Genomic DNA, 144,179 nt, shown 5'->3' on the forward strand with positions numbered 1-144,179 from the left:
AGTGTTTCTTTTTTTCTTTAATCATCTTTAGATTTCTTTCTTTAAAGCAGCTGATGCATGTTTCCCATCTTAAGAATTTAGAGACTCTCCCAGTTACTTCTGCTTTACATCCACATGTTAATCTCACGTATCACCACATCCCAGAGCTGCTCTATTGGATTGAAACCTGGTGCCTGTGAAGGCTGTTTGAGTACAATAAACTCAGTCATGTTCAAGAAACCAATTTGAGATGATTTGAGCTTTGTAACATGTTGCACCGTGGTCAGCAACAATACTCAGGTAGGCTGTGGTGTTTAAATGATGCTCATTTGGGCCCCAAGTATGCCAAGAAAATATCGCCTACACAATTACATCACCAGCCTGAACCGTTGACACACGGCAGGATGGAGCCACACTTTAATGTTATGCCAAATTTTGACTCATCAGAATGTTACAGCAGAAATCAAAACTCATCAAACCAGGCAGTGTTTTCCAATCATCTGTCGTTCAATTTTGGTGAATCTGTGGAAATTGTGGCACCCGGAGTGGTCTTTGCTGTAGCCCACGTGTCACGTCAACAGGTGAAACCCGGTAATCCAGAAATCACTGTATTTTGCACCAAGACGTATTGTGTTGCAAGTAATCTATCACATCGTAGAGGTGGTGATCCAAGCTGTTAATTTAATCTGTACCAAAAAAGTCTGAATCACTGTCAGTTTAACCTAACCCATGGCCTGCTACCCCGCACTGAAGTAAGATTTATAAGCCAAGGAGACGTGATGACACACTGAATGTGGAAAAACTGAGACTGTCGCTGAAAGTGTTTCTATTTTTTCCAGACATCTCAGTCAGTTTTGTCGAGGGATGATTCATTAAGTGGGAATGTTTTTGGGATATACGTGTACTTTACACAGAAGGGAAAATGTCTGAGGTGTAATTATGTAATAGTTTTATCAGTCTGGGCCACATAACACCAAATGATACTGTATGTGGCCCATGACACCCCTCCAGACTAAAGTGTTTTCCCCCTGAAAAGAACATGTTTTACAAAATTAGAAATGAAGTAACCTCCTTCATACATTCTAAAGAAACAGGCAAGGTGCTGGTAACACAGGCTACACACTAAGAAATAGAGGGACGAGAATGGACCTAAAAAGGTACGAAGGCTTTGTCGCTCCAGCTGTACCCTAGTGGAGTACAACATTGTACCTCTAAATCTAGGAACAATTTTGTACCTTATTGTTTGTACCTTTAGAAGAACATTTCTGTACCTCTGGTGACAAATATGTGCCTTTATGTACAGGTACAATACTGTACCCATTACAAAGGTACAAATTATGTACCCAATGAGGTACAGCTGGAGCGACATGGCTAATGGTACCTTTGAGAGACAAAAACAAACCCTTAGGTTCACAAAAATATTCTTTATTTATCAAAATGTATAATTTAACATCAGTTCATTCAGTTTAAAACAAGAAGTGAACAGAAGACAGAAGAATGTAATGTTGAAAACAAAATATATACTGAAGGCTGTTATAAAGGCTTCACTTAGGCTCGTGCAGTGACATAACATCTACTCTACTTTCACCAGACTGGGCCCGGCACTGGTCATCACCGTCTTCCACTTATTATCCACCAGTTGAATGGTTGGATAGGGTGTAGCAGCATCTTTCTATATAAATTAAGAAAAAAATAAAAATAAATAAATAACCAAGCAGCAAAAGACATTGTTCCAATTAATTTATGTAAAATAATTTAAAAACCTTAGTGTTAATTTACAAGTTTAAAATATTAAGTAATACAACTTTAAATATGTTAAATGGTGATCAAAATATCAATATAGTAAAAATAATTCCTTACTCGAGTCATTTTTCTTTCCTCTTCACTTATTTGAACACGATCTTACTACAGTTCAGATGCCTACCTTTCCCAAAGTGATGTAGTGTTCAATCTTTTCTCTGAAGATGGATGGCAGGAGGATGAGTCCAGCCCTTAAGTCGATTCCTCAAATGCAAAAAAAGAAAAAAAAAATCATACAGAGCGTAACTACAGCAGATCTACTTTCACATTTATTAGCAAGATGATTGTGACTACCTGGTAGATCTTCAGCCAGGGCATCTTTTCTTGCGTCACAGTACTGTTTTGCCAGCACAGACTTTCCCTGTGCAAGCTTAAGTACATTTGGCAAGACACCAGCAAAGCCGTCTTGACAGATGGCAGATGTTGAAGGGTGAATTCTGTCAACCTCATCAATACACTGTAGAATACACAAACACATTGTCAATTATTATTGTTAAAGGCAGCTAGTAATTCAAATCTAACCAAAATAACAAAAGCTAGAAATGCAGCTTCTAGTTCAAGTAAATTTCGCTGAGTTTTTTTTTTTAGGATAGATGGTGTAGCTGAGCTGAAGGGAGCTTTAAAGGAGACCCCACAGCTAATACAAGCCCCAAACAAAGTAGTTAAACAAAAAAAGATGGAATTACTTAGCTCTTGTGATAGTACTTCACTAAAATACTAATATTCTGAAATTGCAGAGAAGTTGGGTAATGCCCTGTGCACACAACATGCTAGGTACTGTTAGCATGTTAGTCTGAATTTTTAAATGAATGGAGACTGAGTTAGACCATGAACATGAATAGGTCAGATTACTTACCACTGAATCTTCTTGCCTCGTCTTCATTCATTTTTATTCCAGCTTTAGATATTTTTTGAATAAGTTCTTCGGTGGACAGGCTGCACAAAACCGGAGAGTCCGCCATTTTACATTTCTGGCGCCTTTTTTGTCGTCTGGGAGGAAACACCCCACCCAACACTGACTTCTACTGGTACACTTTTGTACCATTTGCTCTGACCAGTGATTTTGTACCTCTGATGGTCCAGAGTAAATCACCCCAAGGGTCCATCTCTGTACTTAGAGGGAACTTTCCTGATAAAAGTACCTTTTGGGTACAAAAATTTACCTTTATTTTTTTGTGTGTACAGAATCTGTGTGTGGTAGTAGATTGTGTAGCAGCATAACAAATGTTTGCAGTCATTGCTTAGACGTGTTTCCAAACCAAATATCAGAATAATACGTATTTTGCTAGAGTGCACAAACTCATTAGAAAAAGACAAAGCAATCCAAAGAAATAATACAAATGTGCACATTCAAAAATATAACTTAGCGACTACATTAGTATTAGCTGTAAAATATGTATCAAAAGTAAAAGTATTCCTTCAGACAACTGGCTCCTTTTTGCAATATTATCTAAATATTATGCTGTATTATTGAACCACTAGTAGTGATGCATTTAAGAGTAAGTAGCTTTTTTTGTGTCAGCTAGTGGAAGTAGTAGATTAACCAGTATCAATGCATACTAGATTCTGAAAATAACTACCTCAGGATGATAAATAATGAAGTAAGAAGTACAATATTTCCCTCTGAGATGTAGTGGATAACAGTATGAAAATTTCCCAATGATAAAGTGCTAATCAAATACAGCTTCACCACATATGAAGCTGCATTTGAATTAACTTCCAGCTCTAGTTTTTACACTGTGTTTACATTATTTTGTCAACCCCATGCAGTGATGTGTACACCACAGATGGCCTCTGACTCACGACAAAGCCTGGCCTTCATTCCTCATTGAATGAATTGCCACCAAGTGGCCATTAGTTGCTATTGTCATCACTGTTATCCCATCCATTTCCACCATGTTATCAGTGGATTGCCACTTTAGTTGCTATGGTTGTTAGTCGGACAATGTGACAAACACAGAGATGATGGTAACTACACAAAGCCTAGTGTTTCATTAAAGGTTGGAACAGGTAGTTTAAAGAGAAAGAACAAGGTTTAGGGAAGACATATTGCCTGTAGAGTCAGTTTGTGGATAGTTTATAGAATTAAATTATACTGTATGTTGCCTGTGAAATAAATATAAGTTTACATGTCCATAAATATGTTTTTAAATGTCACATTTCATGCAACTTATGCAATATGAGATTGTACAGTTTTGACCTGGCAACAAACATCTGGGTAACATGATTATCATTGAATTTCTTCACATTGAGCTCAAAACATCCCAAACCATCCAAATTGTTGGGCCTCAGTAATTTGTCTCTTTCAGTAAGATTTGGAAGAAAAAAAACAGTATTTGGTTAATCTTTCTGTGCATGAAACAAAAGTAGTTTATCTAAGCTTTGCATTGCAGAGCCTCTTAGAAATGATTAGCTCTGTTCAATCCACATTGCTCTGCCTTGAGAAAATTAACTCTTGTGTAGACTGTAAAGGCCACTTTTATTTAGGCTGTCACGTTTATACAGACGGTCATATTTTAAACATGGTCTTTTTTATATTTGAGCCGCATATCTCTGTTCAGCGTAGCACTAAGAGAGTTTCAGATTCAGTTTACTTTCACCTTGTGCTTTCTTTTTCTTTTTTTTTTTTCAATACAACACAGGGAAATTCACTTTTCCACTGTTCCGCCAGTGACGTGTTCTTACCAATAGGATGTCGTGTCCTCTCAAAGCGCCCGCCTCCCGCAGCATATGATTGGCCCACTTGGTCCTCCGTTACCTTTCATTCCTTCTCACCAGGGAATAAGGTAAGCTGAGTGCGGGCGGAGGAAAAGGAAAGCTCATTACCAGAGGTTGCGAGACAAGTAAGCCAACTATATAAAAGTGAACTGTCCTTGTTGGTTTGTGTATATATATTTTTGTGTAACTACCACCGATTCAAGAAGAGGAAGCACACCGGAGACAAACAAGGAGTAAGCCTGCAGTTTGAGAATCACGAAGGGAGTGGGAATGGCAGGTACGTTGAGGGTAGGTTAGGGTGGCAGCAGGTGCATCCAGTATCGCTTCGGCTGCTCAGTTTCGGTTGTCACCTGTCAACCTGTTGGTTTATTTGTGAAGATGGTCGCAGAATACCTGTTTGAAAATGGCACCTTATAATAGACCTATGTTTATATTTATTATAAGTTGCTTTATGTACCGGCGGGAAGGTAAAGTGTCCTTGAATGAGCTAGAACTGGTCTCGGTTCAGTTTTATTACTGGGAGGTGAGGTTAATAGTAGGATCTGGTGGTATTTAGTAAAGCTTATGTAGGCTGCTTATATTGCTACTTATTCGTTTATATATATATATATATATATATATATATATATATATATATATATATATATATATATATATATATATATACACACATTTTTTTTGTTTAAACTTAGATGTAAACTTAGATGTATATAGATGTAGTCCTTAACTTATATTTATATACTTGGTTTAAATCTTCAGATATTATAGTGTGCCTTTGTTTTTAATCGCTTTCAATGACATTATTATTCCTGAATGTAGTAAACCACCTTAAATAACAGCTGGAGAAAACAAGCAATATTTCAGGTGACAGTTGACTGATAAGTTGCTGATGTAAAAGCTTGTAATGGATACTGAGAACGGGAGAGAAACAAACCAAAACCTTAACTACTGTTATCACCACATTTAATTGCTGTGTTGTATCTTACTCATGCATTGATGCTGTTTGACAGTAGTGTGAGAAACAAACAATCCAAAAAACATAGTTCTGTTCTACTCTAACCTCATCTCTTTGCCTTAAATTGATACCTATCCCTAAATTATGCACATGGAGGTGTGTGTGTGTGTGTGTGTGTGTGTGTGTGTAAGGGGGGGCTTTTAGCTAATGAGTGAAGTATGTTTTATTTAAAGCGGGAACAAAAGGCGCCACAGCCGTGGCAGGGATGCTTTGGGAGAAACTAGACACTGGTGTTTTGTGCTGGAGCTGAAACTGAAGCACTCATGCTGGTGGGAGCAGGAGGAGCACACTGACCTCTGTGTGCTGGTGCTGCTGCTCTTGCCACTGCTGGAGGATACCATGCTCAGGCTTCTGACCTGGTGCAATCCCAGCTACACCCAGAGTCTGACCTGATAGAAGGACATACACAGGTATTTGTATACAGTTGTGTAGGTGTATGCAGAGCGACAAATGACTCACGTGCACTGTGTCACAATAACCCCGTGGTGCTCACATAAACACCTGTTGATCCAAATCTGCTTTTATGTTGCAGCACTTGAACAGTCAAAGCATGCAAGCATGTGGCAACACAAATATTTGGCAATGGTTGCACACAGGTGGCGGTTTGGACTACAGACTGAGCAGGTGTTGTTTGTAGGAAGCATAAAGGAAAAAAAGAAAGTTGGTAACAAAAGATGGAAGGCAAATAGCAGAAGGGTAACACTATAAATGAGAATAGGATCACAAAGCCATGGGTGGTACATGTAAACTTAGCCTGGATGTTGAAACTTGATCTCAGTTTCCCTCTCTTTAAGATGAAAAAATAATCAAGCAGTAAAGTCATAGGAGACTTTTGTAATGCTCAGGAATTCAGGCCTGCGTATGGTGCGTTTTTGTTCGTCTTGGTAGGGATGGTTGTTTTTTATTTTTTATTTTTTTCAAGCAGTGGAAAATTACTCAGTGCAGTTAAATGTATGCGGTTTTGACTTGGACGTTTACATTCTTTTCGTGACCTTTTATACAACCTACCCCTGAGTGGACGGACCGACTGGTCTGGCTGTGGGTGTGAGCTTATAGTTCAAATAGGGTCCAATTATTTCTGCAGAAATGGCGGTTTTGTGGCTGATCCAGATGAAATGGGATTACACACAAAAATCTCATTAAATTCCAGAGAAAAAGCAGCCAAAAGCTAAAGAAATCTTTATCATCTTACTTAACAGTATGTAATCAAACCATTATCAGCCTCACTTTGAACTTTGCTCATGGTTTCATAATGAGATAGGATGTAACAGGAAAGTGTCAGAGTTCTAAATCAATCACCAGCTCTATTGGTTTCTATTATACTTAACTGGATTGATGTAATTTTACCTCTGTCTTTGAACCTGCATCATGTGAGACTCTGACTGGCATTGTTGGTTCCAGGAAGATAAATGTGTACCTTTTTGTAAAAGGAAAAAAATAATATAGTGAATGAGTCATAGCATTGGGTGATAAGTTCAGCGGCGTCTTTTGAGGAGTGAAAGGACTGACGTAGACATGCTGTAATCAGATATAGGAAAGAAGTGTATGAACATAGTAAGCAGTGTTTTTCTTCCCCCAACACTAAACTAGGATTTTTTTGGTACAATATGAACATAAATATCACAATATTTTCTCTCAGAAATAAAGTAATCAGAGATTTAAAAGAAAAAAAGGCAGTACTTCAGATAAAGGTCATTTGCAAGTTTGATTTGTTAAAATAATCAATAAAGGGTTGCCATATCCCATAAAATAAATTCACATTTTCTCTCAGGGTGAATTGATCTTACATCTTTCAACGAGGTTAGGTGGGTTGACGATGACTTCTTTTGTTTCCAGTTTAACAAAATGAGCCTTTCTGCTAGCAGTAACACAAAATGTGTAATGATCACTTGACAATTCAAGGGTGGCTGCTTTCGCCTCAAACATCCAGAACTGAATCCAGAGTGATCCGTTTCTGCATAGCCTCCGACAATGTCTGAAATGTCTCAGTCCAAAGATTTAAAATATTTGGGCAGTTCTGGGATGTATGAGCCAGAGAGGCCGGTGTTTGTCTGCACTGATCGCACAAGGAAACATTTTGGACAAGTGTAATCTGTGCAATATCTTGTATTGTAATAGTCCCTGCCTAGCACATACTGACCAAGTTTTAATATAAGAAAACAAGATACTTTAATTAGCATAAAAATAAAATAAATGAAAATGTGCTTGTTTGATTCAGTTAAAAACAAAAACATGTTTGCTGACCAAAGTCCTCACACGTTCTTATCAAGATTTTAAGGGCAATAAAGTCTGACTTTATTAAAGGTTAAGTCATCCAGAAGTTAGTCTTTCTTAAATCTTGCATACATTGTGATGGTGATGCTATAATGTATTATTTACTCTAGTTAGAATGGAGGTTTAATGTGTAGTGGTCCAGTCTGTAAGGCTGTTGAAAGTCATGTCCTTGGGAAGGTTGGGAAGGTTCGTGAGCATTTTAGAGTGGCTTGATGTTTTGTACACGTATTCAGCCATGCTTACCTGCACTGCAGTGACTTGCAGTAAGGACCTGATGAGGAAATCAGGGTGGATTGTTTGAGTTTTAATATTTTTTTAAAGTTGGCTAAAGTAAGAGTACGCAGGAGGAAGCGAAAAACCTGCTTGTGAGGACACATTCAAGGCCAAATTCCCCTCCAGGATTAATAAGTAATAAACAACACAAGGGAAGTCTGAGGCTGTTGCTACTAAGTTGTACCTGGTATGCTGCAAATGGAACATTTTTCCATGTTAGACATCAGGGTTAGAAGCATATGTGGTGATTTAAGGCGAAAAATCATCAGTCTCTCTTTTGCTAATAATCATAACAGAACTTGCAAGCGTGCAGAATCCGTGTATATTGAAGGGAGTAAATGAGTTAAAGCTGCTGCAAGAAATCATTGTCACCCTCAGTTCTTCAGAGCTTTTATTCACAGGTTTAAGAATGAAGATGTTCCTCCGTGTGCCTTTCACTTTGACCATCATCTTCCCTCTCCTCATGCATGGCTGGCATTCCAGACATTTCAGGGGTCTTCCATGGGCTGATTTCAAAATCCTCTGTGTTTGAGAAACATAGACAAAGCTATTCCCATCACCATTCACCAAACTTAAACAGATGGAACCTTTTCAGCTCTCTCTCCTCATGTTTTTTTTTTCTTCTTTCCTGTCTATTACTCCAGGGCTCTGTTCTGCAGCCAATGACAGGGTCTTATTTACGATGGGTTTGACCACTCACTTGTCTGTAGTTGTGAGCTATCGTGAGATCCTCTTTCGTTTGACAAAGGAGCAGAAAGACCCCTTAAAGTCCTATATAATGGACAGACAAGAAGGAGAAAAATGGCTGCCTGAGGTTATTACTGGTTAGGGCAAGACCCCCTTCAGGCAGGCTGGAAAGTGTGTATGGTGATGTGTGTGCCTGCCTACTCTGGTTCTCTTACAGGACCACTCCTGCTCTGTTGTTTAGACTTATAGGCCCCTCATTGTTATGTGGCAAGGTCATATGTCACATGTGGATGTTGCATGTGTGTGGTAAAACATGTATCTCACTTGTAGGCAGCTTTTAAAAATACATCCTGAATCCCTTTTTCCTGCTTTTTTTTTTTTTAGGAGCTGTGTAAATAGAATTGGAGCAGCACACTATGGAGTAAAAGTTCTTTTACGCACACAAAGTAGTGTAAGGTGCCCTGTGGAGTTATCTTTTATAGAAACAAAATAAAAGGGCATTTTATTTGTTTCAAAGTTGAGTTATTTACATTTACTAGATTTCTTCTTCTCCGTCTTTAGATCATTGCTGCTGTTTTTTTAAAAACAGAAAAGCGCAAAATTGTTGACAGATTGTTTGTATGCATGATACAGCCAAACAGAAAAAATGCCTCATGGTGACACTTGAGGTCACAAACTCAACTGGATACTTTTGATATTCAGACATTTACAGAAGTGTTGTTGCTTTTCAGAAGTAAAGCCCAGCTGAACCTGGACTGTGAAAACATAACTTGAATATATTGCTAAATAGTATATTTTCCTACATTAACACTGAACATTTCATACACTTATCAAACAATAAATTCACTGCGGTACACATTCCACTATGTCTGAAATGAGAAAATATTTATAAGTGATTAAATATGCAACTTTTCTTTCTTTCTGCATCACAAAAAAATGGATCATTCTGTCATTATTTGGACCAACCAACTTAAATTCTGCATAATTGATATCGTGGCCCTCTTAAAATAATCACCTAGGTAATTTTTTTCAAGTTTTTCAGAAAAGCCAAAAAAACGAACCAAACATTAAAAATATGATTTAAGCAAAAAAAAAAAAAAAAAAAAAAAAAAAAGACTTAGGCCAGTTGTCAGCAGTAACACAGCAATATACAGCAATCATACAGATCCAAATCCAAAGTGCAAATCTGGACTTAAATGCCCCTCACTGATCACAGATTATTACTTCAAAGTTGTAAAAATCTAATGCATGACACTGGGCATTACACTGTTGATTTTTCACTGTGGTTTTCACTACAGAGTATTCAGTGAAATGCAGGAAGGCAGACAGCCTGTTGGGTGTGTGTTTGGGTCTATGCCATGCCTGCAGGTTTGCTTTAGGGTCCTCTCAGGTTTCATAGCCCCTGATGAAAAGGTGTGGGTGAGGGGTTGTCAGTGAGACCTGAGCTGGCCAGGGACGCATTAATGTGGCTGTGATACTGACTAATAAAAGAGGCATTTACAGCTGTCCGACATGGTTGGAACTAGCCACTTGATGTCTTTTTTTGTGTGTGTGTGGTTGTCCACTGAATGCTGGAATAGCTTCAGCACATTGCAGACATCAAAATTATAAATTAATTTGAGCTACAATGATTATGCAGGTGATTGAATACTTGATAATCTGCAATAAATTTATGATTTTAGGAATTTTTCTTGCAAAAATGACAAAAATATATTGCTTTTCTTTGATTTATGCCAGTGTGAAATTTAATTGAGTGACAGTAAAGGAAAAATTAATATAATCCTGTGCTAGATAGATTTGTTTTTATTATTCTCTGCCAGAAATGGTCCTGTTTAAAATTACCTGCAATCTGTCTTATTCCTTTGGACCCTTCAGACTATGTGACTAGAACAGGCCAAGCTACAAGAAAAAAATATAAAACAAAAGGAGCGAAGACATACAGTCATATATAATATTAAATATAACAACACCCTGTAGACAAAGGAATCATATAAGCAAAAATATTGAAGTTGCATTTTTCCATCTCGAATAGCTGTTTATTGGCAAATACATTAATATTCACCCTGTAGTCACTTTACTATTTCTACATCACTCTATTTTCTGTACCAGGTTACAAAGTTCAAAATGTGCTGCACTGTTTTTTAGTGAAGTTTAATCTCTGTGTGATTTGTTTTAAAGTCTTAACTCCCCTAAACCTTCCTCCTACACCTGCTCCTTCTCTTTACCCCTTTTCATCCCCTGCTTTGAGGAAGGAAACCTGTGCTGCCGCTAGTAACATAAGCCCATTGTGATCCACACCCCAACATTAACCACGGTGACAGACTTGGTTCTGGGAAAGACTATAGGGATTAGAAATCACTTGACTCCTGAGCATGATAATTAGCACTATTAGGTTACTGTATATGTTTCAAAAGCAGGATGATTAAAAGTTAACACCAAGTATTTCATCTTGGCAAATTCTTGTTGGTACAATGGGAGGTGTATCCAGAGGTGTGGGTGGTGCTCTGTAATTATCAGGATATTAGACACACATTTCTTCTTTTGATACACCTTTTCCATGTGCTCTGTCACTGAAATTGCTCAGACGAAGGTGGGATGTATGCAGAAAACTCAGTTCATGTTGTAACAAAGAACTACTGTACTGCGGATAAAATAATAATTCTCCTTTTCGTTGTTTCTTTTTCATTATATAGCTTTCTGCAGCATAAAGAAAACTTCTCAGAGCAAAAGCGCTTACCCAAGATTACTTAGTTTGAGAGACTTATCAGCCTGTTCAGGGAAAAATTCTTTGCTTGTGATTGCATTGCGATGGCAAAAACGATCTTGATGCCAACTGTCCATGTGGGACTAGTAAAATAAAGTGTTATGACTATAACTTCTGTTCCCTGAAGGAGCTGAACTACACATATAGTATGGGATATTATGCCCCTGTATGTCCTGGCTGATGACACCTCTATTTATGCCTTTAATGCAGATGACCTGTGATGACATATGTGAGGCCCTGCCCGCACATATACCCCCCTGATAGCTGGCCTTCACTGCTGCTTGGTGGGGCAATTTGGTGTTGTACCACGATCCTCTCCTTTACGGAACAAAAATTATAGTCATAAAACTTGGTTCCCTTTCAGTTGACTCACTCGGTGTAACTCATACAGTATGGGACATATATACGTGCCCACAGACCAGCTACTAATCTGGAGTTAGACCAGATAGCCTCCACAGTCCAGTAGGAGAGCCTCTGTTTGGACAGAGCTTTACCTCTGGTTGGCGTAGCAAGGACAAAGTGGTCACATAAATGCACATCCTGAGTGTGAGCTAAATGTGTATGTTGTACATGCACCAGACACAGGAAATGCAGCCTTCTCTGCTCATTAGATGTGAAAGGAATGGGGCAAAAGCTCAGATGCTCACAGTCCATAGGGTTATAAATCTAAGGAATATATGGTAAATATCCCATATTCGAGCATAATATGACCTTCAGACCATCAGAAGAGAACTGTGTAAAAGAAGGAGGCACAGACAAAGCATGAGGGTCACCCACTCGCTTTGCAAAAGTGAGACTGAGAAGCAATGCAGTCTTATGTGAAAGAAAAAAATTTATTGGGGGACACTATTGTCCCCCACCTCCGTATGAAAGATTTATCGACTCAGTGGGTTCAAACGGAGTCTCAAGCACCAAAGTCAAATCCCATGAGTCCTCCGCCTGAGACACAGGTGTCTCAGGCGGAGGACTTCTTTCAAAGGACTCAGGGCAAGAGGATGTGCACCTGGCGTCACCCCATCAAAACCAATATGACAGATATAGCTGCCAAATAAACCTGAATTGTAGAAAAGTAAAGACCTTTATCTAATAGCTCAATCAGGAATGGCAAAACATTTGCAATAAGCACTGGAATAGGAGAACATGCTGTCCTGGCACCATTGTTTAAATGGTTACCATTTATAGGCACACTAGGCTTCTAGTGGATGAAGCCCTAGCACTTTGGATCAATGCCACAAGACTTGGGGCAGACCTTTAGCTATCAGATTTGGCCTTTCAACAGGTAAACATGCAGCCGCCACAGTTCTGGGCATGTGTCCCCCGTCTGTTAATGAAAGAAACTACTGTTGTATTGTCTGTTGTGAATACAAAATGCTAGCCCATCGGAACTGGAAATTGCTCTAGAGTTAGAAAAACAGTGAGCAGCTCCAAGTGGTTGATGTGCAGCTTGTGCTATGCTGTGGCCCATACCCCTCTCACCAGTGCTAAGGGAGGCATCTACGGACACCACCTTGTGAAAAGAAAACCTCCCAGTTGAAGAGCCCTGGCGTAGCAGCCCAGACTCCTTCCGGGGTGGAGAGTTAACATACAATTGAAGTTTTCAGCAGCCTCCTCTGGAGGAGACACGGCTAGCTCAGGCTGTAGCTGGCCAGTACCCTTGCATGGTTCTGGCTTGTACTCGAGGAACTCATCAACATTCTCCATGTGGTCAGCCCAGCTAGCTGCGAGGACATCGACTGGATACTCCTCGCCTTCTGGCTCATACGAAGCTGGGTCCCGGAATTTGTGCAACGGCCATCTTTCTCAGCATTTTCTCCACAAACATCACCTGTCTTTCCAGGGTTGAGTGCCAGAGCTCGCGACAAAACGCACAGGCTTCGGACTCAGTCAGCGCTCTTCTATCGTCCACAGTCCCCAGGCAGAAGAGAAACCACATCCTCCTGAGCACAGGGATTGAACCGAAGATTTCTTCTTTGCTTGGTTTCATTTTGTAGTCATACCAAAATGCAAAGCAAAAAATAAAGCATGGAAAGCGCTTAGCAGACAGCCTGCGCACCAACTTGAGCGGTGGTGTGATATCCCACTGCTCAGTGCATACGTGTTGTACTGAAGGAACTGACTGAAAGGGAACTGTCACTGCAGTCATGTCAAAAAGATATTTTAGGAATGCAACAAGGCTGAAGGAAGTAGGTTTCATTCGAAGTATTTGGTACTGGTTTGTTTATTATGTGGTCATGGAAAAATATGTTGAGCTTGCCAAAAAACTGAGAATTAAGAATTTAAAAAGCTTCTGGCATTAAGTTTCCCACTAAATCAAATGTACTCTGTGTGTGTGTAGACTGTATGTGGGATGGAGAGATTGATTAGCAGGAGTGAGGAGGTAAACTTACAGCTTGCTAGATGCCATTTACTGGGTCTAAACACAACTGTTTGTAGTTGTGGTGCAAGATAACAAAGTATCTGCTGTATTAAAGAGCATTAGTACCATCTGATGATGTTTAGCTTGAGAATTTTAGATTATGTTGTAAATGTTCAGGATGTTTCATGAGGTTTGTGACTCAGCTTATTAGCTCAGGCTATCAGGAATAGCTGTTTTTCCAAATCAGCTACACTGAGAGATGTGATCAAACCACTTGTTATTTTGTGTGCTTTGGGCATTTTCAGATTGCAAGTTAGGAAGCAGAAAGTTTATTGTGTTTAGCACTGGACTATGGTCTATCGTGGCTAAATTTCCCTGGTGACCCAATGCCCACAGTGTTTATGCACAAAAGTACATCTTTAGATGAACAGGAATTCAAAGTCTGACACTCAATGGTTTGTAACCAGTAACTGCCAAACTGTGAGGTGTATTCACTCCTGGCTTTTGTTTACAGTCATGTTTATGTTCCAGGCACTCTAGCAGGTGAAATGCATCCTTCTCAAAAGGAAAGGTGCTGGAAATGACTGGATTACTGGATCTTACTTTCAATTTTCTTTGTTCATAAACTGTCAAAAAACAGCGAAAGATGTCACATTACATCCTTTGAGAGTCTTTAAACAGTAAGTGTGCTTGGAATGGATTAAATCAAATGATTATGAAAAGAATGAGTAATTAATTTTTCTTTTTAACTAATTGATTAATTAACTGAGTTATTGCTTGCAGCTCTGCTCGTAAGCTTAATCTCAGCAGTCTATCAGGGTGGGTGCTCCTGATAATTTGCACTCATCGAGCGAAAACAAAAATGTGGAGAATGCTGCCAGTTTAATTTGCTTGATTTCAGCTGATATTTGGAGGGCATTAAACTGAACGGGCAGGTCACAGTGACCAAGTGGGTGCTAGAATAAACATCTGGTCTACTTTCTCAAAAATATGCTTTGGATCAGATCTGTTGTTGATTTCACTGTCATGTTGGAGGCAGAGGGGGAAGTGCATATTTACAGTTTGCCCTCACAGAGTGCCTCTATCTCCCTTTTCAGTTGTTTTGCAATTCAAATCTCTAATGCAACACAGCAAATTTTCCCTTGTCCTTATTGAAGCTGCTGCTCTGTATCTGGACTGTCTTTTTCATGCTTCTCAAAGCATAGTGTCAGGGTCAAAAGAGGCAGATTAGATGCATGTCTGCTTCTTTCATCATGCCACTTTAGATAGTGATCAAACAGTTTTTTTTTTAATTACACCTTTTCCTTTTTTATGCTCGTGTTTGTTTTCTGCTTTGTCTCCTTCCTTTCCAGACTTAATGTCACTGACATGCCCAGCAGCAAAAACACCATGCGTGAATGACTCCTGTTGTCAGTAAGCTTTTTCCACTGACTGCAGTGACTGCATTTATGCACTCTTTGTGGAAAGGAATTCACCTAAAGTAGGGCCAAGACATGATGTTCTACTGGCAGAGTTTACTGGTTAAATATTTTTTATTTTTTTATTTTTTTGCACCTGTGACTGGATGCAGGTTTGGTTTAATGGACCAACACAAGCAGAAATGTGCATTAAGGGTCAGTGGAGTCTCTGAGGTAACCAAATGAGGGCTGTAGCTGAACATTTGACTATTTAAATATGCATTCATTGCATGTTTGGATGCCAATTTTGGGATTTGGATGGTAATTCTTTTTCACTTGTGGAGATACATACAGTCTTAACTTGGACACCTTACTGCCATCCCTCTGACACACAACCAGGATTGTCACTTCATGTCACAGAGGCCCAGCTTAGCGACTTTTCACACCCTTTAGTGACTTCATTAAAAAAAAAAAAAAATGGTATCAATGGCCTTTCTCACCCCAGGCGCACCTCTTTCTCTTCCTTTGTACTGTTCAGTTGCAACACCCAGAATAAGTGTGTGAACTGTGTGAAAGAAAAAAATGAGAAACATCCTTTTGTTTTCTTTCAGTTTGTGTGTTTGTTTTTATTGTCCATTTAGCCAAAATCACAGCACAGCTAGTATCTTTATATAACATGTGCACGATGTTTTTCTTTGTTGGATGCAGTTGAAAAAGATCTGACCTGAGCAGGAACCCACATTTATATTTGTCAACTGGACAAGCTTCAGTAGAAGTGAATGGGGAAATGTAGTAAATATTTATTTCTTGAGAACCTGCTGTGACAGCGGCTCATGGGAACAGTTTTTGTGTTGGTGTGTTTGACTGACAGTTGAGACTCTTCTAAACTTGAGTTGGTGAGTGTGTAGAGCTCTTCCTTGTTGCCTGTATGTCAGCAGTGAGGGAGTGTATTAACTGTTGGAGTCTGGAATGTGGGTTTTCCCTCAAAACCGGTCTGTGTCATGCTTTTGTTACTTTGTGTTGTACGACTGTCCATTCATTACTGATAATTGCCTGATATTAGATGGGAACAAGGGAGCAGTAAGGCCAAATCAGGAATGCTGTTGTCTTGGAGTTCCACCAGTAATTTCTACTGTAACCTGACTTTAACCAGGAGGTTCAACAATTCCGAGAGGGGAAAACGCCCATTTCTAATTATGTACTAGGAGGGTCTCAAAGGGAATAAGATAGTGTGTTGATGTAGAGATTTATGAGCTGTGTGGCAGCACATTGATGGGGATGAAATTTGGGATTTCCCACAGCTGCAGTGACTAACCCTATAGCCATGAGGTTAGTACATCCATATGTTGCTACTAAAAGGCTGTAATGGTTATGAGCAGAAGGGTTAGTAAATTCTGATTAATCAAACAGCTAAATCTAAATTGTGCTTGCACTCAGCGCTAACACTCATAATCAGTCCTTAGGCATCTTTGCAAAAATTTGCCCTTGGCAGTTGGCACATTATTAAATTGGCATTTCTTCCCTTGCATATTCCCTCAGTACAGGATTAAATATTTAATGTCATTATGTAATTGGTATTGAAACTAAAACTTTGTCCTTATGATATAACAAAGCTTCACGATAGCCCTGTTTTTCCTGTCTGGATGTGTCATGAGAACTTTTGGATTGCAAATCGAAACAAAGCCGTGTTGAGCAGGATGGATAGAAAAAAGGCGATCCCTTTGCAAAGCATTTATCTCAAAATGTGCTCAATATACTGTAGATCATTTAATCACATCTTTTAAATGAAATAGTGACCTCATTGCTTTGCTAAATCTGACCCTGCAGGCTCACAGTCCCATAATCCTCCTGTATGCACTTTTGTATTCTACCAGGAAGTGTCCTGGAAGCTTTATCTTATCAGATATGTTCACCTACCATCTACACAGGCCAACAGATGATAGGTGAGATCACTGCATGAGCCACTGCCAGTTTAACAGTATCAGTAACATTTACAAAGAGCAGTGCAGCCAGTAACCTTAGTAAGAATTGTATAGAAATTGAGATTTCTTTCAGTGGAAACTAGAGCACAAGAGACACCATTGTATGCTAACTATTAACAAAATTGATAATTGAATTATCCAAGTTTACTTAGATTGGGATGTAGTCTCAAAGAAACAGCAAGTAAAATTTGACAAATCCATTGGAGATCTGTGTAATCATTATAGCATCCTGTTTGATTTTACCTGCTGTACATGCCCTAGCTGCTTATCAAGCACATTCCTTTCCATGTGCCTCTGCCAAGCTGCCAAACCAGCCATTCTGTCTGCGGTAACGCACCAAGTGACATGTCACCATAAACTGTCAGGTATTTGGCATGCTGATCAATATTGTGCGGATAGTGGATTGTTTTCATTATGTGGTCTGTGATATTGTCTTACTGACTCAAGGACATCCTTGAGATGACAGTGTAAACTCAGTCATAAGACAAACATCTTGCTTACATTTGCTGACTGTCACTACACACACAGTAAACTGAGACTCACGAGAATGAGCAGTGTTTGGTTGTAAACCAAAGTACTGGATGCACTGAAAATGAATTTGAGACATTTTGCTGACATCATGATGACTCCAGCACAAATGTCAGAGATTACCACCATAATTATATTTCATAATCTGGGAACCATGAACTGTGTCACAATTTTTTTGCCCCCCCTCCCAGTCCATTCAATAGATGAAAGTCTGTACTTACCCTTAATAATTGGTATATGTAATAAGTACTATTTCAATTCACAATCTAAGTTAAGTACAGAAATAGACAGCTGTGAGTTATGCTGAGGATACTAATACATCTGACATGTTCTGCAGTAATGAGTACTAAAAGAGTAAACTCCATGCTTTAAAATCAGAGTTAATTGGCTTCTTAATAAACACCAGGAAATTGGGATTATGATGAATGATTTCCATTGAAAACCCACAGAGAGAGCTGGATAGCAGCTGATTTATGCTGCTTTTGAAAAACTGATGCCTAGGACAGGCATGAAAGTGGACCGGCGTGTCTTTTACACACTTTGCCATGATATCACGTTGGTTTACCAGCATTAATGCATTTCATGAGTAATGTAATATATACTGAGAAGGCACAGATGTATAGCGTCTTGCATAGGGATTTCAAAGTCCTCTGCTTTCTTTCTTTTTGATTAGTTTTACATCTTGTCTGCAAGTGTTTTCATTAATGGTTGTTAAGTATTTTGTTTATGAATAACATGGGCTTTCCTTGAGATGGTATTTATTTATTTACACCAGCATATATTCTTCTTTGCTTTTTTTTAATTTGAAGTTAGAGTTATTACAGAGCCCTTATTGATGACATAGATGTTAGTGGACGATTAGATATTGATAGGTTATCTTACAAGAACAAGACATGCTCCATTAAGTCACTTTCTTCCAGGGAAGTCTTTTCCTGGGAACTCGTGTGCTCGTGGTGAAGTCACGCAGCCCTGACAGAGATGCCATCCAGTGTTTGTTATGCGTCTGTAACAGATCACAGCTCATTATGTAACATGGCAGAGATGTTTACGGCCATGAGGCGACACTGGTGGAGAATCTCAGCTGAAGAAGTGAAAGTGGTCAGTAAAATTTAAAATAGTTAAGACCTCTAATTTTCATATTTAATATGTTTATTAAATATTTTCTTACTTTCATGTATGAAAGAATGAAAAACATTAAATAGTAAAAAAAATCTAATTTTTAATATTTTGTGCTTTAACTGTGTTATATGTGTTAGCCCCAAGAGGTCTGTGATTCTCAGATGTGAATGTTTGCATTAGGTTTTTGGATGGATAAAACAAAGAAGAAGGGAACCTGTGAGTCTTTTTATAGATGGAACATAATTTTTTTTTTAAAGAAAATAATTGTTACATATCAATAGTGAAAATTAAATAACTGATTCCCTGCTTATTGAGTTGAGACAGAGCTGAATTGTGGGTGAAGACCAAATGGAGCCCACTATCCTCCCTGTTTGAAGTGCCATCCTCAGTGATAGTTGAGAGATGAGGGCTGAGCTATGAGGCTAACACTCAGGAGACAAGAACAATAGAGGCCTTTTGTTTAAAGATAAAAAATTTTCTGTAATGAAGAAGTTGAGACTTTTCCCACCTCTAATCAAGAAGTGGGTCATTGGTTATTTAGCTTTTTTTGTGGTGTTTGTTCTCAGCTCCTTGTAGGGCCAGCTCTCTTCTTTCTCACTTTCTGTCACTGTGGCTCCCTTGTTGTTGTTGTATGCTGTAAGTTTATCTGCTGCCCTATAGTAGGGGTCTTCTTATTAAGAATCAATTGTGTTACTCTCTTGGACAGATTAAAAATAAAATAATTGCAAAATATTTTTGCCATTAATATGCCCAAAGTGGCATGCCCAAATAAAGACTGCCATCTGCTTAACTGTGATGTTTTCCATGCAAGTAGGCACGGTTAAGATGGTGCTTTGAAGTTCAAACCGAACATCAGAACTGGGAAGAAATCTACTGATTTTCTCACTCAACCATCTCTAAGGCTTACAGAGAGTGGTCCAAAAAAGAGAAACTATCCAGTGAGCAGCATTTCACTTCGAGAAAATGCCTTGTCGATGCCAGAGGACAGAGAATGACCACACTGCGTCAAGCTGATTGGAAGGCAGCAGTAACTCAAACACCCACTCATCCCAACCAAGGTATGCAGAAGAGTGGCTCTGAATATACAATACATCAAACCTTGAGACAGATGGGCTACAGCAGCAGAAGAAAGAACACACAGGGTGCCACTCTGGTCAGCTAAGAACAGAAAACTGTGGCACACAGGCTCACTCGAACTAAAAACAGAAGATTGGATTGAGTCTCAATTTCTGCTCTAACATTTAAATGGTGGGCTCAGAATTTGTTGTAAATAACATGAAAGCATGTTGAAAGCATCCTTGTCTTGGTGGTGGCGGTGTAATGGTGTGGAGGATATTTTCTGGGCACACTTTGGGCTTCTTTTACATACAGTATATCAAGGATATATTTGTAATTGGCTAACATCAGCCAGGCTGTATTTATAATCTTTGTACATCTGAATTTTGACCTAGATCTGTATGTTCTCAGATTTTATTACACATACCAAAGGCTGAAAAGGATATGGAGCAGAAATTATGAATTTGCACAGCCCATTTTTGGACAGGTCCCATGCAGACTTGCCTACACAGAAGTAAAACTAAATGGCCTGTAGGCTTGTACTATTTTAGTGCAGTGGAATTCCTACAGTATCCAGTTAAACTGACCATGACTAGATCATGTTGCAGACCGCTGGGGGGTCTTTAATACAAAAGTAATTGTCTTCTCAGAGGCCAGTTGAGAGCAGTTTATCACTCTTAGAGGCCTGTGCTCATTTTTAAGCCTAATGCTGTGAGGCATGATGCAGTTCCTGGTTAATCGTTAACCAGGGATGATACAGAAATACTTTGGAGAAGGTTATTTAATATGCACTTATTTCCCTTGTTGGATTTTCTGTGTGTGTCATCCTGAGCATTTCTGTAAGCACAGTTTAGCTAAAGGGCTGTTAGCAGTTTGCATCCATGCAAATACAGAAGGAGTGTCATAATTGCACAAACATGCATTCAGTATTTGGTGGTGCAAACATATCACTTTCTTTTATGTGTACTTGCTTTTTGTTAAAACAACAACACCATGGAGCGTGTTGATATTGTCAAGTATTTAGGCCAGATCAGGGCAGGAATGCAGAGCTTATTAGAGTGTGACAGCTTGTCTTGGTCAGCTAGAGATTTTAGCCACTGATGTGAGCACTGCCCAGCAACAGTTTCACAGTTTCTCTCCCCTGCTCTCACAGACACTGTTTAATCGTTGTGGTCTGTACATATGTGTGTCTGACAGACGCATACACAATGAAGTACACTGCTGGTGCTGGTGATAATGCTGCGTGGCAAGCCCCTTTCCCGCTACTAGACGTTTTGCTCTGTCAGTGCTCAACACACATCCACTTCCAGCTTTTCAAAAACGGCTTCCTCCCTGTTTCTGTTTGATCGAGGACAATAGGAATGATGCCTTGTTGGTCCTCTGGGAGGCTCTAGTCCAGAAGTGAAGTCATTGTCGAGCATCTGGTTTTTTTTTTTGGTTTTTTTTGTTGTTGTTGCATGTTGCAAACTGGTATTTAATTTGAGCTTCCATTGAGTCTTTTCTGTCTCCTTGGTAGTTAGGTTTTGTGGATTTCAGTGGAAGAGGATCTAGGTTAAAGCACTATGTACACACTCCACTGAGAGTAAGTGAGGAATATCATGGCTCATAGTCTGATGAAGGCCTTCATGAGCCAAAGGGTTCTTTGGTTTGTAATTTTGCACATCGGGTCAAAGCTGGGCTCCAAGTGTTGGTCTGCTTCTCGTCAACTTAAATATCTGTCATGTCTATTTGCTATGGTTGAACTTTTCTCAGACAGTCACTGTTCTGCTCTGTAGGAAAGATCTGCTGAAATATATCCCAACACAGCGGGAGTTGTGGGCACTGGTGTTCGCGTACAGCCCCAGACTGGTTTCCAAACTACCAGTCTGGTGTTCTTTTTTTATTTGTTTGTGGGGGGGGTTTTTTTATCCAAAAGGATTGCAATTAGTGTAGTCACTGTAGTCTAATGATTGCAGTATAAACTGAAGTCAGAAGCATATAATAATAATATAATAATAATATGTAATGATTTACTGTTTGTGCTTGAAACACCTTTTTCATTGACAGCATGGAATAATCATAGATCTCTTTCCTCAACAGACATTTTGACTTGTCTACAATAAAGACCCAGGGGCTGACTTTACACAGACAGACTTTTTGAATGTGGCCTACATATAAGCCATATTTGTTGCACAAAGCTGTCCAGTTCATGACTTTGTTAAATAGGACTAATTTGCTATGGATTCTGGGTAAACAAAGTAATTTTCAAAGTCAAAAACATGGCTGATTATGCAGCTATATGACATTAATCTGCTTTGATCACTCAAGCAGAAAATGCTTGCCCTCTGGAAAAATGACACAGCTGCAATGACATGATACTAGGAAAACACATTCTTCAGTATTCTAATTAAGAGTAACAGTACCAACAGTAATTTCTGAGGTCATAACTGAGTCATCAGTGGTGTCCGGGGGGGGTCCCCTGACCAACCTGTTATCATCTTTCTCAGCAGACGCAGCAGAGCCAGCAGGATTAACAGTTTTAATGGTTTTGGTTTCTTCCTTCATATTTATCTTCTTCTTTGCTGTTTCTTAATTTCCTTGTCATTTCTTTTGATCTTCTTATCATCTGCACTTTTTCTGTTTCTGCCTTCTGAGAGCCATCTCTGCTTCTCAGAGGCTTGGTGGTCCAGTCTCGTGGCTTCATGGTGAAGGTCACGCTGGAACGCATAATCACCAATAAAAGACAAAAAAAACCCTGAAAGATTTAACCCCCCCCCCCCCCCCCCCCCAAATCCTTCATTCCTCTCTCTCTAGTTCAGCCTAACCTCATGTTCACTCTGTCTTGCTCCCATTTGCTGGTTTTATGAATCTCATCTTTAAAAAAAAAAAAAAAAAGCGCTCCTCTCGTGACCGCTTCATTTAAACATCAAAAATCTGGTTTTTAAATTCCTGCAGTTCTTAAGGCTTACTCTCCCTTCCATCCACAATGATATAGTAGTTAGCTCAATTGCCAGGCAGAAATTGGACATGAGCTTATCCCTGTTTACACATAACCTCAATATTTAAGGTCAGCGGAGTTCTTTTGTAATCACGTGTGGAAATTGCTTTAATCTCAAATCTAGCTCAACAATGGGCCTTCAGCATACTTTACATGAGACTATCTTTACTGGCCATTTTTCTTTCTTTAGTATTAATGATTTATGAAATATAATCTATATTAATTTCTGGCTGTAGTTAGTGCTATTATATTAATTATCTCAGTGAAAAAGTAATAGCAGTGCTACAGTTTTACATGTTAATGTTTCTTTCCTTCTCTCAGCACAATCATAAACAAAGGTTAGAGTACATCAACAACAGGTGGAGTCAGCCATGGCAGCAGTGAAACCACCAGCATATGATGGATGGAGCTGACAGTAACAAAGACCCTGCATAGCTGAGCACTAGTGGTGCCAGCCTCAATAGAAAACAACAGTGAAAGCATCAAGGCTCTTTGTACAACACTACACAACCACACGGGAGTTTTGACAGATGAGGTTGTTGTTGACACTTGTGATGGACTCATCAGTGTCATGTTGCAATGCTAGGGTTTGAATCTTCTCTTAATATTGTGCCTTTTCTGCTCATTTAGAGTTCAATAAAACTAACCTGTTTAAAGTTAGTTATTGCCTAGGGAACATGGTTTATCTTCGTAGATTTAAAAAAGAGGCCACTTATCTCAGTAGTAAATCTAAAATGTACTGTACTACTGATGAATTTCATACCAGTTGTACTGCAGTGTAATTTTATTGATTTTTCTAGTTGTGTAATGTCTTCATAACTTTCCAGTCATTAACAGTTTATTAAAGAATACAGAGGAGAATTATAGAAAGAGGGAAGTGAGGGTGATGGTGGGGGATAGCTGGTCTTTGTGACTGTTTTTTTTTTTTTTTTTTTTTTCTCCTCTGGGGTGGAGGCTGGGAGGTCACCCATACACCCACCCGACCCACCACCATTATTCCCTCCCTCCTGCCTTGGCTAGTCTCCATGTGCTGGGCTCAGGGCCTTGGGAATGAATGGCGCCCGGGCTGTGCTCGGTCTTTGAAGCCAGCCAGGAATGCGAGGCCTCTTTTTTTTTTTTTTTTTTTTTTTTTGCTCCCCTCTCTCTCCGTTGTTTAGGCGGCCGGCAGCACTAGCAGCTATCTGCAGCAGTGAAATATTCCCTCCGCTGCGCTCATTGTGCATCGGAGAGCCGGACGTCATCGGCTAGCCAATCAGTGGCCCCCACTAGGCAGCCTCGGGTCTCAGTGGGGGGAGAAGGAACCCGCTAGAAGTCTTCTCTGTAATATCTCGCTCTCCTGGTTACTTGGTCTGGTCCCTCTTTAGAAGTCGAACAATGTTCTGAATGAGAAACAAGCGTGGAAATCAGTTGGGAAATCTTTGTTTAAGATTAAACTTAGGAAACTCTTTCTTTTTCAGATGGAAATCAGGAAGGGCAGTGACTTTGACTCAGAGTTTGGGTGAGTTTTGCTTTTTCCTTTCTTTCTCATGGTGTTCCCTAAAGTTTATAAGTTTGCAAACTAATCTGAACATAGTTGATATCCAGAGTAGTTTTCTCTCTGCCTTGCTACTGTGACACTTGGTCTGGTTTTCCAGCTTGTGTTCAGCTTCCCTGTTGTCATTGTTCACTTCTGTTGTCTGTTGTTGTGGTTTGCGTGTGAGAGTATTTGTCTGGACCGGTCACCCTCTGCCTTACCCTCCCTCCTTCTCTCCCCTCTGTACATTTTGTCACTGCCTGTCCCCTCCATCACTTCCACTTCAGCGCTCCCCTGTTTGGGAGCCTCTCTCTGTTCGCAGTGGAAAGAGGATGGCTGGAAAACACACACACACATACACCAGCACACACAAAGAGACACACTACAGATCAGAAGGCCCTTCATAAACACATGGAATCCCCCTTAATACTGTAGTTTGAAAGGCTCCTGGGAGGTGGGTTTTGTGTGTATGCAAAACGGCCACCTAGGATTATCTTTGATGCAGGTTTTTAATACCAGGCAAAAAACCTGGAAACACTGGGGAGAAAAATCTTCATTGGAAGTGATTGCACTGGAGTTTTAAGTCATCGTTGTGGTTAAGAGAAACAAACTAAACAAATTTCCATCTCTAGTGAAACCTAATGTTCAAAATGTAGCATCATTGTGTATTAACCGGTTGGCTTGACTTTGTTATTTTAGCAGCATTTAACTTTGTGTATGCATGACAGGTATGTAACTTTAAACTTTGATGACAAAGTGAAAGAAATGCATGCAGGTCACTGTAAAGCTTAAACCTTGCATTTTTTTGCATGAGACGGCTTTTTTGGATACATAATGAACTTTATAAGGTCAGTGCATATTTATTGTGAATAATGAAACCTCTTAAAAAAAAAAAAAAACTAGAATAAAAAAGTCCCAGTCTTAATGAACATGCGCTCAACAAAAATATAAACGCATGAAACATTTTCCTATTTCATCTCATAACTAATCAGCGTGTAAGGACAACAGTTTGTGTACACACTCAGTGTCATTTCAGGCTTCAATAGCAACCAGTGTTTCAGATCTTTGCGCAACAGTCCATGTGTTATCACAAAGCGAGCACAGCGTGGTCAGCGATCAGAGTTCACAGCACTCAGTACTGAGTGTGTCACACATCTGCGTCACGCATCTGCGGCGCACAGACATCACCAGATCGTCAGTAGTGGCCCCTGGGATATTGTCCCACTCATCCTGGAGTTCATGGGTTTGTGCGTTTGTATTCTTGTTGACTGTATATATATCCAATGCAGCAGTCATAATACACAGTATGCATGAGTTCTGCAGTGGATTCAAGTTAAAAAGCCTGAATGCAGCACAGTTGCATCATTAGCATAGACAATTAAAATTTATCAATTAGTATATACAAATCAGAACAGTTACAGACAGATTTACAGTTAGATGGGCAGTGTTTTAGGGAGTTTGTAGTCCATAATGTTGCAGATAAAAAGTGCATTTAGATCTACATTGAAGGAGAGCATGATGAATTTTGTATAATTAAATAGTGTGTTGATCATTGATTATTATGTTGCTCTAACAATGCTTAACATGTTATTTTAGACAGTCATTTGGCAAAATAAATACATAAACCAAACTCTGAGGTGTTCAGTGAATAAGAGGAAAGCAAATCTGTTTTTATGGGTCACACCGCTGTACAACAACACATTATAGATCAGTCACATGACTCATCCTCAGATGCTTCTGCAGTTCTGTATGAAATCCCTGACATTTTTTCATGTGTGCTGCGGTGTGCTCTGCCAGCCTCAGGGAGCTTAATTAGAGGCCTTACTGATGCAAAACAACTCCTTCAGCAGGTGGTTAACTGCACTGACCTACAAAACCAAGCTGCCGTATACTGTAAAAACTGTAACAAAAAAGGACACAACTTGTCTCACTCACATAACACATAATGGTGTTAGTTTTGATTAGAAGTTGAGGTAGACACGGATACTATAATTGTGTATAGGGGAATGTACTTTGAATTTCTTAACCTATTGCTATTAAATCACTATGATTGATTGATAGAGTTTCAAATAGCCTTAAATTATATTTCTTTTTTCTTTTTTTTGTTGCTCTTAATTACCACCTATGGTCTCACATGCATTAATAATAAAAATATTTAGTTATTTGCCTTTGAACCTAACAAGAAGGACATGAACACTTTAAATGTGGTGCTCTTAGCTCTCTTCTAGGAGAAAAGAAAACTAAATCAGTAAAGCAGTATATAATTTGTCTTTACAACTTATAAGGGATCGCACTAAATTTCTCAACAGAGGAATCTGACCTAGAAATGCTAAAGCATAGCAAATATTTTTCACTGGTGACTTACTGTTTACTGGCACTCTCCCCACTCCCCTGGCATAGTTGAGCTGTAAGGACCTTGCAAAAACATACATTTTCACAAACATGCTCTGCAGTCTGGCTGAAGGTGGTTTCCTTTAATGTGCCGGTGCAGCTGTTTGTGTAGTTTTAAGCCACAGGACATACGATGTGGGTAATCTAACATAAGTTTGCATGCCATGCCTTGCAAAGTAGTTAAAGAGTGATGAGATGGAATGTTTGTGAGCCTACTTAAAGCTAATAAATAGGCATTAATATCCGTCTTCCAGTTATTTGTTCTCTGAGCACATATTTTGTCAAACCGCTTCACTCTTGAGCCGTCATTTGTTCCACATTTATTGCTGGAACGTGAATCCTGAGTTGAGATTTCAGGCTGATAACCCGTCTGTGCTGTGTTTGTGTTTTCCTCCCCAGGAGCAGAGTGTTTCACGGGGTTCTGACTACGGAAAAAGGAGGCAGGAAAATGACCTAATTAGTAATCAGTGTGACGGACAACCTGGTGCAGATGTGTTTGTGGTAATTTCCCCAGTTTCAGCCGCAAGAAAGACATATGCGTCGGCACTCATACACGTACACTATATTTACAAATCCTGCCCTTCCCTTCCTGCCATTCGTCCCAGTCCTCCATGGATTCCTACAACTTCCACTTTGAGAGAATGAGCAACGTGGATCTGCAGCATCTGAGCCTGCCTGTCAGCCGGCTTTCCCCAGCCAAGTCCAACTGTAGCATCGTCGACCAGCTTGCACACCACCAACACGGCAAAGGAGACTCTGCCTATAGCTCCTTCTCTGGTGGATCCACTGCCCCAGACTATCCATCTCCCTTTCTTCCAGAGGACCTGCAATCTAACTCCTTCAGCCACTATGCTGATCTTAAGTATGTAAAGTCTATTTACCATCCGACCCAGGTTCTGCAGTCTGACTCAAAGACCATGGACCAGCTCTATTGCTCAGTTGAAGCTATCTCCCAGCAATACTGCAACAACACCAACACTAATGTAAACCACCTTAACCAAAATGGCAATGACAGTGTCCACACTAACAACAAAACACTCTTGAAAAGAGAGATGCAATTGGGGACTCCAGCCCAAAGTTCTTACCCTCATATCCGTCCTCCTCCAGTCCCAGCACGTCTGGATAGTTTCATAGCTACTAAAAACTTGGAAAACATCCACCATCATGGTACTGAATCTCAACTCCAGCAGCCACAGCAAAAGGCCAGACCCCATATTCGTCAGCCCCATGATTTAAATGCTCTGAAATCTGAGACAGCTAACGCCGATACAGGCAACTCAAGCTTCAGTTCTGACCCAGTGTACCCAGTGTGGAGAGGCTCTCAACAGCAGCCACAGGCCCAGGTGCCACCAAGCTACCGACCCCACCTCCAGCCTAATGATCAGGGCAGGGTGCCACTGAACCCAGAATATCTAGCCATCAAAGAGAACAAAGCTGCCTCTGAGCAGCAGAAGTCAGCAAACAATCTAAGCCGATCAATTCCTCGAGGCACAAGCCAGCCTGAGCATCTGACACCCAAAAAGCCCCTGAGCAGTGGTGGATCGAATGGAGACCATTATAGCAAAGTTAATAACCGCCATCTTGAAAGTCAGTGCAAAACGGCACACTCTGCTCAAGACTGGCCTGGTTCAGAGCCAGCCCGAGCTGCTAGCCCCTGGGGGAATGCTGGTCAGAGTCTTATCGGCAGCAGCAGCAGCATTCAGCACAAGGGTCAGTACTACTTTGTCACTGGAGTGTGGAAGGTGTCTGAATCTGGTTTGAGGACACACTCTGTTTCTGTTTGTGAGTCTGAGGCTGGAAGTGAAGTCTCCACTGTGTTAGAGACGCACAAGCTAAGAGAAAGATGCCACAGCACAATGGATAATTTATTTAGACCTCTCCAAGAGAGTTCTCGCTCCTCCAGTGGTACGATTCCAGATGAAAGAGAAGTTTTCACTTCTGTTACCCAGGGAAAAGATTTGATCACCAGGAGCCTGGACCAGGAGAATTACAGGCCTTCCCCTAAGTTGACACAGTCCTCTCGAAGCTTTGACGCCTTAGAAGAAATCAATTCAATGCAGAATCGAGAGATTGGCCGGCACACTGCCAGCAACCCTATATTTTACTGTGGACCTGACAGAAACCTCTCACCACAGTCAACCACACCAACAAAGGAGATTACATCACTGATCACCAATGAACAGTCCAGCCATCACAAGAGAGACGATCATGCAAAGAGAGGGAAGTGGCAGTCCTTAGGGGATGTTGCAAGTGAGAGGATAAACAAGGAAACAACCCCACTTCTGTACCACCTCACTGGTGCCAACAGGGCAGCATTACAGCCTAAGAATGATCCTGGTCTTTATATAAAAGGCAAGGAAATAGTTTTAAACAAAACAGGACAAGGTGATGCACCAGTAAATGACAGTGAGCCACCCCCGCAGGGCGACATTAGCAAGAATAATAGAGGTGATGATATTTCAGTTGCCTGTAACACCCTGGATGACTCATTTAAAAAATACTACAAAGAAAAGCTGAAGGATGCCCAGTCTAAAGTCCTGAGGGAGACCTCATTTAAGAGGAGAGACCTGCAACTGTCATGGCCAAACCGCATCAGGCAAAAACCTGAGCTGAGGCCTGCAGTGATTCACTCTTTCTCCTCATCACAGGACTCAGAGACTTCTACCGACACGCTCACTCCTTCTGTGACCTCAGACGGGATAGAGGAGCGGAGCATCAAAGAAGAAGACATCAACGATGAGACGAAGATGGACAAAAAGACTGAAAATGAAAATGGGAGACCAATAAATGTGGCCCAGCCCCAGGTGGCACGAGTCAGAGGCAGGAAGAGACTGACGCCCGAGCAGAAGAAGATGTGTTACTCCGAACCAGAGAAACTCAACCAGCTTGGCGGTGCCCCAAACCACTCAGCTTGCCGCTCATTTGGCAATGAAAATGATGACCTAGTTGCAGTTCAGTATGAGGTAGAGGAGCAGTTTCCGCGAGAAGAGCAGGGATTGGTTGAAACACGAAGGAAGATGTTTGAGAAAAGAGGTCGAGCTCTTTCAGCCTCGAATGTCTCAAAGACAAACCTAAAACATGTGCGACATCAGGCCCTGGTGGAGTACATGGAGCGTAAGACGGGCCAGAAAGTGGCTGAGCCCCAGCAACCAACGCCTCAGATACCACCTCCACCCAGACAGAGGCACTCTCTGGGAGAAAAACCATTTGACTGGCCTGGTCCCAGGCCTCTATCGGGGAATCAAGAAGTTAAAAATACAAAGAAGAAGCTCCACAGACCCCACTCTGCAGGCCGAATTCTTGATTCCTCCACCAGCTCAATCAGGTACAGCTGAGAAGCTTGTTTGGCTCTGCCTTTGTAGTATGATTAAATCAAGCATTTAAAATATTCTTTTTAAATTTCACCAAACAGGTATGCCCAGTTCTTCTCAGCACAATCTTGTTCAGGCCAATATGCTGGCCAGCAGAATCAGTCCAGATGGAGGGAGAGCCAAGGTCCTTCTCAGGGAAAGTCTGCTTCAGCAGAGAGTCTGTTGGACCAGTCAGAACAACCTAGTTTCCTCAGGAACCGTTCCACATCAACACCACATGAGCTTCAGGTAAACTGGTTCAAATTTGTTGCAGTACTGTTAGAAAGCTTCCTATCCTTAATGGATCTTTTAAAGTTGTTGTCTGGTAGATTTCTTCTCACAAATACAGTAAATTATTTTAGAGCCTGCATTGCATTTAAAAAAAACAAGAACATTAACAATAAAAACATGCAATAAAAGCAAGACATTTTAACTTTGTTTGTCAGGTACTGTTGTAACTTGTGAGGAGAAAACAGTGCTGATTTAATGCAGTTTCTTTGGGTCTGTAGGCAAATGACTATGAGGAGGTTCTACTACCAGCTAATACTATGGAAACCAGCAGGTATGTACCAGTGCTGCAGACGAATTGGGACACTTTTATTGGGTTTTAGGTCAGAGGAGCATTAGGTCAGTGATGTGTGCGTTGTGGCACAGACTATAAAGTTCAACTTGTTTCATTGTGGTGCTGGAAAGTCAACAAGAACCTGCTCCAGTGATCCAACAATCCTTTCAAAAGATTTATGCACAGACTGTAAAAGAAAAGTAATGAACTGAACCAGTTTAGTTAAGTTGGCCTATTTCTCAAAATTATGTTAATTTCAAGTTTTTATATTTTCTAGAACTGATTCATGTTTGTGCTCAGAGAAGTTGCATTTCTTTGCAATACTTAATCTTTATGTCTGATTCTGCTCATATTTCAGTTCTCAGAAGAATGCCCTCCAGGAATCCTTGGGAAAGCCAGCCCCTGTGGACCATAAGCAGGTCCGTGTGATTTCGCAGAGGGGAAAGTCCATGGAAGAGCTTGGGGCATCCCGGTTAACAAAACTGCCTGCCCTGAGTAAAAGTTCTGAACAGCTGGATCATCTGTGGAGGTATTCGAGTGAGGCAGGAGGATCAGACAGAGACAAGAGGAGCATTTCAAATTTTGCTGAAGAAAGAGAAGCCCAGGGGCAGGAAAGGAAGAGGAAGAAACAAAGTGTTTCAGAGCAAACGGGGAAAGAACCAGAGATTAATGGTCAGAAGCACACTGAGGGACAGCCACAAAACCAAACCCAGAGAAAATCCCTGTTGAAGCAGAACTCTGAACCAAGGGAGGATGCTACAGTCAGATCAAGGAACTCAAGTGGATCCATCTCCCCTGTCCCCTCCTCCTCCTCTTCTCAGGCCAAGGTTCATCCTGCCTCTCCTGGATTTCATGGCACTGTCACAGATGAAATCAGGTCTAGTAAACCACCTAGTGAGACTTCCTCTAACCCACCATCCCCCAGAGGTCTAGAGATCACTGAGAGGGAGATCAAATCCACCTCATCCACCCCCACCCAGACAAAGATTCCTTGTGAAAACAGGTCTAGCTCCAGGTAAGACTAGACCCATATGAATGCAGGAATTGTTTCCATTGTGAAAAAAATATGTGCTAATTGAATGTGCCACACCACTTTCTTCCCTATTTGAATTAATCAGTAACAGGAAACATTACATCACATTGTGATTTTTGTAAATTTCATCAGGTGTGAATCTTAACCAAGATTTGTTTTACTTCCAGCAGAGGCAGCACATCGTCTGTGACCGGATCAGAGAGAGAGCAATGTGTGGATGAACCAAGCAGTGATGGCCAGCCACCCGATTCAAACCACGAGGTGTCTTTGAGCTGTGGCATCACCACAGATCCTTCACTCTGGATTCTCCCATCAGAAAAAGAGATGGAAGAAGAAGTCAAGACTTCACCGCTAACAGACAGTGTTTTCGACTCCACCAGCTCAGTCCCTCTTAAGCAGATGAGTGAAACCTCTGAGTCTCCCTGCACATCCGTCTCTGACGCAGACATCAGTCATCAGGTGGAAGAGGAGAAAAATCCAGAAATAAAAGATGAGAATGTGGGAGAAAACCAGGAGATGGAAGAGAGGGGAACACCAGAAGGAGAGATGCAGGGCCAGGAGACACCCGCTGAGAGACCTAAGTGGGAGGAGCTCGTAGAAGCGATTGTCAAAGCTGACCAGTCATTAGCTAGAGTGCTCTACCCACTAGCCAATCGTAAGACGGCGCTGATGCTGATGGAGCAGCTGCTGTCAGAGGACACGTTGCTCATGGAGGAGCACTACAAGAAGAAACAAGAGCAGAAAGCAGCAGAACGGTAAATGTTCATGTGCCAGAACAAAACACTTCAGGTAAACCCAGCAGTGGTAGACAAAACTGATGGAATGACTCTTATTAGTTTACATTTGTGGAAAATATAAATTGTGCTGTGTGAAATTGTTTTCACTTCTGAGAAGAATAAATACACGAAGTATATGATGGATAATAATGGCCATTCTAACAGGAGATTACTAGAATTCCTTGACATATTTTCCAAAAGTGTTTAGAATGCAGGACCCAGTTAATTAGAATTTCTAATTTAATGGGTTTCCATGAAACTTGACACTAGTTTAAACTGGCCCGAGAACTGGACTCCACTGGTGCCATGTTACCTTATGTAACATCTCGTGCACAGACACACCTGGCTGTTTGCTTACTGCTGTGCATACACTCTTATTTCTGCTAGTGTAAGCACACTTCAGTTATGGGAAACTGAAGTGTGGGATTGGCATTTGTTTGTATTGTAATAATGCAGAAAACATTTGAACCTTGCTCAGTCTACTCTGTGTTAATCTATCAAAAATGGCCTAGCTGATAAAACCATTACATTTGAGTACGTCTGTATTGTGATGACAGAAATCAAGAAAGTCGTGTTAACACAACCACATTTCTTAGCAGTGCCGAGATGGTGGAAGAGTCTGATCCATCTCCCCGTCCCGCTGCTTCTGACAGCCAGAAATCTCAGAGTGCAGACCTACAAAGCGAAGCTGACATCACGGAGAAGAAGGTATTCATCAGTTTATGCAATAACGAGTGGTTTTGTTCAATGTGCATTACAGACCATGTATATTTTAATCTTAAAATTCCTCACTACAGGTAAGTGAAAGCGTTAGCTCACAATCAAAGTAGAACTAATCCATTACTTCAGAAACATTCATGACAACCCAATGAGAGCAAAACTATGTCTGATTTATGACTATAAATACTTGATATATCTAAAATCACTGCTTTTACATGTGCAGTAGAAATGAGAGAAAGACAGACAGGAGATATGAGCAGAGCCAGCACTGCTTTTATGTGAACAGTTTGAACTGTGGCCTCATTCAGTTTTAATTTTTAAACCAGAGCCTCTGGTGATTTCATATTGATACCATCTGGATGCTATTTGGTCTTAAGTGGCCTATTCAAGCAGTGAGTGTTCTGTCTCTTATCGCATGATATACTGTCTGCCTCTTATCAGTGTCCTACTTGTCTAATGTTTGGCTTAGCAAGTAACTCTTCCCTCTTCCTGGCTGCCCTGTGCAGTCACTACTATTACAGTATACCTTCATCTATGACTCAAATACCAAAAATTATATATTTTAAGTGGTTTACCTTGATTTCTTTCTCCACATTTTTGCCTCTTGGCCTCTTTTCACCTTGTATCTCTATAGTTATCTAACCTTGTTGTCTAAAATCTCTCAAACATTTCTCTTCTCTTTCTTAATTTTCAGCGTTTGTTAATGTCTTACATCGAGACGCGTCTGCGTTCACTGGAAGAAATGCGTGGTGCCCTCCAGGTAGAGGTTCAGGAGAACACAACCCGTGGGGAGGCACTACAGGTGCTAGTCCGTGAGCGCTGTCTGCCCGTGGAGCTGGAGAGGTACAACCTGTTCATAGGGGACCTGGAGAGGGTGGTCAGCCTGCTGCTGTGCCTGTCTGCTCGGCTGGCCAGGGTGCAGAATGCCCTGACCACCGTGGACCAGAACACAGATGCTGAGGAGAAGGTCGGGAACCAGAACTTTTGACTTATGTTACATGCCCATTATTCAGAGATGTGTTAAGCTCACAGTGCCACATCCTCGCTTGTAGAGATTTGAAAATTATACTGAATAAGTAAGATTTTACTGCTTGAATATTTTAATCAAAGCTACATAATTGTTTAGCAGGGATTACTTTGAAAATTCTCCAAGGATCTGATAAGAATCTTTTAATTGACTCTGTCAAATACACAAGCATGTGCTCAGTGTATTATAATCCCATTTACATGCTGATGCTGTTCACACATACACATTAATGCATGTGGGTAAAAGCATACTGTCAGCAATTGCTCCTGCTTCTGGAAAAAAATACCACAGCGAGTGTTAGAAGCATGCAGCTGCTCCCATGCCCTCAGCTATACTCTTGTTCTGTTTACTTTAGAAAGCAAACATGCCACTTGGGAAAAGTTGAAGGGCAGCTGTAATGGAGTCAAGGTTTCTCACTTTGTGGAATTTTAAAAAAAAATGCTGCTGAGTTTATCTGGGTTTAATTGCCACTTTCCAGCTTATCAAATGTTTGAAGATGATTTTTGGTGGAGCTTTGTAAATAATGTTGCTAATTTCATTGTCCTAAATAATTTCTGTACTCTCTTAATTAATCATTCAGGAGAAGCATCAGTTCAGGATTAGCATCACAGATGTAACACGAATTCTGTGCTTTGCTTTGTTACCTTCTGATTGACATGTTTCAGTATTTCCAGCATCATTTTATGTTTGCATGGGTGCATTAGATTTCTAGATTTACCCGTGAACAGGCTCTTTGTTAGCTCTTCTGTCTGTAATAGCAGTGCTGAGCATGCTGCATACCCAGGGCTTGTTAGAGGGCTCATTTGTTTTCTCACTGTTATCAGCAACACCGGTATTTACACTGACTCATCGAAACTGTGGCCTGGTTTCGATGACATTTGTAACTACCCTGCCCTCTGTTGACACAAGGGAACACTGCACCCACTGTCCTGTGGCTATTTGAAGCATGATCATACAACTTTCACTGCTCCTCATTACATTAAACTTGATATTTCCTGTCATTTAAAAAGAAAAAAATCCCCCCAAAACATGACATAAAGTATCACATAGTTGTTTTAGGGAGAGCATTTCTTTATGCATTTATATTATGATCAAGCAGTGCAACTTAAACTAGAGAGGAGACTATATGAGGTAGAATTTATCTTTTGTGGTCTGTGTCTTTATGTTTCCACACAGCAATCTCTGGACAGTCGCCATCGTCTGCTATGCAAACAGAGGGAGGACGCCAAAGATCTGAAGGATAACCTGGACCGCCGAGAAAACCTCGTCTCCACCTTCCTGTCGCGCCAGCTGTCCACCGAGCAGCTGCAGAACTACCGGTGCTTCGTCCAGACCAAGGCGTCGCTGCTCATCCAGCAGAAGGACCTGGAGGAGAAGCAGAGGTTGGGAGAGGAGCAGCTGGAGGCCCTTACCAACAGCCTGGATCTGTGAGGAGAAGTTCTGGATTTGCTTCACTTGCCTAAAATGAGGATAGCTTGTTCAAAAAGAGACACATCTAGAGACATGTTTGGCTGGTGTTTTGTAGATGTCCAGCTGATCTCTCCAATCCTTTGCACTCTATCATGACTTTCTTTGGCAGAGCTACAGGAAGACCCACAATGCTACTGATATCCATTTGTTTATATAAGCAGTACATGAGGTGAGCAATAATGACCGCTGAGACTGAAGGTCCTCACCTTCCTGTCATCTGCCCAGACTGATGAATGGTCACCGTCTCTCCGCCCACCACTGTTTCCAGACTTGTCCCACTGCGGTACTTCTTTCACTTTGAACAGGACTGAACCGTTTTCTTTTTCTTCTTCTGTGTGCCTTGATGATAGATGAAGCTCTGGAACGTTTTCCATTAGAGCTGCTGTGTGGAAACTTTTTAGCAATTCAGAAACTGTCTCTCACTTTTCATAGTCCCACAGCCCTGTATCTGCACCTGTGGAAACCTACGAAGCTTTAAGATTGTATTTGAGCAGCGAGATGACTTCAGCGGAAAAGAGTAGTCTGAGAGAGGGTGGTGTACTGTATCATGTCAGTAAAATGTACAATAGATGTAGAAGATTTAATCTTGTTTTTTTTTTAATGTTCTTATGTTTAAATGTGTTTAAAATTAAGGCACTAAAAACCAAAAAAGGTGAATGAAAAAAAAAAGCACTTTGTAAAGATAACTAAATGCACATTTCTTCAAATCAGATTCAAGATCATTTCAAATGAAAGCCTTACTCCATCCATTTAAAGAATATTTCTTATGATTTTGGGTTTGTTTTAAATAGGAATGTTAAAGCGATCTTTTGAAAAGGTACATGAGCACACCCATCAACGTGAAAGATTGTGTACAAATGCTTTTCCAGCTAATTCCATACGTGTGTTGTTAAAGCATCAAGATTTCATGCTGGAATAGTTCCTCATACGGAGGTGCTAAACCTCTTAAAAGCAGATTATAAGTAAGCAACAATTATATCACTGAGTATTTTCCTCCCCAATGTCCTATTGTTGCAGAGCTGACACGTAATACTTGAAATACTTTTTTTTTTTTTTTTTTTAAATGAGGAAAGTCCACAATCTTCACTTCAGGTGTTTTAAACTCGTTTCCTGTTCTCTACCTCCACTGTGTAGCCCCTTCTAAACACGTGACCCTTAGGTTTGTTTCAATTTACACAGTTTTCTTAAATTAAAAGACTCTTTTTGAAAAAACACACTTCACCCACACATTCTATACTGCATCTCGGTTTCCCCATTAAAATCCATCAGTTGGTTTTCCATAGTTTTATTAATTTTGTTTTTGCCGACCCGTCAGTCCAAGACTTTGGAGAGCTGTTTAATATTGCTGTTTGTCACAGTGGGTGCTGTGTGTGTGTGTGTGTGTGTGTGTGTGTGTGTGTGTGTGTGTGTGTGTGTGTGTGTGTGTGTGTGTGTGTGTGTGTGTGTGTGTGTGTGTGTGTGTGTGTCATCATGAATGTGTTAATGTTGTGTGTGTGTGTAGAGGTTGATTGTTGAGCAGAAAGGCAGAACTGTTGGTGTTTGCTGTGTCAGCTTTCAGCAAAACTCCTGTGAAGATGATTGAAATGTTATCATCCCTCAGGAAATTACACCTATTGGCTAAAAAGGAAAGAAAACCACTGCATTAGTTGTGTTATATGTTAGTTATATTTATGTAATAATGACCACAAAACTGCATCAGCAGTCTCAAAATGTAAAAAAAAAAAAAAAAGGCAAGTGATTAACAACAATTCAGGTTTTCTCTAAAACTACAAGCCCTTTCACCTTGATAAATGTTTTTGTAGTAAACAGTTTGTCCACCTTGGCCACCACCCCTGAAACATTTCTCTGGAGATTTATGACTGTTCGCTTCAGTTTGCTAAACAAACGTATGCTTGTTTTTGGCCTTTGTGTTGACGCAAGGTTGAAGGGTTAGCAAGACTCTCGTGTTATTTCCCCTCAGCCTGCTGGAATTTATAAAGTGTGCAAAAAACCAGCGTTTTGGAGAAATAGAAAACTCTTGGACGCACGTGGATAAATACAAATGTTGGTTCTTGCTACTGTACGTGTGCACGGCTTCTCGAGTCACTTCTTGTTTCTCTCTTTCTATCACAGCTGTGTTTAGCTGAAGGAAAAGGCGGGTTTGTTTCAAACGCTGCAGATTTGTGACACCGATACAAGCAGAGTTTGTCTTAAAGCCAAGAGAAGCGGAGAGATTTCTAAACCCACCTCTTGTGGTGTGTCTCACACCTGTTTTCTGTTGAGAGTTGTTGTTTTGTGCCTGCTTGGAGTTTAAAATTCCATCATGTTTGTAATATTGTGAATAAATTAAGCTCACACTCATTTCTCCTTTTTTTTTTCTCCCCCCCCCTCAAAGCAAATAATGGCATACATATCTAGGAATACAAAAAAAAGAGAAGAAAATGATTCATGCTTGATGTTACTATTACAGTATTCAATGTGTGAGAGCAGTATAGACAGAATATTTTATCTTATTAGTTCACAAATGTCCTATCCTGTTTGGGCTTTCCAATCAGAGCTCATCTCTGCCCTCTTCAGGTGAATCAACGCATTGTCTGAGAGTCCAAAAAATGTACTGGCACACAACTCACACCTGTGAGCCTGTTCTGTATTTAATCTGCATTTTCAGTAAAATATTCTCTATGAAAGCTTCATTATCTTTGTGGAAGACACAACCACGGATTAAATCTGGTTTAAAGAATACTGGTGGAGATGAGAAATGCATCATCTGTGCATGTAAATGGAATATTTTTGAGAAATTATTATTCTTTTAATGTGAACTACACTCACTGGACACTTAGAAGAAGCAGGTTGAGCTGCCTTTTGTATTCACAATTGCTTTAATTCTTCATGGCATAGATTCAAAAACATGCTGAAAACATTCCTCAGGGATTTTGGGCCATATTAACATGATAGCATCACATAGTTGCTGCTGATTCCCATTTCACTACATTCCAAAGCTGCTCTACTGGGCTAAGTCCTGGTGACTGTGGAGGCCATTTGAGTACAGTGAACTCATTGTCATGTTCAAGAAACCAGTGAGATGATTTGAGCTTTGTGACATGGGGCGTTATCCGGCTGGAGCAGCCATCAGAAGATGGGTACACGGTGGTCATAAAGAGATGGTTATGGTCAGCAACAATACTCATGTAGGCTGTGGTGTTTAAACCATGCTAAGTTGGAACTAGGGAGCCCAAAGTTCGTCAAAGAAAATATCTCACACACCATTACACCACTAGCACCAGCCTAAACTGTTGATACAGGGCAGGATGGATCTATGCTTTCATGTTGTTTACATCAAATTCTGACCCTACTATCTGAATAAGATCAGGCAACATTTTTCCAATCTTCTGTTGTCCATTGTTGGTGAGCCTGTGTTAATTGTAGCCTCAGTGTCTGCTCATTCCTGATGGTAATGACATCTGGCGTGGCCTTCTTCTGTTGTAGCCCATCTGCTTCAAGGTTGGTTATGTTGCGTGTTCAGCCTTACTTTTCTGTATACCTTTATTTGCACCGAGGTGTTATTTGAGCTACTGTTGCCTTCCTATCAGCTTGAAGGCCATTCTCCTCTGACCTCTGGCATCAGCATGGCATTTTCTTCCAGAGAACTGCTGGTCACTGGGTATTTTCTCTTTTTCAGACCATTCTCTGTGAACCCTAGGTGATGATTGTGTGTGGAAAATCCCAGTTAGATCAGCAATTTCTAAACTAGTCAGACCAACCCTTCTGGCACCAACAACCATGCCACATTCAAAGTCACTTAAATCACCTTTCCTCTCCATTCGGATGCTCGGTTTGAACTTCAGCAGGTCATCTTGACCATGTCTGCATGTTTAAATGCATTGAGTTGCTGTCATGTAACTTGCTAATTAGATATTTGTATTAACAAACAGCTGAACAGGTATACCTAATAAAGTGGCAAACGAGTGTATTTCTGTCAAACGAAGAAGAAAGTCTGGACTGACATCAAAAGGCATATTAATAGAAACGTACAACTAATCCTTTATGAAAAAAGACTGTGTGGTCTCATACTAACGCTAACTGATGCTGTCTTCCTCCTCTCATGTCTTTCAGGCCTCGCTGCTCCGATTTGTTCAGTCAGTGGGATGCCTTCGGGGATGTCAGCAAATGCTTATTAAGAAACACAAAATGAAATGAGAAAAGAAATGGCTGGTTTTGTTTTGGAAAGTGGAGAAATCCCCAGGTGGACAAGGAGAGACACCACGCAGCACTTGGAGCATTTTCCAAAGCAAAACAACACTTTTAACCAGATTCCCACAGAAGCAGCAGTGACATACAACACAGCTCTGAGCATCCTAACCGAGTGAGATCTTGTTTAGAAGATGCTAATTGCATGGTAATTTGGTTCAGCAACATTACAAAGACAGGATAAAGATACACTGCAGACAGCAAACAGGAGGATATAGGATGGTGTAACACTGCAGCAGCAGCAGTTCTGTCACAGTGCTAGATAATGAAGAGCTTTGCAGCTGATAATCACTGTCTGCATCCACAGTGATGCGGGGAAACAGAAAAATGAGATAAAATATAAACTCAAGCAAGGAATTTAAACACAGCAGTGGAAAATGTGTGCTTTTTTTTTTTTTTTTTGCTTCATGTAACCAAATAACTGTATTAAAATGACCAGAAGACAGAGCGTCTGCAGGAATCAGAAGGCTTGTTTATCAAAGTTGATGACTCAGTGATATCTCTGCCAGGAGCTGAGATTAGTGGTTTTAAAGCTCACTTTTCAACCTGAACTCTGAACCCTCTGCCCTCAGGAATGCCAGCACACCTTCTGCTGGCCTCCACCCCCCCAGCAGTCATTACTCACCTCGGTTGTGAAGGCTAACAAAAGCTTGGTCTCAGTCCAAATAGCCAATGGTAAAATGCTATGATATATTGCCGCTGTACGTTTCTGTTGAAGTCCTGCTCTAACTTAACACATAGCAGTGTACAATGACAATGTGGATGCCAGACCTTTCTCAGTATACTCAGTGTCCACTTTATTTGGTACACCTGGTCTGCCATAAAGTGCTTTAATGATGTCTATAAATATGTTTTGTTGACACCGTCACAGAGGTGTTCATTCAGTGACATGTTTTAGCACTGAGGCCACTATTACTCGACTTGCTGAGAAGTGTTTCTATCTTCCTAGCACCTTACAAACAGTTCTCTGGATTTACATGTTTCCAACAATGCAAAAAAAACAAAAAAAAAACCAAAAAACATTATGGACTAAAATAAACTGTTTTAACTCTTTGTGGCATGGATTCAACAAGGTGCTGGACACATTCTTCTGAGATTTTGGTCCATATTGACACAGTTGCTGCAGATTTGTCGGCTGCACATCCATGATGGGAATTATTATCCAGTTTTGCTGTAGCCTCAGCTTCCTGTTGTCATTTGACATATGAAATTTATGCAAATGTCCAAGTCCAAATGTGATGCACCTTTGGACATTATTTGGTTATGGATTCCTCTGTATATCAGCAATGCTACAATTTAATGTGTAAACACCCATCTGTTGCTCGCACCATTGTGCTGCAGAATTGTGTATTTGCATTAACAGTTTGGCATTAGCTATATGTGCTGCTGCTTCTTTTATCTTCTTTTATCCGGCACTCCGTGTCTTGATGCTGACCCTGTGTTGGCTCTTCTCCCCACAGCAGCCACAGAAAAGAACATTTGCTTAATAAAGCCCAGAGGCTCTGAGATGAAACATCATCTTGACATATAAACAATGCATGCTGCTGGGAAGGTGACATCACGAGACACGCAAGAAGGAGATGACTCAAGGGCAGGCGAACAGCGGGGAGAGTGAGCCAGCCACAGGAGGCAAACTATTTCTAAAAGTTGCTATTTCTTCCCCTCTTCTGCATCTTGTTTACGTCTAGTTAGCAGCACGCATAAAGCGAGCAAGACGGGCAAATAAAGCAGCAAAGCCCTGCTTGTTCTGCTGATGCCATTAATGCTTTCTTTCAGCCACACACATTCAACCCCAGCTGGCTTCATCACAGCTGTCTCAACAAGTCAAAAAATGGAGCCAAACCTGAAGAATTTATTGGCAAGTAAAGGGACATTAATGATTTATGGAGCACCTGCACATCCTCAATGAACCATGCAAGTTCTACCCCCCTCTTTTTTATATTATATATATATATAGTAAATATTCTGATGTTACAGTGAAATCCAGAGTCTGTTTCCTTCAAGGGCATTTCTTAATGCTTCACACTTTAATAATTAATCTATGATAAAATGAAGCAGGAGAGAAGTTAGTCTTCTAAATTTTCCTCAGGGGCACAAATATTTCAGTCCTTTCTTAAGACAGTGATGATTTTTTTTTTCTTCTACAAGTATAATTCACTTATTAATGAACACATCCTCTTTTTTTGTTTGTGCATGTCTGCTTTGTGAGATCACTGCATTCATCTCTTACTCATAAATGAAAACACAGCAAGTCAAGTCTTGATCTGAGTAAATCAGTACCAGAATGTCTTTATTCTGCATTCACTTCTTGTCAGTGTGCACACTTTAGTTTTAAATCAAAAACAGAATAAAAAACGGGACCTTTGGAAAAAAGATCAACTGTATTAAAGTCCGTGGTTAAAAGACAGTAGATGGGAATTCATGGCACAATTTTACTAGCGCTGGAAGCTCAAGTACATAAATGAATCAACCGATTTTTTTTTTTTTTTTTACTGGATTAAATACTTTGCACTGTGGTTTTTATTGGCCTGAACTGGGATGCTGGTATGAAAAAGTCCATATAATTCTCTATGAGATAAACATATTACACATCTGTAAAGCTCAGTTCATTTCAAAAGAAACAAAGTGAAGTGATGACGCCTTCAAGTGAGTAATAGGAAAACTCAAAGGATCCACCATTGTCTGGCATTCACCTCATGCAGGTATCATCACACGCTACATTTGCTGACTCAGAGTCGGTGAACAAACCAGAAAGCAGGTTAAAAATAAAGAAAGCCGTTGTTAAAGAAAATGCTTTGAAGGTCACTGGTGTGTTTTCAGTCAGCAAAGGGCTTTGCCTTCACATGAAAACATCTGACATGGGCCTGTTCCTGAAGCCGCCGCCGCTGTCTTCTCCTTCCTCGCTGGGGTCGTCGTTCAGGGAGAACAATCCCGGCCGCTGCTTGTGCTTCTTCTTGTGGCCTGTCACGTTTGGCTGAAAGAGGCGGCTTATTGAATGCAGGCCCTTGGGGAGATCCGGGAATGAATCCAGCTCATCCTTCTCATGCACGGCACTGTCCTGTGCCGACTGGCCTTTGGGCTTACAAAGCATCTCTCTCACGCTCTCAGCAACGTCTTTGTGAAGGTAGTGGTAGGCCTTCTTCCCATAGTTGTCCCTGATGCTTATATTGGCGTCGTACTCCTTCACCAGTATGCCAATGATGTAGTGCTTGTCATGCAAAGCAGCAATGTGTAAAGGCGTGTAGCCACCATGTGTTTTTACATTCACGTCAATGTGAACTCCTCCTTGCCTGGCTGTGTTGATGATCTTCACAAGCATGTCACTGTTCCCGCACTTGGCTGCCCAGTGCAGAGCAGTGAACCCTGACATGAAGTCCTTCTTCTCGGCCAGCTGGTTGTCTCTGAGCAGCAGGCCGTAAACCTGGCTCCAGTGGCCGGCAGCACACTTGACCAGCCAATCATGCTCTGACTGCTCCAGGGGAACCACAGAGGGAATCCTAGTGTCTTTGTGCTCCTCTGATGCCTTGGTGCTCTTCGCTGCCCTCCTCGGCTGCGGTGAGCCGGTGCAACTTCCCCTCTCCACTGAAGGCATCCTTCTCTTGTCCCTGAAAGCATCTGGTTTTGGGTGTTCTTTAGGTTCATCTGTGTCCTCCTTAAGTTTGTGGGTCTCCACTTTAGTGGTGCTGGGGGGCATTCTCAGAGGCAAGGCATATGGTTTGCTCTTGATGGGCTGATTTGAGCAGTTACTTTCATTTCTATTCTGCTGGTGGACCTCAACATTCAGCGCCCTTTTAAGTCTCACACTTGCATATTTACTCCTCTGCAGTGCCTGCTCTATGGGAGAAAGCATTTCTGTCGGATGGTCACTGCTTTCATTCGCCTCTTCCAGATCCTCGGAGTTTCCAGTCTGCGGAGGTGGGCGCTGCTGCTCACCTGTCAGCGGGATCTCTTCATTTTCAGACTTGACCAGAGAGCTCTGCGGACCTTCCAGCAAGTACTGATAGGTTTTCTTCAGGACAACATACCGTTCACCGTCGATTTCTTTCACAGTGGCAACATTGTTGACAAAGGTCTTGAAAACCTCCCTGTTCCGTTCTTTTTCTTCGGGATCGACGGAATCCAGCGAACCTCTGAACTTATCAACCAAGTCGGATTTCTTCACTCTGCCCCCCTCCTCTATGAGCAAAGACAGGATGGATTCTTGCGACAAAACCATTATTAAAGCTGTAAAACAAAAACGTGAAAAATCCAGACTCCAGTCTTTGTCCGGGTGACGGTACAGACCGCTTTACCTGGACGATCGCTCTCCTCCCAACACCTGGAGGAGGCTCTTTCCGGGGAAAGTGAGGACGTGGATAATTTGAATAATATATGCACATATTTTACTATAGACAAAGTAATTGAACACTTCTATGTTGAAAGACTGGTAAATCAATAATGTAGGCCTCGGCAAAATAAAAAAGAATATTATACTTTGGTCCCACTCGCAGGCTATTAGGACATATAAATGATAATGAGAAATAATTTGTCATTTGGCTTAAAAATATAGATTTTATTAGCTTTATGCGAGGTGTTGAAATGTAGTTATTGTACACACAAAAACAAAATATTTGGATTCAGTGACATAATACATATAAAGATAAAAACATGTACTCTAACCTGAATCTGCTCTTGGATTATAATTCAAGACCGAAAATATTCAAAATTTAAGAATTAAAATTAAAAAATACTTATGACTACAATCTAATTACATATATATTTTAAATTGAAATTTGCGCTCATTAATTATCTTCTTTTGGCTTCTGATGATGTAATACAGGTTATATAATATGTTGACTGTAAATAAACGAGAGCTACCCATTTGGTTTGAAGCATCATCATTATGGCTGTTGCCATCTTTTCTTTTCTTTTCTGAGCCAGAAGTTGCCATATTTTAAATGCCATATTTTGCCATATTAAATTGATATTTGGACAAGAGCATGGATGCTCAACAGTCAAATAAAATACTGGAATTTCACTCCCCATTACTGAAGCAAAGACAGATAATATTTTTTAGATAATTCCATTAAAATGCATCAAATATTACCAACACCATAAACATGGTGTTGGTGGCGGAGAGGTTCACTGATTCTCCACCTGTCAATCAAAGCGGCCACACCCCAAACTCCAGTATCGACATGGATGAGTTATTAACCTATCCATAAAGGCATGGACAGCTAAAAGCATTTTTAGCTGGCTTTTAAAATTCTTGTTAATGCGCTAAAGTTGGGCACTTGAGCTTCTTCTTTCAGCTGCTCCCTTTAGGGGTCGCCACAGTGGATCATCTGCCTCCATCTCACCCTATCCCCAGCATCCTCCTCTGTCACACCAGCCTTCTGCATGTCCTCCTTCACTACAGCCATGAACCCTTTGTGGTCTTCCTCTTTTCCTCCTGCCTGGCAGCTCCATATTCAGCACCTTTTTTCCCAATATATACACTCTTCCTCCTCTGCACGTGTGCATACCATCTCAGCCTTGCCTTTCTAACTTTGGCTCCAAAGTGCTCAACCTGAGTTCATTTCTAATCTTGTCCATTCTGGTCAGTCCCAGTGAAAATGTGAGCATCTTCAACTCTGCCACTTCCAGCTCCGTCTCGTTTTTATTAGTGCCACCATCTGCATCATCATAGCAGGTCTGCAATCTCATCTGTCAGCCTGTCCATCACCACTGCAAACAAGCGTAATCCCACCCCTGCTTTGAACCCACTCCTATGTCACACCTCACCTGTCTCACTATCCTCATGCATGTCCTGCACAGCCCTCTCAGTACCACAGTTCCTCTCTTGGCACCCTATTATATGCTTTCTCTAGACCAACAAAGACACAGTGCAACTCCTCACCTTCTTTATTCTTCTTCAGGTAAAGCTGAACACCTTAACATGATAGTTAATACTGACTAAGTCACCTTTGGAGCCAGCCTCAAGCGGCCATTGGAGGAACAGCAGTTTCTGGCATGTGTAGGCTTGACCTTTTTGTTGGAGGTTTGATAGTGTGTTCCTAAGAAAATCCAGTTATTGCCGTGGTATTATACAACTTAACCACCACTATGACTCATCAAAATATCGTTTATTTATTTGGAATAAAGACAGTCTCACATGCACACATGAGCCCACATACAACATATATTAGATTTTTAATGTGAAACAGTGCAATACTGACAACATAGAAATAGTAATTTTGGAAATTGAGACATAACACGTGACGGATTGCTCTCGCTCTCTGATTGGCTGATCCACATTCCGGTAAACTCAATCTCTGACCTAATTAACTTAATTTAAATATGAATATCATATTTTAACTGGCACCGAATGCTCAGGTATTTTTTTTTTATGATCTCCAGCGCTCTCTGACACATATTTCTGCTGCTCACTCCTGCCCTGGCTTGCAGTGCGCGTAACACGACATTCCTGCAGCGAATAGGAGAAGTGGCCATATTGAAAACGTATATGTCACAACCAAAGATGTCATTTATGCGCGGGATAGTTCGCACACACGATTTCAACTTAGCTATAAATATTTATTGTTACATCGAGGGGAAACTCTTTAATGCTCAATATAAAGTACATGGCAACCGTTGTTTGGGAGTTACTTTTGATAATCAATATAATGAGAAGCTATTAAAAAAAACTTTCTTTATATGCGAACAGCAAAAAAATATATATGGAATGTGCGCACGCATGCGTAAACAGTGCTCTATCAAACGGTCGTTGAAAACTGTAATAACCGACTGCTTTTCCCCACCCATTCTCTTATATATAAGTTATACTTTTAGCTAAAAATCACTGTAGGTCTTTTACATCAGTATAGTTTTCCAGCTGAAGCTTAAAGCGAATAAAAAAACTCTTTAGCATGCCTGAGCGAAGCAGAAACGAAGTAGCAGGGAGTCCTCTTGTCGCATAGCTTAGCGCCCTCCCTGCCCAGTTAGCAGCGCCTCTCCGCCTTGTACCCCTCTCTTCCTATCACTGTCAGCTCGGCTCAGTCAGTAGTTTAGCAGGCTAGTACGGAGAGACAAGGGCTGCTCCCTTTCGCCTCTGCTCGGTCTGCTTCAGCACACCAATACCATACATTCCGCACCATGGCTGCCACCGACGTTGACGTGTTTTCGGTAAGCAAATAATATCCGGAGCTTTTTGATTTAAATTTTTCTTTAAAGAGCAGCAAACATTGCAAGTGCAGCGACGGGCACACTTGGCTGTGATTAGTAAAAGTGTGTGCGTTAGCTGCTGTGTGTGTGGGGGTATGTATGTAGCTAAGCCTCCCCCGCTTTTGGAGCCTGGACTGTGGGCTTAGGCGAGATGGTCGGAGTGATTTCTGTGATGGTGACTGGGTTTTCCCCAGTTAGGGCAAATTAAGTACGCTACAAGCTGACTATTTTAATGTCGTGCCGTGTAATGGGGTTTTTCTTTAATTGCGTTTCCACGCATGGACGCGTTGCTGGGCAAATGGGTGAAGCGTATGGCACAATTAAACTGTTTATTGTCGAGATTATTAGAACGTTAAGGAAACAAACATTGGAAACGCCAGGTAATATCACAGTAAGGCGTGTACACTGGCTAGCCAATAGATAAAATTACCACTTGAATGCTCTTTTAGGTGCATTAATTGCAGTTTTGTTATATCAAAATGTAAAGTCAGGTCCCAACACTGTATTGGTTGGAAAAAAAAAAATCAAACTTGCGGTTCTCTTAGGCTCAAAATGTTATGTTTACATCTATGGATATGCCAGTTCATTATGTTGCTTTGTACAGTGCAACAGTAATAGGTTGGGCAGAGTAGTATCAGTTGAGAGTGGAATGCAAGCTGGTTCATATTCAAGTAACATGCCGTGTTGTCATTCAGGTGTGACTCAGGTGTAGGTACAGTGAAATGTTGATAGACATACCTGGAAATTCTCAGTAAAGTCACATGACAAAGAATGGGTGTTTGAATAATAATAATAATAATAATAATAATAATAATAATAATAATAATGTAGTAAAATTGCAAATGAACAGGAGAAGGTGATAAACTTTTTGGCAGATCTTGAAAAGATCTTTGTGTTAGACAGTAAGCAGGGCTGAATTGCACGGATAAAGAGATTAAGGACACACTCCGGGCCACTCCTACCACTTATTGGCGCAACACATGTCTGCCAGGAAAGGAGAGGTTCCAAAAAAGAGGATGCAGCGGATATTGCACTCTTGGCATTTCTTAAATTAGGAATACATCCAGGACGTTGTTACAACCGAGTGGCGATTTCGTTTGGAATACAGAATTTAGAGGATTGATTAATGAGAAAAATGCTGAGAATGCAGCGAAACAGGCCAGTGTTGGCAGCAACACAGCTGTCTAACTTCCTGTCTAACTTTATGAACTAAGTGAGACCACATTGAACAAACTGACCTGCTGGCCTGGCAGTTTGTGTAAAGGGAGCACTGTTTAATTACACGCAGCTATTGATAGAGATGTGTGCTTGGTGGGATTGTTTTTCCATGTCAGTCTCATCCATTGGAGCCTGTAGCTTTGGGATAACTTTCTAGGCCAGATCCACATGAAGTGATCAATACAGTCAACTGCCTAACAATGTCTGTTGTTTTCGCTTATTGATTGCATTAGACTGTGTAGCATAAAAATAATGACGTTCATTTTAATTCTGATACAATAAAAAGCCTGAACACATTTGGCAAGTACAGAACTTATTGACCCTGAAGAGTATTGTCTTTCCCGTGAGGACTGCATGCTTGAAATGAAATTAGCTCCATAAAGTGCTTAAAGCCAAGAGATGAGGAGTAAGGAATCAGGGAGGCAGGTCCTTGCTCTTTTAAAAGCTTATTTAACTTGTGCTTAAATTGTCTACATATAGCTGGTGCTCTAGTTGCAGATACATTTGTTAATGAAACACATCCTGGGACAAGAAGGAGCATGCCTGTGTAATGTTGTTTAGGTCAGAGTGTGGATCAAGTCGGGGTGCCATCAGTGTTGTTAGCTGTATATAGAACATACAGGGCTAAATGGCCTTCAGGCAAACCTGTCAAAACCAAGTAAAACGGATGAATCATGACATGCAAGCTGCAGCCTCAGATGTGATGAATCTATATCTGTCTCCAATTTCGAATGTACTGATGATTAAAATTGCATAATAATGTTGGTTAGATTGCAATCTTCATTCATAGACTGAATGAAGATTGCAAGGTATGTAACAAAGTGATAGTTTTTGTTTGTTTTCTTGGTCATCAGTGAATCAGTGACCTATGAATGTAGTTCACTCTGAATAGTTGGACCAGATAGACTTGAGGTTAGACACATTCCCATAACTAGAGCTCAACTGATATATTAGCCTGTGTGCTGATAAGTCAAGATGCAGAAAAAGATCCTGTCATCACATAATTGCCCAGTTTGACCAGTGGAGCTGCTCTGACTGGATTGTTTGCAGCAGAGTTTGCTTCACAGCTGAGAAGACAGTGCGTAGACGAGCAGTGTCTTCATGTTAAGATGCTAACAGGTTAGTAAACTACAGAGCTGGAAAGCTATTTTCTCTTTCTAATGTTCCTCACATGTTATATTTGCGTAGTAGTTTACACATTTGCCAAACAAGCAAAAGATCCCCAGTTCGATCACAGGAGGACACACAGATCCCTTTGAGGTTATGTCAGAAAGGACAAACTCTGCCAAATCAAACATGCGGATCTACCCGCTATGGTGACCCCTTTTGCATAAGGGAGCAGCCATAAGTAGCTATTGTATGTATAAATGTCCAATATATCAATATGGTAATATTTACTAACTAAAAATCTGAATTGGCATCAGCCCCAAGCATCCAGTCTCGGTTAGGCTGCACCCAAAACCTCACAGCTGTGACCCAGTCAATCCATCAACAGTCATGTGCCTTGTTGGAAGCTGGCTCTACAGATCAGAGAGCCCTAATTCAGATGTTTGATTTCTTTCCCGTGTAGTATCATTTTATTTCTATGTCAGTATTGACTGTAAAAAAGATGTTTGTGGACATGTTTTCTTATTAAAATCTGGACTTTTTAAAAATTTTTATTTTAAATTATGCTCTATGAAATTTGATCCAGATTTCTATTCTTTAAAATTAAGTCAACCTTCAGCTCATTAACCCATAACTAATCATCCAATGCTGGCAGGCTGGACAGTAAAACGGAAGGTAGACAGTCCCTGCAGACTCATTTGGTCTCATATCGATAAATATCAATGAGAAAGGCGGGAAAAAGAGAAAACTGGTGGATTCTTAAGTCAAAATTACATTTACGCATGAACTGTGGAATCAGTCTCTCCTTTTATTTTCTATCACTTATAAAAACAAGTTTTTGCCTTATTCAAAAGTTGCTTTATGCAGAAGTATTCGAGATCATGTATGATTAGTAGATCTTAAAACAAGAAGGCTTATATTTTACTTAGCATGCATGTGTGAGACTAAAGCTAATCCAATCCATGCCATTTTTAACTTCTGACCTACAAAACTTTGTATTTGTGGCTATGGTAACTTAAAAAAAATGCTTTCTTTTTTTCTGATAGTGAGGAAACTGTGCTCCATAAAGATGAGTGTGCTGTACATCTGTCTCATAAAATGGTTCCTGCCTCAGCCTCCCATCTGTCACTCCTTTTTTTTTTTTCTTTTGTCTTTCCTGTTGGGCATGGATGAGTGTCGAGGCTGAGCAGTAATGTGGGCGTGTGCTTGAGTGTGGGGCAGGAGCACATTTAATGACATAAAGACAAAGATGGCACACGTCATCCAAATCTCAACTGTCAACATTTTTACCATTACAGCATCGCTGCCAGCTGCTGAGAACTGGCGCAGCGAGAAAAAAATTTGTAGGTGTGGTTCGACCTGAAAATAGTTCAAAAACATCTTACCTGAGTATATTTCATGCTTGTTGATGTGGAATGAGATGCAAAAATCTGTGTACTGTAATTTATGAAGTGCATTATTGATTTCAAAAGCATGGCACATTGGTACTGTGTACTTGGAGGCAGTTTAAAGGAAATTGAGCCACACTTTCATGAACTTGCACGACACTCATCGGACAGGAAACACCAGTCAGCAGCCACTTCAGCTAAAGTATGATAAATGCGCGCGTGTGTATGTGTGTGTGTTTGTGGGTTTGTCATTGAGACTACCCTGTGGGCCCCTCTCTTCACAGATGTGAAGTTGAATCAAGCTCGAAGTGTGACAAGAAGCCCCTAAACTGTTACCTGCATTTTCATTGCTTGCAAAAGGCTGATAGAAAAATCAGCTGTACAGTACAGTATGTGGAGTTTAAAACACACACACACACACACACACACACACACACACACACACACACACACACACACACACACACACACACACACACACACACACACACACACAAACATAAACTGGAGCATTGTTCATGTGTGTCTGTCAGTTTGTGTGGTTGTTGCTGTCTGTCAGGTGAAGGTTCACTGAGGCAGACACAAGTCAGGTGGGGTTGTAGGCCAGAAGGCTAGAAGACAGCTAGAGAGGGAGGGACTGACTGATGGCCAGGGACCGAATGTTTCTGTGGACTGATGGGTGCATGAAGCTGAGCTCAGTTTTTGCCTGAGTTTATGTCAGGTTGGATCACATATTTATAATGGCAATTGGGGAAAAAAAACCCAGAAAGTAATAATGTAAAAGTGCCTTCCAAGTTTACTTTACTAGAGCCCAGAAATTCTCTCAGTATTCACACACTAAGCTGCATTTTTAAAGACTGATGATGTTGAGGGGAAACAGCTAGTTTGGATAAGAGCAGCAGATGAGCAGTATTTTGATCCCTGATTAATTGATCGAGTGTAGAGGTTCATTATTTTATAGATTAAACAATCATAACTGAAAATATTGGAGAATGTACAATATACAGTGAAAATGGTTATAGCTTACAGTGTAATAATCTAGATTTTGGGTTGAGTGCTGTGTATAGACACTGCAGAACATACTGTGACCACATACTGTTATTCATACGAGGTCAGAGTGCTGTGTAATTGAATTCCTTGCTTTTTCTCCTTTAACAGTCTCTGCACAGGTGTTATTTTAAAAATTTACCATGGCTCTGTTTGGGTGTCCCAGTAAAACACACAGATGTGAAGGTGTGAACTAACATGCACATTACCGGGACCTTGAAACTGAAGCAGTTAAATTGAATTCAGGCATCATTCATTTTTTAAATTACCTTTACTTGTGCTGTTCTTTCAGCCTTTCTTCTGTAATAATAAAAGGCTTTAGCAACTCGGCTAACTGCAAGTGCGCAGCATTGTGACCCAGCCCATATTGTTTGTGGCTCATTTCACTTCGAGCCACCTGGGGCCTCTTCTGTGCAACCATTTCCTGGTGGCCTGGGAACTGTTGTCTCCTCACCCTGGGACAGTCAACCAGAAGCTTTTCATTCCTGACATACTTTATGCGGCTACTCTTCTCGTCTTGGGAGCCAGCTTGGGTGGGTGGGTGGGCCGTCAGATTACTCGTAGTTTCCCCCAACTGCTCTTGTTTGTTGGTCATACATCTTAATGGGTGTTATTATGGTCTTGTCATTAAATCTAAATGGACTAGGAAGTTTAAAAAAAAAAAGAAAAAAAAAGGCAGGTCTATTTCATGATTTGTCATGTTGTTGAGATTCAGTCAGCTTGAGTTACACAGGGTGAAAAGAATCTATAGCGAACTACCTAATTTTTCAATGCCTCCAAAAAATGCCAAAAATAGAGACGTTTCTGATAAGTGTTTAGCTGTAGCTCACACTCTGCATAAATGCACATGCTTATATTCAAGCTGAATCTATATAAAGTGTAAACTTTAGTGTGTTGCAGGTTTTTAGGTTTTTGCAGATTAAAGTGCTTCATTTAACACATTACTCAGTTCTGCAACAGGTTGCATTGTTTATTGCACTGTTTTTCCTTTTAAGAAATGAAAGGTCAGCACAGTCAGACTATTTAGACTCTAAAATCCCCTTTAGTTTTTTTTTTAACTTTTTTGATTCATTGAGTTTTTACTTATAGTGGAGTATTTGCACATGGTTGGATAGCTGTTTTCCTGTACTGAAGGATCTGAGTGCTTCCTCCTGCAGTCAGTCCAGCGCACACACTTACACATTCAGTCAGTCGAGTGACAGCTTGGGGAGTTTGTGTCCACGTCTGCAGTTCTGTGCTGTCTTCTCCTAAAAGATAACACTCTTGGTCAGGCCTGCGTGCTCATTTTGCAGCAGCCGTTCACGGGCCCATCTGCTTCTTATGTGTCACTCACTTACACACAAAGATTATGTGGTACTGACAGCCTGATTAGGTCCAGTGTAGGAGGTCGACCCAAAATGATCCAGAGTGAGTCAGAATCCTTTTGGTTTGGTGAGCTTGAAGGAATATCCACAGAAGCAGGTTTACAAGGTAAAAACAAAACAAACACTTCTTAAGCTTTAGCTGCATTTCTCTAAAAGCTCAGAAATGTATTAAATATGCACAGTGGACTTCTAGAAGTAAGCTTGCAAAGTAAAGTGCACAGTTTCCGAATCGCAAAGTACGAAAAAAACACTTGGTGTTTACGGAAAAGCGAGCACGCAGGCCTTTATTTATAATTTCCTGGATAAATAGAGGCTTATGTAAATGTTCAACTTCTTACTTTCAAACTTACTCAGGAATCCACAGAGTTCTGTTTTGCTTGCAGGCACAATATCATAGTGTGCTCGCTTCCCCTCTATCTGAATATCTCTACCTGGCTTCATTCATTCAGCAAGCTGACTACCACAGGGAAGGATTAATGTTGTTTGACAAGGTCTGAGTTTACAGTGAATAACAAAGAATGAATGGCCACAGCCGCTTCCTCTTATTCATCTCTGTAAACGTGATCCTGACTCCTACAAACGTTGCAGTTATTCATTGCTTTTTTTTTTTTTCCAGTGACTTACAATACATGCATTCAGACTTAAGAACAAGAGGTGTATATCATCACAAACTGGAAACTGAAGGTGATTAGAGAGCTACAGTGCACATGACTGAAACTTGCTTTATCCCTTGTTTTAGCATACTAATGAATAGAGTCATTCATGCACCTCATTCAGTGCATATTGCTATAAATACATTGTTCAATAAGGAATTCACAACATCTAATAAAGGGAATTTTGGTATTTTGCCCCTGGCTTGCAGTGAAATTGATGTCTTTGTTTAGCAGGGTGTTTTACAAACCTCAGTGCATTTTGAAAGGTCTAAACAATATTATTATGTTATCAGTGCATACAGAATGTTTTTACTTAATAATTACTCTAACATGTTAGTGTAGTAATCCCCCAGTGTGCTGCAGCTCAGCTCGGTATTGCCTATCTCAGCTCATGTCAGATTACTCCAGTTGTACTGCCTGACACATTAAGCCCTCTTTCTCTTTTCTCTCCCCTGAAAACACACACACGCACACACACACACACACACACACACACACACACACACACACACACACACACACACACACACACACACACACACACACACACACACACACACACACACAGTCAGTTAGTCAGTTAGGTTTAGAAGTCATCTTCTGTGTATTCGGAGCCTGCCTCCACCTCTCAGCTTAGTGTGGTTGGCTGCTCTGCTCTCAGCTGCCTGTGCTTGGTGACATCAGCCTTCAAGTATGCAGTCCTTCGTGGCTCAGCCAGATGAGATCGGGTGGCCCTATTCATCTCAAGGTGCTGTCTGCACCCCTCTTTACAGCTTTAACGCTCTTCTTTGGTTGAGATTGGTTAAATTAGTTAGATCAGAGGTGAAAAAAGGTTACAGCCCTACTGTTTTTCTACTCCTCTTTAATTTTTCATCTTTGTGCTTCTAGTTCAAGGATTCTCTCTGGTGAATCCACATTGATAGTGGAGCGCTTTGGCATTTTCTCTGCAGTACACTTTTAACCTTTCTTGCAGGTTGAATATAGGCTCTTGTACTACTGCATGTATTTATTTAGGGAAAGGTTATGTATGAATTACTTACTGTTGTTACAGTTATGGCTGTGGTGACCCATCAGTGTTGAACTAATAGTGGTTTTAAAACTTCTCAACAGCAGTATTTTATTCTGTCTTGGTAAGAGTGACAGGAAAAGAAATCTGCAGTGCATTCAATTTGCTTTACTTTACCTAAGTGGTAAAGGAGGGAATTTAACCAGAAGTCAAAGCACTTAATTAACCATTTGGTCTATGTCACTGGTGGTCATGAGCTTTGAGAAATGACTGAAAGAATGAGATCACTGATACAAGCAGCTAAAATGACCCCCTTAAAGTGACGAGGGGGGGGATCCCACAGCTAGAACTTGAAGGTGCTGCAGATAAGGACGCCTGGGTGCCTCTTCTCCCCCTGTTGATATAGTCCCAGTTAGTTATGTTAGTTATATTATAAGGAGAAAACGATAGGCTAAGAGTATTGTAAAGAATGGAGTTAGAGGTGCTCAGCTGGACAAACTTTCATTTCAGACAGCCGACAGTTATTTCTGTTATAGGGCGTTCTAACAGATATATTGATCAGGATCTAGTTTGGAGAACAGATGAACTGATGGAGTTCTGAAATGTTCACGTCAGGGTTTTCTATAACATGAGCTGCTAACTTGCATCTTTTAAGTTTTGAAGAGCCTCGTTCCATATTCCATACAAATATTAAAGTCATTCCTCTGTGTCGTTCCTCTGAGCGATTATTCTTGGAGCTCATCCTCACTCCAGACCTTGATTACCTAACTCATTATGTGCAGTGTGATGGGTTTTACATGTGCAGAATGAACAGAAGGCCTTTGATGTTTACTCGCATTGGAATGCGAGCGCTTCAGTGTCTGTGCCATCCTGCTTTCAGTAATGACTTGGCCATGTGTTTTCTTGACATCCACCAGACTTCTGATGTTTTGTTTTTGTGTCCCATAGAATGAAGAGAAGCGTAACCTCAGTTTGGGTGGCCATGTTGGGTTTGACAGCCTCCCCGAACAGCTGGTCAGTAAATCGGTCACACAGGGTTTTTGTTTCAACATCCTATGTGTAGGTGAGTATTGGTCAGGGAATGTATGCAGTTCTTTCCCTGTTTATCTTGATTTACTTTGCACCAAGCAACATATTTAGCTACAAAAATAATTAAAAAACAGCAGCAGTCTGATGCTTTTCTTGACATGAATGTAATACACTGGCTTCCACTTCTGTTACAGCGATAAAAATCGATGTCTGAAAGCTGATGAATTACTCCCTAGTGACGCTAACACACTCTCTCTCTCTCTCTCTCCTCTCTCTCTCTCTCCGTGTCTTGTTCCTGACTCCTTTTCTGCCTCCGATCATTCACAGGGGAGACCGGTATCGGAAAATCAACATTAATGAACACGCTGTTTAACACCATGTTTGAGAACGAAGAGGCGAGCCATTACCAGAACGGCGTCTATCTGCGGCCTCGAACATACGACCTGCAAGAAAGCAACGTCCGCCTCAAACTGACTGTCGTCGACACGGTTGGCTTTGGCGATCAGATCAACAAAGAGGATAGGTGAGCAAAGTGAACTAAAAATCAACTCAGCTTTATGTTTTTATAACACCTCTTCATGCACACTTGCAACCCAGAGTGCTTCACAAAGTAATTTAGACTCCTCCTATTCCTCCTATCCAGACCTGCTTGTCAGCAAACAGTGCTTATGGAGTTTAAACTGAACCACAACCTTGGGTAATCTCACTGACAATGGTGAATAGATAGAGTATATATTGTGATAGAGTGGTTGCTGCATTGTCCCATAAGTCAAAAGCAGAAGTGGAAAAAAACATAATCCACTGTGATTTCCATTAGTTTGTTGTAAAAGCAGATTTTCCTGTCAGTATTTCCCCAAAATCTACTTTCTAATTGCAAAGTGCCAAAAGATGCTTAGGTATCCAAATGAGATGGCCAGACAGAAACCACTATCAGCCCAGACTTTCGTCCATTTTTATTGTGTCTCTGCAGGATGAAAATAGGAGGAAGTGGGAGAGAACTCGAGAGGAAATTGGTGATTTGTTTATTTTAACATTCAGCTGTGGAATGAAGTGTACTTGTTGTGGCCTAGCCAGCAAGCAGCACTCTCACGCTCTTTGATAGCAGCTTTCTCTGTGGGCCTTTTAAACCAACATGGTGAAGGACAGTGCCTGTAGGGACTGTAAATGCACTCTGAGAGAGCTTCATAAGGTCACAGTTTGTGCATTCCACACAGAAGATTGAAGATGGATGTGAAGGGAGAGGCAGATGACTGTAAACATATTGCTGGTGGAGGGAATGGATACATTTTTTTTTTCCTTTTACTTATGTGTCACTCTGGCTTGTAACTCATCAGTGAAGGTGGTGTAATTTTCATGGTAATTGTCATATTTAGCAAAGATGCAGGTGGTGTATGGTGAAGGTTTACAGACGTACTTGGAATTGCTGGTTTTAGGGCAGAGGTTTTGTAGAATCAGATTCAAGCACTTAGATTAAATGTAACATGATGAACTCTGTATTTGTCGTCATGATTTTCCATCATGCCAACAGCTTGCTATCAGCTGTGTCTTTTTACTTCTTGTTTCTCAGTTTGTTGTTTTCTAAAGACAAAATTTCAATATTGAAACTTTCACTTGTGCAGAAACATGTTAAACAGGAGCGTCTGGGTTGCATTTCAGTCACTTTGGAGCCCTGTGGGGTCCGTGTGACTGAGTATGGTTTCAGGAGATTTTAGAGATGTTTGCCGCTGCTTGCAGTTGCTTTTAAACGCGTTTGCTGTTGAGAGCAGAAAAAATATAAAAGCAGCGATCAGACATCAGCCGTAACCAGTAAGCCTGAGTTTATTGTGCAGTGTCCAAATATAACAGCATAACATAAACAAAGCAACTCGTCTGAAGACATCTATTTAATACAAACAAATTTACCGAACATCTCATACACAGATGTTCATAATTATAGAGATAAATGGTCTGAAAAAAACAAGTGTTGATGTGAGACCCAAACTATGACTGTGGGACTTTTATGTGTTGTGACTAATGAACCACCAGCTCACTTTGTTATTATGTATGTGGCTGCCTTCTGATGGGCTTCTTCTCATCTTCCCAAATGAAACAAATTAAAGCTGCAGAATCAAATAAACAAGTTTGGTGTGAATGTGACTTAAAACATCCCAATCAGAGAGAGAGAGAGAAAAAAAAACACTACAGAGACAAACTGTATTAGTGCAATAACAAATAAAAATGCATAATTTTAATAAAGTGCAAGTAACATTTTCTGACATTTAGCTGTAGATCCAAATAGCTGTGAGCACTCTCTGTCTCTCCTCTCCTTTCTGGCAAGTTCTCAAGGAGAAAGGACTGTAGAACTGCTGTTGTATTACTTTGTTCGTGCCTTTCATTGATTTACTGGTGACACTTACAGGCTCCAAAAGCGGTCGCAGCTCTGTGAGAGGACAGGATGTTTTGCAGCCACTGCGATTAGTTTGAACTGGACTTCCATAAGCTGAACACAAATTTGATGCAGCACTAAGCTGTACAACTCTAAGCTGAGATCTTGGCATTGAATCAGATCACACAGTTACTGAAAACATATCTGTTTCCTTTCCCCTGTGAAAAGTCCCAGTTTCCTTTTCATATTCATTACCAGTGCATGAATAAGAAGACAAATATTTAGCTTTGAGCCACAGACATAAATCCTAATAGTTTCTCTTTTTTTTTCTTCCCCCCTCTCTCCACAGTTACAAGCCCATTGTTGACTACATTGACACTCAATTTGAAAACTATCTCCAGGAAGAGCTGAAGATCAAACGCTCACTGTTTAACTATCACGACACCAGGATCCACATCTGCCTTTATTTCATTGCCCCGACTGGACACTCCCTCAAGTCGCTGGACCTCGTTACTATGAAAAAATTGGACAGCAAGGTACATAGATATGAGACACACACACACACATATATATATCTGTATTTTTCCTCTGGAAAAAAATGCACACTGTGTTAGTTTCCTGTGTTTCCCTGATTTGTCTGCTAGGGTGTGGACTCTGTGTCCCAAAAGAGAAGAGTAAAGCTAAAAGAAAAATGTTCCAATGAATATGCAAGTTTCCATTTCATCTTTTAGGATTTCAAGAAGAGTTCATATGGCATTTTTTAGACTGAACTCACTTGGCTGTTTGTGTGGAAAAGGATTCATTTTTAGACTGTAATAGTCGTGATTTGGGGAGAGACCAGCCGCTCGTTGAGCAGCTTTACACCTGAAAAGCCAGCATAGTGCAGATTTTTGCAAGTGAAAATGTTTGGTTTGGTGCTTTAAGGGAGCAGGCTATCCAGTTATTATATTCTTATTTATAAAAAGACATTTATATAGCTAAAACTAGTAATTTTGTGTCAAAATAAATCAGCGTCAAAGGCCTCTTATTCACTCTGAGTTTGCATTTGACACATCTGCTTGTTACATGTTTACAGGTCAGCACACAGCTGTATACCAATCAATAGTCAGATTCAGGAACACATTGATTTGTGGCTTTTTCATTGCTGTAGTGTAAGTATTACTACACAGATTATTGGCCCATGGATCTGTGTTTTGCCATACTTCTGAGTGCAGCTCACTTTAGATGCAGTCACTGGCACTGCCTCCATTAAATTACTGATGGAAATAAAAATCTCATCAAAGCAGGGCTTGGGGGATGAAAGAAGGGGAAAGGGGAGAGTCACTGTGGTGTACAGAGTTAGGTAAGCCAAATAAGGTCAAAGTTGGAGCCATTTTGTATTTATAATTTATTACCTCCATTGAGGAGGTCATGTTTTTGGTAGCGATTGCGTGCGTGTGCTTCTGTTTTTGAACATGATAGCTCAAAAAGTTTTGAATGAATTTTGATCAAACTTTGAAGGGGTGTCGAATGGGGCCATCTTGACAATTGATTACATTTTGGCTTACATCCACCAAGGTCTTCAGTACTGTTTAAAGATTTAAAATGTCACATTTGACTTCTGATCTTTCCCTCAAGGTCAGTAGATGGATCTGAAACTCAAAGGGATAATAATGCTATATTGAGCTTTTTAAAACTGTGTCTTCACTGCCACTGTTTGTACTGACAACATATAGGCATGTAGGGAATGATAAATCACATCATTTTGTACCCCAAAATGATGTGCCTCATTTTGTCAAACTTTCATGAAATGTATCTGTCTTGAAAACTCTGCTTAAAAATATGGGGATTCTAATACAAAAGCCTACAAACTTCTTAAAGTACATATAAAAAGAGCAAAGAAACTAAATGAATGTATACAAAATACAGTACTGTTCCCTTAAAAGTAACTGCTGTCTTGTGCTGCCTTGGCAGAGGTTTGTGCTCTCAGACCGCCTCCTATTTATATTTTAATTGATGGAAATATTTTGCAGTAAGTGGCCATTGCCTGGATTATTTTTAAAATGTATCTGTTTAATAGCTTATTTTGTCATTTTGTTACAGCTTATGTTGCCCACTAGTATTCTTCTCATAGTTTAATAAAACAAATAACTGCAAGCCAGGGGAGGTGGTCTATAAAACATGATGAAGCCCACAAAACCCAAAGGAGTGTGAATGATAATTAAAAGAGAAATGGAAAAGCGAAGATTTATATTTTCAGCTCTGTAGGAGCTCGTTTAACCTTAAAGCTGTTAGGCAGTAACAGAAAAACTCACACAGGAGTTGCCACATTTCACTTGCAAAGCTGCATGTAAATGATATGAGGCATCTGTTGCTTTCTGTTTGTGAATTTGTATGAGATGATCCCAAAATCAGAACACTAAGTTTCAGCAGTTAGATTTTGTTAGCTCATTCAGGTTGATCTGCAGTGGTTGTGATTCTTTTTCAGTATTTAACTCCTGATATCACTGCTGTAGGACGATGAAGTGGTAGATTTTTCTCTCGTTTCTGTTGGTGCAGTGATAATAAATCCAAAATAAAGCAGATGGTCAGCTTGTGACCAACCCTGCTGGCTTACCCCTGCCAACAATCATCTCTGTGCATCTCTGCCAGAAGTCTCTCGATACTCTTCATAATACTAACTAGAGACCCGAGCCAAATGCCACTCTACAGGGACACTTAATAGTTTTATGGCATATTCAGGAAGAAGTGGATAAATTATTTATGCAATGGCTCTTAACTAGAGTTCTCAGCTTTGCAGAACAAGTTTGATTTTATATTTTACACAGTCCCCAATAACCCAAGGTCTTTTTTTTTAAGAAAAAACTTTTTACAAGTGTTTTAATTGTTATTACAAAATGAAAGCATCTGAAAGGAATGCTTTTGGAATTGTTTGAATTCCTTTAGGGACACAGGTGTACCGACCTAACCCGTGAAAGAAGCTATGCAAACTTTAGAAAGGACAGCCATCCAGATTTAGGACTCGTCTTGCTGTGAAACAGTGGCGCTGACCACTGAGCCCGTGTGCTGTCTTGACAAGCCAACAGAACGATCAAAACCTGGCGTGCTACGTTTGCCAGCTGTCTCCTTAAACCATCCAAATAACTAAAGTGAACACAGCCAATCTGTGGCCTCTGCTTTAAACCAAGACATGATAACTTACCTGAGCTAAATATATTGTAGCAGAGCAGCCTGACCTCTTTGTACATTTATATGATCAACTTTTCCTCTTTTGTGACCCTCCAGTGTGACAGTCAGACATTTTTACATATACACGAGCCTCTTATCATTTGCACAGGTATAAACTGACAGCAATGGCTTTGTTTTTTATCCATAATGATTTACAGAATTGAGAGCGCACCTGTGACACTGTTTTGGCCAGAGCGGGTGTTCACGACGAGTACCACTCTGACCTCAGTGGCTCCGTCCCAGCAGTCTTTCCACAATGTGTGCAATATGTTTGCTGTTTTATCTGAAAGCCAGTGTTGAGTGACCAAAATGCAGATGTGACAGTGTTGTGCTTTACAGGTCAGGTGGACTTTATGCAGGGGTCTCCATCTAGATATACATGCAGGCACCATTTAAGACCTCTGCTAAGCAAACAATAATCAGCCTCTGGAAATACTTAGATTTATGTTTTTATTTAATGTTTGTGAGCTCTGGATATCTGGAGGGTGATCACCTGCTTTGTTTTGCTTTTGTTTTCAGTTTATAAGTTCAGTACATTATACTGGTTAGTTCTCAGCAAATTAGTTTCCTGCCTCACATACGTTTATTATTGCTTTCCTTTCTAGCTTTAATCCCAAACCTGAATGGTGCACACATACAAACAAGAAAATTGCATTTTTTTTTTTTTTTTTTAACATCCCAGTGACTGGAACTGGGATCAATCAATCAAAGGTGTGTTTTAATATCAAATTTGATACAGTCATATCCATGTCAAAGACAGGATCACTACAGTGTGTGCAAATCTTAAGTTGTGTCTGGAAACTAAAGATAAACGAAGAGAGCTGTCCTTTCTGACAAGATAACCTTGTCACAGGAAAAACCAGGGGGGGAAGACCAGAAACAGCTTTTCCTTCAGTCTGTGTATTTTTCTTTTTTGTCAAACCCAGACAATGGTGTTTTTCTTGTTAATGAATCACCCCTCCCCACACATGATGGTTGAAGGCCCACTAGAGCAAATGTGGTTTTTGGTTGATGAAGGCAGGAAGAGAAATAAGCGTTGTTTCAGGCCAGCAGGACACGTCATGCTCCCCTGCTTACTGTGAGTCCACCAGCCCATGCCTGAGATATTTTCATATCAGTGCTATATGACATTGTCCACAGTTTGTAGTGGGAGCTGGCAGGTTGAAGACCTTTTAAAGTCCAACTGGACTCTGTGGGACATTTGTGTTCTTGCTTGCATTGCCATCAGGTACTGTTTAGGGTTGCACAGCATGCGTGAAATCATCTCCCTAAACATCTTGACATTTATATTTTTAGCTTCAGCCTGACTTTGGCCAGAATATTCTCATCTGGCAATGTCCATAAATCAGAGAAAAAAAAATTTCAGAGCTTCCCCAAGAGAAATCATGTGTTTATTTTTTTTTTCCTTCAAAAATAAACACATGATGATTCAAACTGACTCCACAGCCACGTTGTACATCCTTTTCTTATTCCCCCAAACCCCCAAATTACAGGAAGTTTATTATGAAAACTTAGTTAAGCAGCTGATCATCCCTCAGAATTAAGTAACACAAAGAGTAAGTGGACGGGCACGCAGTAGAACACACACGTGCAGATACTAGGCTACAATAGATACCACCCAATGTTGTCATACTGCATCATAAAAGCTCTCAAAGACTAGAAATGTATTTTAGCAGCTTTTATATGTTTTATGTGTTCTTGGCCCTGTAAGGAATATTTTCACAACATTTTAGCAATTTTGGTTCAAACCTTTTTTGAGATGGCACAAATATGTGAATATTGTCCCTATCTCGGAATGGGTAAAGAATCCTTTTAATATTTCCGGGATCCAGATGATGATCCGGATCACCACCAAAATTTGCTGAACTGTTTCTTGTACCACCCCCAACAACTCCAGAAAAGAAAGTACTTTCAACATTACTGAAGCTGAGACTGTATCATCACGGGTCTGAACACAGACACTCTCACTTCCACACTCAGATATTTTCCCTGTACAACATTAAATGATAAAGTGCCAAAAATATTAGTCTATATATATATATTTTTTAGTGATTGTCTGTCCTGTGAACTGCTCAATGTGATTACAGCTGGTGCTCCTCATCCCTCAGAACGCACATTAACTGTTTGGGAATGATCTTTGGTCAGCTGGGAAAACTCAGTTGTGGAGAAGCGAGTAAATATTACACAGAGATTAGGGAAACTGGTTTATTAAATAAGGGTTAACACCTGATACTGGCTACCCTGCTGCAAATTAATGGGCCAATAAAGTATGATGAGATTGGAATTTGATTTTTAACAAGCTCTGATTCATGCTGGGGAATTGCAGAGTGGGTCTGGGAGAGTTCTTCCCATCTTCCCAGTTAGTGATCTGGGTAATGCAGCTGTACAGAGGAATGCAGACAAACTGTGTGTTTATTTCTTCACATCTGCTGCTGATTGTAGATGGAGCCGAGTTTGTTTTCATAATCACTGTTTGTTTTATTTATCAGTTGGGGTTCTGATTGAGCTTATTTGCTATTCAGTTAGTTGTGCGTGGTCTTATAGATGTGCTGCACAGCTATTTAAAATGTCACTATGTTTGATATAACTTATTTTAACTGTGTTTGCACATGACAGTGGGCCATTGCTGTAATCTGTAATTATCTGAAAACATTTGGGTGTTTCACTGTGAATCTTCTCTCATTGTTTTGTCTTGTCAACAGTTATGCCAGGCTAAACCAGATAGTTACATAATATAATCAATGTATAATATAAAACATCTTTGAATACAGGAATACATGTGCAATTTTGGGAGATGCCATCACAGCAACAACGGTTTCACTCTTTTTTTTTTTTGTTATTCTTTCCTCAGGTCAACATAATTCCCATCATTGCCAAAGCAGACACAATCTCCAAGAGTGAGCTGCATAAATTCAAAATAAAGATTATGAGCGAGCTGGTGAGCAACGGCGTCCAGATATATCAGTTCCCAACAGACGACGAAACAGTCAGTGAGATCAATGCCTCCATGAACGTAAGTCACATTTTGCCACAAAAGCAGACTTGCTCAAAAAAGGCAAAGTTTTTTTTTAAATAAAGGTGGTAATATAGATTTGTGTTGGAAGTAAAAATAATGGCTTTTTTAAGACTTGACACTAATTTCAATACTGCAGGGTCAAATACTTTTCCACAAAAGCTTTAATGTTGGCCGTAACTCAAGAGTTATGCAACCTAGGATGGTCAAATTCACACCATAGATGCGTCTACCAAAAAAATCTTAACATGATAACGTGATAAAGATGTCATCTAGGATTTCCAATTCAAACCATAGAGGCATACTGTTCAAGCTAGACCCATCAAACCCATCAAACTTCACACACGTATTCACCGACTTTACTATAACAGCACGTTACGGATCCAAAACAACCGAGCATTGGCATCCACTCAGCAGGTGCTCTTGTTAGATTTCTATGCACCAAACCACTTCATGTTTTTTGGCACCACATGTGTTATATATCTATTAATCAAACCATGAAACAGCTTTATTTACTTTTAACATGTCCTGAAAGTAATGTTTCCCCTATGCAGACTCATTGCAATCTCTCACCTTTTTGACTGTATACTCTAACTCTGGAAAATACTTACAATATTTGCAAATACTAGCTGACTCTGGGCATGTTTGTATATGACTGTAAACAAAGATCATACACAGTTTTACCCATTGATTTCACGAGTTTCCTATTCTTCTTTTTAGTTCATGATAAAAAGAGAGTATAAATGTAATGATATTCCTCCAGCTTTAAACTTAGAAGTTCTACCAGTGACAGACTTTTGCTGAAGCATCAGGCACAAATGCATTTTCCTGAGAATATCGGGCTATTTTTAGATCAGATTTCATTATGCCTCTGATGTATAATCATAGTGTTTGAACACCACCCACGCATGTACAAAAATGGTGAATAAGACAGCATTTGGTTCTCCGAGGCACTGTCCTTGTACAGTATCCCAGTCTATTCATAGTTGGTTACATCAGCAGCCACACTCGCCAGCGTGCTGGTTCCTCTGAGCTGTAACCAGCCAGCTGGTTTCAGCCCGCCATCTAATTTTTGAGGTAGCGTATCAGGCATGTTTCCCCTGCGATGCCTCCTAATTGTTGGTCTTAATGAGGCATAGTAGCTCCGAGAGCAATAATAAAGTATGTGTGTTTAATCACTTCAGCAAAATGTGTCTCCCAACGGAGCCACATGTTAAAACTTAAAACAGATCACTGGTGCAGCTCATATATAAACATGGTTACGCTTTGCTCTGGTGTGGTCTGGTTGTGAAGGATAAGAGAGCAGACACACACAGTGAAAAAGCTTGTCCTTCTTCTTGATTTTAGCACATTTTCCCCACAACCTATTGAAAATTGACTTGTGTTCTGAAGAATATTGGCAAGAAGTATAATGGAAAAAAAAACCTCTTGAAGGAAGTGTACCCCAATCCCCTGCTTACGGCTCTAGCTAAACCTTTTTACGTTTTTGACGCTCTAACCTGTTTTCCTGTGCAGGCCCATCTGCCGTTTGCTGTGGTTGGAAGCCTGGAAGAGGTCAAAGTGGGGAACAAAGCAGTGAGGGCCAGACAGTACCCCTGGGGTGTTGTACAAGGTGAGAACTGTTCACAAGAAAGTCTCTTGTAAAATACAACCACATTTGGTTATATTTTACAACCAAATGTGGGATCTGGTATGTTAAAGGATCATTTGTTGTATAAGTGTTTTTTTTTGTTGTTGTTTTTTTTTAATGTATTCTACCGTTGTTGATAATTCTTGTAAGGTTATTGGCATAAAGTACTATTTAATAACTTCTAACTAGTTGCAACAGAAATCGAGACTTATCAGACCAGGCAATGTTTTTCCAGTCTTCTATTGTCCAGTTTTGGTGAGCCTGTGTGAATTGTGGCCTCAGTTTCCTGTTCTTAGCTGACAGGAGTGGCACCCGTTGTGCTCTTCTGCTGCTGTAGCCCATCTCCTTTAAGGATCCAAGGATTCAGAGAAGCTCTTCTGCATACCTTGGTTGTGATGAATGGTTATTTAAGTTTCTATCACCCTCCTATCAGTTTGAAGCAGAAGCAGTCTGGCTTTTTTCCTCTGACCTTTGACATTAGCACACTCTCAGAGAACTGCCACTCAGTAGATATTTTCTCTTTTTCAGAGCATTCTCTGTAAATCCAAGAGATGGCTCTGTGGGAAAATCTCAGTAGACTAGCAGTTTCTGAAACACTCAGACCAGCCCGTCTGGCACCAACAACCAACCAACGTTCAAAGTGACATAAATCCGCTTTCTTCTGCATTCTGATGCTCAGTTTGAATTTCAGCAGGTCCTCTTGACAATGTCTACATGCCTAAATACAGTGAGTTGTGATTAGCTGAATAGATATTTGCATTAACAAGCAACTTAACTTAGTTGCTTATTTCAATTGTTTGTAAAGCAGTCGCAAGTAAGAATTTCATTGCTCAGCATAACCACAGTGTTTTGCGGTGTACATGACAATAAACTTCTTGAATCTTGAATCTTGAATCTTGAGCAGGTGTAGCTAGTGAAGTGACCGGTGAGTGTATGTCATTGTTCGACCTGGGATATTGGAACTTCTCTGTAACATTGTCTGCACTCTGTCGTACTGTTATCTTTGTTATGCAATTATGTGGGTTTACTTCCATTTCTTGTTTTTGCTGCATTGTGAGTGTGGCTGAAAGTGGTCATGCATATATGATTTTCTTTTTCGTTTCTTTTTTTAATCACTGGGGAAGTCGATGACTCAGTGTTTTTGTGCCTATGTTTGGGTGTTCATGTGGAGGTTTTGCCATATTAAGAGCAATCCCAGACAGTAACCATGTATTTGAGAAACTAGAACTGCAACAATAAGCCATTGGAAAGAAAATTAACCTGCAATAATCACAGATTTATAATGTATAGTAACAAAAATATATGACTGACAAAGCTATGAATCATATGATTCAAAATTAACTAAAAACAAAGTAGCAATTGGACTTTGTTTGGGTGGAGGGGGGCTTTAGTCAGTTAAGTATCCTTGATGAAGGCTGTTTCCTGCTCGTGGCAGAGTGGCGAGTGCATCCCACAGTTTGCCTGTTTATTTTTACCCTGCCTGTTGATGCAGAATGCCCTCCACAGCTGCGAGTGTCACTTTATGCAGAGTGACACTGAAATGAAGTATAGAGATTGTTTTGTCAGTGCCTCTCTGTATGCACCATGTGACAGTTTATTGTTATGATGGTCTGATCTTTAGATTTGTGCACTGTGTTTGTAGGCGTGCAAAGCCTGGATGTATACCCTGGATACTGGCATGAATGCGTTGCCCGTGGAGATGTCACTTCTCGAGTCGGGTTTCTTGGGATTTTTTGTTTCCCACAGCTCATTCCTCTGTGTTTGTCAATGATGGTAAACAGTTTAATTTAATAATGTCACACACAAAGATTTGCTGTGAGAGTATTGCTGCTCACGTGGGAGTCGTCCTCTCAGAGAAGCTCGCTTGCTTTCTGCTACTCTCCCCCAATCTCTCTCTCCCTTCCTTCCTTCCTTTTTCATTTACTGCTCTTGCTTCCTCTCCTCTCTCCATTATCTACTACCCACTCTCATTCTCCAACCCTCAGAGGACACTGTGGGTATTTCTAAAGCCTGCCGTGTGTCTCCTGTGGGATGGATTCCTCTGGACATCCGTCACTGTGTTGCTGTGGTCCAGTCTACAGACAGATTGGTGCTTACTGCAAAAAAAAAAAGTTATCTCAGCCCTACTGTAAGCTCATTTCTTTAACTGTTTGTTTTTATCAAGCTTTAATGAGAGTTAAATGCCCTGAGAAGAATATTATATACAAAACACAATAATGTACTGTAGGGGCAAGCAGGTATGCAGTATCTGCTTATTAATGTGTTTGGTTACAACTGTAATTCAATAGGCACTTAGTGCTAAACTAAGAGTCTGGAAAGTAATCAGCTCTCAGTCAAATTTCAGTACAAGTAGTCATGTTGATCACTTTTGTCCGATGATGCAATGCATATCTCAGACTTTGAACTGAAGTCTTCAAAGCACTTTAAAAAAATGTTGCATGTTATCAGTGTAATCCATTGTTGTCTAACATCAAAAGTCCAAATTAATGGGATATAAGACTGCTTCCATTTTAACTCAGGTCTCCTTCCACGCTGATTGCGCGTCATTCATACTTACTTGTCACAGTATCTGATCAGAGGCAATAGAGGACTCTGTGTTTTACAGCATGCAGCTGACTGAAGGGAGGCTCTCTATCTGTGGAAACAGTTTGCAGATACCAGATGTCATATAGATGGGTTATGGTAACCTCTTGAAGAGTCATGAGAAATTTCCATGGACTTGAAGAAAGGATGAGCTGTCTTCTGACTAAAAGAGTCATTGAAGGGCTGTGTGTGTGTGTGTGTGTGTGTGTGTGTGTGCGCGCGCGCACACACGCGCGTGTTTATCTTCCCTCAGTATCTTATTGTGCTGTTATCTCTGAACTCCAGACATCTGTGACACATAGCAGGCCTTCTCTGCAGCCTACTGTGTGTTTTAGTGCGCACACATATTACAGAGGGTGGATATGTCAGCATGAATGTGAAAACAGCGCAAGATTAAGAATATTTTTCTGATATCAAATTGAAAATGGATCCAAATAAGGTAAATGATGCAGATGTCTAGATTTATTTACATATATATCAGAAACTTAAAAAAAAAGAAAAAACAAACAAACATAAAAACCAAGTTTAATTTATTGTTCAGTGTTAATAATTTACCCAGTAAAAATATGACCGAATGATGACATAGAATATGTTCTTGGCCAACTTATTTAATTCTGAGAATGAATCCATCCATAATCTTAGGATGTAACATTTCCACAGTGGCTTATTTCATTATTAAAAGTCAACAGCTGAAAGGAAATGAACTTTGACCCTGGAATTTTGACTCAGAAACTTGCCTGTAGACTCGGCACCACCCATACAGCCAGACTATATAAGGGAACTGCTTGACCACTATTTTTTCTTAACACTACATTTATTGAATTTTCTCTTATACAAACCTGTAAAAAAAAAAAAAAATCAGAAGAAGAGTCTAGACAGTGCCCCCAGGGGAAATTATCATGAAATAAAGTAATATGAAATGAGATCACGTCTTCATACTGTAAAAGACAGCACCACAGGTTTGCACTTCCTTGCAGGAAGTACGGCATGTACTTTTATGTACATTACATTACTCACCTTTAATGACCTTTTAATGACCTTTTTTGTTTTGCATTTAATCCTACAGCAAAACCGTTAAACATTAGAAGAGAATAAATTATTTGGAAAATAGCGAAGAATTCAAGAATTCATCAGAGACTGATGGAGATTAATTTTAAAGGATGTGTGTGATGAGACAGAGCTTTCCCTAATCTGGAATATTTACTTTTGTCACTCAGAATATGTGGACGCCTCACCAAAGACTCATGGAGCAGATAATCATCCCAGTACAAACTGATTTTTTTAAAACCAAATGAACGTTTATTTTTGATCGCTTTATTTGCAGCCACAGTTCTCTCCTCTGCTTGTATGTTTCTATTTTCCTGCTGGCCTGTGCATGTGTCTGTGTACCAGCAGAGCCATGTGCTCCTGTATCTTGAGGGCTCAGCGCTGCAGTCAGTTGGAGGTTTGGCCTTCATTCAGGCCTCACTGGGAGGGGAGAGCAGAGAGGCTATTAGATGCCAAATGAGCAGGCATTTTCTGTAGGCTGGATGCAGCCCCAGTGAACTGTTAGCTTTTTTTTTTTTCTTTAACCCATGTTTTTTTTTTTTTTTTTTCCAGTAATGATGTGTGGTTAGCCAGCAAATTTGAGGAAAAATTATGAGTGACTGATTCAGCTGCAAATTAATTTTGGGTTTCTAAAGCAGCAAGTAGATGAGAGCGAGTTAGAGCTTATTCTGCTTTTGTGTCCAAGTCTAATAAAGGAAGGTCTTATTTCTTTGGCAGAGATGTCCGGGCTTTTTTTGACACTTTGACTGTTGTGTTTCAATTTTTATGTTGCGTTATTGTTTTGGTATTAGGCACTGCAGGCTTCCCCATCAAAGTCCACCAGGAAAAGCTAACTGCCAGAAGCAGTCTGGCCTTTTTGAATGCATCTACCATTCTTTTCATCCTCAGAGCTTCTGGTGGTATTTAAACACAATGTGTTTGTAATTTCTCACCACTGCTCCTCTGATATTCATGGCAGTACCTGAAAGGCTGCGTGCTTTGGTCTGGACACACCTCTGGGCAACACAAACACAAACCGGCTCTGAAACAACCAAAGTAATCTTTAGGGCTTGCTGAGTTTTGCCGACAGGTTGATGATCTTGACTTCCAACTTATGTTTTAAGGAGTTATGCGTATAGTTTGTTTGGGTTAGTCAAACAGTGCATAACTTACCCTTGGGAGCCACTGCCACTCTTGGTTGTCCTCTGTATTGTTTCCTCTTATGTAAAAATTGGTAGTGACTGAGCCTACCAAAGACATTTCCAAGTTATTTTCCATTAGATACGATCAATTTGGTAAATGTGGGAAAATACAAAGATGAAAAACTTTGGGGGGGGGGGTTTTCACATGTTAATTCATTTGTCAAAAAAAGGACTGAATAAAGTCATAAACCATTAAGAAGTATTTCATTTAATTTACTAAATTCTTGTCCTACATGTTTTATCTGAATGCAGAATGTTGGGAGATGTTGCGCACAAGCTAAAACTGCATTTTCAAAGTCCCTTTTTAAAATATATATATTTATTTTTTATACATGCCTGTTGAAAGACAGGACATATTATGTTATCACCCATACCAGGCGGGCAGGCGGGCGGGCTTCCAGGCACCATCCATAGATAGCTTATAACCAAAGCAAGGTTGGGATTGTATATGGGATCACGGGGGTCAAGGTCATATGGTTAAATCTTTGTTTTTTTTTTTTTTCATGTCCACTTCATATCAAGACATTATGCAGAGATCAGATCCTGGAGGTTGAGGTCACAAAATCATTAAATTCGTTTTTCATGTGACAATGAACAGGGTTAAAACAGTATGACAGGCTACACGGTGCTCTTTTCTTTCTTTCTTGTTTGTCGTCGTCATCATCATGCAACATTAGACCTGTAGCAAGCACCGGCACTCCTGTTAGCTGTACTTGAAAGGAAGAAATCATTTTACATTGGGGGAAAATGCATGCAACACTTACACTGTAACGTCAGTGAATAATGGCAAATGGACTTCATTTATATAACTTTTTAAGGTGTTTAGCTTGTACAAGCCACATTCGCACATTTAGCTTTTTATGTTAGACATTTATTCCATATTATTTCAGACACACAGCACATTACACAGTGAAAGATTGGAGGCAATCTTTGGTTGGTTTCAGTCTTGCCCAGAAACCCTTTGGCATGCAGGGATTGAACTACCTATCTTTCAATTAGATGAGCCCCACAACATCCAGATCCACAGTCCCCCAAAATAAAGCAGGTGCAACATTCAGTACATGGTATTAAATGGTTGGTGAATGTTGTGCTTGACTTCTGTATGAAAAGGTTCAGTCCATCTCAGGTTTTCCAAGCGATACAGACTTATTGTTCAGATGGGGTGAGGTGACCTATGACTGAAGGCATCCATTCTGTTAAAGCCCTTTCCTCAGCATGAAGGCATTTAAGTGTGAGACTCAGTCAAACATGAAACTAAAGCGAGTTAAAGTTAAACAACTGAGCATGAAAAGTGCAGAATATGAATCTTTTGCTTTGGTTTAATTTAATTATGCAGGATAGTATATGTACATGCCAAATGATTACTCTGCCTGTGGGTTTTTTTTTTTTTGTGTAGACTTCACATTTCTATAGAGATGTATTATTTCCTGCTTTTAAGAGGACTGAAGGCTGATGGAGTGACAGATGGCATGTTAAAATCATTTGAAAATGACAGCCAGGCACTGAATAAAGGCGTGAAGCGAGGATTGAAAACACGAGACATTTCTGCTTTAGTAACCCAGTTAAAACATTATTTGAACACCAAGGGAGTCTAATATGGAGGGAATAACTAAGATGAGCCCCCGAGTCTCTGCTGCTGTACTAATTGTGCTCTTTGTTTGCCCCTTTTAGTTGAGAATGAGAGCCACTGCGACTTTGTAAAACTCAGAGAGATGCTGATCAGAGTCAACATGGAGGATTTGAGGGAGCAGACACACGCCCGCCACTATGAGCTGTACCGGCGCTGTAAGCTGGAGGAGATGGGCTTCAAAGATACAGATCCTGACAGCGAGCCATTCAGGTAGATTGGGGAGATAGTGGACACACCCACTGCAACACAATGTGTGCACAGAATCAAGAACCACAGAGAAGCTTAACTGTCAAGAAGCGGGAAAGCAAACTGTTCTCTTTTGAAGACAGTAGCTAATCGTTCTGTGTTTTTCGCTCTTCTCTGTCCTCACGTTTCTTTGCAGTCTTCAGGAGACGTATGAGGCTAAGAGGAAAGAATTCTTGGGGGATCTGCAGCGCAAGGAGGAAGAAATGCGACAAATGTTTGTCAACAAAGTAAAAGAGACGGAAGCAGAACTTAAAGAGAAGGAGAGAGAGGTCAGTTAGTACCAAATGTAGCCTGTGCTTTATTTGAGCAGCTAAACAGGACCCTTACTGTGTCCAAACTCGCTCTGTGATGCTCAAAGTTATGATAATACCTGTTTGCTATATGTCTGCTCAGAGAATAGTGGTTTCTGTTGGTATTTGTTATTTTTGTGCCATTTGTACTGTTTAACCACCGTTCTCAGTGGTGGAGTTCACAGAGAGATTCCATATTTGTCTCCTATCATAGTATTATGAATGAAATCTACAATAGTGCATTCTTTCCTTGCTGTGCTTGTGGGCTGCATAAAATGTCACTGAGGGCTTCCACTAATCCTTAAGACACATTTTAGTCTATAATACTTGCCTTTACTAGTTTCTGTTTTGTTTAAGTGTCCATTTATCAACTATATAGGGCCCTTAAAAACACTTTGAGCAACCCTGAAATCTATGCAGGGTTATACATGCCAAAGTGTTGCACAGTGCAACAGCAGATGACAGTGTGGGTGCAGTGAGGATTGTTGTGTTATTGCAATAGCAATTACAAGGGGAGCAGTGCTAAACAGGGGGTGATCCATTTTTTTCACTGCACTGTATTATACAGTTATTTAACCTGCTTTTATTGATATAAATGTCTGACAAAATTATATACACTAAAAAAGAAATCTAAGTTCAGCAACATTACAGCTGACTTTACATCCTCTCAGGTGATCATGCAGTTTAATCAGGACTTCTCAAGACTTCTCCTCTCTTCACCATGTTGTAGTGAACAGTGGTGTTTTTGGTGTTTTTAGGGGATATCTTGTTGGAAATAGGCGCCTGCTGTGGCTGTAAGAGAGGTTGCAAAGAGCAGATTTGAAATCTGAAACTGATCAAAAACAAACCAAAAAGCTCTGTAGATCTATGAGGTGATGTGGAATTTCACCTCAGTCCATTATGAGTATAACAACATTCATTTAGAAAGGGTTTGTGTATCTTATCTTCGCCCTTCTGCCTTCTAATATTTTGTCTCTCGTTGTCCTCGTCCTGCCTGTCCATCACCACGCTCTGTCCATCTTCTCCCTCTCAGCTGCATGAAAAGTTTGAGCAGCTGAAACGGATGCATCAGGAGGAGAAGAGGAAGGTGGAGGAGAAGCGGAGAGATCTGGAGGAGGAGATGAATGCCTTTAACAGGAAGAAGGTGGCAGCTGAGACGCTGTCCTTATCTCAGCCCGTCAAGAAAGACAAGGACAAGAAAAAGTAAGGCAGTCCCTTCTTCAGTCACTCACTTGCTTCATTTTTCTTTCAATAACAGGAAGCTCCTTTCTTTAAGTAATCCTCTTGCCTTTGTGTGCCTTCAAAGCTAAAATGATTTTTCCTGCTGCTCTGCTGTATAACCCTGATAGATGAGGTTAGCATTCTGCTAAGTCCTGTGGCTTTAAGAAGCCTTGAATAGAGAGTGTTGTGCTGCTGTCGACCTGTTGTCGACCTGTCTCCAATACACAAGCGTTTCAGCTATTATAAAGGCCTGGCATGCGTTAAGGAAACTTCCTCTCCTTTTTGTCCTGCCCAAGCTTAACATTTCCTGTGCTTTCACTCTTCCCTTTTGCCTCGCTCTAATTATTCAGGATACTCAGTCAGGAGGTAGAAAAAGGCTTTTAAATCACCGATGCAGACTTCAGCTCAGAATGGGTCAAACAGATTTTTTTTTTTCTCCAGTAGGGGTGTGCTCGTTGTGTTTATTTCAGTACAGTATTGCAGCTTTTATATACAGAGATTCATAGAGATCTATAGCTCACACTTCACAACAGGGAACACGTTGGTGCTGCAATAGTTTCAAAGCCCAGTAGGCATTATTTAGAAGTTCCTTTGTTTAAAAGTGCATTCTAGGACCCTACAGCTTGTTTTGTCTTTAGACAGATTTGTTCACATGTTTTTGTTAAGAGGCTGTTTTTTTTCCTCTGCTTTGGGCTTGGCCCTTGATGGGATAAAATGATAAAGTGACAACACCTTATATACAAAAGGTCAGGTCTTCAAGTTTTCAACCTAATAATGGCCTCATTCACTTGCAGTAACATCTCTGTGGACCTCTGAGAGCTCCAGTGAGAAGCTCACTCGACCTTCTCAAGTTTAACACTTAGAAACAAGTCAAAAATATTTTACCTGCTTAATTTATCGTGAAATAACAAGGGAACATGCCTCACCTGGCCATGAAACTCACCTGGCTATGAAACTGCCTGCCAGTTAGTTGTCCTCTTGAGCCTCTAAAAATGGGTCACTAAGTATAAAAATAGCTGTAATTCCCAAACAGCAACGCTTTTGTCAAACTGCTTGCATTAAAGTTAAAAGTCTGCACTTCAGTGACATTTTATTTGTGTATAGAAGCAAAACTACAAAAAAAAAGTGTCCCTGTTCAAAAACTTATAGCCCTAACTGTAATCAGCTACATGTAACAGTTACATGTGTAATAATCAGGTTTCACTTTACTTCATTAGGTCCAGTAGCTCTTGAGTTATTTATCTGTAGTAGTTACATTTTGGATGCCTTACATACTCTTATCACAGAGCAGGCTTTAAGTGAAGCTAGTGGCTGTCTGAGTGCTTAAAAATAATCTGTGTACATTTCAAGCTGACGTGCAGTCAAGTCTTCATGTTGCCTGCACTCCCAGTTTGTGCAGACGTCTGGCTCCCTCTTGTGGCTGCTAACGTGCATTGCTCTTGCTCTTGCTGTTGAAGATGAACGATCTTCCATTTTGTGATTGTTGTCAAAGCTTTGGGTTTTTTTTCCTGAGGCTATTTTGCTCTCGCAGAGACATCAGCTTTTACCTTCAGGACTGATGTTGGAAGTAATCATCATATGGAATGTGGTTTAATGTTTAAATTCATTAGCACAAGCGCTTTTAACCTTTTTGCTTCAGTGCTACTTCCTTATCTGTGTTTTATTAATTTATTCTTTCATTAAAGTCGCTGTTTGTTCATTCAATTTATTTTGTTTATTGTTTGTCGTTGTTTTTCAGTTAATTTATGGGCGCTGTATACCCTTCCACACACGACCATGGATTTGTCCTCCATCACCATAGCAGCGACATCTGTTCTATTTTTGTTTGTGTTTGTTTGTTTGTTTGTTTTTGTTCTGACATTCCATCTTGATATTGTGCACACGGACCAAAGACACTGAGGATGATGATGATGATGATGGTGAAGCCACAGGGAAGAAAAGAGTGAAAGATGGTGAGAGATAAGGATAAAATATTCACTTTCCATCAGAGGCCATCTCATTTATTCAGGATCTTTGTTTGTTTTTATATATGTATGTATATGCATTTTGTTTTGCTTTGTTTTGATTTAAATATGTTGTCATTTTTCTTTTTGTTTGATCATTAACTATCCACACAACAGTAAGAAGCTAAAACCATTCAAAGCTTTCACTGTTTGGTACTACGACATAACACACCTGGGCAAAATGTTTGAAACTCCTCAGTATGTATTAAAAACAAAACAAAAGGTGTGCTAGATTTTTATAGAAGTGACAGTTCTAAAGAAGATATCAGTAAAGGTTTTTTTAAGTACAGGATCTTTCTGAAATATTGTCCAGATTTAATGTGTCTGTTAAACCTTTTTTTGTACTCATGGCGAGTTATTTTCAATGTATTTCACAGAAGAAATAAAGTACCTTTATCAAATAAGGCCAAATAATACACTTAAATAGCAATAACTGAGTACCCGTGTACTGCATATTGCATACACATAGGTGCTGACAGCCTAAACCTAGCAGTCTTAAGTCTTCTTTTTTTTTTTAAATGTATGCAATATTCTGGTGCTGTTTCAGATTAACTCAATAAATGTATGTGAATATTTTCTAGAGCTTACCAAGCTTAATATGCAAAATGTACTAGTTTTTTAATCTGATATTATTGTAAGAAGCACATATGATGGTGTACATTGTCCGTAAGTGATTTAACTTTATTGTTAACCGTAAGTAACTTGATGTGACTGTTACGACAGTGGACGCAAACACGAAGCCAGTATACAGACACAGGATTCAGGAAAATATTCAGCTTAATGTAGAAGAGTTTACACTCAGAGATGTAGGAGAGAGCAGCTGTATTTACTGTGTGTCTTTGGAAATAAATGCAAACCTCACCCCCCCCCTCTCTTGACTTTGATGCGTCCCTGCCATGATTTGTTCGTCTATATTTACCCAGCAGGGAGCTGAAAGTGAAACAAAGGCAGGTGAAGACTCTCGTTCCTTCAGACGCGCATTAAAACATCACGCAGAGGCCGACGGCCTCCACTGTAACCCAAACAGCTGTCAGCTCGAGGCGGTGTTTTCTGTTTAGAGATCCCTAACTGAAGAACAGAGTGGTGTTTGCTCAGCATATAATCCTCCCTGCTTTCACCATAGCGCTACTGACCTCAGTTGGGTGTGTGTGGGGGTGTGTGTGTGTGGGTGGGTGTGTGTGTGTGTGTGTGTGTGTTTGCCAAAGGAGTGAAAGAAATAGCCGCATTTGAACACTTGACAACAGCTTCCTCACTTCATGTGTACTTCCAGTATGAAAATCTAATTGTGAACAGATTGACTAATATAAGTGGCCTCAATTCCTGTCAAGCACAAGCTTAAATAATAGCAGATAGCGAATATCAAAAAACGATTAAAAGGGGGTTTGTGTGGAGATTTGAGTTTCAGGAGCAGGACCTCACCTCACACTCTCCCCTTCCGACTGTACGTCTATAAACGTCTTCCTGACCGATGTGCCGGTTTGCGTTTGTTTCCGATCCGTGTTACTGCTTGCTGCTCAGTCTCCCTCCTTGTCAATCAGATAGATGTGAGCCCCATTGCCATTCCTGCGAACCCGTACGAGTTGCTAGCTCATCACCTCCAGTTTCAGATCCTCTGTTCCTTACTGAATCCAGCCACATCCTACCTGGTTCCCTTCCCATATTGAAGTTGCTAGATTTGATTAATGCAAAGGGATCCCTGACCACCTGATCAAGGTCATGAGCCACTGGTTGTTGTAACTCTGCCATTTACACATTTGCAGCAACCTCCAGGATCTTCATAATGTGCAGTCATCACTGCTTTCTGGGAATGCCTTCTATGAGCATCTGCCTGGCCCGGGAACCAGACAGGTACTCATAGAAGTGACCAGGATCTTTGTTCACTTCGTCCATTCACTTTCAGTAAATCACATTGTCTAATCATAGGTGTGGAGCCTGCTTTTGAATTCGCTTTAATTTACTGTAATAGATATACTGTTACAATGGTGGATGCTCATATTAAACATGGTTCCAAGTAAAGGTCTGTGTATTTTTATTGCACAGGTAAAAAATACTCTGTTATTTTACATTCATGTATTTTTTCTACTCTGGACTCTAAAGGATGTTAGTGAGAGAGGAGCTTCCTAATATGGTCACATCACAAATAAAGGTCTGGCGATGAGCACAGAAACCCCGCCCTCCTGCTGTTACTTTTTGAGTGGCAGCCATTCAGAGTAAAGTTGGCTTAAAGAGGAAGTGATTGAGACAGGATGAACTGAGAGGCTGCATTAAGGCCTGGTGTAAGACAAATAAGCATAACATAAGCCAGTTTTTTTTCTACATTTATGTGACATGTAAAATAAACATGCACAGCAAGCAATTATTCATTTTCTATTAAAGTAATCAGATATTTTATTGGGTACCTTTGATTATTTATTTTACACAGTGTGCGTTTGACTCATTCAGACAGACAGTTTAACTCTCTGGGCAGTAACTGAGCTGGTTTTCTGTTTACTGTGAAGGATCTGTCAGCATTAGTATTATTCTGTCCACCACCTGCAGGGTTCATTGGACCTCATTCAGCTGTACAATATGTTCAGAGCTCTCTGTGCTTTAGTACACCAACACTCACCAACAAAGCTGACTGCTAATCACTCCCTGACAGCCTTTTCCATGTACATACATAGACTGAGCCACAATATCAAAACCACTGACAGGTACATGATAGCTGCTGAGATGTATGATGTGTTTTGAGGGTTTGACTTGATTTAACAATTGTAAATAAAGACAGAATGCAATGATTTTCAAATCCCATACATCTAGATTTTAATTCACAGTAGAACATAGAAAACATCAAATATTTAAACTGAGAAAATGTACCATTTTAAGAGAAAAAATATTAGCTCATTTTGAATTTGATGGAAGCAACGCGTCTCAAACATGCGGCGCTACTTGCCGTGGCTCCTTGTGACAAGGAAGCAGCTGATAGTAGCTTTAACATGTCTAAAAAAGTTGGGACAGAGCCATATTTACCGCTGTGTAGCACCCCCATCTTTTAACAACAGTCCTTAAATGTCTGGAAACTGAGGAGAGCAGCTGCTGGACTTTAGGGAGGGGCATGTTGTCCCATTCCTGTCTTATAAAGGATTCTAGCTGCTCAGCACTCCTGGGTCTTCTTTGTCAGATTTTTTTTTTTGTTTCATGATGCATCAAATGTTTTCAGCTGGTGAAAGGTCTGGACTTCAGCACCAAGACTCTTCTACTGTGAAGCCGTGCTGTTGTAATAGATGCAGTATGAGGTTTAGCATTGTTTTTCTGGAATATGCAAGGCCTTCCCTAAAAAAAGACGTCTAGGCGGGCGCATTTTTTGCTCTAAAACCTGTATATACCGTTCAGCATTGATGGTTCCTGAGGCACTAATGGACCCCCATACCATGAGATTTTCCTCTTAGCCTCAGTCCATTGTAAATTAGCTTTGTATTGATATCTTTCCTTGTCCCATGTGCACGGAGATTTCGCCATTCTCTGAATCTTTGGATTATATTATGGACTATAGATGATATTGAATTTTATTTTGAGGGACATTCTGATGTGGTTCCACAATTTGTGGAGGCTGTTTTTTTGCAGACTGGTGAATCTTTGCCTGTCATTCCTTATGAGAAACCTAAGATGCGCTTTTTAAAAAAATACCCAATCATGTTACTGAGCAGTTAACCCAGTTAGATGTAAAATGTTCCTCCAGCAGTTTCTTTTTAGTACAACATAATTTTCCACCCTTTGACCCTGTCCCAACTTTTTTGGAATTTGGTTGTAGATTCAACCAATTGTTTTCAAAATAGAGTAACTGACAAATTATCTTTAAATCTAGAGCAAAAGTTGTTTAAATTTAGAAACTGCACCAAAAATAAAAACGCACATATCCAATTGATGCTTTTTTTGGGGGGGGGGGGGGGGGTTTACCTTAATGGCAGATTAGCAATGTCCAAGTCTACTCACAGTAGGTAGGTATATTAAGGTTTATACATGCAACAGACAGAACCAGCCAGTGTTTGGTACAGCAGAGGCCAAACCCTGGAATCCTTCCAGTCTTAGGAAGTTTCCTCCAACCCACTGTTATTCTTTGATATTTACAACACAGGACACGACGATACAAAATTCTGAAATCATAGCTTTATTTCTGTGGTAGATAATAAAATATAGCTGCCTCAGTATCTGAAGGAACATGGAAAAAAAATAAATAAAAATTGTCACTGTGTTGCTTGGTCCAGTTTGCCTTGATGAATCAAAGCAGACATTACAGATGAGAAAATAACCAGTTCACATTAGAGATCATGTTACCAAGACTGAATACAATTTCAGCTGCCTAAAATAAAAAACAAAACAACAGTCTCTCCAGCATCTGTATAGCGGTGGAGGTAAAGTCCCTTGAGAGACACTGTGTTTCATCAATCATCAGTTAGAAGAAAGAATAATCCCATAGGTCAACCTCAGATTATTGGTGCGCTCATACAGTACACAATAAAAAAAAATATTGCTAATTTATCACTGATGCTGCATTATTAATCAGGTAATCTCATGTGGTCAAAAATCACCATTACTTTATTATTCTGCTCTAGTGCTGAGTGAATCTCCCAAAGGTGCTCATTTGATATGTAACAGCTGCATAAATTAAATTTAGGTTGAAACTAGTAAAATACAAACAATTGCATAATTAAGTAATGACAAAGCTTTTAAGTAAAAATGTAACTTCTAAATAAATGGTAACTAAACACTTAACAGCAGGAAAACTTTATTAAAGTTATTAAAATAACAGTAAAGGTTAAAAATATAGAATATTTGTGTTTAAAAAAAAAAAAAAAAAAGGTTGTTTTCATCTCAAAGTGCTGTGTGGCTCTCGGGGGAACCTGAGCACCAGGATACCGCAAACTCAATCTGGACACTGAAACTTGAAAAAAGAAGCAAATAAACATGCCTTCAGGTACATAAACAACAAAGTGCAGAAAACAAAAACCATTTGGGGGTGATGGGAAGGCCAAAATTAAAAAAGGTAGGACAGTAACTCTGCACCAAAGAAACAGTCATCTCATATTGGTTATGGTACGTGATTCCCAGTTTCTCAGCTGCCAAGAACAAGCCACGGTATCAGAATAAGACAAACTGACACCTTTAATATGAGATATGAAAATGCTAGTGAGGAGCATTTGTATCCCACTGTGGACAAAAGATGGACGGTTTGAATAAATGCCCTCCTAGTTGTCAGCAGGGTGCAGCGGTGGGCACGAGGTGATGTCTTCCTGCTCAAACAAACCATCAGTATTGTTGCCCTCTGCTCCGGGAGTCGCCTCCTCGTCATACAGACACCTGAATCCGTCGTAATACTCGTCTGAGTCCCCCTGCTCTCCATCGCCCTGCCTCCTCCTGGCCTCTCTGAAGTGCTGCACAGGGCTCTGGACTTGCTCCTCATCACAGATCTGAGTGCTGTTGAAAATATAGACGGCGTTGGGCGTCAGGGAGAACTCCAGGCTGTGTAGGTACTCATCCACGAGCTCTTTGCAGTGGATGAACTCGGCATTGTCAACCTTGGAGACGGGAGAAAGATGACATGTTAAATAAGTGTAGCATGAACTGTGTAGGATGTCAGCTACCTGCAGTACAGACTTGTTGCCAGGGTTACAAAAGGCTAAAATCCAACAATCTAGGACAGTGATTCCCAAAGTGTAGGCTGGGGGCCCCTGGTGGGCCACAAAGGTACTGCAGGTGGGACACAATCGCCAGTCGCCTCAAGGTCACAGTAACATAACTTTAGCTTGAAATTACTCAAATATGTACAGTTATATACATTTTTATAAAAAGTGAATTAAAACTGGTAACAGGAGATGGTTAGTTTGTGATTTACTTATTATCTGACCTAAATTTACTGCTCTTGTATTGAAGTTTCTGTCCCAGTGGCAAATGGGTCACATATTGGCATTAGCAAATTACATATGACTGGGTAGCATTAGCAATTTATAGCAAACGGCCTGGGTTTTTTCTCAACAAATTAACCAAAATGCATACACAGTATATAATGGGCCCAATTAATCTTAAGTGAGCTTTGTGGGTGGCAGTGGCGCAGTGGGCACCTTGCAACCAGAGGGTTGCTGGTTCGAGTCCCCATCTGTCATTGTGTCCCTGGGCAAGACACTTAACCCACACTGTGTGAATGTGGTTGTGTGTTTGGTGGTGGTCGGAGGGGCCGTAGGTGCAAATTGGCAGCCAAGCCTCTGTCAGACTGCCCCAGGGCAGCTGTGGCGACATTAGTAGCTTACCACCGGCAAGTATGATTGAGGTGTGAATGAATAGTGCGTGAAATTGTAAAGAGTCTTTGGGTGTCTAGAAAAGTGCTATATAAGACTAATGCATTATTAATTATTATCATCAAACAAAACAAAAAACAAAACAAAAAAAAAACACTAATTGCAAAACACATTAAACTGTTGGCTGTTGTAATATGTATTAATCCCTGAATATCTTAAAGACCTTGAGTGAAGATGTGCAAAGAAAGCCTTCCAGCATGCATGTGCTTTTCTTACTTGTGCTTTCTTCAGCAGATCTGTTAACATGGAGAACCAGTCGGGCGTGAGTGCCTCCAGCTCCAAAGTGATGATGGCCAAGGCCAATGTGGAGCCCTTGAACTGCCAAAGCTGGTGGCAAGCCATACAGTGTTGCACCTGCCTGGTCCACAACGCCACCTGGAGGCCGGGAGGTCTTTTCTGATGCCCCAGCCCAACGGGGAGGACACCGGGGTCCGTTGCAGGGTACCAGCCGACGCCGGATCCGAGACCAATGGACGGGATGAGGTGGGGGTGGCTGGAGATGAGCATGGCGTGGAACTAGGATGACGAACGGAGCAAAGAACAGGACTGAGACCAAAATGTTAACGTATCGATGTCATTGTCCTTCCATTGCCTACTCCTTACCTCTGCTACGTTAAAGTCACATCAAGAATAGGACTGCATTTAATTGCACATCTTACAAAAAAGGTCAAGGCATCATTCATCCCGTTGACTCGAATTTCACTCTTACTTAAAAGACACGGTAAAATCTATTCATCAAAAGTGACTCCTGAGGTCCAAACCTGAAACTCTGGAGGTTTTGCTAATGAGGCTCCCATTCCCTCCTCTTTGCCTGACTGCTTATTGTAATCTTGTTTGTATCGTATTGTATGTGCAGTGCTTTTCTGTGTTACCATTCATGGGCAGAAACTGAACCTTGAGTTGGGGCTCAATGTTTAAAAAAATTTTTTGTGTTTTTCCATACAGCAGCATAAACAGTTTATTAGCTCGCATCACTGAAACCAGTGGGTACAGGATAATTACTGGATAAGCTGGCCTTTGGTTTAAACAAAGATCCCGACAAGCAGGTAAAGAAAAAAAAAAAAAAAAAAAAAAAAAAAAAAATCAACTGCTAGATTTGAAAACAGAAATGCATTCATCCAGTTTGTGTTACAGTCCCTTTCATTTATTCACGTCGTGTTCGGTTCATCTGCTTTGTCTCTTACTTTGTAGCAAAAATAAGCCATGAGAGTCAAAGTGGGATTTTTCCTGGAGCTGCAGATTCAGCAGTGTGGTGCTAGAGTCATGATGTAATTCTTGAAACAGCCAGACACCCCCCCCCCCCCCCCCCCCCCCCCCCCCCCCAACTTTCTAGAGTTCCTCCCCGGCCACTTTCTTTCTGGAGGAACTTTCAAGGTGATGTAGCAACGTAGATGGTTTTAAGCGTCACACAGCTGATTCTGCTTCTCCAAGAGTTTCACTTGGGTGAAAGTAGTAATATGAAGGAATCTCTGTAAATCCTCTTATTTATTCATATCAAAGTGTCATGGTGGAGCGTCTGTGAAAAATTGATAGAGTCTATTGATAACCGTTTTGTAGACAATGGAGAATTTTATTTAGTAAAAAGGGAAAGCTATTCAGGGCAGGGGGAATGTAATTGTGAGATACTTAAAGTTAAAGTATTTATTTGAATAGTACAAAGAGAGAAAATGTCTTTATTTTATTATAGTTTTTATTAATACATTCTGTCTTTATTTTAGAAGGCTTGGATTTTGTAATACCTAAAAAAAACAAAAAACAAAAAAGTCGAGCGCTAGGATAACAGTCACAATAACGGCACTCGGTAAACCTGCGACATAAATATCGGTCTGGAGGGAAAGTGCCATATTTAGTTTAGCGAGGACTTAGCCTGAATGTGCCAAGCTGCTTTTGGGGGGGGACAGTTTATGGTTTGTGGCTTTAAGAAGAAGTCCGACTCTGCCCTCAGCATCACAGCGCTGTTATTTATCTGTTTGGGGAATGTTGCTGGTCCTTGAGGTCTGGGTTGAGACCGAGTCAGAATGCATGACAAGACTCATAAAAATCAACTCTAGCCAACTTTCTAAAAATCACTGTCAGATGCATTGATAGAAAGGGTGCATCAGGAATCATAGATTAAAAACTTGTAAACTGTGTGGCTCAATTCAGTTTAACTGTGTGTCAGGGAAATGAGGGGCTGTATTCATAAAGCATCCAGCTGCTGACCTACAACCCACTTTATTTCTTCTACAGATTTTGCTTTAGAGCACTTTCACAGGCGAGAGGTTTACTTCAGTCCCATAAAGCTGTGACGTTCAGTGAAAATCATTATGAATACAGCCCAAGGCCCAACTGCACGAGGGGGCTCTAAATAATGTGTGTGTTTGTTAACAGTTCAGTCAGCGGTTACCTCCTCAGGCAATGACTTGTGAAAATTTAACAAGTAGTGCCACAGATCCAAGCTGTAAACACAGCATGAGCCTTTTGAACAGTTATACCCAGTCTAAGATGCTTGATCTTCATACCCTCCTGGCAGCAGCAGGGTTTAGGTCTCCACAGTGAGGCTGCAGGTAAGGGTTAGTCAGAAGTGCCTTGGTCTGATATGCAACGTATGTTATTTTGCTTGCAGCCTTCTGTGGTTAGAGGAGCCTCATGTTGCTCTGTGTATTGCTTAAAATAATATACACACACACACACCACTGGAGTAATTGGTGTGTTTTAACTTGGCTTTGTCCACTATGGGGATTCAAGTTCATTCTTTAGATCACTGTGGCAATAAAGCTATATTTTAATGTCAAATTTAAATCAAGTTGAATTCTTCCATCTGTTCAATCTGCAATTAACAAATTTCATTGTCTATGAATCTCTAAATTTAATCTGTCAATAAATTGTGAAAATAATTGGCTGGATTACATCTTCAGGTGTTTTTTTTTTTATATTTTATTTGAAACCTGCTATGGAAAAAAAGCTGAAAAAGCAACAAATATTTGGAATTTTTACTCAAAGAGAAAAAGTCTGATTATCAAAATAGTGGCACAAGGGGAAAAAAACAAAAACAAAACAAAAACCCCACCACAATCTAACCTTCCAAGTTTAGTGAGATGCAGGATTTTGCTTCCAAACTGAGTAGTTTGTTATATTTATAGTTATGGGCACAATGAGTCATATCAAATAAATGCACAATCACTACAAGGACCAATTCTTTACTTTATGGCCAGGTGGAGGTGTGAGGGTTTGTAAACACCATCTTGAAGCAAACATGATAGTTTTCTGTGCGCTTTTGTACCACTTGTGTTTTTAATGCAAGACCAGGACCTGAATTCATGAAGCATTCCAAGTGTAGCCAGCTCACTATGCGATGCTTCAAAGGTTCAGGTCCAGTTTAAAAAAAATAAATAAATAAAAATATATATCTGTCTGCTTGTCAATCTGCTGAATTCTAACTTACTATGTGAATGAAGTCGATGGGTGTTGCGGTATACAAGTCCCAGTGCAGCTTGTCTAGAATGATCCTCTCCATGCGAAGAATCTCTGCTGTTGAAAAGTTGCATCCACTCTGCACAACCAGGTCTTTAACAGAACCTATAACCTGTTAAAACACAGACAGAAGGGAAACAAATAAACAATGTTTTGAAATTCACTGAAGTCAGTGGTGTTTTTTTTTTAAATATACACATTTTTAATGCTACAGTCACACCAGGGAAAACCGTGTCTGGAGACCGCGGCATGACCAAAATTATTGCGACTGTGTACAATGAACACACGGCGACTTGCAGTCAGGTGCCGTCTTCAAAGTGACTTTGGTGCATCAAGATGGCGATAAAATGGCAACAAGACAAAAATCAGTCTGCAATTCAACAGAGTCAAGTTGGCAACTACATGCAGTTTGTGATAATACGGCAATTAGCTGTAATAAATAAGAAAATTGCAATTACGGTGTCATCTACATACAATACATATAAATTCAGAGTCCAGCCAAATAGCGACGTAGTTGCTGCAGGATGGTGATTTAATGGCAATGCCCCTATTGCAAAAAAGATGCATTGTGGATGAGCTGTGTTTGCTGGTGTAAACTGACTCAGATTGATTGTGTTGGCAGTCTGCCTGCTTATAAATTAGACGGCAATTATTTGCAAACCTTCAATTTGTCAGAGTGACTGCAGTGAGCCTGATTCGGAGTCATGGTTGTTTGGAGACAGGCTGCCTCCCACCAGTCAGCCTGTGCAATCACCTCTCAATCCAAAGCACCCAGAGGTTGAGGGTGTTGCATGCTCAGCCTCTGTGAAGGCAACTGATTTTTCCAAATCACAAGGGGGTTGCCGTCACAGTTTCACACTAGTGTGACTGAGCCCTAAACTCTGTTTTTTTAAAAAAATACTGTAGCCCTAAATTGGCTCGTACCTCATCTTCTTCGTTGATTTTGGCAGCCAGAACCAGCGAGGTAAAAGCAATGCATTTCAGGTACTTTGTCTGAGCCTATAAAACAGAAAAGAATTTGTTTAGTTTGTCCCAAGAAAGAAGGACCAGTGGAAATTAAATCAGACATCACAACCACTTAAAAAAGTCACAATCACTTTTAAATCACTCTTTCTTCCTGCAGCAGTGGAGAAACTAACACCCCCTCAGAGCTTAAAAGTGCAGGCAGAATTTCAGCTGGGAAACTTGCAGAATGCAAGTCTGACCTTTGGTTGCAGATGCTGTTTAATTTAAACCTACAGGATCTATTATTCTAAAGAGTAAACTTTAGATACCGGACAAATTAAGCTGTGGACAAAAAGCTGGACCCCACCACCACATGTTGTCTACCTTGACAGCAGACAGCAGTCGGTTGAGGACGCACACTCCGAGCGCAAAGGTCTCCGGACAGAAATGAAACAGCCTGTTCATTTCTCCGAGCCAAAGGATCATTTCTTGGTGTTGGGATGAAGAGATGTCAGTGCCCTAAGTGGTTAATAACATGTGCAAAGATTAGATTAGAGCCATAATGAGGAATGAACAAAATGCAATCTGGAGCTAACCAGAATGTGTAAGGTTTCTGCTGTAGGTACCACTTTAAGTCTCAGACTCAGTACCATAACAGCAATATGAGAAGAGAAAAAAAGATGACAGGCTGCCTTTTTATTATACCAGCTGAACTGCTTTGAGATGAAGACATTTATTGGTTTATTGGTTCCTGTCACATCTTTTACTGACAGCAGCAAAATTGATTTTTCTGTTGGCATCGTTCCCTCGTTTTTATCATTTAAAAAAACAAACACAAAACAAAACAAACAAAAAAAAACACTCAGCAGGTTTGAGCTGCACAGAAAATGTTCCATCAGATAGGATATGCTTTACCAACTATAAAATACTGTGCTAAACACCTTTACACAAGCTGAAAATGCAAAATGACTCCCTATATTTACGCACACCCTTACAATCACTGGCTCACCTGGATGCATCCATTCTTGAAGACAGGTACCTTCCAAAGGCGAGCCTCTCGGACCAGACCGGCCTCCAGCAGACCGTCCAGCCGAAGGCTGTCCGCTGCTCCTGGGTTCTTCATCACATCCACAGCACAGGCCAGGCTGCACCCAGGGCACACACGCCTGATAGAAGGGGAGGAAGAGGAGGCGAGAAGCAACAGACTTAAAATGAACCCCTTTTTTCTATTAATATTTAGCCTCATTTCATGCACATTACCTCTACATTTTGTGTGAAAATCTGAATGAGGGTGCATCATATAAAACCGAAGGGTATTAAAACAGTTTAGTAAAGTTCAGGAAGATAAAACTTCACAAAAACAGCAACTTTAGCAGCCTCCTTAAATTTCGAACAGGCTTAGACATGCGCCACGATTCCCAATTTACGCGTTTGGAGAAGTAGTTTAGCCTGCTTTGGTAAACAATCAGCTCAACAAGAACCAAACAGGAAATGATCAACGCGCTCAGTCTGCGCGACAACAGCAACGCCATTTTTCCAGACTTTGCAGAAAGATATTTGCAGAGTGAGAAAACAGGCCGCGCAAAATGCAAACTTTAAACCACTGCTGTGTGACTTTGTTCTAATCTGCTGTACGTGCAGCACAACACAGGCGGGCGGGATAACGCGCCGCAGCTGCTGCAGCCTCTCGCACAGTTGCTGCTGCAAACAAAAATACTCATTCCTGTTTTGTTTTTTTTTTTAACCCCCTCGCTTTTGCGCTCACAGTCTTACCTCTAAGATTTTAAAAGCTGAGTTTCTCTTCGACTGCAGGTGCATTTATACGGCTTTTAAATTAATCCATGTTCCCTGAAAGCAGCCAAAACGCAAACAACAGTAGGATGCTGTTCGTGAAGTCAATCTCGGAAGAAAACGCAGGTCGCAAAGAATATACGGAGAGCGACCGCATTATATACAAAGGGCAGATAAAATTTGAAAAAGTAAAAGAGGCGCCGAGGACTTAACAAACCGGGGTAGCTGTGAAATAAGTGCAAAATAAAAAAGGTAGGAAGCCAAAAATAAAATAAAAAAAAAATCAGGGAGGATTGAGGGCAGTCTGTGTTTTGAACGGTCCAGACTCCGCCCCCGCTTTGACGTCACCCCGCCTGATAAACAGAAATGTGTTAGTGGGTCAGACATACGGGGCCCATCACACAAAATGGGCGAGCTTCCTCTGGAAATGGAAGATTTCTGCATTGTGCAGCAAGGAAATGATGATGTTTGCACAGGTGCTGAAATATAAGGCGCTGCTCTTTATCCGCTATGTGAATGAAACCTGCTCAGAGGCAGAGGCATGTCCAGTCTACGCACTGTTCTTACAAACGCAGCCTTAAAATAAATAATTTCTGCAGGGTATGTGAAATCCACCTGCTCCTCTCATCATTGCTAAGATGCTAGATGACCTGTCCCGTACCTTTTCTTTCCTCTTAAAACACATCCTGAGATCCTTAAGCCTCACGACTCTATTGCTGTCTCTGAGTTTACAATTTAGAATTAGATAAGGTGGTTTGGGGCATCTACTAGGATGCTTCCTGGATGCCTCCTAGCTGAACTGTACTGTACTACTGAGAGAAGGCCCCAGGACAGACCCAGGAGGCGCTGGAGAGATTATGTCTCTGCTGGCTTGGGAACACCTAGGTGTCCCAAGCAGTTCAAGTCTGCTCACATATGTAGTCATAATGTTTGGTTTGAAGTTGTGTGCATAGAGGCCACAGGACAAAAGACTAACATACTCAGAAGATGGGAGGCTGAAGGCCAACGAGGTCCATCAGCTTAGTTTTTACACTGGTTAATCTGGTGCTGTCTGAGCTTACAGCTTAGCTGATTTAGCCCAATGAAAACTGAGCGTGACCAAGCAGAGCTGAGCTCAACAAGCAGAGTCTGAAATGGAGATCTTAACAAACTTCCAATTACAGCACAGCATTGCTAATGGAGTCCATTAGTGCTGTTCTAGTCTTACCTTTCTCTAAAACTGCACTCAGGGGCCTGTTCATTTTTCTATTTCAGTATACATTTTGCATTTCATATGTCATAGGAAAAAAAAAATGCTTTTCACAAATTATCGCAGAAGAAACTGATTGGAAAACAGTCAACTGTCTCATCTGGTAATCAACCGATGAAAATAAATGTTGCAACTAAAAAGACAAAAAGATTAGTCCTATCAGTTTGTTGAACCAGAAGCAGATGCAACTGAACCACAAAGACGTTCTCAAGCAAATGCTTAAATCACTGTAATGAGATCACCTCATAATGTCCTGCATTAATGTATTCATTTGTACGTGGTAATGGATAATACATGCAAGCTGCAGTTGAATAGGAAGGTACTAGTTTTTAAAATGATGTAAGAGTTTGATTTTAATGCATAAAGGTCCTCAAGAATGTATGTACACATATACTCTCACAACATACCACATATTTTAACATATCATGCACAGCAGTAGGAAAGTATGCAAAGAACACTTTCCTTATTTTTTTTTTCTTCTGTGCAGCAGTCACCACAGACCCGACCTTCTGGGGATCTGCTGCATGTGGTAGCCTGTTATCAAAATGCTGCACATTCAAATGAAATTTCCTGTTACAGCAACCAATCCTCAAACTAAAACATAAACCTTTACCAACCTCAGGAAAACAAATGAAACCCCATTGTGGAGATTGCGACACCAGAGGATGTTGCAATCTGTTCTCAGTATTGCTCTAAAAAGCATTTTTTAAAAAAATTTTTTTATAGCAGCTTGTTTACCTTATTTGCCCTCAGAATTTGTAGTAAGCTTGGTCATAGGAAGTCATGGATGGAAACTTACCCCTACTTTTATCCAGTTTTGATAAATCACACCTATGTGGGGCTTTTTAAAATGTGCAGTTGGAAACACAACAAAAGTGCCTGAATAAAGCAATACAAAGTTCTGAGAGTCTTTAGAAATACAAAGACGTGTTTTGATGCTATGACAATAAGAATTCAATGAAATGTGCTTCTTTTGTTTCCCTGTTTTCTTTAGTAAGTGAAAACTTGAGAGCATTTATCAATATGTCACCACTGGCAGCAGCATTTGATTAATTAAACTCAAGATGCATTTCATACAGTCCTCCCTCCATGGACAGATGATAAGACTATTATTTGGTTAGACTGTTTTCTGACCCTTGTGCTCCCACTTAGTCTGATCTGGGAGTGATGCCTCTGAACAGGAAGATTATCTTGTGCGTCCTCTACACACTGCATTTGATATGAAACACTGACAGCCGGTTTTAAGCAGAGCTTTCCCTGACATGAAGGAATAAAAAAAAACTCATTCCCTTACTGGCTTTATGATATTGTTCCAGTGCACTTAAGTATATACAGCAGCCACACATCATTCTACCAGATTTGCTGAATTTGTGTTTTGAGTTCAGTAGTTTATTCACTCTGTTGCTATGCACTTCCAACAAAGGGAACTTGTAAAATTATTGATTTGACCATTGATGATGGTGATTTATCATGGTCTGTCCACTCTGTCAGTGCATAAAATGTTGTGTTTATTTAGTACTGAGCAGCTCTGTTTTACTGTAGGTTAAACTGATCATATTTCAAATCTGTTTTTAAGTTTTTAAAAGCTTAGTGCTTAAATAATTTGAATATAAGTACAATACAAAATACTTTATTTATCCCACATTCCACAAAATTCTTTTGTTACAGCAGATGAAATGATGATAAAACACCAATAACCAACAGTAACAACCGAAATAATCAACAAAAAAAATCACAACAACAACAACAACCAAAAGCCATCAATAAACAACAACGACCACCAACAACAACCGACCACCATCGACAACTAATATTAACAACAACCAACAATAACATCTAACAACAACAACCAATAACAGACAACAACCAACAACAACCAACAAACACCAGCAACAATAACCACCAACAACAACAACCGACCGCCATCGACAACTAATATTAACAACAACCAACAATAACATCTAACAACAACAACCAATAACAGACAACAACCAACAACAACCAATAACAGACAACAACCAACAACAACCAATAACAACCAACAATCACCAGCAACAATAACCACCACCAACAACCAATAACAACCAAAGACAACAACCAACAGAAAGAACCAACAACAACCAATAACTACCATCAACCACTAACAACAAGCGACAGCAAGAACCAACAACAACCAATATGAACCACAAACAACAACCAACCATCACCACCAACCATAACTGCCACCAACTACCAACAGCAACCAAAGACAATGACCTGCAACCAACAATCAACATCAACAACAAACAACAACCACCACCAACCAACAATAACCAAAAACAACAACCAGCAACCAGCAACCAACAACAAACAAACAACATCAACAACCACCACCACCACCACCAACCATAACCAACAACAACCACAACCACAACCACCACCACCAACAAAAGACCAACAAATAACATCTGTCAGATGACTCTCTTGTACTCCTCCACCACATCAGCATCCTGTCCCAGGATAGACACGGGCCCTGTAGCTATCCTCTTCCTTGTGAAGTCACCATCTCCATCTCTCTGGTCATATTCACATTCAGAAATAGATGAGTCCTCCCAGACCACTCCACAAACCATCCACTAGTGCTCTGGTCTCCTCCTGCCCAAATACATCCAAATGCAGAATCACCATAATATTTCTTTAGGTGGCATGACTCCAAGTTATACTTAAAGTCTGAGGTATACAACAACAAACAACCAGCCTCCATTCCTGTTCATGGTGAACAGGAATGGAGACAGCACGCTCCCCTGTGGAGTTCATATACTGCACATCACCAAATAAGACAGAGCACTGCCCAGTCTCACATACTGCAGCCTCTCTGTCAGGTAGTCAGTAATCCATGAGATGGTGGATATATTACTGACATTTCCTGTAACTTTTCTCTCAGGAGTACTGGCTGGACTGTGTCAAATGCACTTGAGAAATCAGAGAAACTGATCCTCACTGTGCAGAATAAGCCTTTAAAAAAAAAAAATCACTGTTAATCAAATTGAGGTATTACAATGCCACATGATTCATACATATTCACAGATATATTTGTGCATGTTTTCTGGGACTAAAACAAACAGTGCCAAAATGAATGTATCACATCAGTAATCACACTAGATTTTCAATCTAATTTGATTGTCTATATCTTTATTTTATTATTTACATTAATTACAGGCCATTAGCTATTGCCAGAAACTTACATTGAGTAACTTTTAGGCTCAGTATACAAAATCATAAAATTAATATTAGTTTAAATTAGACAGACATACATTTGGAGAAAAATCAAACAGCAATAGGAGAAGACATATTTGTGCCTCACAGTTTCCTGACTGCGTCTGTTCTTTTGGTTCCTACCAGGAAAACCTCAGAAATGAAGTGTTAGACTTTCTCTGTCTATTTATACTGCAGACAGATCTTACCTTACAGCAGTCAACAAACCACGGGCAGAAAATGTTTGTTTTTCACTCTCAGTCATCTCAAAGTTGACCAGCGTGTCTGAACCAAGGTCAAGACAGGAATGTTGATAAAAAAAACGACAGTCACAGCAAGCAGCATATATGCATGTTGACAGAGTGTCACTGGCAGAGTGAACACAGTATATAGTATATCAGGTCAGGCTGTGTTTGACTTAGATATCTTGTTTGTCCTCCAGGCTCTGAGTGCTTGAGCTGAGAATGGCGAGTTTGCGCAAAGATCTAGAGGTTATTCACACGTATATATACTGGGTATGCACATATCAGCACTTCTTTATATCTTTCTGACACAGTGTGTCTCTCTTTATTTTCCCATTTGTCTCCATTCCCTGGAATCTGAACTGTATCATGAAGAATACCATGCTTCTTTACTGCTTCTGTTGATTTTCTTTCTTTTTTTTTCTCTTCTTCTTTCTTTCTTTCTTTCTTTCTTTCTTTCTTTCTTTCTTTCTTTCTTTCTTTCTTTCTTTCTTTCTTTCTTTCTTTCTTTCTTTCTTTCTTTCTTTTTTTTTTTTTAATACTTTTGCATGTAAAGCTGGTTATGGCAGCAAAATAAACTTCTGCATCACCTCTTTTCGGGTCTATTTAGTTCAGTCAGGACAACTATCATCCCCATCCCCACTCTTTCACATACATACATGGAAGATATAAGGCTAGGGAGAGAACATCTCCCTGTCCTTCCATGTGCATACATCTGCATGGAAAAGTAAGAGAGCAGGGACCAGTAACAAGAGATATGACACTTATTAAGCCAGATGCAGCATGAAAAGGAGGAGCTAGTATGGAGGTGGGTTGCAAAGAGGCTTGCAAATGCACACTGACTGTAGGTTGGCTACAGCAACTTAAATAGCATGCTCTATATGAGATTTACCAGTTGGATGTTTCATTTAAGTATCAGCTGAGAGTGTGCCCTATGCACTGTAGTGGAAGCCAATCACAAGTTTGACCTATAATTAGAACCGCAAAAAATAATGGAATTTATTAGGATCTTTCATGGTGTAAAACTGATAATTCACACTTCAGTAACCCTTTTCCTGAGACAGAAGATGAGATGAATCTTAAAGCACAGGAAAAGCCTATTAAGCAGGGATGAATTAAGGGATAGGTTCACATTTTAAATTTTTTTTTAGTCTGTAAAATATCTCATGATATCTATTTAATTTTTGTAAGGCATCTTTCAAAAGTTAAATGCCGCTAAAATATTTTCCTGTATTAGCCAAGTTAATATGAAGCTTCAGAAATCAAGATCAAACTAATCAAGGTTACTTTCGTTTTGTACAAAATTCCTGTCTTTTAGCATTCATCGGTCACAGCTCAGCAAGCCAACAATGGGGCTTTAATCAGTTCTAAAAGGCCTGCACATAACTTATGACACTCGCTAGAGGAAGTTGAACTTTTGCACTTTATCACTTCTATTCAAGATCTGTCTGGAAGCTTTTTTTTTTTATATATATATTTTTTTTACAGCCAGCATACAAAAAGGAGTCATTAATTTCTTCCAGGTATGTGAATATCACTTTGAGATGGACTTAAAAAAAATAAGAACACAGTCTTTATGTCTATGCTTATTTTTCACACACCCTGATAAATGAATAAAATAGATTAGACTTACCCAATAATCCCAAATTATCGATTGAAGCGATAACAATTTCCCTAAGAGCAAACATGCAGCATTAATATTTTCTTTAGGTCATGCAAATGGGAAATCCAGAAAAATATTGATACCTTTAACACACACACACACACACACACACACACACACACACACCCACACACACACACACACACACACACACACACACACACACACACACACACACACACAGTTTTAATTCAAAATAACATGTACATAATTATGCATATAGTACTATATAGTATATTCACCAGGGATCCAAGCTGGAATACTTGTACACGAGTTGAAAACACTTACAGAGCCTCCAGGGTACGCTGGCTTTGACTTCTTGGATCTCAAGTGGGAAACAGAAGGAGACTCTACATGTTTAGCTTGATGTTTCAGTGATGGTTTGAGTGCTGTCTGCTCTGATCAGTTTAACAAGAATTTACAGTGCGTCTGCAGACTTCCTATGTCTCCTGTCTACTCTCGTAGGCGAAGAATGCCCCACACCACACTGCAAATCATTGTCAACGCTGAGCCATCTCTGTCCTGTCAGGAAGGCTTTGTGCACTTGGCTGAGCACATTATATTCCTAAAGTCACATCTGATCTCTGACTTTGATCACTGCTGGGGCCAAACTGAGATGGTTGATCTTTTTGAGGCCCCTCTTGAGCAACGTCGCCTCTACATTACAGCCCACATAGGGCTGCCCTGATTTTTCAGGAATTCCCTTTTTGGACATAATGTACTGATAACAGCCAGTGACTGATAATGAGAAAATATTTTATCAGAGATCATCAGATCACATCCTGCAGTTGTTTCATATTGAACAAAATATGTGTATTTTCAACCATATTACCAGGCCACACATGGCCTCCAGAGGCTGAATAATACTGACCTTGGTGGGACTCTGACATCCATCCATCCATCCATCCATCCATCCATCCATCCATCCATTTTCTTCCATTTATCCAATTCAGGATTGCATGTGGGGCTGGAGCCTGTCTCAGCTGCCATAGGATGGGAGAGGTGGGGTACACCCTGGACAGGCTGCCAGTGGTAATTCTAGATTTGAACATTTTATAATCCCTTAATTTGAACACAAAAGTTCAGTACCTTCAAAACTAATTACCTTCAAATTGGCATCAACTGTTCTTTATTAGGATTAGTTCATATCTAACATGGTAAACAGTACCCCCCCTTGGTGTGCTGACATTGTTGGTGTGCTGACATTGTTGGTGGCTTCAAGATCATTTTTTGGTATTATATTTTATTCATTGCACTCGTAAATGATAATAATTAATAATAATTTAAAAATTCTTTTAGGACTTGTTTTTGAAGCTTTCAGTTCATTCATGTCTAGCAGTTAAACCTGGGTTACTTTTTTTTAAATAGTTTTAGAAACCTAGTAGCCTGATTAATCATTTAGCCAGTATGAAGCCCAATTCAATACCAAGAGTGTAAGGTGTTATTGTCAGACTAGCCAAAGTTTAAAGAATTCACTTTACAGTGATATAAAAGAGACAAAAGCAGAACATTCTCTACATTTGAGAAGCTTTAAACAAGTATCAACAACAACAACTAAAAATCTTCACAATGTGCATTCATGATGTTTAAACTCAAACATCAGGAGTTTTGTTATATGTGTATCTGCTGATACTTCAATATTTAACTGTAATATTAATCTATAGAACACTTACTGTAGTGCACATGCATATAGTAAAGCAGTTTAAGCAGAATATTTAATGCTTCCAGTAAAATGGACCTGACTGTGTATTCTGCACTTATTCATTGACTTTTCATAGTGCAGATACGAGAAGAGTAAATGGAGCTGGCCATCAAAATGCTGCTGGAATCACTAAAGTCAAATAAGCTCACTTCCTGCCAGCTGACCATAAAATTAACATAAGTCATCAAATATCGTTCGTTTACCACTGGAGGGCGACAGAGTCCAGATCATAAGTGTTCCAGCCATTCTCACCATTCTGCTGCTTTTCATTAACCTCGGCCATGTTTTCTTTCATTTTCTGCATTCATCTCTGTGATTGTGAAGATCAAACCCATTCCCGGACCTTTTTTAAAAATATATTTCATTCTTTGTTCGTCCCCCGGAGCACACTGCTGTCATTGACTCTCAGATGTCAGGTTTGACCCCAGCTTTAGTGCTTAACTTCAAGAGGGGCGAGACTCACATTAGTTAGAGAAGAGTTAGAGAAGAAAGAGTCGGTTGGAGAGGTGGCTGTAGAGAGCGGGGCCTGGAGCCCGGATATCATCTCTATCTGAATAATACAAAAGATGGTGTTACCTCCTCCCTGCATTTATGCCCTTATTAAAGATTGTATGCTGAACGTGGAAAACATCAAGGTAATAACACTGAGGCCAGCCAATCAATTTCATGGTCTATTCAATGGAGAGGTGGCAGGTTGTCCTATTACTTTGTACAGTCAGTGTGTCTGATGAGACATAATGGATGGAATAAAACAGTGGAAGGTTACATCACCTGTGCATGCCTCCTCAAATCCGGGAGCAATAAGGGCAGCAAATAGATTCTCTTTTCTTTCAATGATGATTGTTAATTTGTTGTTCGGGAAGTGAAAAAGCTAGGAGGGTAATCACTAGAGACGGAGACACAGGCCTTTTTTTTTTTTTTTATTGCTGCATAAACATATGCAGGAACCCGGCATATGCAAATGATTCAAGCATCTTGACTAATAAATAAATTGTGTAGTGCTGTTCTCGTGCACTCCCAATAACAGGCGTGCAGTTTCATGGAGTAAACTTTTCAGAGTGCATACAGGTTTTGTGTTTGAACTCGCATATTATCTCACCTTTTGCTATCATATCCTTTCTCCTTTTTACAGAGGAGAGCGTGAGTGACATTTTTCTTTTGTGGCAGTCAAATATTGGATAGGAGAAAGTTGCTTCACAGAAAGCAGTTTTATCCATCAGAGAGCACCAAGTGTGATTCTGGGGCTGATTTTGATCAATAGGGGGCAGTGTGGGTTCACAGAGGCCGTGTTGCTTTCAGTGAAAGGATATTGAACAAAAGCTCTCTTGAGTACAAAGAGAGGAAAATATTATATAATAAAATCATCTTGGAAGCAGAGGACCAGTCGCCTAGGAATTTCTGGAAATTCGATATTTTTTATCGTCTATCGTTTTCTGTCCCTGATTCTTCTGTGCCTTTTACCTTTCAGGCTCATGTTAAGTGTGTGTGCTGAGTTTAGTTGGTGTTGTTTGCTCTGTGTTCTCTTTCCAGGCAGGTGACTCTGTAACTGGTGCGTCAGAGGTGGATTTTACCTTCATATTTTGATTGAGTCTCGTCCTTAACTCTCAAGTGCATCTCGCTGTTAAATCTGAAAGCAAAGAGTCAATAATTTACTCAGTGAGAGCAGTTTATTTAGGTTTACCTAATCAGACAAATCAAGCATCACACTCACTCATTTGAATAATTTCCGTGTAAATGACTCGGTTCCAGTCTCTTTCAGACTGGCTGAGGTTCTTGTGGAGCCTTTTGTGAATACCAGTTAACTTTAAAATTAAATTCTAATCACTAGTCTCATGCAAGTTAAAATGGAATAAACAAATTTCCATTTAAATCACTTTTCTGTTGTATAGCACCTCGGGTGAAGAATTAAATGTAGGTCTGATCTGTGTTGAGTGTGGGTTTACTTCAGGCATTAAACAAATTAAAATTTATGGCTCAAGATTGCTTGGCTGAAACCACCCACTGTATAATAATAATAATTATTGCACAGCTAATTGTCCACCACTGTATATATCATCACGTAGTAATACCTGCAAGGGCACTGGTTTATAGTTATCTGGAGTTCAGTGGAGATTAGGCAGAAAAGGAGCTCATTATGGAAATTATTAGCAGTTTTATAACGCACCCTTAATAATGAAACTGTGCGATCAGAGTGATCCGTAATATATGATCTCTGCATCGTTGCACCCCCCACGCAACTTCCATGCATAATGCAGTTTCGGTTATGAAAGCAGCTGTACATCCATTTTGAAATATCAAATGCCTTCTGATCTAATTTTCGCCCAAGTGAAGGAGGAGTTGCAGCTGCTGAGTTTTCATGCTGCACCACAAACCCCTCCAACTGTTCTCATCTGCTTGCTCGCCTCATCATCTTATATAAGGAGTTGACTGCCACTCATTCACCACCCTTAAAATGTGAGACACAGCTCTTTCGGAAGTGAAAGACTTGACTTTCTAGCCATGTAAGCAGCAAAAGCTCCTGGGAGAGTAACACATGTCTTGTCGGTCAGTTCACCAATTTGGATTGTCATAAAATTTAGTAAAGACCAGTGGCAGTTCCAGAGTCTGTTGGGGCCCTGGGCAATAAATCACATGATGCTTCCTCTAACCAGAGTTTGTCCCCATTATTGGTACAAATAATGGACACCAACAGAACAACAGCCCTTTAAAATGACAGATAAATCATTACACTAGAAATGGCAGAAAGCATGCTTATTATGGAGACCAAACTGAATCTTGACACCTTTTGGATGGATTGATGTGACATCTTAGCAAACACATCAGTGCCCCCCGTTAATCATCAGTGGTACTAGTGTCAGTGGTCTTCTCCTTTTTTTGTCATTTTAATTCTCCAGCATTTTGGTTTATGCCTAAACACTTGTCCTGTTGCCTACGATGGCCACTGTTTGGAATATTTTCAGCTCATTGGATGGACATTATCAGTTGGTTTTAGTCCCATACATATTGCTAGTAGGTGGAATCCAACACCTACTGGGCTGTGGAGGTTGACTTTCAACCAGGACATATGAATCAAAAACCCTTCTGTTGTGCTTATTTTTTATGACTTGATTTAAAAAATTTATTTACTTGCTGTTTACTTTTGTTTTCACATGATGTTGGGTTAGTTTTAAGCAAATAATGCGCTTGATTAGGATAAGGAAAAGAGATCAGAACACACCCAATCCCAACATAAGGCACATGTTACAAGGTTCCACACACTTGCTTTTTAACACAACAATTATCATTGGAGATTTTACATGCACTGCTTGACACAATGGCTAATTGTTGCCCACTTGATCTGCGTTGTGTTCTGTATATCAGTGATTATAATGGATGAAAAAACCAACTAGTATTGGGAGAGGAGGATGCTAACTGTGGGAATAATTATCAGTGAAAATGGTCATTTAATGGTCAATATAAAACCTAGAAAAATACACGTACATCCTGTTTAACAACAGTATGTGAACATGTCAGGTGGATGATTGTAGCATTTAACTCAAGGTTCATTCCATATAAAATCTGTCAAATCTGAAAAAAAAAGAAAATATTCCAGCTGACCGTGCAAAGTCAACAGATTTTTTTCTAGTACAGTAACTTTGGCACATCCAGTGAAGCTATGCCAAGTTTGATCTTTGTACTATGAAAAAAAAAAAGTTTCAGGCCCTCAAATGTACAGAGATGGATTGAAATTTGCTCCTTTTTAAATCTTGTAATTATTATAGAGCATTTTTGGGCTTCCACAATTTGTGAAGTACAGAAGATACCTACATGGAATATTCATAGCAAGCAATATTAAGCTTGGTTAAAAACTGCAAACAAATCATTTCTGCATCAACTCAAAATACAAGCTAAAGCCAGAATCTTTTTTAGAACCCCAACTCTGGATATTTGATCAGTTTTCACAGAAATCTATGCAGTCCTTGTTTTTTTTTTTTTTTTTTTTTTTTGGTTTGACCAATACAACACAGAGGGCAAAAGATGTCTCTGTATGACCACCCAATAGTTAATAAATGTGGGGGGAGGAAGGTTCGGGGCTATTACCGCTTATCACAACAAGGCAGTCTGTTTCATATGAAATAAACTCTAAAGTTATGTATTCAGGTAAATATAATAAATTAGATTTAAGTGAAATAAATAATTAGGGGACCACAATAACTACAAATATGTACAGAATAAATGAACTAATCTGCAGACATGGCTGAGAATGAATTAAAATAACCAATAAAAGAATTCCACTTTTGAAAAAAATATTGAATAGAGCTGCCTTTGACTGTGAAATTGATCTTTTCTAGTTTGAGAAATGACTTAACGTCTTAGAGCCACAAAGAAATGGAAGAAGGATTAGGTGAGTTCCAGAGGAATAGGATATGACGTCTTGCTAACAGGGATGTAAAAAGAATTTTGTATTGCACAGAAGTAATCTGCAGGGGAACAAGTGGAACTCCAAAAATACCAATGAGAAGGTCCATATTTATCTGGGTCCCTAAAACCTTAGACATAATTATGAAGCAGTCGGTCTAAGACGTGCGGTTTACAGCAGGAATAACACACGGCTGAGACTGCAAGAGCAGGTATGACATCTGTCACACTGCTCCATTATGTTGGAAAACATTTTGGCAAATGAGACTTTGTGAAATGGACTCTGTTCAAGATATTAAACTGTTTAAGTTGCAAAGTAGCTCAAGGTGTACTTGAATGTATACTGAAGACAATTTTAACTCACCATTGATGTGTCAGCCCCATTCCAGGCTCCTACTCCCAGGTAGTTTTGATTTTGCTATGTGAGTATACAGGGCATTCAGCGTATTGTTTTTTTTTCGGATATACGTGATTTTTTGATCAAGTCTAAAGGCCAGAAGACCATCCCATGGCCGTTCAGTGAGGAGCAGGAGAAAACAAAGAAAAAGAGAAGAGGCAAAAGGCCTAACCTGAAAATAAAGAAATAAGTGCGAAGCAGGCAAATTAAAGTCAGAGGATAAGTCTGAAAAAAATTTGCAAATGCAGCCTCTTTATAGATATCTCTGATAACTTTAATGCTTCTATTATGCCATAGACGATAGGAGGCATTAGTGAGAGAAGGGAGGAATAAGGGATTATGGAACAATGGCATCCTAGTGAAAGGAGACAAAAAAACTTAAAAAACTGGGATCAAATCCTGAAGGTTGATAGCACTGTAGGGTTATATTAAAGTTAGAGGGATTTAAAGGCAATGGAGAAGTAATTAAGACATCAGGTGAAGAGGAAGGCTGAAGTTCAAGTATACATCACGGTAATTCAGAAGAATTAAGCCATTAAATCAATTTATCAATATCTGAAGACCAATAATATAGAAGAAAGTTGGGGAGGGCAAGGCCACAATGTGATGTAAATGTTTGTAATAGAGGTAATCTCAACCCGGGGGTACTCCCATCCCACAGAAATGAAGAGACAATCTGATCTAGTGATAAAAAATAATGCTTAGGCACGAATAGGGTAATGTTCTGAAAAATAAAAATAAATCTAGGTAAGATCTTATATTAATTTTACCTATTAATGACAGGGGGTGAGAATTCCACCTCTGACAATCAGCTTTAACCTCCTGAGACCCTGCGTCCACATATGGGGACATTACATTTTGGCTTTGCTGCACCTTATACTTAATTGTGCTCAATAGTATTTTATACTTTAAGTCATGTTGTTTTTGTTGTGTTATGCTATAAAATAATACCAGTGTCCACATCTGAGGACATATTTTTTCTCACAAAAGTATGTAACAACCATGTAACAAAATACAAAATACAACTTCCTGTTCAAAGATGAAGCTTAGTACAGTATATATACATATCAGGTCCATCTAATCACAAATATCTAGGAGAAATTGAAAATGCATCACAAACAGGAGCTCGGGTCTCAGGAGCTTAATCTGAGCAACAAGGGGAACCAAACTGGCAGAAGAAAGCAATGATTAAGAATGGGTAGTATTCATCCCAAAGTATTAAATCCTGATGTGTTACTTTTGAAAGGAATATCAGATAGTTTGAGTGGTAGGCCAAAACATTCACTCTTGAGAAGGTTAACCTTATAGGCAGAGAAAAACCAAACCTCTGCAAAAGACACAAATTTGGTGGAACGCTAACTGATGGATGAGATACATACAAAAGAAGGTTGTCTGCATAAAATGTAAGTTCAATACCATGAAGGGAAATTCCATGAAATAAAGGAAGCGATTTTAAGCAGTTGAGAGTGGTTCTCTAAAGCATAAAGTGGGAAGAGAGTGGACCTCCCTGCTTAGTGCCACCAAATAATATAAAAGAACGTCTAAAAGAGATTCGCTATAAACATCGCCGAGGAGAGGGGCTAGTTTAGGAGAAATAATTATTTGAGCCCCTGCTGCATTTGTAAGTTTGCTTACTTATAAAGAAATGAACAGTGAAATAAGTATTTGATCCCTACAGATTGGCTGTGTGCCCATGTGGCAAACAGATTACAAATCAATCAATCAATCAACCAATCGATCAATCAATCAACCAATCGACCAATCAGCCAATCAATCAATCAATCAATCAATCAATCAATCAATCAATCAATCAATCAAGGGGATAATCCCAATCTCAACTCAATTCTCCCTCAATTTCTCCCTCTCCACCACCATGGGTAGGACCAAAGACCTATCAAACATCAGGGACAAGATTGTAGACCAGCACAAGGCTGGAATGGGCTACAAGACCATGAGAAGGTGAGAAGTGTTGGTGTGATTATTTGGAAATGGAAGAAATATAAAATGAACATCCTCGATCTGGAGCTCCATGCAAGCTCTTGCCTCATAGGGTGAGGATGATCATGAGAAAGGTGGTGGATCCCAACTGCTATCAGATCACTAACAAGCTCTTCCCATGTAGTATTAGGAGGAGCTTGTTAATGATCTGAAGGCAGTTGGGATCATAGTCACCAAGAACACCAATGGTAACACAGTACACTGTAATCATGCAGTGCCTGCAAAGTCCCTTTGCTCAAGAAGGCACATGTACAGGCTCATCTTAAGTTTGCCAGTGAACAACTAAATGATTCAGGGAAGGCTTGGGAGAAAATGCTGTTGTCAGATGCAACCAAATTCGAGCTCTTTGGCAACAACTTGAGCTGTTGTGTTTGGAGGAAGAGAAATGCTGGGTATGACTCAAACAACACCATTCTCACAGTCAAACACAGAGGTAGAAATATTATGTTTTTGGACTGTTTTTCTGCTAAGGGTACGGGACGACTTCATTGCACTGAAGGCCAGTGGACGGGGCGATGCAGCATATAATCTTAGACAAGAACCTCCTTCCCTCAGCCAGAACACTGAAGATGGGTCATGAATGGGTCTTCCAGCATGACAATGACCCAAAACATACCACCAAGGTAACAAAAAGAGTGGCTAAAGAAGAAACACATTAAGGACATGCAGCGGCCTAGCCAGTCTCCAGAAAATCTGTTCGAGTTGCCAAAGAGCAACCAAGAAACCTAAAGGATTTAGAGTTTCTGCAAATAGGAGGGAGCCAAAATCCCTCCTGAGATGTGTGCAAACCTGGTGACCAAGAAATGTCCACCAAGGACTAAGTCATGTTGTGCAATGGGGATCAAATACTTAGTTTCCTCAATGACATGCAAATCACTTTAAAACTTTAATGTAATGTGTTTTTTTCTGGATTTTCGGTTGATATTCTGTTGCTCTTCATTAAAATGAAACTGCCATAAAAATTAGGCAAACTTACAAATTCAGCAGGGGACCAAACAACTATTTCTCCATTGTATTAATAAACTTAAATTCTGTTGATAGCTACTGGGAAACAAGATCCTTAATCTTTATTTTGGGAAATTAATGGAAATAAAGACTGATGTTTCACTTGGTGTGCTAATATATTATTTCTGGCCTTACCTATGATTAAACTATATTTAGAAAGTCATTTTGACCCCTTGGGGAGACCTGACCCTACTTTGAAAACACTAAAACTACAGTGTTTTTAGTAGACATCCTCATTACTCAGAATTCTCATTGCACAAACATCCTCCCACATGCATTTTAATGAATAGATTAAACACGTTTTCAAAATCTTGTTGGTGGAGTTTGAACACCATGACAACTGTTTATTGATGTCATTTCTTCTCCGGGAGTGACCGAGGGAGCTGCTCAAAGACAGAGGCTACTGTGTAGGTGGAGGAGGAAGGCACAAGGCATTCCAACATTTTGAGGGAAGCAAAACACAGAAGACAAAGTATTAAAAATTACGGGAAAAATCTGTCTTGCCTCCTCTAAGACATTAAGCTGTGAGAGACATATGAACGGCTGGTATGCAAGGCCCACTTTATAATTAGACTTTGGGCTGCCACCATCATTTCTCATCTCTGTGGAAAGGAGAGCACTGGTCCTCATCACAGCAACCTGCCTGGAAGGTGCTCATTAATGAAGTGATGGACGCGCACACACACACACACACACACACATACACACACACACACACACACACACACACACACACACACACACACACACACACACACACACACACACACACACACACACACAGAAAACACTGACATCTACACTAAGCAGCCCTTTCTTCTTTATTTACTCCAACATCTCAAATAATTGTTCAACTCATTTTTAAATGAGGACATGTTTTTTTTGTAACAGCTGTGCGACAATGCCTGCCCCAACAATCAGGATCTTAATTGTCACGCTAAAGTCAGTTTATACTAACATCTGTTTATCCGGCCTCTTTTTATCATCTTTGATTCTCTCAACGATAAAGTCAGCATTAAGAAAAAAAAAGTCATATTTTATTATTGTAATGTTTTATTGTCAGCTATAGAAACACAGCAATGTAAATTCATTAAACGGGGTCTGTTCCAGACCAGGAGCTTCCTGGAGTTTGCTGTTAGGTTTCCTTTTGCTACCTCCAGCCAACCTGTTGGCATATTGTTCTCCACCTCTTTGTAAAATTTGTTTATTAATAGTAAAATTAACTTACATATAGCATCAGTGGGGCCAGCAAGTGTGGTTAACCTTATTTCAAAAATCCTCTGTTCTCCACCATGAGTTTAGACTGTTTAGATAACGATTTTATGCTTTTTTTTGTTTGAGTGAATCATTTGGGGTTGATTTCATTTTAAGGTTGTTTTGTTTAAGTGCATGCCAAAGCCAAATTGTGCCAATAATTGGGAGCAATAAATGCTTTGTGAGCTTAATTCACTTGTTGCTGGCGGTGCACAAAGCAAAAATAAAAAAGATACTGAATGTTCTGCACTTATAGCATTTTTTCTAAACCTTTGTAGTACCACAAATGGCTTTACATTGCATGTGTGAACACATTACATCCAACCCAGTGTTGGGTGTGGCAGCACGGTGGTGCAGTGGTTAGCACTGCTGCCTCACAGCTAGAATAACATCTGGAAGGCCTGGGTTCGATTCCACCTTGGCCCAGGCCTCTCCCTCTCTCTGTGTGGAGTTTGCATGTTCTCCCCGTGCTTGCGTGGGTTTCCTCCGGGTACTCCGGTTTCCTCCCACATTCCAAAGACATGCACTTACTGGGGTTAGGTTAATTGGCTAATCTAAATTGCCCATAGGTGTGACTGAGTGTGTGAATGTGAGTGTGAAAGGTTGTCTGTAACTCTGTGTTGGCCCTGCAACAGGCTGGTGACCTGTTCAGGGTGTACCCTGCCTCTCGCCCTATGACAGCTGGGATAGGCTCCAGCCCCCCCCGCGACCCTGAACAGGATGTGCGGAAGCGAATGGATGGATGGATGGACAGTGTTGGGTGTAATTATGTTAAAAATGCATTTCACCCATCTCACAAGAATGGTGGAGTGATCTACAACTTTTGTGCAAACAGCATCCAGGACAGAAACAATTGGATTATAGTACTAATGCTGCAGTCACAGTAGGGGAAAGAGTGGTTGGAGACTGCGGCATGACCAAAAGTATTGCAACTGTATGCAATAAACTTCATAGGTCTGAAACAGAATTTCCTCCACAACTAGTGACGTACTGCAAACTGACATACTGCAGGTGCTTAGAAACCTTGCTTTTATGTAGGAATATAACCAGAATACAACCAGTTGGCAACCACCTGAGTTGAGTCCCCTACTGCAACAAGAGGCATTGCAGATGACCTGTGCTCATCGGTGCAGATGGATTCAGACTGACTGTAAAATGATGGCAATTATCTGCCTTTAAATTAGAGGGCAATTATTTGCAAACCTTTGAATACAGTCAGTCTGAGCTGGGCCACAAGATTACTTTCATACAGCAATGCTAGTGAAGAATTCAGAGTGATATTAAAGCTGAGTATATGTCGACCACAGCCCAGCAGCCTGAGCCTGATCTTCAACAGGTAACAAAGGCAGTGATGAGCAGTCAGCCTTGTAGCATTGCAGCTGCCATTTCTACCTGTACATTTCTACAGTAGAATCACTGTGGTGATCGCTTTGGAGTTTATTCAGGATAGTTTTCAACTTTTATTTGTGCTGTTGACTTTGTCTTCTTCTTTAAACTCTAAAAGAATGATCATATATATGACCTCGTTAGCTGGTAATTGTGTAACAATGCATTTCAGGCCACGTCAAGGATCGACTCAAAAGTAATGAACAGGCAGTGTAATGAATTACTTTCTCCACAGAGTAATTAACTTACTTTTGAATAACACTGGAAAACAGGTGAATGAAAAACTTGGAATTCAGTGTTTTACCCAAGGAAACCTGGGTAAAACACTTGGAGGGACTGCTAAGTCTACCATCAAAGTCACAGCCAGGTGATTGATTTAGTTGCAGCCAACTATAACAGCCAGTAATAACAAAGATACCAAAGTGTATAAACTACAACTGCAGGCACCTCACCCCCCTGACTACCCACCTTATCACTATAAAGACACTGTTTCAAGTTGGACTTTCATCCCATGTCATTAGAAAGCTTTTTGAAGGACCTGCACAGAAGCAGTTCAGTCATCCAAGTCACCATTCAGTTTTCCGCTACTTAAGGCTCAACACACAAACGTTGTATTTATATGTGCTAGATAAATAGATGGGAAATATGAAAATACAGTTGAGGTCACGTTAACATTTGTATAGCACTAGTAGAATGTATCTCATTATGTTGCATGTAGGAACAGGTGCACTGATGCATACAGAAGCATATCTGCCTTGCACAAGGAAAATTACTGAAATATGTGTCTAAACACTTCCAGGTATTTAAGTTGAACATTATATGTGCTGCAACAGCTTTGAATATGAAAATGTTCCATCAGACGGATACACAACTGTATCATGGGGCCTGATTATTCAAGATTATTCATACAACTGTGTGACATTTTACACTCAGGAAATGTTTCAAGCAGGTCACTGTGTTGCCTGCAAAAACCCTGTTACTACTACTCTTCCATATGTTAAATAAAACTCCAGTTGGAAAAAAAAAAAAAAAAAAAGAAGCAAAATCTGGGTGAAAAATCATTTGAACGGTGAGACTATGTGTGGTTAGTTGTTATATGAGGATTAGGTTGTTTTGAGTGAGAAAATTGCCTCTTCTAGCTGAGTAGCTTTCTGTAGTAACTAGACTGTAGTGTACTTCATGTGTGATACATTGCGTCTCTATAAATATTATATATTTTTTTTGTTTTTGTGACTTAATAAGTAATGAATTATTTTATGATTTTAATAGATCTTTATACGAGGTCTTTTTATTTCTGGAACAGCTTATGTGTACAGTTTGAAGCAGACAGCTGTTTTATTAGATTTACCAACCACTTTACCTTGGGGTTTGGATATTTTTCTGTTTTATTGCTCAATGTTAAAATTACTGTTTAATACTCCAAGGCTAATCCAGCATTAATATTGTAAGTTTTCTCATACTTGTCAGTATAAGTGCTAATAGAATTTTGTAACTTGGCATTTTAAATCTTGCTTGCTGTAGTTACTGAGCAAAGCATGCTGTACATTGTGTGTGCTTGCCCTCAGGTTCAAACACACCTTGCACATACTGTCAAGTGATATACGGGTGGCCAGTGTTGTGGCCTCTAACAGGACTCATACACGCTAAATTGAATCCTGCCTCAGCTTTTTTTTCAGCTTGCTTCTCACTCACAGGGCTGGTAAGTCAGAATGAAGGAATAATACACCAAGTACTGTATCTAATAAAGGGAGGTGCTTGAGTAGGACTGCCATTTTATCAAAAAGTGAAGTTAGAATGAATTTTAAAAAATAAATCTTTTGGAGGATAATGGGTTTTTGGATGGAGGGTTGCATATCATTCTTAATTGATGTGTATTAATTGATGTGTATTAGTTCAGTTTACAAGTTGAGGGTGAATAGAGCATACAGTAAGTAAACGTAATACTAAAAGATGGTGTTTATGGCGTACTCTCCATGGTTGAGCTCAAGTTTAAAATGTTTAAAAAATGAGTGTAAGTGTTGGAAATATTGTTATGCTTAAATTTTTATTTAGCTTTCCTTCAAAGGTGTGAGTTAGTTGTGAGGAAAAAAAGGATGTGAAACACTGTGTATGCTGTCCCTTTAAACTGAAACATTCAATAAGCAGGGTACCATAAATCCTCACATGAACAGCAAACATGCAGATTTATTTAGGCCTACGTGAATGGAAATCAATCAGATCATTTGTAAGTTTATTTCACACAGTCAAATAATTGGAAGTAATTACACAAATCTTTTGAATTTTATGGATATAATTTTTTTTTTAACAGATGTGTTGTTTCAGTCAAACTCAGGCTCATTAAAGACTTTATTGATTTTGCTGTAAGTGTGTCATCTTTTTGCAGTCCCATCAGATCTCCTCCTGCATCCAGTTACTGGATACAGATTTCATTCACATAGGCCACCTGAGGCTTTCAGCAGAGTCATAAAACACACGTAGTCCAACAGCACAGTAAGTGATGGTTATGGTTTTTCAAAGCTAAATCATTCCTTTCCAAAACATTGATCACCTGTAAAATATAAATACATAAAAAGCTTCCTGTTGCAGAACGAAGTCAAAGAGAATCCCTAACATGTTTTTGCTGCTTGCCCTGCTTTTCCTTGAAAAGTCTCCAAAGTTTATGAATAAACACACCAGACTTTTAAAAAGAGTACTCCAGTGGTGCGGTAACTTGCAGAGACAAGTTTAAAAAGGACAGTCAAAACTTTTGAAGCTCAAGCTCAAAAAAATTGCGTCTTAAACTTCCCATAATGCAACATGATGACAGCTTTTGTTAGACCCCGTGACTCCTGCATCTTACAACATTATTTAAATGACTTCTCAAAGCTCCTCCGAAGCAACCGGACATATTATACAATGCATTTTATAGGTTGTGTAACACTCCCTGTGGCTGCTTGATTGTGGCCTTTAAGTGTGTTGTGTATTTTTGCATCCTCCTGTTCTTTTTCGCCTCTCCTCTGACCAGGATTTTACTTAATGTAATTCCTTTAAAGGTGGTGCACCTCGATGTTGGTGTCATGTGATGGAGTACAGAGGAAAAAGATGGGGATGCATTAGTAGCAAAGAACTGATTCCAGTTCCAGTTGTTAGAGACATGTGAATTAGTGTGAGTGGGGATAACAGTGAGGGGATGGAACGTGTGTTTTGATGTGGTCTAACAAGACCGTCATCTCAGTATAAAGACAAGTGAGGAGAGTAATACAGCACATACTTTTCACCTGCTTTGGAAAGTTTAGGAAAAACAAAACTTGGAGGCCTTACATGTCTTCAACTTTATGTTACGTGCAAATGTATGCTATGTTTTTAAATGTGCAATGTGCAAATGTGCAAATAAATATGGCCTGTGCACACATGTATAAAAATTCTGAAGGCACCCCTCAGGTTTTAAGTATTTTGCTGTGAAAATGCAACAATATCCTGAAACATATGCAAGCATGCAGGGAAATACAGTATATAATTCATAAAACAGAGTTTGTACAATTCTAGCAAGTGTAAAAGTCAACATTTGTTGTGACCACTTCATTCTTCAACACAACCTGAACTCTCTCAGACACCTTTCTTGTATTTTCTTTAAGTGGTCTTCAGGAATAGTTCTCCAAGCAGGACGAATCAAAGCTCTTCTTTCGATGTTTGCTGCCTCTTGTTATGTTTTTTTGTCAAGATGATCGCACACTGGTTTAATAATGTTGCGGTCTGGGCTCTGTGGAGCCCAATCCTTGACTGACAGTGTTCCATTGTGTGTTTTTGTGTTCAGGTATGCTTTTACTGCATTAGCAGTGTGTTTGGGATCACTGTCATGCTGGAAAATAAAAGAAATGCTTTCCAGATGTTATTGCATGATGGATCCAAATCTGATGTTGCGTTTCTGTGTTCATGAATCCATCTGTTTTGAGAAGATGCAGCCCCAAATCATTATAGAGCCTTACTGGATTTTTTCCTATTTCTTAAGGACATGACTTTCAGATACTGTTCATTCCTGCCAGTTCTTCTACGTCTTCTTTTGTCCTTTGCTTGTCCAGTTTCCTCAGATTTTTTAAGGACATGGTACACACCATGCTGAGATAAGTTCTTGGCAAATAGCTCTCGTTGGTGCTTTGTTGGCACAAAACTACCATTTTATGCCTGTCAAACTGTGTTATCTTTGGCATTTTTCATAGATTCAACTAAAGAAATGGGAACAAATTATGTGTTTTTGTGACAGGCTGCTAATAACAAAGTGTCTAAAACTAACAATTTAAAACTGGTTCTTTGCTAAGTTGTCTTTTATGTGTAGACGTAACATTGTTTCATCACTTGAGTTAGCTGCCTATTTTATGCTTGAATGATTTATTGGTCAGTGCTAACTGGCTTAACAAACAAACAAACAAAAAACATCCCCCAACAAGAAATGTTCCTGTACAAGGACTGGACTGAAAATGAGTGACAAAGCAGCCAGTTTCCAAAGAAAACTTTGAAAAGCCTGGAGAACTATTTCACCTTGGAGGCAAAATAGGTAAAGGTGATTTATGGTGGGTGGCGTAATCACATGACTATCATTCAAAAGACTGGAGTTCAAATCGTGACTGAGACTCTTTTTTTCACACTTGATTTTATTTAATATTTTGTTTTCAATTTCTTAGTGAGATTAACTTTTGGCACTTGTTTAGGAAAATTACACTTTTATTTAATATACGCCCCTTCACAGCATTAATCACAAGGCTACTCCCTTTCATTTGCAACGTAGCTATACATCCCGTGAAAGAGATAACACAGATATCGCTCCATGAAGCCAGATGACACACATCAATTAGTTAAACTGCAAGAAAGAGACATAAAGGCCTGGATGGCCTCTAATTTCCTGCTTCTAAATTCAGATAAAACTGAAGTTCTTCTACTCGGCCCCACAAATCTTAGAAACATGGTGTCGAACCAGATATTTACTGTGGATGGCATTACCTTGGCCTCCATTAACACTGTGAGAAATCTTGGAGTCATTTTTGACCAGGATATGTCATTCCATTCCATTCCATTCAATTCAATTCAATTCAATTCAATTCAATTCAATTCAATTCAATTCAATTCAATTCAATTCAATTCAATTCCACTCCATTCCATTCCGTTCCGTTCCATTCCATTCCATTCCATTCAATTCAATTCAATTAAATTTGTTTAGCACCAAATCACAACAGTCATCTCAAGGAGCTCAAGGTGCTTTGTATTGTAAGTAAAGACCCTACAATAATACAGAGAAAACCCAACAGACCAGATGACTCCCTGTGAGCAAGCATTTGGCGACAGTGGGAAGGAGAAACTTCCTTTTAACAGGAAGAAACCTCCAGCAGAACCAGGCTCAGGGAGGGGGGAGGGGTCATCTCCTGTGACCGGTTGGGCTGAGGGGAGAGAGACAGGACAAAAGACACACTGTGGAAGACCAGAGATTAATAATAACTAATGATTAAGTGGAGAGTGGAGTATAACCAGAGTAAGTGCTTGCTCATAGGGAGTAGTTTTGACTGTTGAGTTTTCTCTGTAATTACTGTTGGGTCTTTACCTTACAATGTAAATTGCCTTGAGGCGACTGTTTGTTGTGATTTGGTGTCGTATAAATAAAATTGAATTGAATAGATAGAGTGCTTTTGCTTGCTGTCTAACGGCATCCCTCAGTGGTCTCGTGCAGGAATTCTGGGGCATCCTTTTAAACGACTGTATTTTAAGAAACGGTCTTAAAGAAGTAAGCAGTGTATTAAAATGCGACTCCCACTGGTTCTGACCAACATCAGAATGTGACAGGCTTAAACAGCATTGTGCAGAGTATAGAGGCCACGTCCACACAGTTTGTGTTCAGTCTGTGGCATTATGTGTACATTAGAATTAAAAGACTCCAGCATTACTGTTTAATGGCCCTGAACCAAATTAAACATTTAAAAGGCTCCACCATCAAAGTGATGTAAAGGGAAATAAATATTAATGAACGAACCAACGCTTGGTTCAAAGGGTTGGAAGCAGGGAAAATTAAAAGGGAGGAGAGGTCTGCATAAGGAAGGATGCTCAGTGGGGGAAGAGCTTAATATGAAGCGAGTGTTATTCGCTGGAGACCACACATATAACCAAATATATGACAGTCATTGCAAGATATCTCAGTTCAAAGCACATCTATTACAGTGCACCAAACTTCAGTAACTGTGTTTGCTCACAATCTGATAAGACATGAAGCATGGAATCATATATACATAACGGTGTTTTGAAGCCAACCTTTTCTTTTGCACAAACAGTGCGAACCACCATATGCACAACCTTGCGACAGGTAAATGCAGTCTGATTGATTCGATCATCTGTATGCAGCGGAAGATTGCTGCTAGATGTTTTCAAGCTAACCAGGTCCTCTAGAGAACAGATATTCAATTTAGCTTGTGTTTGATGTTTCTAATTTACAGATAATTTTGAAGTCTTTCTTCTCCACAATAACAACATTCAGGGATTTTTATCAATCACTCAAATGTGATTTTCATGTTGTTTAAATGCACATTAAACAGAAGCTGTTATGATCAGTCAAAAATCCTGCTGTGTATGCAGACAAGCTTAACTGGGATGATCATGAGAATTTTGCTGTTCACACTGACTTCGTATGAACAGTAGCAGTTACACTCACTGGCCACTTCATTAGGTTCAACTACTTGTTCATGTAAATATCTGATTAGCCAGTCACATACAGTAGCAGCAACCCAGTGAATTTAGGCAAGACATGGTCAAGAAAACCTGCATCAAAATGGGGATGATTTATGTGAGTTTGAATGTGACATGGTTGTTGGTGCCAGGCGAGCTTGTCTGAATATTTCAGAAACTGCTGATCTACTGGGGTTTTCCCCACACCATCTCTAGGGTTTACAAAGAATGCTCTAAAAAAGAAATAATATCCAGTGAGCAGCAGTTCTCTGGGTGAAAATGCCATGTCAGAGGTTAGAGGAGAACTGCTGTGAACTGATGGGAAGACAAAAGTAACTAGAGAAATCTGCAGTAATTACAACCATACTATCCAGAAGATCATCACTGAATACACAACACTTTCAAAACTTGAAGTAGATGGGCTACAGCAGCAGAAGCCCACATTGGGTACTATTCTTCTCGGCTAAGAACAGGAAACTGAGGCTGTAATTTGCACAGGTTCTCCAATATGGGACAGTAGAAAACTGAAAAATCGTCATCTGGTTTGATTAGTCTTGAGTTCTGCCGTGACATTCGGATGGTAGAGTCAGAATTTGGAGTAAACAACATAAAAACATGGATCTGTTCTGCCTTGTATCAATGTTTTGGGATGGTGTTGGTGATTTAATGATGTGGGGGGATATTTTCTTGGCACACCTTTGGCCCCTTAGTACCAGCTGAACATCATTTAAGCACCGCAGTCTACCTGAGTATTGCTGCTGACCATGTCCATCCCTTTATGACCACAGTGTGCCCATCCTCTGATGGTTTGTTTTCCTGCTGGAAGCATCCCTGCCACAAAGCTCAGATCACCTCAAACTGGTTTTTTGAACATGGCAAATGAGTTTACTGTACTTAAATGGCCTCCACAGTCACCAGATCTCAATTCAGTAGAGCACCTTTGGGATGTGGTGGAATGACAGATTCACATTATGGATATGAGGCCAACAAATCTGCAGCAAGTGCATTATGCTAATGTGGTGATATGAACCAAAATCTATAAGGAATGCTTGCAGCACCTTGTTGAATCTATGCTATGAAGGATTAAGGCAGTTCTAAAGCCAAAAGAGGGTCCAACCTGATGAAACACATCTGTAAAACTCTACAGCGGAAACCAGCGAACCACCTCTGCTCTCTGACCTCAATAAAATCTTAAGTCATAGGAAATTTTATATTATCTGCTATATGATAGTTGCCTGAGAAGAACTTGGGAAACTGAAAGCTACTTGATCAACCACTGTTGTTTGTATGCAGAGGGTCTGTTTGTTTTTGTTCAGGTTAATACTGTATATTGGTATGTCTCATAAAACCCTTCCTGTTTAGTTAAAGGCTCAAGAAAATAAATCTGAAACTACAAAGCCATGTAATATACTGCACAATGCCTTAACACTGTGTATTTGCCAGTGGCCCAGCTTGTATAACTCACTGAATATGTGTAGAAAATAGCAAAGTCAAAAAAATTGTGAAATATCAGCACTTCTTTTCTTCTTGAAGATTCTCCAACATTTGCAGCAGAATGCTGTAGGCAAGGTAGACAGCTCATCACAATATGATGACAAGTGCGTGGGTGAGAATGTGACCAGAAAGAGGCGAAGAGGTGAGGAGTAATGATTCACTTTTCCTGACTTGAGGTGGAAAGTTGAGGTGGAAAGTTGCAGTTTTGTGTGTGAGGCTTCCATGTTTCAAATGGGCAAAAATAGCAATCTTCTCTCAGAACAGAGCAAAAATGTTTTCAGTGACAGGATATCAAATTGTCTCGGTACAGCACTGTTTTAAACGGTCAGCATTATAATTCAAACTGTAATTCTTATCTGTTATTTCTATCAGATCTGCTCAGTGCAAAAGTCAAAATTTACAAAGAAAACAGTGATTCATCTGAATGCTTTCATCCTGTCCACTCATCAGGACACTGACATTGCTTTACAGTCCCCACCGTACAGATCTGTGATTGTTCCTTTTACTCACAGCGCACCCATTTGCAAACTGTGAAGCAGTGAGTGGGCATGTCTTCCATGTGTGACAAACATGATAAGAACTGAAGCATCAACACAGATCCTTATATTTTGGCACCGACAGTAGCAGCCGCATCAAAAATGTAATGCAGCAAGGAACACGTGTTTATATGCTCCTTGCTGCAGTAAACAGCAGATGCTCTTGATGGGGTTGTGTTTGATGTTTGAAAGGCTGCAGTGAGTAAGCAGCACATGCTGAAAACAGAGTTCATCACAGGGCAACAGGACAAATTAAGACTTGTTGTCTGTGGACACTCATCCATGTCTCACAGCAAAACAGCCTCCCAGCACATCTCTTAAGTGTTTTTTGAGCTTTCAGATCCCTTTTGCTAAAACTTTAATTCATCCATCCAAAGTTTCTGGCCCACTTGAACAGATAAGTGGCTTCTCTGCCCATTAACTCACAATAGCCTTCTGCTGGATTTGTCACCATCGTAACGCCATTAGGGGTGCAGGAAAATAACTGCTTCAAGTTATATTCTCAAATGAACCTTTCTGCTTCCATCTTAGGCTAAACATAAAGCTTTTATATATATATATATATATATGTGTGTGTGTGTGTGTGTGTGTGTGTGTGTGTTCTCCTATCTGTGTCAGGTGCATCTTTGCTATTTCCCTCCAAGTGTTCTCACTGTTTTGTTCTGCATCAACTATATAAATGTGCTCAGTCCTGTGAAAAATATAACTTCAACCAGTTAACCAGTGTTAAAAAGAACATTACCAGCTTACCAGTTGCTACAGCACAATGGAACGATTGTTCTAAGAAATGTTGCTCATCCTGTCTTCTGACTGATGAGATGATCCAGTTTAACTCTTGCCTTTTTTTAAAAAAAGAAAAAGGCGTTCAGCTTCTCTAAAATCCTACAAACATATACTGTAATGCACGCCGACTTCTGGGAGGAGGTAAGCAGTGTAAACACATGACTGGGAGAGAAGGGCGAGAGAGAGAGAGAGAAGGTAGGTCAGCATCTGAGAGGCAGGAGGGGACCAGGACATCCTCATTATTTAGAGAACAATTACATTTAAATTATTCACAATTTGACCACATCTGGTGTTACTTCTTTTAGTCTTAAATTGTCATTAAATTGTCATTTTATTCACCTTCTGTTCCTCTTTCTTCTTTCATTACATCTTATCAGTCACCTGATGAAAATGTAGAAATCTCATAATTATAGAGTACTTAACAAATTGGCCCTTTAGGCGCAGCATTTCAGTGTTTACTTGCCCTTTTCTCTGAGACATTTTATACCATCCTTTAATGCTCAAAATTGTCCTTGAATCATGAATTTATTCAGCCAAAGAAAAGCTGGTTGTACGTGACTCTGCAAGGTTTGAGCCTCATCTTTGACAAATGAACCTTAGATGCAAAATTAAAATGGAGAAAATGTCATTAACTATAACCACCAGAAATTACAAATGTGTGTGATTGTTTTCCCACGTAACGTTTGAAGGGAACAAAACTGCTGTTTGGATTTGGAGTGTTGGTGGGGGTTGTTATATACTGTAGTGGCTATAGTGGCTCTTTATTATTAGTATTATAATGGTTGTCATGAAAAAATCTCTAAAAACTGTTTCTGCTTGTGTGTTGCATGTGTAAACAGGCATGTGTTTGTGCTCCTAACCACTGTTGGCCTTCTTTAAACCAAGCATTAACTGAGTGCCTTTATTGCCTTCATATAAATGAGTGCATTGTGCTGTAGTTGCTGCAAGACTGCACAGCAAGTGAAAATAGTGTGGGAAAAACAGTGTACATGGTTGGTTAACATGTAGCTGATAATTTGACTATGAACTCTTTGTAACTTGGCAGAAATGTTAATTAAAATCACTTCCTTATTATTCATGAGTCAATGAATGTTTGGGTGTTGTTGCAATGATAATTATATAGGCACTGTTTCTCTTCTCGATGCGAGTTATGTTTTGTTTTGTTTCAGGAAAGCACATGCGAGGTCAAAGTTCACACTGGCATTAAAAAAACATGACCAATTCAGCTACATGAGGCAGAATACATTATTCAACAGCACTGAATGAACGTGTCGGTGGAACCTCATCTGTCCTTTGCACACTTGTTTGAGAATTTATTCACTTGCTGCTGGCCTGTTAGTTGGACACATCTGCACCCGTCCATGCATGCGATCCAGCTTGTACGGAGGGTGGGGGGGTTAGGAGGGGCGTGTGGTGGTTTCAACCTGAGAACCTAAAAACAGATGTGCTTTTGCTGATGCTGTCAGCTTAAAGTGAGAAGGCATTTCATGCACAAAATGTGGATTTTTGTTGACCTCTGTAACTTGATTTTCTTATACCCACAGAGTGCTCGAATCATTAAGCACTCTCAAAGAAGTTTTTCTTTTTCCAAACAAAATTTTGTTCAAGACAAATTGCAGATCATAATAATAAGATGACTTGGAACATGGGGCTCTAAAACAAGTTATTACATTTCAGAATTCCAACATTACATTTAGCTGTGATAAAATAAATTAATTTCTTAATTATGGGCACATTTCCCATGTTTGGCTAGTTGGCAGATCAGTATTCTATGTTCATCTCATTTTTATTCTCGTTCAGTCCCTCTGCCTTCCTCCCTAAGCTCGCTGTTGTCATTGCTTAGGATTTAGAAAATATCTGCCAACGATCCGGCAAGCGAGCTCCAGCCAGCCTCCTATGTGCCTGTGTTTTAAATAGACCATGATTTAAACTACTCCCTCCTTCGGTCTCCATGGCCCCAGAGAAATGGCTGCAGAGATGCTGTGGTACTCTAAAAAACCAACCAGGGACTATTTGTGTTGATGTAATGCTTTGCTGCCATTTAATGAAAGTTTATATCATGACAGTGTTTCAAAGAGGACCCACAGCTCATCCTAATTTGCAAATGAAATCACAAGCAATAGTTTGTGTAACAGGCTTGTTAGACGAAGCATTCATGTTTTTGTATTGTCTGAACTGGAATTTAATATCATTTATATGCTTTCAGTCAGCATTTGACTGGCAAGTTGCTGTTCATCCACTGATGGGAGTGCATTTGTTATTGTATTCAAAAGTGTTTGCCATCACAGCAATTTTTCCCAATTACTAGCTGGAACAATTGGAAACAGATAAATATGAATAAGAAATGAATGAATGGCCTGGGCTACGATAATAATGTTTGTTTGTTTGAAATCATTCAATTCCAGCAGCCAGCACCATCATTAAAGTAACTTAGGAAGAGAATAAAAAGCTTGGGAAGATCTCAGAATATTAAAATAGATGAGCACATTTGAATGAATAATGCAAAAAGGGAAAATGTGTGACGCATGAGCAAACTGCTCTTGTGGATGGATATGTGTTGTGTAGGACAGAAGCTCTTACTGCTGTGAGAATGGATGGGTTGCATTGCTTCATTCACCTTGGTCTAGTGTGTGCTTGTGTGTGTGTTTTCTGGTTTGAATCTAAACCTTGTGAGGAAGTGAACACTCTCTCCACAATCTTATTATTAAGTTGCCTTGCCACTGAAGACCTGTTCAGCAGGGAAAACAGTTGCCCTATGGCTGACAGTCCAAAATTAATGAGGCTTAAGAAAAAAAATGTCCTTGAAACATGTGTATGTGTATGTGTATGCATAAAAAAGAAAGAAAGGAAGAAAAAAAAAACAGGTGACAGAAACATCTTTACTGCTGTACCCTCATGAAGCTGTAAGCTGGCAGTGAAACAATGCAGCCATAATTTCACTTGAGATGTGCGTGCAACAGTGCTCTTCTAATTGAGCTAACTATCATCAGTAATATAACTGTGGACATTTATTGATCAATTATACAGATCATTATACTAATGTTTATATCCATAACTATGCAGAATTTAATTGTCTTTTTACCAACCCGGCTTTAATAACGACAAGCCTAATTTCTATTAAAGGCAAATTATGACTTCAATGCATGTAAAAACTGGATGATTGGTATTTATAACTGCCTACTATATTACTTATATTAGATAACTTATATTAGATAAGTTTTGTATTATAAGGTTCTTCTGTCCAAGGCACTGATGGTGAAGATATAAACCTCTTGATACTTAAATTCTAATCTGGTTGCTTTATGGCTCAGATATACTAGAGTAAAAATAGGACAACAACCTCCTTGCAACTAGGAATAAATTGGTAGTTGCCAAGTAAATTATTTTTTTTGCTGGTGGAGACTGATTACTAGTAGTTGCAGTGACCAACTAGAGGTTAAGGGTGTTGCATGCTCAACCTCTGGGGGACCACTTTCAATTCTAATTCCTATATAAAAGCAAGGTTGCTAAGCACCTATGTCATTTTGCAGTTAAACTGCTGTCCTGCAAAAACTGTTACTGTTTGTGGAGGAGTTCAAACCAGAACCTTCTGAGGTTCTAGCTAGACACTGTAAGTAGTTATTGTGAATTTTTGTGTATGTCGACAGCAACAGATTTGTGGTAGCTGCTGATTTATCACAGTTAATCTCTGTATTATCACAAACAGATATGCATATCATTGCCAACTTGACCCTATTCAGTTGCAAATAGAAAGCAGCCTGATAAAAAACTTTCTTATTGCTCTTTTATTGCCATCTTGATGCAACTGACTGCGAGTGGTGACAGACCTGGTCACTATCTTTGAAGCACCCATTTCAGCGGAAACAAGGGATCAAAATCAAGTTCATTGCACAAGGTCGCAATCATTTTGGTTGTGTCACAATCTCCAACTGCTGTGTTTCCCAGTGTAACCGTAGCATTATGTAAATCGTGCGTCAATCAATCAAAAACAAGGCATGCATTCCAAGTGTGTGACATTTTCTAGTTAAATCTGAGGTCCTCGATCTAGTCCTATATGGAAGAAGGGATGGTAATATTATTGAACCTGAAAGAGGATTGTGTAAATGACAGTGCAATGTACTGTACTGTAGTGTGCTTCCATCACGGCTATAAATCACAGCAGTGAACAAAAACTCACCAAACTATGTTACAAATGAGTAAATAATTTAGGTGCACGCTACACACACTTTCTGTCCAGCATAAATGTTTGTTGTAAATTCTCCACATCCTTTCTTCCTCTCTCCTCTTTCATAGCATGCCAAGGGGATCTGCTGACTTCAGAAGCCTTGATAGCTTCCTTGTGAAGCCTTACCCTCTCCACTGCCATCATTCTCCATCATTCCCATCCCCATCACTTTACACACGTTCCTTATTCACTGAACAATTATTTTTGCCTATTACATAACAACGCGATCCATGCTGTTAAATATTCACAATCAAAAAACAGAATCATTTAGTATGAGTGACTTTTTGAGAAGAGATTCACTACACAGTAAGTAGATTTGATAAAAAAACAAACAAACAAAAAAACAACAAAAAACCCAAAACAAAACAGGAAGATGAAAGTGCTAACAGCACTGGACTGAGTTTGAAGCACGCAATTGCTGTGCAAGATAATAATCCTTGTCAGAGTCCAGCAGTGAGAGTGGAGCTGTGCAGACTGATGGCCGCTGGGGGGGAAGGATCTCCTGTGGTGTTTAGTGTTGCCCTTTAATAGTAACAGTCTGACTCCAAAGTTGCTCCTGTGTTCATCCAGAGAGGCTTAAAAGGGATGAGAGGTGTTGGTTTCCCAGGTGGTTTTCCAGGTATCTGCAGTCCTCAAGCACCTCTGCATCCGTTCCTTTGATGAAGGCAGGTGACAAGGGAGTCTTCTTTCTCCTAAACTCCACCCCAACTTTTTTTTTTTCCTCAGAGTTGCTGAGCTGTAGGTGGTTCAGTCGACATCGCTTGACAAGGCCAGGTCCCTGCTGATACAGCCCATGATAGCAGTCAGCCAAGAACTGTCTGAAGTCTAAGGTGTGGAGAGAAACAGGAATGAAGACAGGACTGTCCCTGAGGGGCTATTGTGCTTCTTCCTGCATGTCTGACATACACGTGTGACACACTGAGGCTCACCAGCCAAGAAGTCTGAGATCTAGTACACTAGTGAAGAATGCACCTACGTTCTCAAAAGAAGAAAACAAGAAAACTGTTGGCTAACAAATTTCACTTTATATTGTTCCTGTATTTGCTAAAATCTGTCAAGGTTAATACTTCAAGCTTATTTCTGGCAGAAATTTAAATTTACAGGCCTTCAGTAGAAATAAAATGCTTTATATTTATTAAGAAGAAAACAACTGCTTTGCGGTTAACCTACTGAGAGCTTGTGTACATATGTTTGCTTATAAAGGATGACAAACCAAAAGCATTTGGAAAAAAGTTCAGAAGATGATGTCATATGCCAGTTAATTCATGATATGGTCATGTTTATCAAAGCATGCAGCTTTCTGGGTTCTCCATGCTGATAATCCTGCATGGTTTTTCCATTTATTTCCTTGTTCAGGCTTCACATAAAGTCTTGTAAAGCATGCATGATTCAGCCTCCATAAATAAAAACCCTGAGCTTTAGGGGTTGCTTCTGTGCATTTGTTTTTGTCTTTATAACCAGAGATTATAAAGCAACACTAAAAATAGATGAGTTATAGCTACACTGACACAGTTAACAGTCCTGCATCCCACCTGCGTCATCGCCATTCATGTCTCTGTTACATCACATGCTCCCCCCTCTGGGGCTTTGTATTTTCTAAAGCCGCACCTTTTCCCTAAATCGTTGCGATATAGTCCCATGTGTGAAATAATGGGGAGCTTGGTGTTGCTGCCTGAGGAGTACAGTTACTTTGCAAATGAAAGATATGCTAATTGTTACACAGGGTGCATAAATGTAGTTTTGTAGTAAATGAAACAGACACAAGCATGCGCATGCACACACACAGAATGGGTCTACAGAAATCAGACATTCACACACAGTGCAAATCTATATCCTAATAGTTTTTAGTTCCCTCTTGGCCCCTTTTCTATTGATAACACTGATACTGACTTTTAGTTGCGCACAGTATTAGCAGTGCCTAGTGGCATTTTGTGCTCTCTCTGCTCTTTGGAAAACTCCTGCAAAGTGTTTTCAGCATCCACTGACATGTGATCCAATACCCATGCATGTGATCCATTCTGTATAGATTACATACAGGACTGCATTCATTCTTGACCACATATAGGTATTAATGACCACGCACCACGTGACTTTCACTTGTTTTTCCATTTTGAATGCAACAATGCACATAGAAAAGAAGCAGCAAATGTTTATTTTATAAATACCATTATTTATTCACCACATTTGTGAGTAAATCAAGCGAAAAGTGAGAAATTGGCTAAAACATTTACCACTGGAAGAAATGGGAAAGTCTTACAAGTTATTTCTCATTAGTTATATCTGTATGAGCATTTACAAATACTTACGGAGTGGGGAGTCTTTTCTTCAACAGCAAGCCCAGAGATCAAACTTTTTTACCACCATGTGAATGTACTTAAGGGAATAAATCCTAGTCTGTTTATAAATAGATCTAAATAAGCTGCAGGGGACACCATATTCTAACTGAATGCATCTGCTCTCTCTCTATGAAGCCAACAAATGGCAGAAAAAAAAATATATAAGATAGGCAATCAATACAGAATCACACAGATTGTCCACCCTATAAATGATTGAACAGTAGCTTTGTGAAGGTGAGATTTTTCATCAGGCTTCCAAAAAAGCAGCTTTTCACCTGTTTTTCGACGAGTGCAACAAAGACAACAGTGGCACCAGTGGTATTTATCTCTATCTAGGATGCTTAAATAAGTCAGTTGGTATGGGAGAGAGCAGAGTTTCCACATGAAGTACTTGGAAAGAAACCTCTTACAATTATCTAATGCAGTAGGTAAGCTGCCAGATGTCTTCCACCATTCATTTTATTGAAGTATTTTGTCTCCTAATGGTGGGTTTTATTCAATTAGAGTCTCATAAAACAACAACATAAAGATTCCCCATAAGCTTTTTGTGTGATGTAAAGGGTTCTGCAAGCTATTTAATAAATTACATAATTTATCTGACACAATTTAACTTTCATGCCTTTCAGATACATTTAAAAATATAACTGGGCACACTATTTATGTATAAATTTAGGCCTTTAATTTTCTGTGCAACAATAAAAACACAAAATTATAAAGATGAGAAATGAAGAAAGCCTTAAAGTACTTACTGTAGATCAGTGTGGCGGCTGCTAATGAAAATGTTGCCGGCAGCATTTAATTGTCTTTATACCAACCCGGCTTTCATAATGACTAACCTAATTTCTATGAAAGGCAAATTTTTACTTCACTCCAGGTAAAAACCGGATGGTTGGCATTTATACCTGGTTACTTGGTATATAAGATATGTCTAATATGAAAAAATATGAAAAAAGTCTAAGGCACTGGCGATGAAGGTGTAAACCTCCTGACACTCAGATTCTAATTTGGTTGCTTTATGTTTCAAACATACTTGAGTAATGCCTAATGATTGCACTGATTAACTTTGGTGTCAATTACAAGTAGATGAGGCAACCAGTTGGTTGCTCAGAGGTAGCAATCACTCAAACAGATTGGTTAAGGTTAGCAAATAATTGGCATCTTTTATTATAAATACAGACAGATTACCAACAAGTTGCGATCAATCTGAATCAGTCAGTGAGTGTAACTTGTCTTTCATGTGTCTCTTTGCAATAGGAAACTCCATGCAGCTGGTTGCTAACTGGTTGTATTCTGACTTGGTTGTATTCTAGACCAGTGCAGCGGCTGCTATTAAAAATGTTTCTATGTAGAGCTGTACCTTTCAGCATTGAATAACCATCAACTGATGATTTTTGTTAACATCTATGGTTGAAAAATAAAAAATGTAACGATGCTGCTGTTGGTTCAGCAGTCGTACCCCAGGAGATGACGTCAGGGTTTTGGCCATGTTTATTGTGATATCCATATCATAACATGAATTAGTACATAAAATGAAAAAAAAAAAAAGAAGTGAAAAGTTGTTTATGAAGTTCATTAATTATTAAATACCAACAGTAAAAAAAAAAAAAAAAAAGTCAGGGAATTTTCACGCCCACAGATACACAGAACACATAGCACAAACATACTTTACATGAAAACATGCTGAACAATTCATTGTTCAAAAAAACTGCTTGAAACCATGTTGTTAGATGAGGTTATTGTTGGAAGATTACCTCTATTAAAGAAATAATAAAAAATGAGTGTATAAATACAGAGGTATAAAAAAAAAGCAACCCTTGGAGCCTTTGCTCACTTCATTGGCCAGCCACTGGGAAAAAAAAATAAAAAATCTACCATACTTTAGAGTAAATTGAGCTTTGACCCTGTCAATACTCTGTGCAGACTTTTCCTCTGCTAGCTTGCTGCCTTCCAGCTAATTAGCTAGCGACGTAAAGTGTGTGTGTGGGGGTGATAGTCTTATTAGCTGTCATCCTCAAACAAGCACTTCAGGTTTTCCTTTATATTTCTGGCCAGGACTTCTTTTCAAAGAAGGATTTATCATTGGCTGAGAGGACAGTAATCATCCCATCACTAAGCTACTGCAAGTGTTAGCTGCTACTTGTGCTAACAGGTTCATGAGTTGCCTTCTAATTAACGTATTTTGTGATGTGTATATTTATAATGCTGGCAATGTGTCTTTCTCACTTCAGGCATGTTGACTTATAGCAGGGAAAGAGCAGGTGTAATTAATAACCACAATGATGTTTATTGTTCTTTGTGTGTCAAGCACAGAAATACAGCCGCTGCAGCCCTATTAATTACACCACTGCTTTCCTGCTACAACATGTCAGGAAGTCTGATGTGAGGCTGGCCAATTAAGTCCTTGTAGTGGCTTAGCTAACTTTTCTGTTAGTGATTGTTTGACAGCTGTATTATGATGCTTTCATAATTTTAAAACTGAACTTAGAGCTAAAAACTTTAAAATAATATTTGCTCCATGGTTCTTGCTCTTATTTTTATTGGATGGCTTCCTGTTTAACAGTTATGACATATGTGAGGATTCACACAGACACAGACAATATTCTTTCCTTCATGGGAGGTCTGTGAAAATCCGATTTATGTAAAAGCTATCTATAGTCACTGGCCATTATATTAGGCACACCGCTCATACTAATTGGCCAGGGGCTGCACTCACTAATACTGGGCAGGACCCCTTTTTTGCCTTCACAACTGCCTTAATTCTTCATGGCATAGATTCAACTCAACACTACCACCAGCAACTTCAACTGTTAACACAAGGCAGGATGGATCCATGCTTTCATTTTGTTTACACCAGTTTTTGACCTTACCATCCAAATGTTGCAGCAGAAATCAAGACTCGTCAGCCCAGGCAATGTTTTTCAAATCATCTGTTCTCTAATTTTTTTCGAGTCTGTGATTTGTAGCCTCAGTTTCCTGTTCTTAGCTGACAAGAGTGAAACCCAGTGTGGTCTTCTGTTCCTGTAGCCCATCTGATTCAAGGTTTGACATTTTGTGCGAGATGCTCTTCTGCATAGCTTGGTTGTAATGAATGGTTATTTGAATTACTGTTGCCTTCCTATTAGCCCCAAGCTGTCTGGCAGTTCTCCTTTAACCTCTGGCATCAACAAGGCATTTTCTCCCAGAGACCTGCTGCTCACTGGATGGTTTCTCTTTTTTGGACCATTCTCTGTAAACCCTAGAGATGATTGTGTGTGAAAATCCCAGTACATCAACAGTTTCTGAAATACTCAGTGAGCTTCTCCTGTTTATGGAATATGAAAACAAAAGGTTCAGCAAAAGTAACTCCAAAAATACAAAAAACCCCCACAGAACTCCACTCTAAATTAGATATCCAATAGAATAGCTGTTGCCACAAATGTCTATGTCTGTACTCATACACTATATCGATGAATCAAACTAAGAGAGATCTGACCAAAATATCCATTTTAATGTTTTCATCATGCGGGAATGTCTTACTTTGATAAAACACCTTGAAAAATATTGATATTCAGGGCTATTTTCAGTTCTTTGTTGAAAAAAATGCAATAACATCGAGGGCCTTAAAGTCTCTAAAAAGTAAAAGACTCGAACATTAAAATGACTGATTTTACCCCATGCTCTGTGAATGTCAGACATTTTAAAGGCAAAGTGCAAGTAAACAGGATGCACCCTGCTGCTGATGACTGTGAGCCACTGGGAATAGACTACCATTTCTGTGGAAAGTTATGATACTGCTTTTGGACAACATGATGGACACTGGCACCAGAACCTGATTTTCCAGTCAGGCATTTAGGCATTGTGACCTCCTCAGTTGTTGTCCAACATGCAATCCTGCATGAAATTGGACTAAAATGAGATGAGCGGAACCAATTTGGGTTTGAAAATGGACATAATTTATACATAATCATCCTGGCTTAAACCTGCTGCTGCACATCTCTTTTCTAGATGCTACACTATGATTGAGGGGTGCACTAATTGGGAACACTGCAATTGGTGTTTGGCTCTGGCTGTATGCTGTTAGTGATGTGGGGTTTATAATATAATGCTCAGATTATCTCCATCACTGTGTCACAGCACTCAGGTCAGAACCCGCCGCATTTTTGCATAAATAAAAGATTAAATTTCAATCATTTGGATGACTTGAATGGGATAGTAATGGACAGGAGTGGAATGACACAATAACTTAAGCGTGAAATTTGAAGTTTTGGAAGTTGTTGACAATGCTGTGATTTGTTAAAATGAACTGACAGGATTAAATGGTGCCACTCAGGTATGACTGCTGCATGTGTGAGGGAGTTGCGACTGGTTCACTGATAATAAGAAACGGAAAGAATGTTGCCTGATTAGGTGCCATCATTTAGCATACCTTAACTCATTTTAGAGAGGCGCAGCCTCAGTGGGAGAGAATAATTCATACATAAATGCCTTATTAGTGCGTTATAATAGGTGACAGATGTGACATTTCCTGTCACTGCCCATAAACAATAATGAACAAATTAAAGACACCATAAGGTTTGATATGATACTAACAGCAGGAAAAAATTATTAATTGCTCTTGGGCTTATTAAATAATATGTTAGAAGAAGAATCCAACATAACTTATTTGTGTTACTTGTAGGTTTCCAGCTCCATGATCTGCTGGTGCTTGATTGGAATCTTAAGGATTAAATTATACAACTGTATAAAAATGAGATTATCATCACAGTGGACACTGATTAGTTGCAACAGGAAACAACTAAAAACACTTCAATTTGTCACTTATCTTCTTTTTTCATCCTTTGGAATTTGGAATCAAATATACTCAGTTTTCTTTATTCTCCTTTACATTTTTCTGACTGACTTTCATGCTGTATCAGAGTACGCAGCCTTGGAGATGTTATAATGTGGTTTGTTTCTTTATGATTGTTGTGGTGTAAAAGCAAAAGTGCATAAAAATAATTCAGTATTTCAGTAGTATGAGGACCCCTACTACTTTAAAAAAATTTTTTTTTATGCTTCAACGTGAATCATCCTGGTAAATTCCTCATAGCCCTATAACAGAAGCTCTTTCTCATGTTAGGTGAAATTTTGTATCCCTCTTTGTTGTTCTCTTGTGCACCTTAACTTCTTTTTTGATCGTCATCATTTGCCTGACAGCAAGACAACCAGTTACAGGAGAATATACACTCTATATTTAATTTCAGAAACTGCTGATCTGTTGAAGTCAGAGGAGGACAGCCAGACTGCTTTGAGCTGATAGGAAGGCAGCAGTAACTCAAATAATCACTTGTTACAACCATGGTATGCAGAAGAGCATCTCTGAATGGACAGCATGTTAAACCTTGAAGCAGGTGGGCTACAGCAGCAGAAGACCACAGAGGGTGCCACTCCTGTCAGGTAAGAATACCATTCACATGGGTTTACCAAAACTGGACAATGGAAGATGGGAAAAGGGTGGCCTTGTCATGCGTCGCTGTGTAGCAGGCAGGAATTCAACTCTGGAGACAGGACTTGAACTCAAAACTATCAGTTTTATTGCTGGCAATACACTGAATAACAAATACAGAGAGAAATAAATACACTGGGAACTCTACTAAAGAGGCATATACAGATATACAGAATCAAGAGAAAACACACAATAAAGGGTGGAAGCCAATGAAAACAACAAAGAACTGAAGAAAACACAGATAATATATATGTATGAGGGATATTTTCTTGGCACACTCTGGGCATCTTACTACCAACTGAGTATCGTTTAAACACTACAGCCTACCTAAGTATTGTTGTTTAACAAATCCATCCCTTTGTGACAACAGCGTATCCATCTTGTGATGGCTGCTTCCGGTAGGATAACACACCATGTCACAGAGCTCAAATCATCTCTGGCAGATTTCTTGAACATGACATGTGAGTTCACTGTATTCAAATGGCCTCCACAGTCACAAGATCTCAGTCCAATAGAATATCTTTGGGACATGGTGGAATGTGAAATTCACATCACAGTTGTGAAGGCAAAAAAGGGGTCCAGCCCCAGGGGCATAGAATCAGTTAAGGATGGTAGGGAGATGTCCCTACCAATATAAAATGATGGCTGTTATGTCCCTACCAGTATTTACTCTGTGGGTGTAATTAGCATCGCAGCACCCCCAGAACCCGATTCGACACCAAGGGGGACCCCCCACTCCCCGGAACCCAATTAGACCCACGTCCCTACCAATGTTGATACCAAACCTACGCCCTTGTCCAGCCCACTAGTAGTGAGTGTAGACTCCCTGGCCAATCCACTCTAGTAGTAGCCAAGACTACCTTCTAGCAATCAGAAACATTAATGCTGTTGTTAAGTTTTGTTATTATTGTCTAAATCTTTTGATATATTTTCTTTTAAAATTGTCAGTCACTACTGCTGTTCATATTAATATATTTTGCAAAGATTATTATTAGATTATTATTATTCTTGAGTCACTGTCAGTCTTTGTAAGGTAAGATAGCATGAAAGGTTGATAGATAAATACTATAGCAAAACTAAAAGTTGATTGCACCAGTGCGACCAGCAGAAAGGTTATTGTGTAACGGTGTTATAAAATGTCCAAATACCTTGCCTTACAAGTCATTAAAAAACAAATGAGCTCAGTTTCATGTACTCATTTGGTCCAAATCTTCCACAAAATATAAAAGTTTCTGTAGTTTTTGTAGACAATTAAATAAAAAGGTTTCCCCTCCCAAGCCCATTTAACCAAATTGCATTGCTAATGAAAAGTAATTGAGCATCCTGTAATTAATCCCAAGACAAATGGGCTTGTCATCTCCACTTTTATTCAGCATTTGGCCATATTTAAGTTTTAATTCCTCCATTTGTCAAACCTTCGAGACCACTGTAGAATTTGGAATATGTAGAGGCAGTAGAAAAGTTATGGATCCCGATTATTGGCACATTTAGTCAATTAAATGAATGTCTGGATGCCTGATTTAGGAACTGACTGGCTGCTGGATTAACATGAGGAATTTCTGCATGTCTTTGTTTATATTTTTGTTTCGTAACTCATTATTTACCTTTTGCTTTGGTTCTGTGTCACTTTACTGTTTTGTTCACTTATTGCAGACTTGCTTGCTTGGCACTGACCTGATTTTTCGGGCTGGCTTCCCAGCAGCTTATCTTTCTAAATGACTGACTGCCTGACTGACTGAATGGCATGATCAAATCAATTTAAGTGTGTGCATGCCAGATGTGGCAGCTAGCAGGGACAAAATATGGCTTAGTTTTGACAGCTACACTCACATATGCTAATGCATCCCACGATGACCTGCATTTCATTGAGCAATTCAGTAACAATTGCTTATATTACTCTAACACCTTAAATGTGATTGATGTGTTGGAGTGTGGCAGTTGTATATTTATGATTTTGTGAATAAAATGGGCTGAAAGCTGACAATTTACTGTTCTATCACTCCCTCTGTGGAGCTGTTTAGCTGAGTGGTATGTGTTTTTTGCCTCTTGGACAGTCTGAGAGAAAAACAAACACCTCTTTCCACTTAAGGCTGAGATGAATTCCCTGCACTCTGATTAGGCTGAGATGGTTTGACTGGCCATTGCACTCGAAAGACAATAGGCCCTAATAGGCTTTGCTAAATGGCCAGAACCTAGTCAATGGGGGAAAAAAATGTCATAAATAAAAGTGGTAGAGAGAGCAAGAGACAGAGTGAGTCAGTGATGGAGTGTGGTACACCAGAGATGGAGAGAAAGTGAGGGAGCTGTTTCCTGCACTAAGTGGCTCTAAATGGCTGTGGAATACAGTTAACGAGTCTGACCTGGCGGGGAACCACAGGGTAAGCGGCTGTCGGGTCAGGCCTGGTAGTCTGGGCATGTGTGAGTGTGCATGCTTGCCTGTGTGCGCCTTGTGTATTTATTTGTTCGACTCCAGTAGCCAGCAGTCAAAATAATAAAGAATTCACCTGTCGATTCAGTCTCCAAACACGAGCACCACCGTGCCACTCACTACTGGGCCATAATAACCTTCATAATTGCTTCGGGCAGCACTGCTGATGGTAAACCATGTGTTTGTGTTTTTGTGTAGTTGCAGGAGAAGAACATACACTGAGATGTCAGTTTTACTTGCAACTGGATATTAATTGTGATGCTGATTTAGTGTGACAGTCATACACACCCAAACACACACACAGTAACTACCTGCAAGCACTCGCTGTTACAAAACCACTTGCGTTTTCCCTGGATTGCAATTAACCTTCAGCAGCACAAATGCAATGTGGAAGTGTGATAACGCCCATGGAATTCAGAGCTGGTTTACATTTAGTCTCTACCTACTGTGTAGTTCAGCGAATTATGCTTTTTCCATCATATATTTTATCTTATTCTTGGAAAATTCAGACTCCACAGGGAACTAAAAAACACTGCATGTACCACTGTTTAATTTGGTCTGGTAACACTATACACCCAATGCAATGCTTAGTTTCTTAATGGATTAAAAAAAAACTGTAGTTAAAGGGTATCACATAACAAAGGGGGTGATATTTTAGGGCATTTTTACACCTATAGCTCATTTATTCTGGTCTGAATGAGTTTGCAAACTTACCTGAAGAATATTGCAAACACCTCCAGCCACTCTCGCCTGCTTCAGTTAGTCACTCTGTCTCACTGCAAAGGAAAGGACTTAACTGCTCTCCACATGCCTGCCCACTCTCTGCTCTCCTTCATCTGCCTGCCAACCCCGTACCTCTCCAAAGCCTCTGTTTGTGAGACAAACGGGTAAGACACTGGAAACAGAGTACAAAATCTGCAACATCCTGTTTAACTCATATTGGCCGCTGCTAACACCTTTTCTCTGGCAGAGCTCCTGGCTGCATCCCTGTTGATAAACTATCCTCTGCAGCTACTTATGCTCACCAGCTTTTTAATAAACACTTAATAACTGCTGATGACATGAGTCTGTTCTTTGAGTAAGATTTAAATCAAAACATGACAAGCACAGGTGTGAAAACAGCCTTAAAATGCCCTGTTTTGTAAAAGCATCGTGACAGACCCATTCCATTACCAAGAGTCCATAATTTTTTTTTTTGCCTGTTAACTAGTTGATCAATCTGCTAAACTGTAGTCCTGAGTTAAAATGAGGCGCTATCACAAATTTTCATGGTTTTGATCATATAAATTGAACCATATCATTCTTAAATTTAACCGTTCTCCCCTTCAAGGTCATGTCCTAGCACTCTTATTTTTAGCCTTCTCACTAGAAGTCCACCAGTTGTGCATCAGCAATTGTATGATGGACTTAAATCTTGCACAGAGATTAACTTGTGTTTCAAACTAACCTGACTTTGGCTCACCATTCATACAGCTGTTTTCAGCTGTGTCCAAGATTAAAGCTGGTGCTTGGGTCAGGAGTAGAACCAGGAAAAACCTTGCTGGGTCTTTTTTTTTTTTTTTTGAGATTCACAGGGTTGGGTAGGCTTTTATTGAAATGACTGATGGATTGAGATCTGGGGAGTTTGGACACCAAGTCAACACCTCAAACTCATTGTTGTGTTCCTTAAACCATTTCTGGATCATTTTTGCTTTGTGGCAGGGTGCATTATCCTGCTAAAAGGGGCCACGAAAGGGTATATATACATATTATATATACACTGCTAAAAAAAATAAAGGGAACACTCAAATAACACATCCTAGACCTGAGTGAATGAAATATTCTCATTGAATACTTTGTTCTGTACAAAGTTGAATGTGCTGACAACAAAATCACACAAAAATCATCAATGGAAATCAAATTTATTAACCAGTGGAGGCCTGGATTTGGAGTCACACACAAAATTAAAGTGGAAAAACACACTACAGGCTGATCCAACTTTGATGTAATGTCCTTAAAACAAGTCAAATGAGGCTCAGTATTGTGTGTGGCCTCCACGTGCCTGTATGACCTCCCTACAATGCCTGGGCATGCTGTAACAGGGGCTGGTGCGGGTGGAGAGTCTAGCGAGGTTAGCTAGGGCTAGCACTAGCCATGCCTGGGTAACTCATAAACATAGCCGACAAGATTCAGAATACAGTGCCTTTATTTGCCAGAACTTACGACCATCAAACGCCAGGTCTCCACGGCTCTACATAGCCAGATCATACATGACAACAGGCACAGAGAGCGTCCCACGATCAGCTTGTCACAACGTAGAGCTCGCGCTCCAAGATGTCGGCTGGGTGGGCATCAGCGGCGTTCTGCAGTGGTTCTCAGTCCAACACACACAACAAGGAAGAAGTACCACCTTGTGGCATCATTCAGCCTTGCAACATATCCCAACCCTGTTGCTCTGGCTGTTACAACGCTCCTGATGAGGTGGCGGATGGTCTCCTCAGGGCTCTCCTCCCAGACCTGGACTAAAGCGCACCACCATGTGGTCTCACAAGGGGTCTGAGTATCTCATCTCTGTACCTAATGGCAGTCATGCTACCTCTGGCAAGCACATGGAGGGCTGTGCGGCCCTCCAAAGAAATGCCACCCCACACCATTACTGACCCACTGCCAAACCAGTCATGCTGAAGGATGTTGCAGGCAGCAGATCGCTCTCCACGGCGTCTCCAGACTCTGTCACGTCTGTCACATGTGCTCAGTGTGAAGGTCATTTTGCAGGGCTCTGGCAGTGTTCCTCCTGTTCCTTCTTACACAAAGGTGGAGGTAGCGGTCCTTCTGCTGGGTTGTTGCCCTCCTACGGCCTCCTCCACGTCTCCTGGTGTACTGGCCTGTCTCCTGGTAGCGCCTCCAGCCTCTGGACACTATGCTGACAGACAGCAAACCTTCTTGCCACAGCTCACATTGATGTGCCATCCTGGATGAGCTGCACTACCTGAGCCACTTGTGTGGGTTGTAGAGTCTGTCTCATGCTATCACGAGTGTGAATGCACCACCAACATTCAAAAGTGACCAAAACATCAGCCAGAAAGCATAGGTACTGAGGTGGCTGACAGGGGTCAGCAGGGGCTATGCAGCCCCATACGCAGCAAACTGCAACGCACTGTGATTCTGACACCTTTCTATTAGAACCAGCACTAACTTTTTTTGGCAATTTCAGCAATAGTAGCTCATCTGGTGGATTGGACCACACGAGCCAGCCTTTGTGTAGTAGGCTGGAAAATGCAACATGTTTAGTTTAATAGAAACAAAACCTGTCCTATTTTTTTGTTTACCATTGTTAATTATTCTAACGTTGTATGTTTATGTACTGAGTTTATGCCTTATTACATCAATAGATGGTGCTCTTGTACTGCTGTGGAACCACTGGAAAGACTATAGCTAAATACAGTGTTAACTAGACAGTATTCAGTAAATGAGTTAAGAGAAAACCCTCTGTTTTGATGAGGATGGCACTCGCGGTAGTTTGTCGCCATGTTGTACTTATTTTCTGGTAATGCCATGTTCAGGAATAATGGCATACTGGGTGTGAATGTTGTGGAAATATGTGCAGACATTATGTGTCTGTAAAGGTATGGTGTCTTATTTTAAATTTATTTTTATTTAATTTATTTTGAAAGAATGCTTTGTGTAACTTCATTTATTTTCATTTGTAAAATGTTTTGGTTTATTATGACTTGTATTGTGTATGTGTTGATTGAATGGATTATTTGCAGCTTAAAAATTAATTTTGGTCTGGGCACGACACTAAACTTGGTGTCCTCTATATCCGTCTCAGGTGAACGAAAATGCACATCCCCGTATGCTGACGAAAGCTGCCGTTTACTAGCGGCGCCGTGTCAGTATACGGGGATGAATATGTTTCTTTTTGTGCAGTGGATCTTGTATAATTACACAGTGCTCCCTAGCCTGTGTGCTGCTTGCTGCCGGTCCAGACTTCCCCTAGACTTGGCGTCAGTAAGATTCGCTCCCCACGTGCTTCAGATAGGCAGATAGATTCAAACTATACTATATACAAACTATACTAAGCTGTACAAGGGCTTAGTGCTCTGAAAACAAAGAAAATAAAAGAAAGAATAAAGGGATATGAATGAGTTGGGTAGTGCAGTATGCATACACAAATGGATAATCATCAGGGCAGAGGCAGATGTGCAACAATGCAAGTGGAGTAATTTACAGTAATAAAGTGTCTGATTTACATAGTGCCAAATATCACCATTACATATGTTGATATCTGGCACTCTGTAAATTAACGTCCCCCAAGTGAAGCGTTAAGAAGTCTGATGGCTCTTTGAACAAATGACCTCCTGAATCTGAGCAGTTCTGTGAGAGCAGCCTTCCAGTGAACATACTCCTCTGTTTCATTATACTGGTTTGTAATGGGTGACTGTTATTGTCCATGATAGAGAGCAGTTTGCCCAATGTCTTCTCTGTCACTGTAGTCAGAGAGTCCAGCTCCGCTCCGACCACTGACTGTGAGATTTGGCCACCAATAACGCTGTCGTTGGTTCACCATTGTTCCTTCCCTGGGCCACTTTTCATGGATACTGACCACTGCAGACCTGGAACACCTCACAAGAGCTGCAGTTTTGGAGATGCTCTGACCCCGGTGTTTAGCCATCTCAGTTTGGCCCTTGTCAAACTTGCTTAAATCCTTACGCTTGCCCATTTTTCGGCTTCTAACACATCAACTTTGAGGACAAAATGCTCACTTGTTCTCTAATATATCCCACCCAATAACAGGTGCCATGATGAAGAGATAATCACTGTTATTCGGTTCACCTGCCAGTGGTCATAATGTTATGCCTGATTGGTGTATTACTAAAAAATTCATTCTAGTATACAAGTTTATTATTCACTGCTCAGTCATTATGGGCAGCGTTTGAACCCAGTACAGACTGCATGGACAGATGTTTGCTAGTTAAGATTTTATTAGTTTCATAAAAAATAATTTAATGTGCCAGTTAGGCTGTTAGGTCAGTGAGTGACCAAACTGTCATCTCATAATTGGGACCTTAACCTTGAAATTCTTATCACTGGGTTTTATAGTGACATAATCACTTTTGATTTGTGCTTGTGCATGTTTTTTTTCCCTCCTGTTTGTGCAGATGTGTGTGCCTCCATTTCACTGATTGACACAGATGATTGTTCATGTGCAAACACAGCTGGGCATGTACTTACAGTTTGGATTCGTGAGCTTTTTTGGGTTTTTTTTTTTTTTTTTGCTACTGTTTATGTATATTCATAAGAGATGAGTAAACATACGCATGTCTGTTTATTCACAACTGGTTGTTAATTGTGATGCTAATTAATGCTGACACCGGTGCACACGCAAATGCGTACAGACACACAGACACACCCAAACATGTACCAACAGCTGCATGAACATGCTACTTACAAGTCATTTGTGTCTCCCCTAGAAAACAATTAACCTTGAGCAGAGCGAATGAAATCTGGTAGCAAAGCAGTGAACGGTGCATACAGAGTAGGGAGGTCCGGCTGTTGCTCGTTAGTGACGTGTATATGATGTACAGATATGGAGCTGTGCCACATGTTTGCATAAATATGAAGGCTTTCACTGTATCAGTGCTTCTATTCTCAGCCAGGGTTTATGTATGAGTCATATGCTGATTGCTGACCTCAATCATTGTGTTTTATAACAGATGAATATGCCGTATTTCATGCCGGCTATATTTGTGCTTCATTTGTATTTTGGAATTAAATAGATAAATACTGATACTGTTGTGTGCTTCTAGTGAAATATTTAAATGATTCAATGGATTGCTAAATTATTTCAAGTGGAAATTGGGGTGTCATGGAGTTAGATTCATAACACAATAGTAGTCAGATTAATGTAAGTTTGGTGGCCTGGGCGGAGGAAAAGAAGAACTTTGAGGGACGAGACAGGGCGGTGTCATTGTCACTTTCTTTAAGCTTCATCAGCTCCCCATGAGATGCTTAACGAAAAGACAAAGAGACAGAGATGAAACAGGAGACAAGTATGCAGATCTGGGGAAAAAGGGGAGGAGGAGGAAGTGTCAGTCTGACACAAGAAAAATAGAGTTGGTATCACATTAGCTTGTTGACAGTGCAAAATATCCATATTAGCAGTTAGCAACAAAGTGCTGTTGTTACATTTTGCTTTTATTGGATAAATCGTTGGGTATGTTTTCATTTGAAATTATTTTCTGTAGCTTTTGTAGACAAAAAAAAAAAGAGAGAGAAAGAAACAGAGGTGAAACAGGAGACAAGTGTGTGGATCAGGGGAACAAGGGGAGGAAGAAATGTCAGTCTGACACAAGAAAAATAGAGTTGGGCTGGTCTAAACAGGATGGTGTGAAAATTGTGTGTCATTTTTTATCTTCACAAGCAAGCTGGCGCCAGTAAACTATCAGTTTAATACGGAACGGCGTTGTATCCCAGCAAGTTATTGTGCGTCATACCCCAGTGACTCACATTAGCTTGGCGTAGTTTGAAAGCTTGCATTGAAAACTGTTTTGCGTACTGTGCTGCATCAATGTTTCCCCCTACCATTACCTTGATGAGGCATCCCGCCCCGTAAATGGAACCCACTCGCAGGAAGACGCTCTACTTTAGATAGTAACGTCAGTTGATGACAGCGCATTAAACGGCTGTGATGTGCATCAGAAACTTTAACAAAATTGGTCTAAAGCCAAAGATGGACATCATCACTGTCCTGAAGTCACTCGAGGCAGCTTGCATTATGTGAAATGTGCCAAAAAAACAAAAACAAAAAAGTGAGCATGTTCTTTGGGGCTGAACATGCAAAATTCTATTCACTGGAATCCTGCTCACTCTACAGCACCAAACCCAACAGCAGTGATTACCTGAGTACATGTAAGCCAGGTTTTATGAGGAGGTACACAGTTTAACTGAACATCATTTTTTTTTTTAAATTAAGAGGACCTTCTGTGGTGTGTAAATAGCATGTTTGTAAATATAGTTTGAAAAATTCCAGTTAAGAAATAACTAATATGTAATGACATGTGAATTAAATTGTATAGCTACTTTTGGCTGGTCCCTTATTCACAATTGGTTGCCACAGCAGGTAGCTCCGCATGTTTGATTTGGCAGATTTGTTTTCTTTATGCCAGATGCCCTTCCTGATGCAACCCCAAAGGGACTTGTGTCTCCTGAAAAGAAGCAACCAAGAAACCCAAACAAACAAGAATATTGAATTGAACCATAAATTTGGAGAGTAATTACCCCCCGGAAACTGATAATACAAACTGAGAGTTATTAAGTGTTATTAAGTGATTTGGTGGTTATTTTGTCTTCCATCTGTGTGACTGTACATGTTTGGATGAGTGTGTTTTTCTGTTGTGTTTGGGACTTGGGAGCAAAACTGCGGTTTTTACAGAAGGAGCAACAGGAGGCGTTTAATTGCAGTTTTAACTCTCAACTTTGTCACTGTGGTTTCTTCACTGCAATGGTCATCCCACAGACTTAATTGCTCACAGGTGTGAATGGGATTTGCTGCCCCTGCTGCCTGCACACAGTGGGAACCTGGTTTTCAGTCAGTTTATGCAGGAATCTACCTGTGCTTGAAAAGAAAAATAGAAACCTTATATAATAACTTATATAACCACATATAATGAATAGAAAAAAATATCTGCAGTTATGCAACTGCTTATAGCAAAGAATATATTGGTCTGAGCAGCCAAAAATATTGGTATTGGTCTATGCAATCTGGCCTAAATTACTCCAAAATCATAGCAGTACATTCAATGTCAGCATTGTTTGTACATCTATTTATTTAGAGGCAATTCAAGCTGTGCTTTCCTGGCCCTGCTATAACAAGCTTAGTCACTTTCAAAGAGCTGATAAAAGCACCATGCAGCTGCCTACTCTTGTTCCTTTTCTGCAAACATGGAGATTAGGCATGAGTGAATGTGTAGGTGAAGTTAAGCGCCCAGATCAGATTAACATTCAGAGCAGTTGTGACTTGATTTCTCATTATTCATTATCATTTGTTCACTGCTCTTGTAATTATCTCTAAATGCAAAGAAAAATTTCATGCCTCACAATTGTGAATGACACAGTGCCATATAATTATCTCAGTATTATAGACATTAACATCATATTAAATCATCAGAGCTGCTGCATTGTTGATGGCTGTTGAAAATGGATTTCCTTTATTTTGTTGGCCTGATGAGTCAATTGTGTAAGCATGTGTTAAGCCAAACCCTGACACTTTGTAGGATTGCTTTCAGTTTTCAATAATCAGCGGGAATACCTGCATCATCCCAATGACTGTCTCTTAGAAAGGCAGTCACTAAGTTCAAATTATTCTCATGTCTGACAATATGGGATAACCCCTCCACCCCCACCCCCACTTTTGTGGATATTATTTGTGTTGCATTTCCCTGATTTTTAACAGAAGTCCAGGTAATGTGACATTTGAGGATTATATGATTGATAGTAATTTAACATATAATCTACTTTCCTGTCCCATCGTGTTCTGTCCTGTCTCACATTTCCCTACAGTACCTGCTGCCAATCCAGTGTGCTGTTGTGTCGCTCGTCACTGTCATTTAGATGCCTCTTCAGTGAGTCGTCCTGTGGGCTGAGTACTATTTTAACATTTTATTTTACAGCTGCCAGTTTTTCAGCTCTCTGAGGGATGCACTGTGAGCTTAAGGGCCAATTCAATCAGAAGCTGCAGCAGGTGGAGAACTGTTTCACGTGCTGCATACCTGAAGAGTAGAGTTGTGAATTGGACCTTTAGCCTAAAGCTAAATTTACCAGCTAAATGAGTTTGACTAAATCTGTGGGGAGCATTGTGATTCAGATCATGGATTGTGATTTTACCCAAAAAGGTTGTGGTATGATATTTTGGAAGGATCTCCTAACTGAAACCTCAGGCCATAGGAACCCAGCTACACCATTACCCCTGTGCATGTCTTCACTTTTATATTATTGTTACTCAAGCATAAGTTTTACAGTTTAGAGTCTAAAGTTCATGATATAGGATGTTTAAGAGTGATACTAATATTTAGTGCTTTAAAAATGAAATGGCTTTTTTTTTTCAGACACACAAAACATAAACAGACTTCCCCAAAATGTATGTGTAGCTATTCATGACAGGGAAGATGGATGAACTATGCTCTGTGTTTCTCCCACCTCTTCTTTACTTTTAAATTTCATTTATTGGCCGTTCTAAATGTTGAAACCAACAAATTGGCAAATAGCTAATATTGGTCTCAGCCAGGCTCTAGTTTCTATTCCTCCATTCTTATGCTGAATTAAAATTGGCCGTATGGGCACTGAAAGTAAACGAAACAGCTGTTTAATGCAACTACTGTTTTAAATGTATTTGATTGTTTGCTGTTATTTCACAAGCTGTCAAAACGATATGTCGGTTTAAAATGAAGCACTTGCAAATAGTATGTACACATTTGCCACTCATTGGTGCAGCTTTTGATCATTCATTAAATCTCATCAAAATGTGTGCAGAAATGAAGACAGTGGTTATTTTCAGACAGCACATCAGTTTTAATTTTCACCATAGAATAAGAGAGTCAGTGAGAAAAGGAAGCAGCAGGTACAGAGAATGGTACACTGCTAAAAAAATAAATAAATAAAATAAAATAAAAAATGAAAATGAAAAGAACACTTTCAAAACACATCAGATCTCAGTGTGTTAGGAATGAAAGGATGCCACATCATTTGATGGAAATGTAAATGATCAACCTACAGAGGGCTGAATTCTTAGTGAAAAATGAAAAAAAAAAAACTCCCTGCAGCATTATGGTATTGAAGTGGCAATTATTACTGACCATTACCGGCAATTATTGATCTTTATTAAACCAGTGTGAACCATCAGAGCATGCATTTGCTTCTCAAATGTATTTGCGTCAGGAGAAAGTAGCGGCTGAAGGATTGTGTTATATAAAAATGCTCCTGTTTGTACCATTTGTAACTACTTTTATTCGCTAAATCTACCAGTATGGAAGTCTTTAACAGATGGGCACTCAGCTACCTTGATGAATTGTGGCGATTTGATCTGTTTCCTCACAGTACAACACAGGCTTGACGGCAGTAGTGTGGAGGCAGACTGGAACAGCCTAGAGCAACTTGCTCAATCTGCACATTTACAACAAATTGAGAGCAAGCTTTTTCAGTGTTAACCATAGACCACAGGAGAAGCAAAAGTACCTTCTAATGTATGCCAAAACCAACCTGCCAGCACAGACACAGGTGGGAGACTGTAACTGCACTCACAACCCATCCTCTAAACTGCCAGTGCCATGGTGTGCATGCTGTGCCAGGAGACAAACACCAGTGTTTGAGCGGGTCAAAACAGCAGACATCAGTCTCAAGGCTCTCCTCTCTTTTAACCAATGTTCATGCACAAAAATGTGGAAACTTTTATAGATTGTTTCATTGAAGTGTATGAACAGTATGTCATTACATTAACTGAGAGAGAATGTGATGTGTTTCTTCTTTGCCAAACTGAGCTGTTGTATGCCACATCCATCAGTCAGTTTTTCTTAATAACTGACTTTTCCATCCATCCTGCACTCCCAAAACTCATTATCTAAAGAAAAAGCCTGAGCCCATGCCATAAGAACTGGCCTCTGCACTGCTGTAATATGGTCTCAGAATTGGCTTTGACGTTGTTTTTGTGGTTCCTTCACAGGTTAAGTCTGTCCAAAAATGGTTTAATATGCATATCTTTTGGCTCATGAGTGCGAAGAGGGAAATTAAGTTTTGCTTTTCTTTTCTTTTTTTTTTTTTTTTAGTGAATTCTGTCTTATCATCCTGCTTTGCTTGCTGAGAGTTGCCAGGTTACCAGACAGACGTTGCTTATTGTACTGCATGAATGTGCTGTGGGGTTGGGAAAGGTTGCTTTCGTATTGCAGGTTCACAGTCTTTTGGGGGACAGCACAGTTCAGACATAAATTAAAAAGAGCAGTCTGTGTGCATTCTCTTTGGGTGCTTGTCTGAATAATACTTTTAAAAATATTGTGCCTTGCTGTCTGGATCATATGTTTTTCTGGTGAACACTGAAAAACACTGAAATAGATTTTGTGCTCTACTACCTTTGTGAGACTCATTTGTTTCTAAAAGCTGACTGATTGCACATTAGGATTAATCATTGTGATGTAGGACTAAAATCAGTTTGAGCTTTAACACTTAGAAAATACAAGGTTCATACATAGCTTCATAGATAGTTGGAGCGTAATTGACTGCTCCTCCGGTTAACTCTAGTGCTTGTAGTACTAAGTCTGTTCCAGCTTTTGCTTGTCAGTTTAGCGTGGTTTCCCTTTTAATGTCCTCATGCTGAACCCATAGGCTGTATATGGAAGCTGGACATAGTAACTTGTTTGCCTGTTGACATCTTTTTTTTTGTTGCCAGAAGTGACCCGATGTCCATGTTTGGACATGTGGTTAGCGGGCTAAGTTATCTGCTAGCAAACTGCTTAGTAAAGCAGCAACCATAGACAGAGACACAGATACTGACTAATTAGTGCTAATGTGCAAATACAACTAGAACTGCACTCACCAAAACTAAGTGAAGACTTCTTGAATGGTCTATTAGTAAAATGAACACAGTAGACATTAGGACTTCCAGTTAATGTGCCTCAGCCTAAAAAGACTGATGGGGTATTGTCGTCACCGCGCTGGAGGTGGGGGTGGGGGCAGCCAATAACTCAAGAACGATGTGGCCTAGGATGTTCACATTCATATCGTAGATACATCTAGTGAAACTCTTGGATGAGTTTGAATCTCGGTGACCTTGACAGCATTTTTTTTTTTTAACGTGCAAAAGTCAGTAACAACAGGATTTGGCTATGTAGCTAATGGTAGTCAAGACCCAATCCTTAATGCAGTTCAGATGATTATTAATGAATGTTGTACAGGGCATACAGAATGAACTGAAGCTGGCTACTGTGTGCCTTACAGAAGTTGAAGACAGAATTAGCGCTAACCAGGATGATATTGAATTTTTGAGAACCCAAACCACTACCATGAAAGCTGCTATGGAAGAGCTACAACTTAAAATTAATTATTTAGAGAACCGGAACCATCGTTCAGATCTTCGGTTGGTGGTTCTCCCAGAGAAAGTAGAGGGTACTGATTTTGCATAGAAAAACGGATCTTTGAGGTTCTTGGTCACATCAACCCTAGAACCCTACTAACTGAAAAAGCACACCGAATTGGTGGAACAGCTGAAGTTGAGACCATGATTTTTTATACGTGGAAAAACTGTGAGTCATGAAAACCTCAAGGAAAAAAGGGACAATTAATAATCAATGACAGCCAGAGAGCCAAGTTCTTCCTCGTTGTGTCTGCTTACCTGCCCAAGCATAAGAAAATCTCTGATGCCATGACGAAAGCCTTGGCTTCCATCTCCGTTCTCAAAATCTGATATGAGATAGTTCAACCTGCCAAACATTTGGTGATGTTCAAGGGGAAATGTCACATCTTTGACACAGCACCGGATGTGGAGGCTTTTGTATGCACACACTAAAAGCCTTCGGTTCTGAGGAAGGCGTAAATCTGACAAACTGAGGAATGACTCTGTGTATATTGCATGTCAAGGCTATCGTATTAATAGAAACAGACTATGTGAGCTGTATGACAACTTCTGTTTTGAAAAGGCATCTTGTTACTCTCCTGGTGGTAGGCCTAAAGGCTGTCAGACTAAGTTTAAATGGAGTTAAATTGAGGTTTTGGATATTAGGCATACTGTTCCTTACTGTGATGATGGCATGGGA

The 144,179-nt window shown here is 40.0% G+C and overlaps 4 protein-coding genes across 9 annotated transcripts; 2 read left to right on the forward strand and 2 right to left on the reverse strand.

Annotated features, from left to right (window-relative positions):
• Positions 1-4,560: 4,560 nt before the first annotated feature.
• On the forward strand, positions 4,561-37,487 carry shroom1 (shroom family member 1). Of its 5 annotated transcripts, none has more exons than XM_030746481.1 (10): positions 4,561-4,774; positions 24,383-24,423; positions 27,229-30,154; positions 30,242-30,428; positions 30,689-30,741; positions 31,100-31,756; positions 31,942-32,529; positions 33,147-33,258; positions 33,965-34,237; positions 35,474-37,487. In XM_030746481.1, the coding sequence occupies exons 3-10, from the start codon at positions 27,441-27,443 to the stop codon at positions 35,726-35,728; spliced, it is 4,839 nt and encodes a 1,612-aa protein (XP_030602341.1). In that variant the 5' UTR covers positions 4,561-4,774; positions 24,383-24,423; positions 27,229-27,440; the 3' UTR covers positions 35,729-37,487. The 5 variants fall into 5 exon arrangements, with proteins under 5 accessions (XP_030602341.1, XP_030602344.1, XP_030602345.1 ...); XM_030746484.1 differs by having other exon boundaries at positions 33,150-33,258; XM_030746485.1 differs by having other exon boundaries at positions 31,945-32,529.
• A 4,831-nt stretch (positions 37,488-42,318) lies between these two features.
• sowahaa (sosondowah ankyrin repeat domain family member Aa) lies at positions 42,319-44,296 on the reverse strand. The gene has a single exon (XM_030747094.1). The coding sequence runs from the start codon at positions 44,208-44,210 to the stop codon at positions 42,834-42,836; it is 1,377 nt and encodes a 458-aa protein (XP_030602954.1). The 5' UTR covers positions 44,211-44,296; the 3' UTR covers positions 42,319-42,833.
• Positions 44,297-47,107: 2,811 nt separating this feature from the next.
• On the forward strand, positions 47,108-78,420 carry septin8a (septin 8a). The gene is made up of 10 exons (XM_030747312.1): positions 47,108-47,137; positions 55,908-56,022; positions 56,316-56,511; positions 58,703-58,889; positions 64,412-64,573; positions 66,089-66,185; positions 72,686-72,854; positions 73,027-73,159; positions 74,214-74,383; positions 76,140-78,420. Exons 1-10 carry the CDS (start codon positions 47,108-47,110, stop codon positions 76,141-76,143), a joined length of 1,263 nt encoding a protein of 420 aa, XP_030603172.1. The 3' UTR covers positions 76,144-78,420.
• Positions 78,421-80,531: 2,111 nt separating this feature from the next.
• Positions 80,532-89,218, reverse strand: ccni2 (cyclin I family, member 2). 2 transcript variants are annotated; one of them, XM_030747313.1, is made up of 7 exons: positions 88,908-89,218; positions 88,144-88,300; positions 87,519-87,653; positions 87,114-87,188; positions 86,161-86,301; positions 82,953-83,252; positions 80,532-81,959 (listed from the first exon to the last, which is right to left on the reverse strand). In XM_030747313.1, the coding sequence occupies exons 2-7, from the start codon at positions 88,255-88,257 to the stop codon at positions 81,630-81,632; spliced, it is 1,095 nt and encodes a 364-aa protein (XP_030603173.1). In that variant the 5' UTR covers positions 88,258-88,300; positions 88,908-89,218; the 3' UTR covers positions 80,532-81,629. The 2 variants fall into 2 exon arrangements, with proteins under 2 accessions (XP_030603173.1, XP_030603174.1); XM_030747314.1 differs by lacking the exon at positions 88,144-88,300 and having other exon boundaries at positions 87,519-87,658; positions 88,915-89,217.
• Between the last annotated feature and the right edge of the window lie 54,961 nt (positions 89,219-144,179).

The sequence above is a fragment of the Archocentrus centrarchus genome, chromosome 14 (assembly GCF_007364275.1).
Source record: "Archocentrus centrarchus isolate MPI-CPG fArcCen1 chromosome 14, fArcCen1, whole genome shotgun sequence".
Taxonomy (NCBI): Eukaryota; Metazoa; Chordata; class Actinopteri; order Cichliformes; family Cichlidae; genus Archocentrus; species Archocentrus centrarchus.

Bases quoted from the DNA above. Each gene is read 5' to 3' on its own strand.
- shroom1 (XM_030746481.1), top strand. From the start codon at position 27,441: ATGGATTCCTACAACTTCCACTTTGAGAGAATGAGCAACGTGGATCTG. The intron at 30,429-30,688 runs GTAAACTGGTTC...TTGGGTCTGTAG, and splicing joins CAACACCACATGAGCTTCAG to GCAAATGACTATGAGGAGGT. The intron at 31,757-31,941 runs GTAAGACTAGAC...TTTTACTTCCAG, and splicing joins GAAAACAGGTCTAGCTCCAG to CAGAGGCAGCACATCGTCTG.
- sowahaa (XM_030747094.1), bottom strand. From the start codon at position 44,210: ATGGTTTTGTCGCAAGAATCCATCCTGTCTTTGCTCATAGAGGAGGGG.
- septin8a (XM_030747312.1), top strand. From the start codon at position 47,108: ATGGCTGCCACCGACGTTGACGTGTTTTCG. The intron at 47,138-55,907 runs GTAAGCAAATAA...TGTGTCCCATAG, and splicing joins CCGACGTTGACGTGTTTTCG to AATGAAGAGAAGCGTAACCT. The intron at 58,890-64,411 runs GTACATAGATAT...TTCTTTCCTCAG, and splicing joins TGAAAAAATTGGACAGCAAG to GTCAACATAATTCCCATCAT.
- ccni2 (XM_030747313.1), bottom strand. From the start codon at position 88,257: ATGAAGAACCCAGGAGCAGCGGACAGCCTTCGGCTGGACGGTCTGCTG. The intron at 87,654-88,143 runs GTGAGCCAGTGA...TTAACCACTTAG, and splicing joins TCAAGAATGGATGCATCCAG to GGCACTGACATCTCTTCATC. The intron at 86,302-87,113 runs GTACGAGCCAAT...GTGTTTTAACAG, and splicing joins AAATCAACGAAGAAGATGAG to GTTATAGGTTCTGTTAAAGA.